Source organism: Nelumbo nucifera, chromosome 2 (genome assembly GCF_055504915.1).
Source record: "Nelumbo nucifera cultivar China Antique chromosome 2, China Antique-T2T, whole genome shotgun sequence".
NCBI lineage: Eukaryota > Viridiplantae > Streptophyta > Magnoliopsida > Proteales > Nelumbonaceae > Nelumbo > Nelumbo nucifera.
This window is the reverse complement of record NC_142650.1, coordinates 97,929,994-98,063,413: the sequence shown is the minus strand read 5'-3', so window position 1 is coordinate 98,063,413 and position 133,420 is coordinate 97,929,994. Positions and strand designations below refer to the sequence as shown.

The 133,420-nt window shown below is 40.5% G+C and overlaps 3 protein-coding genes and 2 pseudogenes across 7 annotated transcripts; 4 read left to right on the top strand and 1 right to left on the bottom strand.

Annotated features, from left to right (window-relative positions):
- The first annotated feature begins 38,351 nt into the window (after window positions 1–38,351).
- On the top strand, window positions 38,352–114,749 carry LOC104606254 (uncharacterized). Of its 5 annotated transcripts, XM_088898144.1 has the most exons (4): window positions 38,436–38,506; window positions 51,160–51,235; window positions 75,429–75,556; window positions 114,161–114,749. In XM_088898144.1, the coding sequence occupies exons 3-4, from the start codon at window positions 75,526–75,528 to the stop codon at window positions 114,553–114,555; spliced, it is 426 nt and encodes a 141-aa protein (XP_088754270.1). In that variant the 5' UTR covers window positions 38,436–38,506; window positions 51,160–51,235; window positions 75,429–75,525; the 3' UTR covers window positions 114,556–114,749. The 5 variants fall into 5 exon arrangements, with proteins under 5 accessions (XP_010269654.1, XP_088754270.1, XP_088754269.1 ...); XM_010271352.3 differs by lacking the exon at window positions 51,160–51,235 and having other exon boundaries at window positions 38,352–38,506; XM_088898143.1 differs by lacking the exons at window positions 38,436–38,506; window positions 75,429–75,556 and adding an exon at window positions 52,410–52,509 and having other exon boundaries at window positions 51,188–51,235.
- LOC148802598 (uncharacterized) lies at window positions 48,023–48,694 on the top strand. The gene is made up of 2 exons (XM_088897939.1): window positions 48,023–48,293; window positions 48,444–48,694. The coding sequence occupies exons 1-2, from the start codon at window positions 48,023–48,025 to the stop codon at window positions 48,692–48,694; spliced, it is 522 nt and encodes a 173-aa protein (XP_088754065.1).
- Window positions 77,297–92,893, top strand: LOC148802597 (THO complex subunit 5B-like; annotated as a pseudogene).
- A 130-nt stretch (window positions 114,750–114,879) lies between the features above and the next one.
- On the bottom strand, window positions 114,880–117,471 carry LOC104606255 (cytokinin dehydrogenase 1-like). The gene is made up of 5 exons (XM_010271356.3): window positions 116,519–117,471; window positions 116,285–116,412; window positions 115,928–116,188; window positions 115,564–115,826; window positions 114,880–115,466 (listed from the first exon to the last, which is right to left on the bottom strand). Exons 1-5 carry the CDS (start codon window positions 117,177–117,179, stop codon window positions 115,145–115,147), a joined length of 1,635 nt encoding a protein of 544 aa, XP_010269658.1. The 5' UTR covers window positions 117,180–117,471; the 3' UTR covers window positions 114,880–115,144.
- Window positions 117,472–120,703: 3,232 nt separating this feature from the next.
- LOC148802596 (U6atac minor spliceosomal RNA) lies at window positions 120,704–120,801 on the top strand (annotated as a pseudogene).
- The last annotated feature ends 12,619 nt before the right edge of the window (window positions 120,802–133,420 follow it).

Below are 133,420 nucleotides of genomic sequence, written 5' to 3'. Positions count from 1 at the left end.
TGTATTACTTGTTTAGATAAATGAATTGCTCGAAAATTTTTCTTTTATACAGATAAAGTTGTGCCAAAGATGGGTAAATCACTTAATCAGCATGACCTAATACCAAAATACGAATGCATGTTTGTTATTTTCTATGGGACTCACTAACTTATTCGCCTCTGCTTCCTAGAAAATGAACGAGATCTAAGAAACACCATCGTCTTATGGGGGGCATTTCGGGTGTCTAGTGGTGCTTATGTATTAAACAATAATAAACAAATATAACATTATACATTATCATTGAACCTGTTTCTTTTTTACATTTGTAATACTTAAATAGAAATGAAACATCAAACATCATAAGTTCATTACATAATGGCAATACCAAACACCCCCTCCTGGTCGTTAAGATTGAAAACCCACCCAATTGGTTAGTTTCCTTGTTATGATCCCGGTTGGTTGGCGGAGTATTTTTGGTCATGTTTTTCTCGCATCATAGTTGAACCCCTAATCAATCAAAACCTAAAAACATTGCAACACCACAATGACCATAACCCAAAGTCCTAAACACCCTCTTGTTGATTACAATGCAAAAGGTCTTTGTTAATCCCTTTAATATTTCTAATTTATGTATCCCTTTTTTTTTGCTGAAATCAAATATTAATTACTAAAGAAGTCGACGAGTTCATTGGGAGGAGTAAGCAAAACTAAATATGGTGAACTCCCCTCCCTTATATTGTAGCCAATGTGTGAGAAAGCACAACCTATGTAAATAATGGAAAGATAAATCATCAAAACTAGCAAAAGCTTTCAAAATCTATTACTATAATACTATATATTAAAATAGGACTGGCCACGTCAAATGGTCTCTATTCTCCATTACCCCAACCTTGCAATTCAAGGGGTGCATTATTCCCTTTCCAAGCTTTTGAAGTTGCCATTCAGCATGACAATCTCCCTTTTTTGGCCCCAAAGAAACAAAAAGAAAATCTGTCACAATTGTGAATTGTGATATAATAGGAAATTAACCATTCACACATCCTTATCGAACTATATTCTAAGTTCCTAACCGTTCACACACCTCTCTCTTTTCATCACATACTCCTTCCCTCTTTTCATGGCATTCTACAAAGAACCAATAGAAGAGGCTGATCCCAATTTTCTCACATTCTATAGAGAAGAGGCAAAATAGGTATAACGTTGTCTCTCTCTACTCCTCTTCCTCATTCTTTTTTTAATTCTCATTCCCATTGTCCCTCACATTTTGGACGAAAAAACAGGGCAGAGCAACTCACCACGAAGCACCTCCCTCTTCCCTGTTTTCATGGCATTCTACAGACAAGGTAGAGCACTGCATTTTTGCACTATCCTAGGTAATTCTTCCTGACCTATGTGGGTTAGTTTTGATGGACATAGTGAGCAATGACATCATTAAATCCCATTGGCATCCAAAACAGTGTCCGCCCCATCGTGAAAACAGGGCTTTACCCCATCGTGCAATTTTGATGCACTACTAATGATTGTTTTTAAGTTTTGTTTTTTTTTTTCATTGCTAGGTATGTTAGATAACTGAAGCTCTCCATGTATGTTCTTAGATTTTTTTTTTCCATTGAACCAAGGCTAAAATGACCCAAAGAAAAATTGAGCCTGATGCATGGATATTCAAGCTCATTTGTAGGAAGACATGTATAGAACATAAAAAAAACCCTGAAATTTTATTTTGGTGAGTTGTAAAGCAAGAAAATTGGGTAATTTCGGAATAAAATTTGAGAGCGGAATAGAGAAATTTATTTCGGATTAAAACATTGTATGGCATTAGAGAAACTCTAGCAGGAAGAAAGGTGAAACAAAAGAATAATTCTTGTTGTGAATTCTGTACAGGAGGGAAAGAAAATAAATACAAGAGCTGTCATACAAGATAGAGAAGAGTAGAAATAGAGATAAGAGATACAGAGAGGGAAAAGGGATAGAGATGCATCAGTTACAACAGAGGGAGAGTCCTACTTGGACTCTAGTTACAATAGTGGGAGAGTCCTATTCAGACTCTAGTTGATGCGTGCATGGCGCATGCATGCTACGTGAATGATAATACTCCCCCCTTGTTGGATTTTAATCTCATAAGAGATTAAATCCAATGGGTTTGATTGGTCAATTACATGAGAAACTGCACCTGCACACTTGAATGAAAAATTAGTTTTTCTCTTACAAAACCCAGTTTTGAACTTGTCCCACATTGGAAAATTATAAGCTTTGTTTTCAGTATTTTAATAGGAGTTGATTTATACTCCTTAGAAATAGTAGAGGAGAGTGGGGGTTTGATACCGCGGAACGCGCGCGCACGTGTGTGTGGCGCAATGAGGTGCTTTAGAGGCGTACTTTGCTCGCACCCGCATGGCTCGCGAAGGGCGGCTTTGGTTTTTGGTGCAATGCTGACCACGGTCACGATTCGATCGGGTGTGATCAAGAGGCACAATTCAAAGTTAACAGTCATTAACTGTTAACTATTTTTTAAACAGTCACAATGTTTGAAATTGTGACTGTTCAAGGTGTCTTCTCTAAATCAGCACCTGCCTTTTCTTCATACCTCTTCATAAACTATTTAAGGAGCATGAATCAGACTTCAAAAACACACATTTTCAAAATCCACTTTCTCTTTTTCTTTCTCTCTCTCTCAGTCCGGTCTGCTACAGTCTCACAGAAGGTTTCTTCGGAGATTCTTCAACTTTGCTGGTTGCAGATTCTCGCCCAAGGCTCTGTTGTATCATGGGAACGGATTTGCCTGTAACCCAACAACAAACTCAGTGAAACTGAGTGGGGGCAAATAACGTTCTAAAGACAATGTCTTCAGACGCGCCTCAGAGCTTCTCCTCCAAAGTTACAGTGACCCCATTTCCCAACAATTTTAGAACGTTATTTTGCAATGGAGGCGGAAGCAAGCATGACTTCGATCAAGATGATGAACCAAGATCTTGTTCGACTGGACCAGTTTGATGGAGCAAACTTCAGCCGATGGCAAGACAAGATGATCTTCTTTATGACCACACTAAAACTATACTATCTGCTGGACCCAAATCTGCAATCACTTCCTGAATCCACTGACAAAGACTTAGAAAAATTAAAGAATGAAAGAGCAAAATGAGAAGAGAACTCACTTCTGTGCCGATGACACATACTAAATTCCTTATCAGACTGGCTCTACAACTTCTACAAGGAACATACATCTCCAAAAGAAATCTGGAAGGCCCTGGAATTCAAATACAAGGTGCAAGAAGCAGGTATGAATAAAGTATCTTATTGCAGAATACTTTGATTTCACCATGAATGACCATAAACCCATACTGGAGCAAGTTCATGAACTACAGGTGATAGTCAACAAAATTCGATCCCTTGATCATTCCTAAATCTTTCCAAGTGGGAGCAATCATTGCCAAACTTCCACCCTCTTGGAAGAATTACAGGAAGAAGCTTTTGCACAAGGCTGAAGAACTTACCTTGGAGCAAATTTAGCAACACCTTAATATTGAAGAAGAGTATCGAATTAGAGACAGTAAGGATAAGACCCTGACCAGTATGCTGAATTCTAAGGCCAATTTTGTGGAAAACGGATCGAAGAAGACTAACCTTGCATTACAAGTAAAGAAGAAGGATAAGAACTTCAAGAAGAGCAACAATAAGAAATGATCCTGCTATGTTTGTGGAAAGAATGGGCATTATGCCTGAGTCCGCCGACATCGGAAAGGCGGAACCAAGTCTGCAAACATGGTAGAAGACAATCTAGTGGCCATGATTATTGAAGTCAACATGGCAGAATCGTCTTCTGGATGGTGGTTTGATTCAGGTGCCACAATCCATGTTTGCAAGGACAAGTCCTTATTCAAGACATATGAAGAAATGACTGATGGCCAGTTGGTACAGTTGGGAAACCAAACATGTGCCAAAGTTGCTGGAAGAAGCAACGTAGAGTTGAACTTCATCTCCGGAAAGACATTGACTCTCCTGAATGTTCTCCATGTTCCTGGCATTAGAAAGAACTTGATCTCAGTAATTTTTGTCTGTAAGAGGGAATTCAAAGTTGTCTTTGAATCCGACAAATTAATCATATCCAAGAATGGGATGTTTGTTGGAAAGGGATATGGTTGTAATGATATGTTCAAATTAAGTATTAATGAAAGAAAAATTTCTACTTATATTTTTTATTCTTTCTCTTTATGGCATGATAGATTAACACACTTGAATTTTAAATCCATAAAGAACATGAGCAAACTTGGTATAATTTCTTACAGTAATGAATCAACTGAAAAATGTGAGATATGTATAAAATCTAAAATGGCTAAGAAACATTTCCCTAGCGTTGAGAGAAATTCTCAACTTTTAGAACTAATTCATTTTGACATCTGTGAACTCAATGGTGTATTAATTAGAGGAGGTAAGAGATACTTCATAACATTTATAGATGACTTTTCTAGGTACACCTATGTCTACCTTATGAGAACTAAGGATGAAGCCTTTGACATGCTTAAACTGTACAAGACTGAAGTTGAAAATCAACTAGAAAAGAAAATTAAAATCCTTAGAAGTGATAGGGGTGTTGAATACTTTAAAAATGAGTTTAATTGTTTCTATGAAGAATTTGAAATAATAAATCAGTGTTCTGCTCCCTATACCCCTCAACAGAATGGCCTAGCCGAAAGGAAAAATAGAACACTTACAGAAATGATAAACTGCATGTTGTTAAAAGCTAATGCACCCTTAAACCTGTAGGGGAGGCACTCATAACAGCTTGCCATTTACATAACAGAATTGTTTCTAGAGGTAATAACAAATGCCCATATGAATTATGGATAGGAAGAAAGCCTAATTTATCATATCTAAAAATGTGAGGGCGCTTAGCATATTATAGAGTTTTAAATCCTAAAAGAACCAACTTAGGACTCAAAGCTAAGAGAAGCATGTTTGTTGGATATGCAGAACATATCAAGGCCTATAGGCTTCTAGACTTAGAATTCAACATAATAATTGAAACTAGAGATGTTGAATTCTTTGAAAATAATGAAATTAAAAGAAGAAATGACGCAACTGTAACACCTAAAATAGGACCTAGAAGAAGTCAAAGACAAAGAACAGAGAAACACTTATGTTCAGATTTTATCTCTACTCAGTCAATTGTATTTTTTGTTGAGGCTGATAGGGAGAAGATTTTAAATAAGATACCCATTGTCCTGAACATTGAATGATCCAAAAACCTACAGTGAGGCCATGACCTCTAGAGATGATGCCTTTTGGAAGGAAGCTATAAATGATTAAATGAATTCAATAATGTCAAATAACACACGGGTACTAGTAGACCTGCCTCCAAAATCAAACCAATAAAGTGTAAATGTGTGTTTAGAAGAAAATACAACACTGATGGAACTGTACAAACTTTTAAGCCTAGATTGGTAGCTAAAGGATTTAGTCAAAATGAAGGGATTGATAACTTTGACACCTATGCACTAGTGGCTAGAACAATTTCTATTAGAGCACCCATAGCATTAGCATTCATTTATCACTTATCTGTTCATCAAATAGATGTTAAAACTGCATTCTTAAATGGTGATTTAAATGAAGAGGTTTATATGGAACAACCAGAAGGATTTGTTCTTCTTGGAAATGAGAAAAAGTCTGTAAAGTGGTCAAATCACTATATGGATTAAAACAAGCACCTAAACAATGGCATGGGAAATTTGATTCTTGCATTCTAGCTTTTGGTTTTAAACATAATAGTGCTGATAGGTGCATCTACTCAAAATTCACTGAAATTTATGGAGTAATTGTATGTCTTTATGTTGATGATATGCTTATTATGGGTACAAATATGGTTGGCATAAATGAAACTAAATACTACTTATCCTCTGTCTTCAAGATGAAAGATTTATGAGATGTAGATACCATCTTGGAATAAAAGTTAAAAAGCATAGTAGGGGTTATGCATTAAACCAATCACATTATATTGAGAAAGTACTTGAAAAATTTAAGCATTTAGGGTTTAAAGAATATAGTACGCCATATGATTCTAGTATAAAGATGGTAGAAAATACTGGTAGAACAATTGCACAACTTGAGTATGCTAGTGCAGTAGGAAGCTTGATATATGCTATGCTTTGTACTAGACCTGATATTGCATTTGCAGTAAGTAAACTCAGTCGATTTACAGGTAATCTTGGTGCAAAGCACTGGAAGGCAATTGGGAGAGTTCTTGCGTATCTCAAGAGAACCTTGGAACTTGGCTTGTTTTACTGTGATTATCTAGTTGTACTAGAAGGGTACACTGATGCAAGTTGTATTACCGGTAATGGAGATAACAAGTCTACATCTGGATGGATTTTCGTCCTTGGTGAGGGTGCGATCTCTTGGGCATCCAAGAGACAAACTTGTATATCTCACTCGACCATGGAATCCAAATTCATAGTGTTAGCGGCTGCTGGAAAAGAGGCTGAATGGATCAGGAATTTATTATTGGATATAAAACTTTGGACTAGTCCTATGCCTCCAATTTCCATTTACTATGATAGAGAGGCAAATCTGTCAAGAGCCTACAGTGGTACCTACAATGGTAAGTCCAGACATATAAGTCTGAGACATGAATTTGTTAGGCAACTGATTCAAGATGAAGTCATCACTATAACCTATGTGAGGTCAAGTAAAAACTTGGTTGATCCTCTTACCAATGGCTTGGCCAGAGAATTGGTAAGAATGACAAACAAAGAGATGAGATTAAAACCCTTTACTTAGTCACCTGTAATGGTACCCGACCTGAACTGAAAAACCATAAGTATTGGGTTTAATGGGTAACAACAAGTTACAACAATGTGATTGGTAGCACTGACATTGAGAAATTTCCCATCACAACATAAACAATGATGTTCGTTATGATGAGAGGTTGAGTTAAACTCTTAATGAAGTTCTGAAATGTGTCAAATAATGGAACACAAAGTGGAACTTCACCTATGTGAACATAGAAGTGGTGCCGCTTCTCATGAGAGTTTGGGTTTGCTCTCGGAATTGTTCATGAAACCAGGAAAGAAGCACATGGCCATAACAATGCTGAGCAAAACTTGAAACTTTTGCACAAACTGGACATTTTTGTGTGTATAGGTGTCTCCGGTCTGTCTTGAGAGTAATTGGTTTAAGGTCTTACCACCAATAACTTTGACAAGGTTCTGAGATATCTACACTAACAAAAGGTTTAAGTTGATAAACACATTTTGTATGCATAACTGTGTCATAGTTGTTTAGATTGAGAGAGAACTATGTAATGGATCAATCAATGTGGGGGATTGTTGGATTTTAATCTCATAAGAGATTAAATCCAATGGGTTTGATTGGTCAAATACATGAGAAACTACACCTACACTTGATTGAAAAATTAGCTTTTCTCTTACAAAACCCAGTTTTGAACTTGTCCCACATTGGAAAATTATAAGCATTGTTTTTAGTATTTTAATAGGAGTTGATTTACACTCCTTAGAAAAAGTAGAGGAGAGTATGGGGGTTTGACACGGTGCAATGCGCGCGTGTGTGTGCGGTGCAATGAGGCGCTTTAGAGGTGCAATTTTCTCGCACCCGCGTGGCTCGCGAATGGCGGCTTTGGTTTTTGGTGCAATGCTGACCGTTGATCACCATTGATGAGATCAATAGTCATGATTCGATCAAGTGTGATCAAGAGGAACAATTCAATGTTAACAGTCATTAACTGTTAAATATTTTTTAAAGTCACAATGTTTGAAGTTGTGACTGTTCAAGGTGCCTTCTCTGAATCAGCACCTACCTTTTCTTCATACCTCTTCATAAACTATTTAAGGAGCATGAATCAGATTTCAAAAACACACATTTTCAAAATCCACTTTCTCTCTCTCTCTCTCAGACCGGTCTGCTACAATCTCACAGAAGGTTTCTTCGGAGTTTCTTCAACTTTGTTGGTTACAGATTCTCGCCCAAGGCTCTGTTGTATCCTGGGAACAGATTTGCCTATAACTCAACAGCAAACTCAATGAAACTGAGTGGGGGCAAATAACGTTCTAAAGACAATGTCTTCAGACGCGCCTCAGAACTTCTCCTCCAAAGTTACAGTGACCCCATTTCCCAACACCCCTCATGTTGGAGAGTAGATTGTGATGAAGGAGAATTTGGCCCGACCTCGTGATAGGGAGACACGTGGACATGACTCAGCGTAAGCGACAACTCGATGTGATCAGATCGGCACGTGGACATGACTCAACATAAGTGAAAGCTCAGCATGAATCAGCTCGCTACAAAGCGAGCTCGTGTAGGCAGGTACCCCGAACTAAAGTCACTTCGAGCTAAGATTGTCTTGGCACTAGATCGCGACAAAACAAAACCAAGTTTGTTACAAATCGTACTCGGACTGATGGATCACCTCGGTCCAAGGGCGCTTTGGCATACGTGTTGGGGTGGGTCTAAGGAGCATGAGCTTGAGGAGCTCACCATTGAACAACTTGATATCCTACAGGCGACTCGCTTACCGTTCAGACCTCCGAATGGCAACCTCGAGGAGCACACCACAGTACTCTGTATCCTACAGGGTCGTACCTCGTAACGGTCACATTAGTTTACCAACTCCCCGATTATGACAGGAAGGGACAGTATTACCGTTTGACGGCGTGGGACAGTATTACCGTTTGACAGCGTATGACAGTATTACCGTTGGACGACATTTCTCCCACCTAACACGCAAGCAAGTCCCGTCATAGCTGGGATCTAGTAACTGTTCCTCCAACGCGCATGGACCCCAGTATATAAAGACTCCGCCTCGCTAGAGGCGAGGTTCACTTTATGATTATTGTTGTGTGTGTAATCTTCACTCCCTAGCTCTCTCATTGTTATCATCATCAAGCTCTATACTATCATTGTGCTCTAACTTAGTCATCAGAGTATCCTTGCCGGGTGAGCCACCCCGGGATCTCTGACTCATTTCTTTCAGGAAACCCAGTTTTCACCGTTTGTGGAAATTACGCCACATCAATTGGCGTCGTTTGTGGAAATTAGTTACTAAAAGCCTTTTTATCTCCATTTCAAAAAACCCCAAACTCAAAAATCAAACCTATGGCTTCTTCCAGCAACACTGGACAGCACAGAGGGGCGAACATCTCCGGGGGGCAACCTCAGTTCCCAACTGTCTGTGTAGGCCAGTTCACCGTACTGCTCCCCACAGGTGGAAGCCCAACACCTGCTGTACCTCAATCAATTGAGTCTGTGAATGCCCCACTTCCCCCTGTAGTGGGTGCAACCTCCATTGAACCATCCATAGTTCCCCCTGGAGTAGGACAAAACCAACTAAACGACCTGGTATACTGCGTTTGGGCTATCCAAGCCCAAATGCCGTAGGTCCAACAGTTCCAGCAGTACCAACAATAAGTTCTGCACCACATGTACCAGCAACAGTTCCCACCGCTGCAGCAGAACGATCAAATTACCCCACCTTAGTGTCCAATCACCCCGAGCAAGCCTCGCCGCCAAAGCAGCCGTCTTGGTCGGGGAGAGACCTCCCAGGTCTCGTCTCGCGGTAGGAGAGAAAGACAAGTCCCTCCCATTTCTCAACAAGTAAGCAGGTCGAGAGATACTCGGCCCACCAGAATCAGTTCGCCTCGACCTTCGCAACCTGAAGGCACTCTCGTGGGAAACCGATTCGAGGTCTTAGCTGAGGACTCCAGGCGAGTCATCTCAGTCTGTAGTAGCCAGCAGTCTGAATCACTCCCGACCAAAGCACCATCTGACAGTGCGGAGGTCAGCAGCACTGTTGCGGAAACAGTCGGGCAGTGGTAAAAGAGGCATGCCAGAGCACCCCGGGCGGTAAATCCTGGCCAGCTTGCGCATTCTAGCCGACCTGAGCAACCTAAAGGTAAAAAGGAGGTAAGCTCGGGAGTCACAAAAACCGCTCCCCTCCTCTCTGTACCCTCTCCACTATCCCCCGAGCTCCAGGCCTCCCCGATGCCAACGAACTTCAGGGTCCCCCCCCTTGGACAAGTATGACGGGTCTTTCGACCCAAACGACCACGTAGATTCCTTTCAGTCCTAGATGCACCTCGCTGGGGTTGACGAATCCTGCATGCGCGTCACCTTCTCCACAACTTTGAAAGGGGTAGCCCGCACTTGGTATAGAAACATCGCGCCCGGGATAGTTAAAAGTTGGGTGCAGCTCATACAGTTGTTCACCTCGCACTTCATCACTAGTAAGAAGTGCCCGAGGTCACAAGAAAGCCTTCTCAGTATTGTCCAGAGGGAAGGAGAGTTGATCCGAAGCTACATAAAACGCTTCAACGACACTTGCCTACTAATCCCGGACTTAGACCCGACCGTGAGACTCGCGGCAGCAAAAAAGGGGATCATACACCGAGAATTCAAGTGGCATGTGGTGGCGAACAAACCTAAAGACATCACAAAATTCCTGAAGCTCACCGATCAGTTCATTGGGATCGAGGAAGAGATGAACCAACGGACTGAAACCCCAGTAGATAAAAGAAAGAGGGAGGACCACAACTCGAACAATGGTGGCGACAAGAGAAAGAAAAGCAAGTCCCCCACCAGGGGAGGGAATAGGTCGGATTTTCATCCCCGAGCTCCCCCGGTTGAAAGAATGAGCTTCACACCCCTCAACACAAAGTGAGGGGAAATTCTCATGGCAATCAAGGACGCTTCCTTTGTGAAGTGGCCACCCCGTTTGAGAAGCGACCCGGCCCATAGAAATAAAAATGTATATTGCCATTTTCACAGAGACCACGGTCATAGCACCGAAAACTGTAAAAACCTTTGCGACGAGATTGAAGAGCTCATTCGTTGCGGGTACCTGAGAAACTTTGTACAGAAAAATTTTAAAGGCCAGACAGATCAGTGAGGGGAGCAAAAGAAAGACGGTCCCGAGTCCAGCAACAGGCCGAGTGAACAGAGACAACTACCTGAAGAAAGACCAGTTCGCGGGATAATCAATACGATCACCGGCGGGTCGGTTGTCGCGGGTTGTTCCACAGTAGCAGGAAAGACTTCAGTCCGTGAGCTAGAATGCGAAGAGCAGAACCCACCAAAGCGGCTGTGGCCTGAGGACCCTATATTCTTCACTGAGGACGACGTGTGCGGGATTCGGTACCCCCACGACGACGCGTTGGTCGTAAGAATGAAGATCAACGACTTCGTAGTCAGACGCATCCTAGTAGATTCAGGGAGTTCCACCGATATCCTGTTCAAAGGCACCTTCGACAAGCTATAGCTCCGGGAAAGTGACCTCCAGCCCGCAAGTACTCCCTTGGTGGGCTTCAACGGAGAAGAAGTCAGGCTTCTCGGGTGAATCTCTTTACCCAAGGGGGTCGGTACGTGGCCCAACATCGCGAGGTTTGAACATGCCTTCCTAGTAGTCGCAATGCCTTCCCCGTACAATGCCATTGTGGGACGACCCATCACTCACGCGCTTTGCGCAGTGGTATCTACTTATTACCTGACCATGAAGTTCCCCATAGACTTCGGGGTAGGAGTAGCTCAGGGCAACCAGCTCTAATCCTGAAAGTGTTACGTTGCCGCTCTCAAAGGGAAGGCCAAACTGGTAGATGACCTCGAGTTAGAATGACCTGTGGAATACTTCGAGGAGCGAGCTACGCCAACCGAAGGGACGATCCACATCCCGACCTCAGCGGAAGATCCATCTAGAACTCTCCAGATCGGAGCTGCGATCGAAGAGCCTCTCCGCTCTTGGCTAGTAAGTTTTCTACTCAAGAATTTAGATGTGTTTGCCTGGTCCGTGGCAGAAATGCCCGGTATAGATGCTATGGTTATAATTCACAGGTTGAACACTGATTCTTTAGTCAGGGCAGTTGATGAGGAGGTCGGGAAACTCCTCGTAGCCGATTTCATCAGGGAGGTTCACTACCCGAGTTAGGTGGCTAACCCCGTTCTGGTAAAAAAGGCCAATAGTAAATGGCGCATGTGTGTTGATTACACCGACCTGGATCGAGCTTGCCCAAAGGATTGTTTCCCTCTCCCTAAGATCGACCGTCTAGTGGATGCGACCTCAGGGCACGAGTTGCTGAGTTTTTTGGACGCATACTCGGGCTATAACCAGATCAAGATGGACCCCGTCGACGAAGAAAAAAATAGCATTCATAACCGAGCTAGGACTGTACTATTACAAGGTTATGCCCTTCGGATTGAAAAATGCGGGGCAACCTTTCAAAGAGTTGTCAACAAACTTTTTGAGCCGTTGATCGGCAATAAGGTTGAATGCTATGTAGACGACATGGTCGTCAAAACCCAATTTTCAGACTATTTAATAAGTGACTTGCAGTGTGCTTTTGAAATTCTGCGCAAGTATAGTATGAAGTTAAACCCTAGTAAGTGTGTCTTTGGTGTCACCTCGGGAAAATTCCTGGGTTACATAGTTAACTAGCGTGGAATCGAGGCAAACCCCAAAAAAATCAAGGCTATCCTAGAAATGAAGCCACCTCGCAAGTTGAAAGAGGTTCAAAGGCTGAATGGCAGCATGACTTCCTTAAGCCACTTCATATCCAAGTTGGCAGATCGTTGCCTGCCCTTTTTTAAGGCAATCAAGAAAAGCAAAGACTTTGAATGGACTAAAGAGTGTCAGCTCGCCTTCGACGAGCTAAATAAGTACCTAGTTAGTATCCCGATTCTAACCCAACCCGAGGAGGGCGATGTTTTAAAGCCGTACCTCTCTGCGACTGATGAGGTGGTTAGCTCGGTACTGATAAAAGAAGTAGATTGGGTCCAACGATCTATCTACTATGTGAGCAAAGTTTTGTAGGATGCAAAAACCAGGTACCCAGAGATCGAGAAGATGGCGTATGCACTGGTCACGGCGGCCCGGAAGCTTCTCCCGTATTTCCAAGCCCACACTGTCGTAGTCCTCACAAACAAGCCTCTGAGGCAAGTCTTACTCAAGCCCGAGGTATCTGGCAGACTGATGAAGTGGGCCATCGAACTCTGCGAATACGATCTCCAGTACGAGCCTCGGATGGGGATTAAGGCCCAAGCCTTAGCCGACTTTGTAGCGGAATGTACCTTCACCACCGCAGCCCCCGAACTGATGGAGCTCGAGCACAAAGAGGCAGCTTCGACTAGTACGACACCGGTCCCGGTTGAAGCAAGGCCAACTTGGGACAAGGAGCCCTGGATCCTCTATGTAGACGGCTCATCCAATCAACAAGGATGCGGAGCAGGCGCTGTTCTACACGAACCAAGCGGGGTGAAACTGGAGTACGCACTTCGGTTCGAGTTCGCGGCATCCGATAACGAGGCAGAGTATGAAGCACTACTAGCCGGGCTTACATTGGCAAAAGAGGTACAAGCAAAACACATCGTCATCTGCAGTGATTCCCAGCTCGTGGTCAATCAGGTCACTGGAGATTATGATGCCCGCGACCCCACCATGGCCGCTTATTTGGCCAAGGTTAGGGAAGTTTTACAAAGCTTCCAGTCATACTTCATCAGGCAGATTCCAAGGTCCGAGAACGCTGAGGCCGATGCCCTGTCCCGGTTAGCCAGCACAAGCAGCAACACCATGAGGATCGTGCACATAGAGAGCCTGCCTTGGCCCAACATTCTCGGGGGGGGGGGGGGGCAAAAGAAGTCGCTCCCGTTGCACAAACATAGCCGAGCTGGATTGACCCACTCGCGAGCTACCTACTTCATGGAACTCGACCTACAGATCGCAACGCAGCCAGAAGGGTGGAACGACAGACAGCCAAGTACGTCATGATAGACAGATGATTGTACCGAAGATCCTATACGCTCCCCTATTTGCGTTGTTTGCGACCGTCAGAGGCTGAGCTCGTCCTCCACGACACCCATGAAGGCCTATGCGGCAGACACTTGGGGGGTAGGGCTCTCGCCCAGAAAGCACTACGGCAAGGATACTACTGACCCACGATGAAGGCAGACGCACTCGAGCTCGTTAAGAAATGTGACAAATGTTAGAGATACGCCAACATCCATCACCAACCTGTTGCCGATCTGAAGTATCTCACCAGCCCATGACCCTTCACACAGTGGGGATCGACCTCCTTGGACCATTCCCGCCGGTGACAGGATAAAGGAAATTCTTAGTAGTAGCAGTATATTACTTTACAAAGTGGGTAGAAGCAGAACCTAGCAATAATCACAGCTCGAACCGTGTAGAACTTCTTTTGGAAGAATATAGTGTGCCACTCCGGACTGCCTCGAGTGCTCATTTCTGACAATGGTAAGTAGTTCGAAGACATCAAGTTCCAGAACTGGTGTGCTGAGATGGGGATACAGCAGAACTTCACGTCGGTAGAAAACCCCCAGGCGAACGGGTAGACAAAAGTCACGAACAGAGCCATACTCCGTGGACTGAAAGCCCGCTTATCCCAAGCTAAGGGGTTATGGGTAGAAGAGCTACCCAACGTACTTTGGGCTTACCGAACTTCCGTCAAGACCGCCATAGGAGAAACCCCCTTCAACCTCACCTATGGCACGAAAGCGGTAATCCCAGCCGAAATCGAGGTACCGACATTATGCCTGGAGGCCTACGACAATGAAGGAAATGGTGACGAGCTCCGCACCAATCTCGACCTAGTAGAAGAGGTACAAGATCTTGCATACATCCGGACCGCAGCCTACCAGCAAAGAGTAGCCCGGTATTATAACGCCCGAGTTAAGAAGCGACACTTCCGTGTAGGGGACCTGGTCCTCCAGAAAATTATGGTACCTGAGCCCGGTGTAGGTAAGCTCGGACCAAACTGGGAGGGTCCGGAGAGCAAGATATCGGGGAAGGTACGTACGAGCTTGAAACCCTAGAAGGAGAGCAAGTTTCTCGGGTGTGGAACATCAGCAATCTAAGGCGATACTACCTCTGATTACGAACTGGAAAGGCACCAGCCCCAAAAACAACTAAGCAAGCTCTAACTCTCAGATTGTGATTTCTAGCTCGTAGTATACTATGAGAGTACTAACTTAGCCATCAGAGTGACCTCACTGGGTTGGCCACACCGGGTCCTCTGACATTTAGTTCCTTATAGGTCTCTAAGGAGCAACAAAGTTCAGGAGCAGATTACGGGTCCCTCCCAAAGCCTAAGGGCCACAAGAAGACCCAGTCGCCTCTACAACATGGGCAAAAGTTTAGGAGCGGACTACGAGTCCCTCCTGAAGCCTAAGGACCAATACTACTAAAAGACCCAGTTGTCACTTCGATGTGGGTGAACTTCAGGAGCGGACTACGGGTCCCTCCCAAAGCCTAAGGGCCACAAGAAGACCCAGTCACCTCTACGGCATGGGCAAAAGTTCAGGAGCGGACTACGGGTCCCTCCCAAAACCTAAGGGCCACAAGAAGACCTAGTCACCTCTACGGCATGGGCAAAAGTTCAGGAGTGAACTACGGGTCCCTCTCAAAGCCTAAGGGCCAATATTGCTGAAAGACCCAGTTGCCACTTCGGCGTGGGCGAACTTCAGGAGCGGACTGCAGGTGCCTCCCAAAGCCTAAGGGCCACAAGAAGACACAGTCGCCTCTACGACATGGGCAAAAGTTCAGGAGTGGACTACGGGTCCCTCCCAAAGCCCAAGGGCCACAAGAAGACCTAGTTGCCACTTCGACATGGGCAAACTTCAGGAGCGGACTATGGGTCCCTCTCAAAGCCTAAGGGCCACAAGAAGACCCAGTCGCCTCTACGGCATGGGCAAAAGTTCAAGAGCGGACTACGGATCCCTCCCAAAGCCTAAGGGCCACAAGAAGACCCAATTGCCACTTCGGCATGGGTGAAGTTCAAGAGCGGACTACGGGTCCCTCCCGAAGCCTAAACGCCGAAAATGCCGAACTAACAAGGACCTAGGCACTACATAAGACCTGGTTACTTTGCTGGCATAAGCAAGCTACTTCTAACACCTAAGGTAAAGACAGCTTGGGTATAAACCCTACGGTGTTTATTCCACCCCGGTTATCCTTACTAATTGCCCGCTCGGCACCTCGACAAGTCAAGTAACCTACACATAAAAAATGCCCAACTCGAAGCTCACTTACACTTAGAATTATTTTGCACTCAGGATTACTCAGAAAACTATATATTTCATTAGTAAAAAGGTTTAAGTACAAGAATTTTACTAAAACCTGAGCTCAACGGCCCGAGAGAGTACATTCACAGTTCAAAGAAGAAAAAGATGAAGAACAAGAAGTCATCACACAGAAGGGTCCACCACTTCGATATCTTCATCACTCTCCTCCCTTGGAGAGTCGAGCTCCTCCTCCGCCGCCATGGCCACCTCAGGGTCTAAGCCTGTCATCGAAATGCTGCTGAGGTCGAGGTCGGGGAACTGCTGAACCAAGTACCGGCACAGGTTGAATCCGGATCGATAGGAGTCTGAGCCATATTCAACCTGCTGGGCCTCGAACTCCGGGGACACCTTAAAACTCTCGACGGCCTTGTTCCTTTCTTCCACGATGGAGGCCTCAAGGTTCACAATCTCTCGCTCAAGCCGCGCCTCCTCCTCAGTCAGCAAGGAGATCTGCCCTTCCTGGGTCAAGATCAGCTCCTTCCGGGCCTCAGCCCCCTTCTTTGCTCTAAGCACCTCGCCCGGAGTCAGGTCCAGCTCACGGTGGAGTCTCTACACCTCCGCCCTAGCATTGTGAGCTTCCTTTATGCAGATCGACAACTGGCAGGCCAACACGTGGCCAGTAGAGTTTGCCTACCAAATGAAAACCGAGGTCAGTAAAAAGAAAGAGGGAGAGGGGAAGAGAAAAGCAGAACGCTTACCACCATGCTGTGACTGCCGACTAGCCCCAAAAGTCGGCCTGGGACATCTCTGCCCACTTCGTGATTTCGTCTTGAAAGACGGCACCCTGGCTCTTGCGCATGGCCTGCACATGGTCCATGATACTCCCTTTCACGATAGGAAGATAAACCTCCGGAGCAATATCCGCCCCCATGGGCGCGGACGAACTTTCTGGCTCCTGGGGGCGAGCTCCCTCGTGATGAACCTCGTCCATGACCGCCTCGGGGGCAGTAGATCGGGCCTCTTCCTGGGGAGGCACAATGGAGATTGGCTCCACAATTAAAACTTCAGGCGAGAGATTGGCCTCCTGGCGCGATCTCTTCGCAGTCCTCTTCTTTCCTTGGGAGCTTCTCAAAAGACTCTCTGTGTTAACTGGCATGGTAGCTGTAAAAAACAAAAAGTGAGATTAGCCACGAACTAATCAGAATCTTAAAAAGGCAAAAACCAAGGCGACCTACCAGGACTCAAGTTGGCCTGCACGAGATTGTCTTCAGCGAGGTAGTCCGAGCAGAGGAAGCCGAGCTTCGCCCAAGACTTGAGTGTCTCCCTTGTCTTCAGGTCCAGTCTAACACCTGGAACTTGAATTGCCGTTCTCCAATGGGTTGGGAAAGGCCACCCCTCGGAGCTACGGACTACGAAGTAATCCCGTTTCCAGGCCGGGATCCTGTTGGGGAGTTCGTGTAACAACTTATAGCCCAGGCGAGGAGACATGTAATTGGTTTTTCTATGCTCAGGAAGTGCACAGGAAGAGTTTTTCGTTATTGATAAAATGGTAGAAAAGATATCAAGGTCAAGGGGAAGACAATACTCATTAAAAAGCGAAATGGTCCCTACTACATTGCGAATGGAGTTCGAGTGTAGACTATGGTGATATCAAAAGACCTCAAGACCTCTACAATTAAGGGATGCAGTGGAAGACGAAGACCAGCCATGAGCTGCTCTTCAAAAATCACGATCTCGTTATGATCGTGTCCCCAGGGGAAGTTACCCGAAGGAAGACTGTAGGAGAATTCTCTCGAAAGGTTGTACTGGTAAACTAAGGCCTGAAGCCGGTCCAAGGTCATTGTTGAAGGGCCAAATTTGTCCGGTACCCGACTTCGGTGAGAAGTGGATGCCTGACTGCCCAAGGCCTCTCGAGCCTCCTGGGGTGCCTGTACCTCGGAAAGGCCCCGAGCCACCTCTAAACCCAAAACCGCCCCACCTCGACTACCGACCTAGGCCGAGGTACCCGCCTCGGCCTCATCAAAAAGACTTTCAGAACTAGAAGAAGACATGAAGCTTAACAGAATTGAAAAGAAAGGTGAAGGGAGACTCACCAAAGAAAGATGACCGGACTGGAAGAAAGTGGCGAACTAGAAAACCCGAGCTAAAGAAGTTGAGCGCGACCTCGAAATCAAAGACTAGTAAGCTTGTGACGAAGGAAATGAGTCTCGAGCCCCCTATTTATAGCCATTGTACTAGAGAAGCAGCGGTCAAGATCAAAGCGATCCGACGGTTCCTAAGAAAATCGGTTGCACGACCCTCGAGATCGAAATCAGTTTAGCGCGTGTTTTGGCACCCGCAAAGCCTATAGATTGCTTGGGATCCACGCGTAAACCGCACGCGACCCATCTGACAGAGCACCTAGACTTCGAGCCAAATCCACTTGGCGTATCGTGAACTCCCCGAACAAGGTCAAGACCCCTAGCTCGAGGAGTGAGGGGCAATTGATGAAGGAGAATTTGGCCCGACCTCGTGACAGGGAGACACGTGGACATGACTCAGCGTAAGCGATAACTCGACGTGATCAGATTGACACGTGGACATAACTCAACACAAGTGACAGCTCAGCATGAATCAGCTCGCTACAAAGCGAGCTCAGGTAGGCAGGTACCCCAAACTAAAGTCACGTCGAGCTAAGATCGTCTTGGCACCAGATCGCGACAAAACAAAATCAAGTTTGTTACAAATTGTACCCGGACCGATGGATCACCTCGGTCCAAGGGCACTTCGACATACGTGTCGGGGCAGGTCTAAGGAGCACAAGCTCGAGGAGCTCACTACCAGTAAGCTCGAGGAGCTCGCTACCAGTCAGCTCACCATCGAACAACTCGATATCCTACAGGCGACTCGCCTACCGTTCAGTCCTCCGAATGGCAACCTCGAGGAGCACACCACAGTACTCTATATCCTATAGGGCCGTACCTCGTAACGGTCACATTAGTTCACCAACTCCCCGGTTCTGATGGGAAGGGACAACATTACCTTTTGATGGCGTGTGACAGTATTACCATTTGACAACATACGACAGTATTACCGTTGGACGGCGTTTCACCCACCTAACACTCAAGCAAGTCCCATCACAGCTGGGATCCGGTAACTGTTCCCCCAACCCGCGTGGATCCCAGTATATAAAGACTCCCCCCCCAGGGGCGGGGTACGTTCTATGATTATTGTTGTGTGTGTTATCTTCACTCCCTAGCTCTCTCACTGTTATCATCTTCAAGCTCTCTACTATCACTGTGCTCTAACTTAGCCATCGTAGTATCCTCGCCAGGTGAGCCACCCCGGGATCTCTGACTCATTTCTTTCAGGAAACCCAGTTTTCACCGTTGCAGGCAGCCGGATTACGCCACATCAGATTGTATGAACCAACTTGTCGGCATGCAATCAGAATCTTTCACAACCTATGGGTTTGTTGAACACATCTGCGATTTGATGAGTAGAATGAAGTTTGGAGGAGGCTGGACTGAATCTTTTCGCGTACGAGGTGACAATCAATCTTGATGTGTTTCATTCTCTCATGAAACAAGGGATTATTGGCGATGGAGAAAGTTACCTGACTGTCACAGAAGAGGCGAGCAGGAGAGAATGGAACCGAGACCATTGAGAAGGTATGTGAGCCACTGAATTTCGCATGTAGTGGTGCCCAAAGTGTGGTATTCTGCTTCAGCTGATGACTGGGACACAATGGTTTGTTTCTTTGATTTCCAGGAGATGGGGCTACTTCAAAGAAATATACAATAGCCGATGATTGATCATCTGGTAGAGGAACAACCACCCCAATCGCTATCATAGTAGGCATTGAGAGTGAGAGGGCTAGTGGAAGAGAGTAGAATTCCAAATCTGATGGTGCCTTTCACATAGCATAGAACATGAAGTGTGGCACGCCAATGAGCTTCGTGTAGTTGTTAGTGGAACTAGCTAAGGTGATTCACAACAAAGACTAAATCGGGTTTGGTAATAGTGAGGTACTAGAGGCGACCGATCAGACCCCGATATTGGGATGGATCGTCAAGAAGAGGACTGTCATCTCGGTCTAATGTGCTATTATGTTCCATAGGGAAACTAGTAGGACGAGCATCGGAGAGGCCGATGTTAGATAAAATGTTCATGGCGTATTTCCTTCGACATAAGAAAATGCTATCATTATTTCGCACAACTTCGATGCTGAGAAAGTATTTCAATTGGTCGAGGTCTTTCAGGTGAAACTTGGAGTGAAGGAAAGACTTTATCTTGATGAGTGTCGTGTCATTGCCGACAACGAGTATTCCATCTACATAAACAAGAATATAAGTAAAAGAAACACCAACGTGTTGAATAAAAAGTAAATAATCAGCCTTAGATTGAGTAAAACCAGCTTCAAGAAAGGCAGTGGAGAATTTAGAGAACCAATTGTGGGAGGTTTATTTGAGACCATATAATGATTTTTGGAGCCAACAATCTTTGCACTCCCCCTCAGTGGTAAAATTCGGCGGCTGATGCATGTAGGCCTCTTCGTCGAGGTCCCCATGCAAAAAAGGAATTATTGATGTTCAATTGGGAGATGGACCAAACTTTAACCACAACAATAGCCAGTAAACACCTTATAGTACCTATTTTTGCAATAGGGGCAAATGTTTCATGATAGTCTACCCCTTTTGACTGAGTAAAGCCTTTAGCAACTGATTGGGCCTTATAGCGTTTGATGGAACCGTCAGACTTGTACTTGATCTTATAGACCCATTTGCAACCAATGGCATGCTTGCAAGGAGGTAAATGAGTAATGCACCAAGTATGGTTGGTCTCTAGAGCTTGTATTTCCTTGGCCATGGCATCACGCCAATTGGGGTCTTGTACGACCTTAGAAAAGGTTGTACTTTCATGGTGAGAAGAGATGGAAGAAAAGAAAGAAAAATGAGAAGGTTAGAGACGTGAGTTGGAGAGAGAAAGGAGGGAGTACTTGAAGTCGGTGATGGCACTGGTGAGTTGGCATGACAACAATATCACTAAGATAGGTAGGTGGGTGACAATCTCTGGTGGAGCGACGTGGAGTAGTAGCGGGCTGGGTAGGTGATATGGCTGGGTCTGGTGGATATGATGGAAGGGGTGAGATAGATGGGTTGTTGGTGACGGACCTGATGGTAGGAGTAGCAGCGATATCCACCAAGGGTTTGGTTGGATGGTTAGATATGGGGCACTAAAGCATTGGAGGAGGCGATGAAGGGGTAGGAGATGTTGAAGAGAAGAGAAAAATATCATGAAAAACAACAACATTGAGAGCGGGAGATGATTTATCAGGGACCAAACTTGTTCAGTGGCAAATGGTTAGTAGAAGTAAAACAAAGGTAGCCAAAGGCGCGTAGATGATTTATCGGAGGGGGGTTTTCCAAAACATTTTTCATGAGGTGTAAGGCCATGAAGAAGAGACGTAAGGGTGTGATTGATGAGATATGCGACTGTGAGCACACATTCCCCTAGAATTCTATGGGAAGGTGAGGCTGGAAGCGCAGTGCACGAGCCACATTGAGAAGATGGTGGTGCTTGCGATCCACAACTCCATTTTGCTGTGTGGAGATGCAACTATGATGGTGAGAAATACCCTTAGAAGGGAGTAAGCGTTGCATGGGTTGGGAGAAAAATTTGACACCATTGTCAGTTTGGATAAATTGAACATTTGTAGAAAAAATGATTGTGGATGTAATTAAGAAAATAATCAAAACAAGAAATTGTTTCAAACTTGAAATGCTTGAGTATAACTCAAGTAAAACATGTAAAATCATCAACAATAGATGAAAAATAGCAAGTGCCAGAAAAGGAGGGAATAGAGTATGGTCCCCATATGTCGTAGTGTATTAATTCAAATGGACGAGTGGTGGATATCATACGAGAGGGAAAGGGTAATATGGTTTGTTTAGCGAAATGACAAATGTCACAATTATCATGTAAATAATTTTTTGAATTGTGAGAAAGAATATCCGATCTAAATTTTTTAAGGGCTCCAGTAGATGGATGGTCGAGTCGCCAATGGTAGAGATGAAATGAAGGATAAGTGCTGAGGAGAGAGGTGGGTGATCACGAACCAAGTGGTCAGGATAGAAGGTAACAAAACAATTAAAGTGGAAGTTAATTTACTAACAGAAAGAAGATTGAATTTAAAACGAGGTAAATAAAGAACATTGGAGATAGAAAGATTGTTGATGAGGGTTACGATGCCAATTGAGGCAACCGGTGTAGTACTCCCATCATGAAGAGTAATGGGGGTGAGGTTGGTGGGAATAGGTTACGTGGTGGAGAGAAGTGTTGGGTTAGCAGTCTTGTGTTCTGTGGCACCCGTATCAAAGACCAAGAGGCATTATTCCATGACAATGAAGTAATTCAAGAAGATATACCAGCCAGGTTTGTAGATGGAGAAGGAGATTTAACCTTACTGAGTAGCTTAATCAATTGGTTATATTGATCCATAATCAGAGGTGGTGGGTGTTGGAAATTGGGGTCACTCAAACTTGGAGGAGAAGCTTTGTAACGCGTTTGAAGGCACTGTCTTTAGAACGTTATTTGCCCCCACTTAGTTCTACTGAGTTTGCTGTTGGGTTACAGGCAAATCCGTTCTCAGGATACAACAGAGTCTTGGATGAGAATTTTCAACTAGCAAAGTTGAAGAGTCTCCGAAGAAAACTTCTATGAGACTGTAGTAGATCAAACTGAGAGAGACAAATGTGATTTTTGAAACTTGTGTGTGCAATTGCTTGATTCATGCTCCTTAAATAATTTCTGAAGATTCATGGGGCAGAGAAAGGTGTTGGTTTAGAAAAGGCTCATTGAACAGTCACAATTTCAAAAATCGTGTCTGTTAAAAAGGTAGATAGTGCCCCTTGATCACACCTGATCGAATCATGACTATTGAAACATCAACGGTCATCCTCACACCAAAAGTCAAAGCCACACACACGCACGCGCACGCTTGCATGTGCATTGAACGGTAGCAAGCCTCCGTTTTATTTCTAAGTAGTGTAAATGAGCTACTATTTAAAAATTCAAAACAAGTCCTGTAATTTTCAAATGTGGGACAAGTTAAAAACTGGTTTTAGTAAGAGAAAAAACTATTTTTCAAGACATGTGTGCAGGTGTGTTTTTTCATGCAATTGATCAATCAAACCCCATTGGATTTAATCTCTAATGAGATTAAAATTCAACAGTGCCACACTTTGATTGATTGATTACATAGGTCTCTACCGATCCAAACTACTTTGACATAGTTAGGCATACAAAATGTGTTTTATAACTTAAACCTTTTATTAGTATAGATATCTCTGAACCTTGTCAAAATTATTAGTGGCAAGACCTTAAACCAAATACTCTAAACACATACTGTTGATACCCATACAAATAAAAAATGTCTAGTTTCTACAAGAGTTTCAAATTTTGCTTAGCACTATTATGGCCATGTACTTTCCTGGTTTCATGAATAATCCTAAGAGCAAACCCAAGCTCTCATGAGAAGTGACACCACTTTTATGTTCACATAGGTGAAGTTCCACAATGTGTTACGTTATTTGACACATTTTAGAACTTCATTAAAAGTTTAACTCAACCTCTCATCATAATGAACAACACTGTTTATGTTGCGATGGGAAATTTCTCAAAGTCAGTGTTAACAATCACATTGTTGTAACTTGTTGTTACCCATTAAACCCAATACTGATTTTTCAGTTCAGGTCAGGTTGTCATTACAGGTGACTAAGTAAAGAGTTTTAATTCCATCTCTTTATTTGTCGTTTTTACCAATTCTCTGGGCAAACCTTTGGTAAGAGGATCAAACAAGTTTTTACTTGACCTTACTTAAGTTATAGTGATGACTCCATCTTGAATCAGTTGCCTAACAAATTCATGCTTAGACTTATATGTCTACATTTAACATTGTAGGTACCATTATAGGTTCTTGACAGAGTTGTTTCACTATCACAGTAAATAGAAATTGAAAACATAGGACTAGGCCAAAGTTTTATATCCAATAATAAATTCCTAATCCATTCAACCTCTTTTCCAACAGCCGCTAAGGCTATGAATTCAGATTCCATGGTCGAGTGAGATATACAAATTTGTATCTTGGATGCCCAAGAGATCGCACCCCAACCAAGGACAAAAATCCATCCAAAGGTGGACTTGTTATCTCCATTAGCGGTAATCCAACTGCATTAGTGTACCATTCTCTCAATATAATGTGATTGGTTAAATGCATAACCCCTACTATGCTTTTTAACTTTTATTCTGAAAATAGTAGTTAATTCTCCTAAATGTTTAATCTTGAAGACAGGAGATAAGTAATTTTTAGTTTTATTTATGCCAACCATATTAGTACCTACAATAAGCATGTCATCAACATCATACAATTACACAATAATTTTCAGTAAACTTTGAGTAAATGCATCTATCAACACTATTGTGTTTAAAACGAAAAGTTAGAATGCAATAATCAAATTTCTCATGCCATTGTTTGGGTGTTTGTTTTAAATCATATAGTGATTTAATCAATTTACAGACTTTTTTCTCATTTTCAAGAAGAACAAATCCCTCTAGATGTTCCATATAGACTTCATCATTTAGATCACCATTTAAGAAAGTAGTTTTAACATCCATTTGATGAACAAATAAATGTTAAATTGATGCTAGTGCTATAAGTGTTCTAATAGAAATTGTTCTGGCCACTGGCGCATAGGTGTCAAAGTAATCAATCCATTCTTTTTGATTGAATCCTTGGGCTACCAATCTATCCTTAAAAGTTTGTGTAGTTCCATCGGTGTTGTATTTTCTTCTAAACACCCATTTATATGTTGAATGGTTTTGATCCTAGGGAAAAATCTATTATTGCCCATGTGTTATTTGACATTATTGAATCTATTTCATCATTTATAGCTTCCTTCCAAAAGGCTGCATCTCTAGTGCACTAAGTGAAGATGTCGGTAGGAATGTAACATCCTTCATTAAGGGCTGTTGATATCCTTTAGGTTGATGTTGGTAGTAATGTTATCTTTAGAAGCCATGCTCTAAGTGAAGATGCCCTGATACCGTAAAACAAAGAATAATTATTGCTGTGAATTCTGTATAGGAGGGAAAGAAAATTAATACAAGAGCTGTCATACAAGATAGAGAAGAGTAGAAATAGAGATAAGTGAGAGAGAGAGATGCATTGGTTACAACAAAGGGAGAGAGTCCTATTTGGACTTTGGTTACAACAGTGGGAGAGTCCTATTCGGACTCTACTCGATGTGTGCATAGCGCATGCACGCTATGTGAACGATAATAAAAGGGAATTGTGGTTTTGGTATGGTGTGAAAATAATTGAAAATCCGGATTAAATTCTATGGTTGGATGATATTTGATTGAATTGAGTCAGGATCTTCTATAGGAACTATGCTCAGGTCAAGAGTTTGTAACGCTATATAGGGTAGGGGGAGAAGAAAACTCTAGATTTTATAGGAGCTTTGCTTCAGTCGCATGTATGTCTCTATTTTCTTGATTTTCTAATGCAGCGGGTTTGCGAGTTTATTAGTGTTTTTTCTTCTATTTATTTAATCGGAAATTATTAATAATTACAAATGAACTATTGTTTTTTTTCTTTTAATTAATAGTTAAAAGTAAATTATCAATATTTACTGAAAGTTACCAAAAACTAGTAGTAATTTTTTTAAAATACTCAGAAATTATTATATTATTGGGAATTTTCTTCTATTTATTACTTAATGGTAAATTATTTGTAATTACTATAAATTACATTTTTTAAAATTACCAAAAGTTACCTTAAATTGGTTAAGAAAGAAGAATAGAAGATAGCAAAAAATAAATTACTAGAGATTACCAAAAATTTAAGGAAGTTATTTGTAATTACCATAAACTATCTTTCATTATCAGATAATAAATTATTTGTGATTTATTGTAATTACTAAAAATTACCAAAAGTTAGTGGAATTTTTTTGTATTTACTAGAAATTATCTGCCATCTGTACTTTTTTATTCCCCTATCAATAAACAATTTATAGAATATATTTGTCGTTTTCATTTTTAAATATTTTCTTAAATAATCTTTTTTAATCTTAACAAAGCCCGCGTATCGCATAGGTTCCCACTAGTATCAGGTATAATAGAGCAACTTAGGAAGAATGAGGCAAGTCCCTTGTAATGCATGAATCACGTTGGTTTATCATTTACCACACAAATTTCCATATGTTGAAACATAGAATTGCTTTAAAGATGAGAGAATGGCCCATGCTTCCTCACCTTTAACATCACAAAGAGGAGATGGAGAAACACCCGCCAATGCACTCCAGTAATCACCCACCCATGTAGTAGAATTGAGTTCATCTTTCACAGCATCATGGGTGTAAATAATTACATCTGTCTTATAAGGCAATGTTTGGTTGCAATGCAAATAAATTTGCACTGATGCAAAACCATGGCAGTGCAAATGATTTGAATTTAAATTCTGACCAATTTTTGTTTCTAAATTTAGCTTATTTTGTTTGATTCAATATAAATGAAGTAAATTAAGACATAAAGCAGAATAAAATAAAATCTAAAACAAAATTAAACAAGAATTTTCATTTTTTACAATCGCATTCTCAGGCATTTGTACTAGTGCAAATAAATTTGCACTGCAAGCAAACACAGGATAAGGGACACAATTTGCCTCCACACTCCTAGGCTTGTGTTGAACCACCTCTTCCTCATGTGTTGCCATTTGTTGAATATTAAGCGCCGTTATCATACTCTCTCAATCTCTTGCTCCCTAATCCCTAATTCTCAATTTTATTCAAGTTTCAACAAGAAGAAGGTTTGTTTAAATATCTTAAGTTCAAAATTTGGAAGGCTTAGAAGATGTATCATTTAAAATCAAGTGGGGATTTCAGACTAGTGGATAAAGTAAGTTGCTATTAATTTTCATTTTTTAAGGTTTTATTACAAACTTTCAAAAATGTTCGATTCCTCTGAAAATCTATTTAGCTTTCCCAACATGATTGGCTTTGAAGATATAAAGCCACAGTTCGACAACACCAATATAAGTGCTAGTGCTTCTATGGTTGATGGTGCTGTTGAAGCCACCCCTAGTGTTGTTATTAGGGGAAAGAAAAAAATCCAACCTTGTATGGGAAATGTTTACCATAAAAGCTCTGGTGGGGAAAGAAACAAAGTTGTTTGCATGAGATTTAAGAGTGGTTTTAGTTATAGTAGCAAGCATGGTACTAGATTTGGCTAAACATATGGCCACTCATCTAAAAAATTAAAATAATCAAAATAAAACAAAAATTGGGCATGTATTTTTTTGTAATTTTGAATATTCCCAAGGAAAATGAGACAATAATTAGCTAAATATATTGTACATGTTGAATAACCATTTTTATTACTTGAATAACATAGGCTAGAAATATTTTTAGAACAATCAGTAAGTTCTCAATTTAAAACAAGTTGCTTTTAAAAATTTTTTATTCATATAAAAAAATTAATTTCTATTTTATCAACTCTTAATTCTAAAATTTCACTTACATCCAATATTTATTCTTGAAAATATAATATTAGTTATATTTGTGTTACAAATATTTTATTGATGGAAAATTGGTTTTTACAAAAAAGAATTTTAAGTTTTACAAGACTTAAATGGCCACATACTGGCCCTACAATCGCTACTAGTATATTAAACACTTTATATTCTTATGAAGTTGAATATAAAGTTTATTCTATTTGAGATATTTTAAAATCTCAATTAAAACCATTTTAAATGGTAAATTATTTCATATTAGATGTGTTTGTTACATCTTAAATTTTTATGTACAGGATGATTTAAATATTACTTCTACTCACATGTCTAAAATTAAAAATTGTATTATGTATCTTATAATCTCAGCTACAAGAACATAAATATTTATGTAAAAGTATGCTCTAAAATATGTACATTTTGTATTAGATGTTCAATATATAGGTGGAATTCCTCCTAGTTATGTTACAGAGTTGTATATCATACAAATATATTCTTACTACTTTTTATAATGAGAAAATGCCCTAAGTTTTTATAGATGTTGATGATTGAGAAATGACAATTTGTATAAAACACTTTTTACAAATTTTTGTATAATACAACTAAGACATTTTTGGGTGTTTATTGAAGGGATGAGAGATCCATCATATGGATGGCTGAACCCTGCTGGAAGGTTGGGCGAAATTTCAAAAATTTCTCTCTCTCCCATTTGGGAATCACATTCCCTGTTTTAGAAAACTGCATTTTCAAGGATCAATCTTGAACCTAAACCAGACCAGATCTGAAACCAAAAGGGAGTGGAGGGTTATACCTGATATGAAGTAACAATAACCTCCAATGAAGGTGTTCACGCCCAAGGATAGATCCAAAGACTGCTTCCACCGAAGATGACACAGTGCAGGATGAAGCAGAATCAGCTGGGTGGCTCTTCAGCAAGAACTTGATTCTTCAGCAAGATTCTAATGGAGGGCGAGTGAGCACGACTTCAGATCATCTTTTCTGCCAAAAGGTGATATCAAGAACCCTTTCTTAATCACTCCCAGAGTGGAGATCGAACTAGTATGGCAGCAAGAGCAGGAGAGAGAGCAGAAAATAGGAGCAGTCGAATTGCAGGTTCTTTTCTCTTTGTTACCTCTGAACTGAATTGTATGTTGGAGGTTCTCCCTGCTCCTCTATTTATAGCCTTTAAAGAGGGAATCTCCTAATCCCATTGGGAGTTTCCTAATCCAAATCTTGTATTTGGATCATGACTTTCTTTAAAGAGATAAGGATAATCCCTTATCTTATCTATAGATAAAGATCAGCCCTTGTAATCTAATTAGGAGTTTCCTGATCCAAATCTTTATTTGGTTCTGGACTCTCTGAGTGGATAGGGACAATCCCTTATCCTATCTATTGATCTAAATCCCAGAACTGCCCCTCTTTAATTAATCTCATTAAGCCAGTTTGAATTGTGGTTTAGGCCCATTAAGTCTATATGCTCACTTAACCTCTAAATTGCTGCCTGGTTGGATATTCTTGTATTATGTGGGACCCAAATATTGATCTACACATCAGCCACATGGGTTCAGCCCAACCTCTGCTACAAGGCCTGGTTGAATTCTCTGTAGGAGATAGTGAACCCCTGAGTCCATCACCATGGGCTCTTAATGGGCCCAACATTTACACTAAATGGTCTCTGGGTCAAGCCACCTTATAAAAACCCAAGGACTGTGTGCAGATGCAAGATTAGCCCATCAGATATTACTCTCAATGGTCTTACACTTAACCTCTCAGCCTAGAATGATCAAACACTGCCCGACAAGAGATGACCTCTCCTTCGGTTGCAAGGTGCAGTGTTGCACTCTCTACTCACATGTATATCTCTATATAAATATATTTTGCAAAACAAATTTTAACGGTTGAAATCGACTGTCGGCAGTTTTGGTTTCCATCAGAGAAATTGCATCCCCGATCATTCACTTTGTCCGACAACGGGGCTGATCTTGTCACTATGATCACCCACGTAGATGAATTCTCAGACTTTCCCAACATACCCAGGTTTTGACCCCCTCTAAGGATCTCACTGATTGGCACATCAAAGACAGCCCAATCTGACACCTACTGCAGTATCATAATCGAGTCTAGGGGTCAGGTGTAACATTCTAGTTTTGCCCATCTATCTCCAAAGTCTAGGGCAATATTGGAATTCTGGTCTAATTCAGAGTTTGAAGAAAACCCACACTGCATGTACCTCAGGTCTCACCATGGCAGCTGAGACAAGCCACCCCAACAAACTTGGCGGCACATCAATGTTAGCCTTGGTAGGATAAATCTCCCCAGATCTATCCAACGGCTATGAAGATTCTAAACTAACACGAGTCTCATAAGTGTCCAGTTTAAGGGTATTACACAGGAACACACCATAATAATATGAATCAAATATGTACTTTATTCATTTACATTAAATGTCATAATGTACATCATTCTGATTGGAGCTAAGGGTATACACTGTCTAACATTTGTTACCCAATTTTTTATATTTTATTAAATCAATAATTTATAATTAGTGAATGTTTTTTAAGATATAGAAATCATTTATAATTTCAAAAATATTATTAATTTAATGGAAGTTAAATTTAAAAAATATTGACAAAACATTTATCCTCTATATTGCTTAGCTGCAATATTAGATCCTAAGATTAGAGATAACGGCTTAGATGTTTATTTGAATCTTAATATAAAAATATGAAAAGTGAAATTAGAATTTAAAAAGATGAAAATAATATTTCAGTATCTGAAACGTATAGTGTATATGAATCTCAAATATTAGGACATAGGAAAGCTTGTACAACTCCCACTACTAAAACCACTAGTTCTAGTAGTGGAAAGATAGAGTTTGGTGGCTAATAAATAAAAGTCAATAATTTGTTTCCACTTTATCACCAAGTTCTTTTATTGAACTTAATTTTTATTTACAGGCTAGTTTTAATAATTAATAGATCCCGTCAATTTTAATGAATTAAATAATTTTGATATTTTAGCATAGTGCAATGAGTATGAAAAAAATTGTCCAATTATTGCCAACATGGCATATGATCTATTAAGCCCTTTGGTATCCACAATTCAATTGAAGTCTTATTTTAGTGCAAATACTATAGTTTTGGACTATAAGAGAAACTACATGAATGATGAAAGCTTTGAGATATGTTTATATGTTTTAAGGATTGGCTAGATGTTGAATATAGGTTGCAAGACAAGGGACAGTGTAACACTTACTTGATGTTTCATGAGAAGCAGATAATCTAAATCAAGATCAAGGAGGTGGAACTTGAAGAAAATATTGAAGTCAATATTTTCTTGTATACTCAATAATTGTACAACATTTTTAAAACTATTGTAAACTTTGTTTTTCAATTTTATTTAAAAGTTATTTGTGATTTTTTCCATAGTCAATACGACTATGATTTTTTATTTTCAATTTTATATATTACTTTTATATTTTATTCGAATTCCATTATATATTTTTTCAATTTATATTTTTACTTTGTATTCATTAAATTCAAGTGAAATAAAACTTCTAAAATTTTCTTTTCAATTTGTTGCATATTTTGTATTTTGTTAATTATTTTTTATTTTCCTAAGTCTGTTATCATTTTTTTAGCAAAACAATGAAAAAATAACAAAATAAACAAAAAAAGACCTAGCTTAGTCTGACATGGCACGGGCCTGCTTGGGCTCATTCCATGAGCCTTGTTTGGCCTAACCTTTAAGGCGATTTTGGCTAGGTAGGCATGACATGCTAAAGCAAGGGTGGCCCACAAAAGTTGGCCATGTCGGCCCAACCCGACCTACATTACCTCTTTGTTTAAGTAATTTCATTACCCAAAAGTAGTCCACTCGCTAGCTTCAAATGCCAATTCATAGCAAATTAGATTAATATGGTTTGATCAGATTAAGCTGATTATGCAATTTTGAAAGCAAAAAGAGAAAATAAGGCAAATTTTCACTAAAAAATAACTACAAACAATTTTGTAAATAAGGTAAGATAGCATAAATAATTACTAACAATTTTGTTAATAGGCAAAAAATGACAAAGTAAGGAAATGTTTTGTAAAATAAAAATAACAAAAAGTTAGAAACTTAATTTTTGATTAACTAAGAAAATAGTTCAAAATTTCACTAAAAATACAATTTTTTAACACATACATTCAATGTAATATTTATCGAGAAAACATTAAAAATCAAAAAGTAATTGAAAAATAAGAAAATTAAAAATATCAACTTATTTTACACAATTAATTTATTAAGTAGCTTATTTATTAAAATAAATTAAATAATTTAGTTTCATTAACTTGTTCTAAAATTAGTATAATTAATTTTGTAAAATTTATAAAAATTTAAATTTAAATTATTAATAAGAGTTAACATAATAAAACATTAAAAATTATTAATAGACTTGGAAAAAATAATTTTTTAGTTAAAATTGTTTTTTTAATTAACTTGATAAAAATGTAACTCCCATTCCCTAAATTCCTTCTATATTTTTGTTCGTTTTAATTTATTAGACAATATATAAAGCAAGAATAATGTTAAAATAGATAGGTTCAAGTTTGACAATTACAAATGTGTTATATCTCTTGTTTAAATGTCACTCAATAAAGACTATACATCACATTTAAGAAATTAAAACTAATAAAACTAATAAAATATAATAAAAGTTATAAAAATTAAGACAAAATTATCTAATAACAAATAATCCAAAAATAGTTTGTGTTGAAATTGATACTAATGAGGGGTAAATTGGCCCGACCTATTAGCATGCGGACATGTGGAACGACCTGATGATTGGACGACAACTCAACATTTCTAGCCACCTCAGTAAGCCAGGTCAGCTCGGGTACCTTGGGCACCTCGGCCAAAACTGAGGTCCGAGCAGCTTGTGGTGACCCAACCTGCCAAGGTGCCACGTAGCCAGGGGTGGATTCGAGCCAAGCCGAGCCGAATAATACGTGGCTTGATCTCGAGTCACCAAGGTTGTACAAGGCTTGAGCTTGAGCTCGAGCTCGGTTCAAGCTAGAACATTGAGCTCGAGCTCGATTTGAGAAAAAAAAAGTTTTATAAATATATATATATATATCAAATATTTTTTATATGATATTTAAAAGATTAAAATTATAACTCGTGAAGAGCTTGGCACATGGCCACTCCTACACGCAGCCCACTTCTAGAAGCTAGCCAGTTGTCTCCGACCTTTCCGGGGTCACGCCGTACGTCTGCAAGCTTTATCAGTTCACACAAAGTCCATCTTCGGGTGCAAAACGGACTCCATGTAATGTGGGTCGAGGATCTCAGATGTGTTTCGTGAGGCCTACGGCAGCTTGCCAATATAAGGGCTTCACCTCCAACTTTACAAGGTACACGCGATATTAGCTCTCTTGCATACAAATCTCTTCAGCTAGCACTACACTCTTCACTAACTTAAGCATCAAAGTGCCCACATCGGGTAAGCCACCTTGGGCCCTCTGATCATGTTCTCTTGCAGTTTGACCATCCACTTAAGCAGACTGACGTCCGAGCTGCCATCTAGGTACGAGTGACCAGATTGTGCACCATCAATTGGTGACGTCTGTGGGAACCAGCAACAAAAGGCCAAGTTCTCACCTTTCTTCACTCCTACTAAACTCAATGACCTCTTCAAGCAACACTAACGTCAACAACAATGAGGTACCAGTCATGGGGGGCAAGAGCAGCCCCCACTAAACCTAGAGGTCCCCTCTATCACAATAGGGTAGTTCATGGTGCCCCTGACTCTCCCTGGAGTGGCAGCCATGCTGAACCCAACCTTCTCACTGCCCCAAGTAAATGAAACATTGTCGCAGGTGAATGCCCCTCTCCCCACGATAGAGCCATCAGTAGTTCCCGCAGGCATTGATGTGTGGTAGTTCTATGAGCTCATGCAATATATTCATAGCATGAACCTCCAAATGCAGGCATGGGAAGAAAGGTTCGGTGCCTTCATGCAACCGCAGACGTCGTAGCAGCCTCAACAGCTGCAACGTTCATTGCCAACCCTAACCACTTGTGATCCATCAGTAGTAGAATATTCAACAAAATAGCCAGTAGAAACACCACCATCCACAGAATCATCATCAATAGCAGAGCCGTCAGAACAACCAGAACCGCTGTCAGCAAAACGACTAGCCTGGTGACCAGCAGCCCGGTGTGAGAAATCAAGACCCGATTTCGGACCCATCTTACCATCTCAACAATCGGAACCAGGCCCTAGTGGAGGAAAACACCAAGGCCGCGACATTGGCAAATACAGAGGTGAATAGCACAACCGAGGTGTCGAAGAAGAGACGTCGCATACGCACACATCGTGCCACCAGAAAGAGCAGCATCACCCCCACTAACACTGTGGAGATCGAGATTGAAAAGAAAGGTGAGGTCAACTCGGTCGCTGCATAGCCGACCTCACTATCAGTAACTTGGCCCTCCCCATTAGCACTAGAGATCCTCACAGCTCCACAGCCGAAGAATTTCAAGGCACCGAACCTGGAGACATATGATGGGACAATCGGTTCAATCGACCATAGCGACAGTTTTTAGTCCCTGATGCAGCTCCATGGAGTAGATGATGCCTACCTTTGCATGGACTTTTCAACGACTTTCAGAGGTACAACACGATTGTGGTACTAGGGACTACCCCCAGCTCCATAAAAAATTGGAACTAATTTGCAGAGCTATTCCCTACACACTTTGCCACGAGCAAGAGGTGTTCGAAGTCAATGACCAGCCTTTTGAATGTAATCAATGAGTAGATGACCCTCTCAGGGATTACATCAAAAGATTCAACTTGGAGAGGCTCCAAATTCCAAAACTTGACCCGGCTGTGCAACTCACTGTGGCGGTGAAGAGAGTTCGCCACCTTGATCTACGTTGGTAGCTCGAGTTGAACCCTCGAACTTCCATGGAGATGTTCCTCATAGAAGCTGACAAGTTTACCCAGGTAGAGGGGGCTCTCGGATCTTGGATAGAGGTGCGACAGGATTGGATGAGAAAGAGGTCATACGAAGAAGAAAGCAGCAGCGGTGAAGAAGCAAGTCACCAAAAAGAAGTCGATCACCTCGCAACAGGCGAAGCTGATCGCCTAGAAAAAGCAGGTCGCCACATCGGGGTTCTAGGTAAGGCCGGTGATCTAGAACCCCACCAGTCCAAACCCGCAATTACACCGCCCTGAACGCAAAGTATGGTGAGATTTTGATGCAAATCAAGATGGCCGAGTACATCAAATGGCTGCTCAGGATGACAGGAGATCTCGTTAACTGCAACCCAAACCGATTTTGTCACTTCCACTATGACATCAGTCTTGATACTAAAAGCTTTTGGAACCTGAAGGATGAAATTGAGGAGTTGATCCGTCGCAGATACCTCAAACAATTCGTAAAGTGCGACGATTGAGACGCTTGACCTGCTGAACAGAGCAGAGATGCACCAAAGTCAAGCAGGCGGCACGATTGCAACCAGCCACCTTGGGATCCACTAGCACTGGAGAGACCGATCCATGGGATGATCAACATGATCACTGGAGGCTCAATAGTTTCAGGTTGCAATACGTTGGCGGGGAAGAATGTAGTTCGGGAGCTCAAGCATGAATGCAGATTCAGATCTGGAAACCTCCTAATCAGATTAGGAGAGGGCTGATCAAATCTGCAGATAAGATAAGGATCTATCCTTATCTCTTAAAGGGAATTCAGATCCAAATATGATTTGGATCAGCAACTCCTAATGGGATTAGGAGCTGATCCCTTTAAGGTTATAAATAAAGAAGGGGGTGGCAGCTATAGAAGATCAATCGCATTCAAAATTCAGAGAGAGAGCAGAACACCCTGTGAGACTGAGCTGATTTCTCCTTGCTGGATCCTTCCTGCCGCCGCCATTACTGCCAGTTCGATTTTCTGTTTCTATCAGGAGTGATCAAGATTGGATCTTGATATCAGTCTTTGGAGAAAGGCTGATCTGAAGGTGTACTCACTGCCTCCAACGAATTCTTGTGAAGGGTTCGGTTCTTTTGGAAGAACATTGTTGATTCTGCTCCATTCTACACTGCACCATCTTTAGTGGAAGCAGTCTTTGGTTCCTACCTTGGGCGTGAACACCTCCATTGGGAGATATTGCTTCTCTGTATTAGGTATATCCCTCTCCTGCTTCTGGTTTCAGATCTGGTTTGGTTTATGGTTCAAGATTGATCATTGAAAATGCAGATTTTCTAAAACAGGGAATGTGATTCCTAGATGAGGGGAGAGAAAATTTTGGAAATTTTGCCCAACCTAACTGCAGGGTTCGGCCATCCATAAGATGGATCTCTAATCCCTTCATCTCCTCCTTGTCATGTTCCTAGGGGAAGTTGCCCAAAGGAAGACTATAACCATAGTGGTTGGGGAATTTATACCAAGCAGCCAGGGTACTAATCTCCTCCCCGGTCATATGGGAGGGACCAAAGTGGTCTGGTTCTCTACGGCGGGCTGCCTAGAGGGAAGACGAGGCCCTTTTATGAGAACCTCACCGGTCTTGAACTGAGGTACCCTCCTCGGCTTGACTGGACTCCACCCTTTCCTTGCTAAACTCACCACCACCCGACATGATATAAAGAAAAGTAGGAAAATGAACTAGAACAGAGAAGGGTGGCTTACCTAAGGGAAGAAGACCGAAGACCGACCTCGAAGACAGAAGTTGGAAGACCAACCTGGCGACACTGAAGGCAACGTGTGACCTCCAAATGCGAGAGCTCAAACAGGACTAGGGGAAATGGGCCCCTAAGGCCCCTATTTATAACGGGTATAGCCGATCATGGACGCGTGACCGGACTCCACCCTTTCCTCGCTAAACTTACCACCACCCGACATGATATAAAGCAAGGGCAGGAAAATGAACTAGAACAGAGAAGGGCGGCTTACCTAAGGGAAGATGACCGAAGACCGACCTTGAAGACAGAAGATGGAAGACCAACCTGGTGATACTGAAGGCAACGCGTGACCTCCAAATGCGGGAGCTCAAACAGGACTAGGGGAAATGGGCCCCTAAGGCCCCTATTTATAACGGGTATAGCTGATCACGGACGGTTCATATCGATCAGATCCAATGGTTCCCAAAAGGGTGGTTGCTCGATTTTCAAGGTCGAATTTGGTTGAGTGCGTGTTTGACATCCACGGAGTTTATAGCCCGTGTGACGTCCGCACATTCCCGAGACACGATCTAGCCCTAAGGTCAAGCCAGTTGGGTCAGTCAGGTCTGACCCGTAGACTAGACCTCTGCCAAATCAGAGATTGGGCCAAATTCATCTAGACTCGTCGTGAACTCCTGCATTGAGTTGAGCACCTCTAGCACGGGAGTGGGGGCAATTGATGAGGGGTAATTTGGCTTGACTTGTTAGCATGTGGACACATGGAAAAACCTGATGACTTGATGACAACTCAGCATTTCCAGCTACCTCAGCTGGCCAGGTACCTCAGCTTGTGGTGACCCGACCTATTGAGGTGCCACGCAACCCACTTCTAGAAGCTAGCCAGCTGTCTCCGACTTTTCTGGGGTCATGTCGTACATTTGCAAGCCTTATGCTTATCCCACCCGGATTGAACGAACTCGATAAGACTTATTAGTTCATGCAAAGTCCATCTCCGGGTGCGAAACGGACTCTAGCTAACTCGGGGCGAGGATCTCGTATGTGTTTCGTGAGGCCTAAGACAACTCGCCTATATAAGGGCTTCACCTCCAACTTTACAAGGTAAGCGCAATATTAGCTCTCTTGCTTACAAAGGTCTTCAACTCGCACTACACTCTTTGCTAGCTTTAGCATCGGAGTGCCCACACTAGGTAAGCCACCCCAGGTCCTCTAATCGTGTTCTCTTGCAGTTCGACCATTCACTTATGTTCTCTTGCAGTTCGACCATCCATTTAAGTAGACCGACGTTTGAGTTGCCATCGAGCTAGGAGCAACCAGACCGTGCACCATTAGATACCACTTGGCCTAATTGATATTCTCATGGGCTCATTCTCTAATTTCTTTTTCTTTTATTTTTTTCGCTTCAATCATTGATCATTCTCTAATTTCTGATGTCCAACATTTGAGCCTAGACCTGTACACGGGCCGGGCTTTGCCTCTACATTAACAGAATATGTTCAGGCCCGAGCCCGAGCTCGGCCTGACCATCGGGCCTAGGTCTTGAGCCCGAGCCTAGTTAGAAATTTGAAAAAAAAGATTTTTTCCTTTTTAATTCAATTAAAAGCTGTTTTATTTATAATGAAGGACCTCAAAACCTAAAAAGTAATGAAAGTCTCATTATTACTTGGAAAAAGAGAAGAAAAATATATTATATATATGCTTTTTATTATATAAAATATATTTTTATTAATATAATATATTATAAAATCGGGCTTGGGCTTGAGCCGAGCTTTTTTGAGAAAGCCCGAGCCTGGCCCGAAAAAAGTCAGGCCTGAGCCCGAGCCCATGGGCTTAAAATCTTGTCCAAACCCGACTTAGATCGGACCGGGCCGGGCCGACCCATCAAACTACCCGACCCATGAATAGGTCTATCTAGAGATCGGCTTCTATCAGGACAAACCTATGCCCACACCGTTCTAACAGTCTTTTGCAACCTTGTATTGAGAATATCTCACAATAAAATAAAGCACACAACTATGGAGATATTCTCAATGCATGGCAATAAAGGCTGCTCGAATGTTTGCCATGACTGAAGCCGAACTCGTCTATTTGAGCCCTCCTCGTCCGGGCAAGACAAGCCCGCGTTCAACAGACGGCAGACGCGACTAAGATCTTATACACGTGCCAAGACTTGTCTCAAGACACATGTCTTCACCGTCACACAAACAGACCCAAATGTAGAAGCATATTTTAGTTTCTAAGGATGTTGGGAAAGGATTGAAGGAACGAGCGACAGTCACAAGCTTCACTCAGACTGCGCATTCTCTCAGGTAAGAAACTATTTGTTTACCCATTTTATTTTCTAATTAAAAAGTGGAGCATGCCTCTCTTGTGTTGGGGTTTCTCATGTTTTTTCAAGGATTTATTTTCAGAATTTAGTTATATAATTTCTTTTTTCTTCTGTTCTTTAGAAGTACTGAAATATCATTTTGTTAATGCTGGTGGGTTTTCCGTAGAGTCATTTACACTGTTCTTGTATTGCACAACTATCTGAAAGGACTTCAATTGTAGTGCCAGCAATTCTTTTCTTCAATTTGTGGAGATGGGTACTTTGCTCAGGTTGTTTTGGAACCGTTTAAAGTTCAGCACATTGTAGTGCCAGTAATTTCTTTATTCAATTAGAGGAAATGGGTGCTTTGCTCAGGTTGTTGTGGAACAGTTTAACCTTTAGCATGCTAAGATAAAATATTGTTCAGTGCTTTTGAATAAATAGGAGAGGGGGAAGTGAAAGATTAATAAATTGGGTTCAGATTTCCAAGTGAAAGATTAATAGTTCCTCACCTAATGGGCCAATCCTATTATTATTTCATATAGAAGGATGCGCATTTCTTAATTTATTGTTAGAACATTGTTAACATTGGCATATTTAATGTTCTTCAAGGCTTTTGATGTTCTGTGTTTTAGCCTGTTAGTCACGCAGATTTTGCCAGTTTTGGAGAATGAATTGGTAATTTTCTTTTAAATGCATTAGGCCTAATGTTGGCAATAGATAATTTAGGGTTTGCTAGTTTTGAGATGTTTCATATATACATGCTAATATATTTCAAATTAGAACAGCACAATAAATCACTGTTTCTTTTCTCCTTACTTTCAATGGGCAATGGGATGGTCAAGTGTTTATGGAATTGGCATTCTATTTTTTGTTCTTTATACAAATATATCTGCATAGTTCTTTCTTTCTACCTGTTGGAAGCTTATTTTTCATTCCTGGCTTCTATCATCTGCATGGAGGGATATATGTTTCTTTTTTTTGATAAATAGAGGGATATATGTTTTTTGAAAACAGTAGTTATTTTTATGCAGTTCTTGTCTCATTTTCCCCGATTTTGCATGGAAAAGGGTTGTTGTATCTTCTTTGTTTGTGCAGCCAAGTATGAGAACCTTCCTAAATTTTATCTAATGAACTGAGTTATTATTCAATCTATGTGGGAAAGTGAGGTTTTTGCCAATCTCTCTTTTTCTATTTAAATAATACCTCCACATTTGGTAAACCTAACCTGTAGTATTTATCAACCTTGGAACTTATTTTATTTTTCATCATCTCATGTGCCATTACTGAAACTGATTTTTTCTCTTGAAACTTTTGTATGCATCTTTTCTCTGTGCATGAAGTGTTTGACATCATCTGGCTTTCTTCAGGAATATAGGTTCAACATTGTTAATGCGTCTTCTCATTTGTTGCTTCTGATGTTACTTTTAGTTGTCTTACTCATAAGTACACTCAGATCTGTTGGTAGTTGTTGAGAGTTTCATATTCTTGCCAATATTTTAAGACCTAAGTTATGAAGTGAGGCATTGAGATCTCCAGAGGATTAAAGCATAATCCTCAAGGGATGTGGTTTAATTCTTGTAAACCTTTACTTTTCCTTAAAAGAAAAAAAGAAATAATTTGACCAAAGCTATAAAATTCAAAGAAGCAATGGAATATTTAGTAATTTAATAATTGAATGGGGAGGTCAAGTGAGTTTAAACTGGACAGAAATGAAAGACATTGCCACTAACTTCTTTCCGGAACTGTTCAAAGAAAGCTGGGCAAGAAGACCTTTGCCAGAGAATCTCTTTTTTTTTTTTTTTATCAATAACATAAACGTTTATTAGGAATAAGAATAGAAAAGAAAGATACAGCAGGAGGGAGGGGTAAAATTTCTTAACCCTCCCTAAAAGTAGAATTCAGATTACAACATTGCCCAAGAAAGATTAGCTCTTCCCACCCCTTGTTTGGCCAAAGAGTCTTCCAATGAATTGGCATTCCTCTTAGTCCACTGAAACTGAATTTCCATGTTTTGAGCCAACTATTTAATTTTCTTTTTCTCATTTAAAAACTTCCACAAACTGAAATCTTCCTTCTGCAGCCAATTAATAGCCAGCCTAGAGTCACCTTCCACCAACAATTTTCTGTTATATATTTATATATTTGATTTCTTTTGAAGGGCTACACAACAGGGGTAGCCCATTTGCCCATTCCCCAACCCCTAACCCCCCTAACCCAGGTGCAGGCAGGATTCAATCCCAAGTCTCTGCTACGACCAGCAGAAGACCTTACCAACTGGCTGGTTGGCATCTCCCAACAATTTTCTGATACTCAGCTGCTGGGATCTTTTAATCCCTTCCAAAACTGCCAAAATTTCAGCTCCAGAGAATCTCCCCATCCAATAGGACCCGAATACATGGCAATAATTCGACCTTCTTCATCCCTGAACACTCCACTATAGATTTCCTTCACTGCTGCCATCAAAGTTCAATTTGGTGAACCCCGTACTTGGAGGAGCCCAAACTGGAATAGGGGTAATTTTCAAGGGAGCTGACCAAGCCACTTCTTTCTAGTTCCTGATGATATCTCCTGCTGAATAACCTTCAAAAAACTCCATAGTCTTAACCCAATGAACCCCCCTTATAGAGATTGATTCAATGATGGCTTCCTTATTTCTTTCTTTTTCATGGAAGGTTCTTTGATTTCTTTCCTCCCACACTGTCCAACATATAGCTGCTCTTACACATCTCCACAAGATTCTACCTCTCCTTTTTAACCCCCTCATTGAAGTAGAGTTGAACAAGCTCTGCACAGTTGGAGGGGAGGACCACCTGCAACCAAAGAGAGAGAAAAACCAACACCAGATTTCTGATACAAAAGGGCATGATACCAGTAAGTGATAGCAGCTCTCACCATTCTCCTTACATAGGATGCACCAGTGCGGAGATAAACACCAATTGGGCCTTTTCATTTGAAGTAAGTCACAAGTGTTACCCTTAGCTTCCTTCCTTTCACATTGAAGCCCCTTAACTTCCAAGAGTATAAGTGCTCTGTAAAACTTCCAGGAAAGCACCAAGACGGATTTAACAATTGGCAGAAATGAGAGTAGATCAGTCTCACAAACTTACACTTCAGAAACAGGTGATTAGAGGATTCTGTCTAACACAACACACAATTTTTTTTGAATAAGTAAGGTAAAGATTTATTAAATAACAGAGAAGAAAATAGTACAAAGAAAGAGCTCAAGAGGCTGAGCAACCTACTAGGCCAAACTAACAAAGTACCAGACCAACCAAAGATGACCACATAAACCAATGAGCCACCAAACACAGAAACAAATGACCCAAAAAAGCCCAGGTTAGGAAGCAACCACCCACACCCCGGCTATACATAGAACAGCCACAAAAGCCAATAAAAAGCACGGGCTTGGGAACACCAGAGGAACCTGGGCGACACACACACACACACACACTACACTACACCGCAAAATAAATAACCAGCCCTTAGACTGCAGCATTTCTACCTCTGCCACCTCTACCCCTACCTTGGAGGCTTGGATACTTTGAGACTTCACCAACATATCACTGTATAACTTTGACAAAAATTTGGCTTTCCTGCAGCCTGAAAGACAATCCAGGCTATCAAATGACCAATTCGAAATGTCATTGCTCACAGTGGTTTGGTCATGACCATGTTCCACATGGCCTTTCTTTGAATGTGCACGTATTTCTTGATCCCCTAGCTCTTTCGCTTTAAGCCATTCCCACATACTTTCCTCACCCTCTGGACAAGTAATGCCGAGGAACTTCCCACCTGCATCTCTAACTCCACCCTTGTTCAATGGACTTAGGATCCAAACTCCCATCCTTGGTGAAAGAAACAACTCTGTCACTCTCTTACTGAAGCTCTTTTGATCCAGCACCAAAGCAATGGTTCTTGCCTACCGCTAAATCAGACTTCACCGGAAGGGGGCCATTTGCACTAGAAGAAGCCTCTTGAAAGCCTAAACTTTCTGCATCTGCTCTGGTTGCCACACTCCCTGGATCCTCGACAGCATGTTGAGGAGAAAGTGGAGTGGGAGAACCACCACCTAACAATTTCTCAAAAGTGAGGATTGAGTCCCTTGCAGATAACTTCCAACACGTAATCTTAAAACCAACATGCTTAGAAGATCCCCTTGAGAATCCCAAGACCTTTAGGTTTTGAGAAAAATAATTAGAGAACTGGGTTATGGATTCCTTTGGCCCGTTGAGTCTGTTCCATATGGATTTTAATGGGACGACCTGGCTAGTAAGAGGTTTGGACCCAAGAACAGAGTTTGGCCCAAGAGTTTCAACATCCACATTTGCACTGAAACCCAAAACTGGATCCATACCTGTACACGATCCAAACTTTGAATTGTTTTCTCCACTTGAGTAGCTTCTTGGCACTTGTTACTAGCGGAAGCTAGGTTTAAATTTAAAATTGAACTTGAAACTTCGAGTGGTGCCAATTCTTTCGCCATGATATCTGCTGTAGTTGGAACAATGGCGAGTTCCCCAGTCTTTTTGGAAGACAACGTCAAACCATCAACCACAGCAACTCCTGCACTTCCCTCGTTAAACCTCTTTTTGGGTCTCCTTTGATGATGGCAGCGACTATACTGACTGAACCTCACATGCTGAGATTGTGGAGGCTGAGTTCTGGCATCACCAGCCATAGTTTCTAGCCCACCTTGCTCTGAAGGTTGGTTCTGCACAAGAGGTTCAACCATCGGAGACACAACCATCCCCTTGAGAGAGGAAACCACTGGGTTCTGCTTCCTAACACTGACCTCAAAATGTTCAGGCCCTTCAACCACTAACCTTGCCAAAAACGTTTCCCCATCTACCTCTAGTGGGATGGAGCTCCGGAAAACAAAAGGAGACTGGGCCCAAATCAATAGTCTTAATGGTTGTAAAGATTGCCAATCCTCGTTTTCTGGGTTGATGCTGGTGAAACTGCTGAGAGCGTCCCCCAATTCTTTTTTTATTTATTTTTTGATAAGTAAAGAAGAAATTTTATAAATGTATATCAAAAGCAAGTGATGCAATAAGTTTCCCTCATAGAGGCGCAAGGTGCAGCCTCAAAATACCAAACGATTACAATATATCCCAGAAAAGGTTATCGCTGTGCACCCCTTGCTTAGCTAGACAATCAGCTAAACCCATTTACTGATCTCCTTTCCCGTTAATCCTCACTGTTAGAAGTGAGCCATTTAAGTCACTTCACCTCTTCCCTGTAAGCCCAAACAACAGATTCCGGAGACCTTGGCCAACTAATAACCAACTTGGAATCCCCCTCAATAAGTAACTTGTCAACATTCAGATCCTTAGCCAATTGTACCCCTTGCAAAACAGCTTGAAGCTCTGCTTTGGTTGAGTCTCCAACACCTAGCGGATCCAAGAACATAGCAACTATGCCGCCTCTTGCAGCTTGGAATACCCCTCCTACTCCTGAAGGCCCTGGGTTCCCCAAACTTCTGCCATCAAAATTGAGTTTAATGAATCCGCATTCAGGAGGAGCCCATTCTATCAAAGGCTTGATCTTTACCATTGAGCTCCTTTCTATTGCTCCCTAGTTCCTCCATAGATCATCATTGGAAATCAGAGAGAAAATATCTAGTGTTTTGGCTCATAGAATGGCCTTGCTGACTGTTAGCTGATTACAAGTTGTATGTTGGATGATTACAATCAGAGAGAAAATATCTAGTGTATAGGCAATTTACATCAAGTTATATGTTGGATGATTACAAGTTGGTCTTAAGTTAGCTGATGTGTCTCTCACTTAAGTGAGGGCACAAGAGTTATTCTGATTTGTTTTTTAGAAAGGTATAAATAAAACCTAGCTGACTAGAGAGAGTAGTTCTCTAGTTCGGCTAGACCTATTTTCTCTTCTTCTCTTATTTTCCTCTCATCTCTTCTCTTTACTGTTTCTAGAGGTTCCTCTTCTCCTTATTATTTCGAAATATAGGAACACTGTATACCTGAATTCTGTCATGGTATCAGAGTCACGATAACCAGTTCAGATCATTTTTTTTCTTATATTCAGCGCACATCTTCCTAGGGTTTTGCAGATTTCTCATTGGTCGATAGCAGTTTCACAGACTAAAAAGGACTGATCGTTTTTTTGTTCCGGAGGTTTTCATGCCTCCAATGGGTAGAGTTGTTGCTGTTTTGTGTGGTTGGTAGAAAACCCTCTACTCGGCAGTTCGAAAAGGGCTGGTTTCAGGTTTGAAGTTGAGTGACGGTGCAAGTCTGGTTGGTGGGGGTTTAGATAGGTAGACTTCATGGGTGTAGCAGTGAGGAACAAATCGTGATGTGTTGCAGAATCTAATTCCCTATTTGTGAGGTGTATTGTGATGGTTTATGGTGCTGAAAGTGGAAGAAAACAGTGGTGTTGTTGCTGAAAGTGGTGAACAACAGTAAGTGTTGTTGCTGAAACCTATGATAGTAAGTACCCTAATAGTAATCAGTCGTTGGTGTGTAGTGTGGTGACTAATTAGTGAAGTGGAGTGACAGACTAGTGGTAGAATTTCTTTCATTTTCTTTGTGCAGTCATGGGAGACATCCGTGAATGCAAGTCTAGTGTGATTGGTCCTTGTTTCAGCTTGACATCAAGAATGCTTTTTTACATGGTGATCTCCTTGAGGAAGTGTACATGGAGCAACCACTAGGGTTTGTTTCTCAGGGGGAGGGTGGTAAGGTATGTAGACTTAAGAAGGCTATTTATGGGTTTAAACAGTCTCCCCGTGCATGGTTTGGCAGATTCAGTGAAGTGGTGAAGAAATTTGGCATGAAACAGTGTCAAGTTGACCATTCCGTATTTAGCTATGAGTCCAGTGCTGGGAAGATTTTATTGGTGGTATATGTAGATGATATTGTTATCACTGGCAGTGATAGACCAGGGATTGATAGGTTGACGACTTACTTGCATGATCACTTCCAGACAAAGGATTTTAACAAATTAAGATACTTCTTAGGGATAGAAGTAGCGAGCTCCAAGCATGGTATTAATTTGTGCCAAAGGAAATATGTTCTTGATCTATCAGAGGAGATAGGGTTGTTAGGTGCTCGACTAGCTGAAACACCCATGGAATTGAATGTCAAGTTGAGTAGTAATGCAGGTGAGGAGTTTGAAGATCCTGGAAGGTATAGAAGGTTGGTAGGTAAGTTGAATTACCTAACCATCACTCGGCCTGGTATTTCATTTGCAGTTAGTGTAGTGAGCCAATTTATGCAGAATCCTCGAATTCCACATTGGGAGGCAGTTCTAAGAATTGCGTGATACTTAAAGGGAGCTCCAGGTCGTGGTTTGTTATATAAGAGTGGAGGAAATCTTGAGATAGAGGGATACACAGAAGAAAGCAAGTATTGTTTGGAGCTGCATCCCTTTTGCAGTATGTTGGTCTATTTGGAGGGAGAGAAACAAAAAAGTATTCGAGAATAGGGCCAACAATATAGAATACCTGGTAGCATCAGTGTCCAATCTGATATCAGAGTGGGTCCTTGGGCTCCCAGATTTTGATCAAGTCTCCAAAGTTGATTTAATGGAAAATTTCTGGGAGTTGCTTGAGTTATAGCCTTGTAATGTAGTTGAATTCTCAGTTTAATGTTTGGACATGTAATTGAAGTTTGTACTTGAAGTTGTTGGTGTGTCATCTAGGCAACCAATGTGATAGGATGTAACCTTTTCTTTTAATAAATTTTCTTTCTTCTTGATTCTTCAAAAAAAAAAAAAGCAACAGGGCATGAGACAAAAAGATGATAACCACTTTCACTATTGGCTTTGCACAAGATACACCAACTCGGGAAGAGACAGAGGTGCGGTCTTGTTCTCTATAGAGTGTCCATGGTATTTAACTTTCCACTAAAAACTTCCTAGCAAAGAGCACCTTGGGGGGGAGAGGATTAACCCACACTTCCCTAGAGGGAAAGCTGGAGTCGTAGAATCTAAACACAAAGAGGAGAAAAAAGAAGCACAAGTGAAGAGGAGCCTTTGGGGTTTGGGTTCCACACCTGATTATCTGAGGAAGAGAGGTCTAGCAAGGAGTCGAGAACTTTTAGTAGAGAAGCAATCTAATTAAACTTATGGTCCCTCGGGCTTCTTCTAAACCCGAAATCCCAGTTGGTACCAGTTGAGGGTGAAAAGCAAACAAAGTGTTGTATATGTTCAATTCGAAAACAAAGAGGGAGTGCTGTTGGAATGTTTTTCTTTATATTTATGATTGTATTCTGCGTAGTTAGGGTCATAAGGGTCTTTTCCCTTTTATTTATGGTGGCCCTATATATAATAACATAAGCTGGCGTTGCCAGACAGATTAGAACTCTCTAAACCTTTCTCTTCTCTTCTCCTTTCTCTCTCTCTCTCTCTCTTCTTCTTCTTCTTCTTCCTTATTTCTTCTCTTTTCTTCTGCTAATATGGTATCAGAGCAGTTCTGCTGGGTTTGAGAGAAGATCGAACTAGTTATTTCTTCTTTACCTTGCTGTCTTCTTCAACTGAGATCAGAGAAGTTGACCTACGACTGGTACAAGTATGCTTTACCTTTTTTTTCTTTTCTCTTGGTTGTGTACCAAGAAAAACCCTATGAAACAAGACTGCTGAATGCAGTCAGAGGAATTGTGAGGTTCAGACCTCTTTTCTGTGGAACGTGTGATCCTGTACCTGAGAATGGGTTACTTGTAGGTCATGAATGACCTGTTTTACCAAGTTTTTGGTGTGACTTCACTGCTTTGTGATCTCTCCTAGTAGTTGGTGTGTTTAGGTGATTTGGAAAATTGGTGGATTGGGACTGTTATACTTGTGCAGTGCTGAAATCAACCTGACATTTTTTTAAGAGAATTGGAGCTGGTCTGTGTTCAGATTGTATCCAGACCAGAGTGTGTGCATGTGGACTGCATCTCTAGTGTGTTTTTTGGACCTTTTTGGGTATTAGAAGAGATATTAAGGTGTGTGTTGAAACTGAAAAGTGTTCTTGAATCATGTCCTTTGAGAATTCTACAACTTCTGGGATTTCAGGAGGTCAAAACGGAATGAGTGGGGGGATAGATATGAGTTTCCCCATGGCTGTAATTCCCTTTGATGGACTAAACTATTGTTGGAAGATTTCAGTAATTATGTATTATATTATGTGCTATTTTAGGTAGTTGAGAGATTTGTGAGCTGTACAAATATTTTTAGAAATCAGTTTTATTTTTTCCTTTATTTAGGGAGATTTGTTACCTTGTCTGTATCCTAGAGAGAGCTATAAATTTTGATGTACAAAAGCATAAAAAATCATCCCATTCTTATTATGTTTCTGTCTCTTCTTTATGGTATCAGAGAAGAAAAGACCTAGGGTTTGTTTCTGTGTTTCTGTCCCTAAAAAATGTCCGAAGTCACGTCCAGTTCTCAGCCTCCTCAGCCTTCTCAGCCTGAGCCCCAGATTGTCCGGAATCTGCCTGAAAATCACCCTATTCTGATCACTACAATCTGACTAAATGGTGACAACTTTCTCCGGTGGTCACAATCTGTTCGCATGTATCTCAGAGGGAGAGGGAAAATTGGCTATATCACAGGAGACACGAAGAAGCCTGATGTGAAGGATCCAGCCTATGCTGTTTGGGATGCTGAAAATTCCATGGTGATGACGTGGTTGGTTAACTCCATGACTGAAGAGATAGGGGCAAATTATCTCTGCTATTCTACAGCCAAGGAATTATGGGACAATGTCTCACAGATGTACTCTGATTTAGGGAATCAATCCCAAGTGTACGAGCTAACTCTACAACTCGGAGATATTCGCCAAGGTGAGAACTCTGTGACTAAGTATTTTAATTCTTTTAAGAGAATTTGGCAGGACTTGGACTTATTCAACGATTACGAGTGGAAGTCATCCGATGACTGCAATTATTACAAGAAGATGGTGAATGTTGGCTGAGTCTTCAAGTTTCTTGCAGGTTTAAACGTTGAATTCGATGAGGTTCGTGGCCGAATTATTGGAAGAAACCCTCTGCCCCCAATCGGAGAGGTATTTGTAGAAGTACGTAGAGAAGAAAGCCTGAGACAAGTGATGCTTGGAAAGAAGGCTGCAGGTACAACCGGACCTGTGGAAGGGTCAGCCCTGATTATTTCCGAGGCCCAAGTCAGTCGAAGGTCATCCCAAAATCAGCGGGTTGGAGACAAGAATAACCTGCGCTGTGATTACTGATGAGAGTAGAATTTATCATATTTTTATCCCCAATTATTCTGTCTTTTATACTAAATTAACATCTAATTGGACTCATATCTCTTGTATTTTGGTCCAGGGTATGAAAGAAGGCATCAAGAGCAAAGAAAGACAAATCAGATGATTTTTTACAGTTTCGACAACGTTTAGTGATTTGGGTATAACTCGCGTCTCCGAACTCCAAATGGGTTGATACAAGATCCATTGGAAAGATAAGAGAAAAAGCCACAACTTTCATGTTTTGGGCTTTCGCAGATTCGGCCTGCATCGAAGTCAATTCCGGGCCCGAAGTCGGGGAAATTTCGTAGGAAGGCCCAATCCGCAACTGAAGCCCAACTCGCAGAAAAGCCTGGCTGAAGCCCAATTCGCAGAGGAGGTCTATTACGAATCCAAGAACAAGAAACTAAGAAGAATCCTTCTAGATCTAAATTCTTGATGTAATCTTAGAGTGAAAAAGGGATTGAGTTCAAGAGATAAAAAGATAGGATTAGAATTAGGATAGGACTTTCTATTTCTTGTAAAGATCAACTTCAAGAGAAAGTAGGAGACCATCCCCTCCCCTTTAATCTATATAAAGGAGGGGGCGGACCAGCTTTAGGCATCACTTGATCACTGAATCATTCAATCATTCAACTTCTGATTTGAATCAAGGAGCAAGGAGCAATCAAAAAGGGATTGAGTTCAAGAGATAAAAAGATAGGATTAGAATTAGGATAGGACTTTCTATTTCTTGTAAAGATCAACTTCAAGAGAAAGTAGGAGACCACCCCCTCCCCTTTAATCTATATAAAGGAGGGGGCGGACCAGCTTTAGGCATCACTTGATCACTGAATCATTCAATCATTCAACTTCTGATTTGAATCAAGGGAGCAATCAAAAAGGGATTGAGTTCAAGAGATAAAAAGATAGGATTAGAATTAGGATAGGACTTTCTATTTCTTGTAAAGATCAACTTCAAGAGAAAGTAGGAGACCACCCCCTCCCCTTTAATCTATATAAAGGAGGGGGCGGACCAGCTTTAGGCATCACTTGATCACTGAATCATTCAATCATTCAACTTCTGATTTGAATCAAGGAGCAAGGAGCAATCAGTCAAGAAGGGTTCAAGAAGGGTTCAAGAAAGGTTCAAGAATTCAAGAAACTTCAAGAAGAGGAGATCTCAGCACCATGGGCGAATTCAAGAGTTCTTTCTTCCCCTTTCTTTGTTTTAATTATTCCATTATGAACTGATTTGTTTTCTTGCTAGGGCTGTGGAAAGCCTAACCATGTTAATGAATATATTTTTATCTTCTTGATTTATCCAAGATTGTGATTTCCATATAGTCTATGAATTATTGTGCTTAATGCAATTAAGAGCTTGGCCACCTCTTAATTGATTTGGGTTATGTGAATGAATTAAGAGAGGAATTCACATAATTGACAGAATAATTCATAGTGTGAATTGAATGGTATATAGAGATATACATGATTCATCTGAATTTAATGGTTTTCTTGGACTTAATGCACTTCCATCTTGAGAGCTCTACTCGAGAGATCGAAGGGTTACCTGATGGGTGTAGGTTTAGTATATCTTGAGAGAGAATATTAAATAAATTTGTGAAAATCTCAACTTATGGGAATAACAATTAGTCTTGGATAATTGGACCCATCAATATTCATTACATTGGTTAGGTGGACCTAAAGTCCTAGTGATTCCATCATTTGCATATTTGATTAGTGATCACCCTTGTTTTTATTTTCTTTGTTCCAGTCTTTATTTTCAGTAGTTCTTGTTTCCTCAAATCTAAATTTCGACTGTCCAAATAATTAGGGAAGACTGTGATTCTAATACTTGTTTTGTTAAATCCCCGTGGGAACGATATTATTGTACTACTTGATAACTAGTGCACTTGCTAGGGTTATATATTTATAGCTATCAATTACTGTGGGAAACCTCGCCATACCCGAGAGAATTGCTACAAACTGCACAGGAGACCATCCAATGGCAGGGCGAACAAACCTGGTGAACAGAATATACCTACAACAAACGAGGCTGAATCATCTCCATTCAGCAAAGAGCAAATAGATCACCTTCTTAAACTAAAATCCTATTCGTCACCTAATACTCTTGTCGGATCTATGGCACAAACAGGTAGCAATTCTTTGGCACTCTCAATTCTAGGAAAATCCGGTCCTTGGATCATAGATTCAGGGGCCTCCGATCATATGACAAGCTGCTCTAATTTATTTAGTTCCTATTATCCTTGTTTTGGTACTGAAAAAGTGAGAATAGCTGATGGTAGTCTTTCATTTATTGCAGGCAAAGGAAACATTAAAATTTTAGAAAAAATTACTCTGAAATCTGTTTTACATGTTCCAAAACTTGCCTGCAATTTTCTTTCTGTCAACAGATTGTCTAAAGATACTAACTGCTCCATTCTTTTTCTTCCTTCCCTTGTGTTTTTCAGGACCAGAACTCGGGGAAGACGATTGGAACTGCTAGAGAGATAAATGGACTCTACTACTTTGATAAAACCGCTATTGGTAATAAAAAAGTTCATGGTTTAAGTAGTACGAGTTCAATCTCTGTTTGTGATCAAGTTATATTATGGCATAGTAGATTAGGGCATCCAAGTTTTCCATATCTCAAACATTTGTTTCCTAAATTGTTTAAAGGAATTGATTGGTCAAAACTTCATTGTGAGGCTTGTCATTTGGCTAAAGATCATCGTGTTTTATTTCCAATAAAACCTTATTTTGCTTCAAAACCATTTTATTTGTTACATAGTGATGTTTGGGGCCCATCTAAGGTTAACACACTTTCTGGAAAAAAATGGTTTGTGACTTTTATTGATGACCATACAAGGGTATGTTGGGTTTACTTGTTGGAAAGGAAATCAGAGGTTGAACAAAGATTTAAAGAATTTTTCCTAATGATTGAAAATCAATTTCAAACCAAAATTGGTATTCTAAGATCAGATAATGGGACTGAATACTTTAACAAATATTTAGGAGCATTTCTGATCGAAAAAGGTATTATTCATCAATCAACTTGTCGTGACACATCACAACAGAATGGGATTGCTGAAAGAAAAACTAGGCACCTTCTTGAGGTAGCTAGAGCCATCATGTTTTCTATGAATGTACCTAAATATCTTTGGGGAAATGCTCTCCTAACTGCATGTTACCTGATAAATAGAATGCCATCTCGAGTTTTAAAATATGAAACTCCTTTACAGAATCTGAAAAATTGTTTTCCCACATCTCGAATAACCACGGATCTTCCTTTAAAAGTGTTTGGTTGTGTCTGTTATGTAAATATACCAAATGTTTTTTCGATCAAAACTGGATCCAAAAGCTGAAAAATGTGTGTTTCTTGGTTATGCATCTAATAAAAAAGGGTACAAATGCTTTAATCCAGTTACAAAAAAATTTTTTGAGAGTATGGATGTACACTTTGTTGAGGACCAACTTTTCTTTCAAAAAAATTCTCTTCAGGGGAAGAACATAAGTAAGGAAGATAATTTTTGGGAAACTTTACCTATTCTAAAAGAATTTATACCTTTGATTAATTTTGATAAGCAAGTTTCGGAAACAATTGTTGAAAGAATGGAACCTAGTGATAGTACTCTTAAATCTAAATTTGCCAGATACTACGTTATCAGAGACTGGGGGAGAAGTACTTTAAACGGATCACAATTCTCATCCTGAGCTTCAGTTTTATACCAGGAAGAGGTTTCACAAAAGTACTACTGTTCCAGTTGTTCCTACAATAGAAGTCCAATCCAATTTACCGAGTGAAGGTCTTACAACTCAGAGTAATCTTTCTTCTACTCCTATTCCATCTTTACCTCATTTGTCATCTTCAGATCTTGACATTCCAATTGCATTAAAAAAAGGTACCTGAGCTTGCACAAAACTTCCTATTGCAAAATACTTGTCATATGAGAAATTATCACCTATTCATAAAGCATTTGTGTGTAGGATTTCTAATCTATATGTGCCAAGAACTGTTCAGGAAGCATTAGATGATCCGAAGTTGAGGTTAGCTGTGATAGAAGAGATGAATGCTCTTAGGAAAAGTAATACGTGTAGTATTACTGTTCTACCCCATGACAAGAAGACAGCCGGGTGCAAATGGGTGTTTACAATGAAGTGCAAAGCTGACGGAAGTGTGGAGAGATACAAAGCAAGAATCGTAGCAAAAGGATTTACCCAAACTCATGGTATAGACTACCAAGAGACTTTTGCTCCTGTTGCTAAAATTAACTCTATCAGAATATTTCTTTCTCTTGTAGTTAATTTTAACTGGCCACTTTGTCAGTTCAATGTCAAGAATGCCTTCTTGAATGGAGACCTAAAGGAAGAAGTATATATGGACCTACCACCAGGATTTGAAGAAAGTCTTGGAAGAGGCAAAGTTTGCAGGTTAAAAAAATCCCTATATGGGCTAAAGCAATCACCAAGAGCTTGGTTTGAACAATTTGGGGATGTAGTAAGGTGGCACGACTTCTCACAAAGTCAAGCTGATCATACTTTATTTTTCAAACACTCCACCGAAGGTAAAATAGCTATTTTGATAGTGTATGTAGATGATATTATCATGACTGGAGATGATTTATTTGAAATCATCAAGTTGAAGAATAAACTTGAGTTTGAATTTGACATTAAAGACCTGGGAAAACTTAAATATTTTCTCGGAATGGAGTTTGCAAGGTCCAAGGAGGTAATCTTTATCAACCAACGCAAATACATTCTTGATTTGCTCAAGGAGACAGGGATGACAGGTTGTAAAGCCGCAAAAACTCCAATGGACCCAAATATGAAGTTAAAAGCAGCAACAACAAATGAGGTGGTTGATCGAGAACGTTATCAAAAATTAGTTGGAAGACTAATCTATTTGTTGTACACAAGACCTTTCATAGCCTTTGCAGTAAGTGTAGTAAGTCAGTTTATGCATTCACCTGAAAGGAACTCCGGGGAAAGGACCCTCGTTCAAAAATAGGGGTCATCTCCAAGTCGAAGCCTACACAGATGCAGATTGGGCAGGTAATATAAACGATAGAAGATGTACTTCAGGTTATTGCACTTTGGTCACTTGGAGGAGCAAAAAACAGAGTGTCGTAGCAAGGAGTAGTGCAGAGGCAGAATTCCGCTCTGTTGCACATGGCTTTTGTGAAGTGTTATGGATCAAAAGGCTCCTAGAAGAGTTGAAGGTTCTACACCAACACCTATTAAAGTCTATTGTGATAACAAGGCAGCTATTTCCATAGCTCATAATCCAGTTCTACATGACAGAACAAAGCATGTAGAAGTGGATAAACATTTCATCAAGGAGAAGATAGACAGTGGTGTGATATGCCTGTCCTACATACCCACCACGAGCCAAGTAGCAGACATTCTCACCAAAGGGCTTCCTAGGGTGCAATATAAGAACTTAGTTAGCAAGCTTGCCATGAGTGATATATTCATGCCAGCTTGAGGGGGAGTGTTGGAAGATTTCGGTAATTATGTATTATATTATGTGCTATTTTAGGTAGTTGAGAGATTTGTGAGCTGTACAAATATTTTTAGAAATCAATTTTATTTTTTCCTTTATTTAGGGAGATTTGTTACCTAGTTTGTATCCTAGAGAGAGCTAAATTTTGATGTAGCATAAAAAATCATCCCATTCTTATTATCTTTGTCTCTTCTTTAACTACCTTGAATGGTCTCGGGGAATTAAACTTTACATTATTGCTAGGGGGAAAATAGGGTATATCAATGGTAAAGTGAAGGAACCAAAGTTTGAAAGTGCTGAACATGACAGGTGAGACCAAGAAAATAGTATGGTGATGTCATGGCTCTTGGTTTCCATGCTGCCACAAGTAAGAAAGACATTTATGTGGGCTGAAACAACTTGTGAACTATGGGAACAAGTGAAATCTACCTATTCATAGAAGAGGCACTATGCAAAGATATACCAATTACAAGCTGAATCCTCCACCTGCAAGTAGGGGGAGAGGAGTCTCTCGGTGTACTACTCAGATCTGACATCAATCTAGAAGGAACTGGATCATTATCAAAATGTGAATTGGAAGTGTGATGAAGATGCAAAGGCCCACAAGTCACTTGTCTCCCAACAATGAGTATTTGCTTTTCTTTTGGGGCTGAATCCTACATATGAGTCCATGAGGGTACAAATCTTAGGAAGTAAGAACTTATCTTCAGTTTAGGAAGTTTATGCCTTAGTTCAGTTTGAAGAGAGTAGAAGTGTGATGAATTGTATAGAGGGGGAGCCGGTTGCACTAGCAGTTCAAGGAGGTACAAGTTCAAATGTTGGAGGCCCTTTTAAGAAGGGTGATTCATAGAAGAGAGTGGATGATAAAGACAAGTTTTGGTGCACCTATTGTCAGAAGTCCAGGCACACTAGAGACACATGTTGGGAACTCCATGGCAAGCATAAATGGGCTCAGGAATTGAGTAAGAAATCGGTATTTGATCAGAGTAAGAAGCCAACCTAGCAGAGTCAAAATAAATATAATTCAACAAATGTAGCATCTCAAGAGACTAGTCCCATGGTACCCTAGGAGTGACACTCTGGTTTTGACCCCAAGGAAGACTTTTTTTTGTTTGATGAATGATGATAAATTTATTAATTCAGAAGCAAATTTAGAGTGAGTTCATACAACATCCCAAGGAGAGGCGCGAACTGCAGTCCCTCCTTGAATCTTACAAGTAAACTAGGAAAGAAAAGCAAGAATCACAACTGAGCCCAAAACTCCCCCTCAATTGTTAGGTGTTGTACCCCTAGCTGGTTTGCAAATTGCACCCCTTGTACAACAACTAAAAGTTTTGCCCTGATGGAGTCCCCAATTCCCAAGGGACATGAGTAGAGCAACAAAATCTCTCCCTTCTCATTTCTCAAAGCACCCCCGGTTCCTGATAATCTTGGATTACCCATGCTACTTCCATCAAAATTCAACTTCAGTGAGCCTTCGGATGGAGGAGACCAGCTTGTAATTGATTTGTCCTTTAGGGATGAACACCTCACTACTGTTGACCAATTTCTCCAAAGGTCATTTAAAGGAGAATTGATGAAAGATTTCCAAGGTATTGCCCTATTTAACACACAGTCTTTCAATTCCTGACTGCTCCTTTCCTTTTCTTGAAAAATTCTAACATTCCTTTCTTCCCAAAGAGTCCAAATCAAGGCAACACGAGCACATCTCCACATAATTCTCCTTATTTTTGTAGGCCAATAAAAGGTAGAATGGTTGAAGAGCATGTGAACTTCTGTTGGTAGACTCCAACTACTCCCAAACAACGAAAGTAGCCAAGCCCAAAGGTTTGCAGAAAAAGGGACAAGATATTAATAGGTGGTAACAATCCTCACCGTGAGCTGTACAGAAGATACACCAATTAGGAGAAATACAGAGGAAAGGTCTTCTCTTTTGTAGGTTATCTAGATTGTTTACTTTCCCATGGAATACTTCCCAACAAAACGCCATAATTTTTTGGGGAACTGGCCTGCACCAAAATTCTTTTGATGGAAAGGGTTGGTGAGTAGAAAGTTGAGAGATGGACTTGAAGAAAGAAGAGCAAGTGAAGGTTCCATTGGGTCTATGAGTCCATACCCTCTTATCTGGCTTGGAGGGATCCAAACAAACCTGATTAAGACAACCAAGCAAGACAGAAAGAGATTCAATTTCATCATCCCTAAGTCCTCTACGAAACCCAAAATCCCAAGTAGGATCTAAGGGTGTTCCCAAAGGTGAGACAAATTTTGAGACCACCTCTTTTTGTACAAAGAAACAGAAAATAGCGAAGGGAACAGATCCTTTAAAGGTGCGTCTCCTACCTAAATATCCTCCCAAAAATGAACAGTGTTGCCAGAACAAACTTCATACCTGATAAAATTGAGGAATTGAGGAAGGGTGTTGTGAATGGCCTTCCAAGGTGCTGCTAGGTTAGCTTGCCATGATACACCAGCATCCCATCCATTCTCTGACCTCCCATGAATGCTTCCCACCACCTCATGCCACAATCTCTCTCTTTCCAATGGCCATCGCCACAACCATTTCCCTAACAGAGCTTGATTTTTTTCTAGTTACCCTCCCAAGTCCCAAACCCCCCTCTTCTTTACTTCTGCATTCAATTTTCCAATTAACCAAATGATCATTTTTTTCTTGTCCCGGCTCCCATAAGAAATCTCTAATCAACTTCTCTAGTTTCCTAGCTTCCCTAACTGGTATCCTAAAAACAGACAAAAAATATGTAGGTAAGTTAGCCAAGGTAGCTCTCATTAGGGTAATTCTCCCTCCTAAAGAGACATAATTCCTCTTCCATGAGGCTAATCTCTTCTCAAACTTTTCTATCACTGGGGTCCAAAATCTACCCTCCCTAGGATTTGCCCCAAAGGAAGCCCTAAGTATGACCTAGGCCAAGCAGAGGTGGAACACTCAAGACACTCCGCAATAGCCTCGACCTCCCCTACCTCCAAATTTATACCCGCTATGCAGCTCTTTTCCAAGTTTATTCTCAAATTAGAAATACTTTCAATTCCTTTGATTAATTCCTTTAGGTTCGCTAAAACCTCCTTCACAAAAGATCATTAGGTCATCTGCAAACTGAAGGTGGGTGATGGGGACTTGGTGTCTCCCTATTCTCCAACCCCTAATGGCATCTTCACTGGCAACCTTTGTAATGGTCCTACTAATCACATCAGCTACTAAGGTAAAAAGGAAGGGTGAGAGTGGACCCCCTTGCCTGACACCCCTGCAAGTTGGAAAAAAGTCCCTCACCATACCATTTACTAGAATAGAGTAGTAACAAGTACTGATACACCTAAAAATCCAACTACACCACTTGTTCCCAAATCCACAGTTTCGCATAACCTCTAATAGAACTTCCCTGTCCACCAAATCATAGGCCTTTTCAAGATCCAATTTACAAATGAAACCTCTCTTCCTAGACCTTTTCATTTCCTCCACACACTCATTCGCAATTAAGATCTGATATGTTATTTGTCGCCTTTGAATGAAAGCCCCTTGGGTTTCACTAGTGATAGAAGGGAGGACTGTTTTGATCCTCAACGAGAGCACTTTAGCCATAATTTTATAGATGCTTATCACCATACTAATAGGCCTATAATCTTTTGGGTGGTTGGCATCATTCTTCTTAGGTATCAAGGCCAAAAAGGTGGCATTAAATCCAGGGCTTATAATGTGATTGTCTGCAAATTCCTTAAAGACTTCAACTAAATCCTCTTTGAACACCTCCCAACAGTCTTGATAAAAATCCATTGTAAAGCCATCTGGACCTGGAGCCTTGGATCTATCCATTAGAAAGACAACTTTCTTAATCTCTTCTTCCTCGAAATCCCTTTCCAGCCACCTTGCCACTCTATCATCAATTCTTGGCCATTCCACCCCTTCCACGACTGCTCTCTCACTCAAAGGTCTTCTATAAATCGATTTGAAGTGGTCCACAAATTTTCTGGCTATGTCATCCTAGTTGGTAATCACCTCCTCTCCTATCTCTAGCTTGGTCACAAGATTCTTTCTTCGTCTCCCATTTGCCAAATCATGGAAAAATCTAGTGTTCCCATCGCGTTCCTTAATCCACTTGTGTCTAGATTTTTGTCTCCAACTGATTTCTTCCCTCAGTAACACCTCTTCCAAATCTTTTTTCAATTGTCTCCTTAACACTCTGTCCTCCTCGATCAACTTATTTTGAGATTCCTTTACATCCAAGTTTTCTATTCGAGAGATTAGGCACAATTTTTGCTCCTCAATTCTACCAAAATGATCTCTATTCCACTCTTTTATTTTGACTCTCAACCTTTTTAATTTCTTATGAAACTTGATCCCCTTCCATCTTACCCCCCCTTCCATCCCCAAGGAAGACATTATCAACTCCTTTTGTGGTCAATTGGAATTATATGGTAGGAAACTTCACCAAATGTATTCTGGTCCTACTCCTTCTACCTCTTTTGCATCTATATTAGGTAACACTGCCATTGCTATACATGTGTCATCTCATACATCTGATTCCCCTTGGGTAATTGACTCGGGAGCTTCAAACCACATGACTGGTAAGTCAACTTTATTTTAGGCATATAACCTCCTCGTTGGGAGAGGTAAGGTGAGACTAGCTGATGGATTATTCTCCACCATAGCCGTTCAAGGAACCATCTACCTATCAATTTACTTTCCATTAGCAGTATTACTCCTTGAACTGTACAGTGACCTTGTTTCCTTCTTCGTGTGTTTCAGGATTTGGCCTCGGGGAAAACGATTAATAGAGGAAGCATGGTGGATGGACTCTTACATGTTGGAGAATAAAGCTGGTCTTGTGGCTACAGAGTCTTTAAGTTCATCTAGAGTCATGCCTACTTATGGCATAGTTATCTTGGTCATCTTTCGTTTGAGTCTTTCAAACTTATGTTTCCTGAGTTATTTAAGTTTTTGTCAGTTAGTGAGTTATAGTGTTAGACATGGCAATTGAGCAAACATTGTAGAAATTCGTTTCCTTTAAGAACTAAAAGATCTGAATTTCCATTTCATATTGTCTATTATGATGTTTGGGGCCCTGTTACTTTACCTTCTGAGACTAGATACAAGTATTTCATTACTTTGATTGATGATTACTCTAGATATACATGGGTTTATCCTATGCGATCTAGAGATGAAGTGCCAAAAATTTTCAATGCATGATTTTTACTTAATTCCAAATTGAGATTCATATTTTCCAGTCAGACAACACAAAGGAGTACTTCCATAGTGATCTCACGGAGTTCTTTGCTTCGTGTGGATTTCTTCATCCAAGCTCTTGTGCTAGGACACCCCAGCAAAACGGTGTCACTGAAAGGAAAAATCGTCATCTTCTCGAAGTAGCTCGTGGTTTATTACTCCATATGAATGTTCCAAAACGCTTTTTGATGGATGCTTCTATGTGTGTTGCGTATCTCATCAACTGTATGGCATCTCAGTTACTAGAGTATAAGAGCTCGCATCAACTTGTTTCCTACGTCTCCTCTGCCCCCTATTCGAATGCGTGTCTTTGGGTGTTGTTGCTTTGTTCATGACTTGTCCCCTTCTCGCGGTTAGCTTGATCCTCATGCCATTTCTTGTGTTTTTCTTGGTTACCCTTTATCTCAAAAGGGTTACGTTGCTATGACCCTGCCTCACGCAAGTACTATGTCTCCATGGATGTATCATTCTTTGAGAGTCAACCTTTTTTCTTGGTATCTCCATAGGGGGAGAGTAGGGTTGAGGAGGAGAAACACACCCAGACTTAGACTTATACTTCCTCTTTCTGATCCTTCTCCATTTCGTATCTTCCTTCGCTGCCATAAGAGCCAGTAGAGTTCAAGAGCCGTGGAACTTGAAACTATGCAACCAATATCATCGTACTCTCTAGAGGCAGATCCTCCTCATCAGCTAGGTACACTTGTTCCCATTGATTTGCCTGGACCTCTTGATATTGATTCCCCTATTATTAATGATCTTGATGTTCCTATTGCTAAGAGAAAGGGTGCTAGATCTTATACTACTAATCATCCTATATCTTACTTTGTGTCCTATGGTCATATTTCACCTTTATATCGTGTGTTCCTTTCCTTCGTTGACATTGTTTCTATTCCTAAGAATGTGGCAGAAGCTTTATCCAAACCTGAATGGACAATTGCAATGAAGGAAGAAATTAATGCCATACACAAAAATGGCACCTGGGAGTTGGTAGATCTTCTTGAAGGAAAGGAACTAATGGGATACGAATGAGTGTTCATAGTGAAGCATAGGGCTGATGGTACGGTAGAAAGGTACAAAGCCGGATTGGTGGCCAAAGGGTTTACACAAGTATATGGAGTAGATTATGTAGAGACCTTTGTAACAGTAGCCAAGATGACTTCTATTAGAATCCTCATTTCACTAGTAACCAATCTTGATTGGGAACTTCACCAGTTGGATATTAAAAATGCATTCTTGAATGGTGACCTAGAGGAGGAGGTGTACATGACTCAACCTCTAGGTTTTTGTGCCAAAGGTAGTGAGTAGAAGGTGTGCATGTTAAAAAAATCATTATATGGGTTGAAACAATCACCTCGGGCTTGGTTTAGTAAGTTTCACTTAGTTATACACCAAATGGGGTTCAAACAATGCTAGTCAGGTCATACTCTGTTTGTGAAGAAAGGTGAAGGGAAAATTGCAGCTTTAATTGTGTATGTTGATGGCATAGTGGTTTCAGGAGACTGGAAGACTGAAATACAGAAGCCGAAGAAATTCTTAGCCACTCAATTCGAGGTGAAAGATCTAGACCCCTTATGTTATTTCCCTGGGATTGAAGTCGTCTTCTCTCAAAAGGGCATCCTTATTTCCCAAAGGAAATATGTACTAGATCTATTAGAGGATGTAGGCAAGTTGGGGGTGAAGTCAATTGATTCACCCATTGAGCCTAATCATCAGCTGGGAGACAGACAAGGGGGTTTTTGAAAGATGTGAAGAAGTTCTAGAGACTTGTAGGGAGACTCTTATACTTGTCTATGACCAGGCCTGATATTGCCTATGCAGTGGGTGTCCTTAGTCAGTTCATGCATAACCCTAGGACAACTCGCTTTGAAGTTGCAGAAATGATCCTTAGATACCTCAAGAAGTTCCTAGGAGCTGGTTTGCTATTCCAGAAATATGGGCATTTGAAGGTTGAAGTGTATACAGATGCTGATTGACATCTATGTCCCAACTTGAGGGGGAGTGTTGGAATGTTTTTCTTTATATTTATGATTGTATTCTGCTTAGTTAGGGCCTGCTTGGTCTAGTTAAAATAGACTTTTTTCCTTTGTTTATGTACTTTGACTACAGTAGGGGCATAAGGGTCTTTTCCCTTTTATTTATGGTCGCCCTATATATAATAACATAAGCCGGCGCCGCCAGATAGATTAGAACTCTCCAAACCTTTCTCTTCTCTTCTCCTTTCTCTTTTCTCTCTCTCTCTCCTTTTCTTCTTCCTTATTTCTTCCCTTTTCTTCTGCTAATGAGTACAAAGTGGGAAACAGGTCCTTAAGAGTAGAGTTGCCAATCTAGAGATCTTTCTCGAACAAAACCTTGTGACCTATACATGTGTCATACCTCATAAAGCTTAAGAATTGTGGGAGGATACCATATATGACTTTCCAAGGGGAAGCCGAAATTACTTGTTGAGATATACCTACATCCCAACCATTGCCTGTAGTTCCATGAATACTCTTAATCACATCATGCCAGAGTCTCTCCCCCTTCATTGGTTATCTCCACAACCACTTACCTAGGAGAGCTAAATTCTTCGTTCTTAGATTCCTATTCTTAGCCGCCCCCCTTGCTTCTTACTTTTTCACACAACTCCCCATTTAACTAAGTGATCTTTCCTACCTTCCCTAGGTTTCCACAGGAAATGCCTCATGATTTTTTATACCTTTTGTAGAGAACACTGATGTGGGCCCCACAGCAGTGGTCCCCACTGTGTTCGTAGGTTAGCTTGTGTAGTTATTTGTTTCAGTTATAGTAGTGTCAGTTTGGGTCAATTTGTTAATTCAGTTATTTATTTCAGTTTTTATTTACTGTATTTATCATGTAAGTACTAAGGGCAGATCTGTCCTTTCCATGTACTGAACATAACCTATAAATAATAAGAGGGTGGCGGCGGCAGATCAGTTAGAATTTGTCCCTCCTTTCAACCCCTTGTGTTCTCCTGTTTCTCTTCTATTCCTTCTCCTTTCTCTCACTTTTCTTCTATTGTGTAAACCTAAAACCTATTAGGATTCAAGACTGATTACAGTCTTGATCTTCTACTTGGTATCAGAGCCTATCTAGGGCTTCTCATGTGTGTCTAGTCCAGCCGACCACATGAGGACTAGCTAGGGCTGGAAGCTAATGAAGAAGTATTCGGCGGCTGAATCTTGGAGATTACCAGGGAGGTTCGCAGTAGTTGAGGACTTGCCGCGGCTTGTAGAGAGTTGGTAATCAGGAAGAAGCAGCAAAGGTTAGGGTTCGGGTAACCTTGGAAGGCAGTAAACCGAAATCCATAAGGAAGTTTTTTTTTTTTTTTATTTAGTTTCAGCGACTACAATCAGTCGAGATAGGTTGGACCTATCTAGAAGGAGAGGCCGAACTATTTTAAGTTTGCTTCTAGGGTTTGACTGTTGGGCCGAACCCCCCCCCCTCTCTCAGAGGTGATCAGTTTTAGGGTTTCATATTGACCCTATGACAAGTCCCACTTGTGCGGACTGCTTGGAGAGTGCAGCTGAGCATTTATTTCAGACCTACAGTTGAAACCCTAATTCTGCTCTCACAGCAGTGGGCCCCACAGTAGCGATTTCAGAAAATAGCATCTCAGATTGCTCTTCTAGAGGATAAAACCTTGACAGGCTGCTTGGTACTGTGCATGCCGATTGATTTCAGATCAGATTTGAGTTGATTTCTTGCATATACTGTGATAGGCGATTGATTTCAGATCAGATTTGGGTTGGTTTCAGATCAGATCAGATTTCAGATCAGATTTGTGTTGGTTTCAGATCAAATTTCAGACCTGCTTGATTTCACTCTGTTTTCTGGTATAGTGGCTCTAACAGTTTGTAGCCAATGATTCTTGATCAAAGATGGAGTTTAAGGGTCAGGGAGAAAGTAGTTTTGGAAACAACAGTTATGGTAGTGTATCTGAAACCGGGTTTCAGATTACAACTATGAGATTTGATGGGTCAAATTACTTGGAGTGGGCTCAATCAGCCATGATGGCTATTGGAGGAAGGGGAAAACTGGGTTACCTCTTGGGAGATGTGAAAGAACCTTCCAAGGAGGACCCAACATACACCAAGTGGGTTCAAGAGAACTATTTGGTTATGGCATGGTTGTGTAATTCTGTTAGACAGTTTTGTATGCCTTTAGCTTCAATCAAGAATGATGTACTTTATGAATTTATTGTAAATGAATAAAAGTACATATTTGATTCATGTTCCCTTGGTATGTTTCAGTGTAATACCCTTAAACTGGACACTTAATGAGACTCGTGTTAGTTTAGAATGTTCACAGCCAGTGGATCGGTCTGGGGAGACCTATCCTGACAAGGCTGACACTGTAGTGCCACCATGTCGGTTGGGGTGGCTTGTCTCAGCTACCAGGGTGAGACCCTAGGCACATACTGTGTAGGATTAATAGAACCTTTGAACCGGACCAGATTTCCAATATTGCCCTGGACCTTGGAGATAGATGGGCAAAACTGAAAAGTTACACCTAACCCCTAGACTCGATTATGATACTACACTAGATGTCGGATTGGGCTGTTTTTGATGTACCAATTAGTGAGATCCTTAGCAAGGGTCAAAACCTGGGTATGTTGGGACAATCCGAGAATTCATCTGAGTGGGTGATCATAGTGAAAGGATCAGCCCCTTTGTCGGACAAAGGTAATGATCGGGGATGCACTCTCTCTAATGGAAACCAAGACTGTCGGTAGCCGATTTCAACCGTTGAGATTTGTTTTTGCAAAGTATATTTTATATGAGATATAAAAGTATATATTATGGTTTCTAAAATGTTTGCAAAAGGTTTTAATTCCCGGGATCCATATAAGTAGAGAGTGCAACACTGTTCCTTGCAGCCGAGGGAGAGGTCCTCTCTTGTCGGGCAGTGTATGATCATTATGGGCTGAGAGGTTAAGTGTAAGACCATTGAGGATAATACCTGATGGGCTAATCTTGCATCTGCCCACAGTCCCTGGGTGTTACAAGGTGGTTTGGCCCAAGGACCACTTAGGGTAAGTGTTGGGCCCATAGAGCCCATAAGATGGGATTCAGGGGGTGCACTGTCCATAACAGTGTATTCGGCCAGGCCTTGTAACAAAGGCTGGGCTGAACCCATGTGGCTGATGTGTAGATCAATGTTTGGGTCCCACGCCATACAAGGAAGCCCAACTGGGCAACAGTTTGGAAGGCTAATTGAGTACATAACCTTAAATGGGCCCTAAGCCCATTTCGAACTGGGCTGATTTGATTAGTCAATTAAAGGGGGCGAATTCTGAAGTGGATCAGCTGATGGGATTGGGCTTAGACCCTATCCACTTAGAGAGTCGAAGATCTAAATGTGATTTAGATCTGGAAACCTCCTAATTAGATTAGGAGATGGCTGATCTGATCTGCAGATAAGATAATGATTATCCCTTATCACTTAAAGGGACTTCTAACCCAAATATGATTTGGATTAGCAACTCCTAATCTGATTAGGAGCTGATCCCTTCAAGATTATGAAAGAAGAAAGGGGCGAATATAGTTTTTGTGTGATTGAGGTTCAATTCTCTTCAGAGCAAAGAAATCACAGAAAGAGAGATTTCCTGCATACTGCGAATTCTCTCCTACCGCCTCCTTCCTGTCATTTCCATTCCCTTTAGTTCGATCTCTAGTCCTTGGGAGAAATCAAGATTTGATCTTGATTCCAATCTTTTGGAAAAAGATTGGTTGGAGCTGTACCCACAAGCCATCCAGTTGATTCTTGTGAAGGGTCAAGTTCTTTCGGAAGAACGTTGCTGATTCTGCTCCATCCTTCACTGCGCCATCTTCAGTGGGAGCAGATTTTGGATCCTTCCTTGGGCGTGAACACCTCCATTGAGAGATATTGATTCTCTGTATCAGGTATATCCTCCCTCCTACTTTTTTTGTTCAGATTTGATTTGGTTCTTGATTCAAGATTGATCATTGAAAATATGTTTTCTGAAATAGGGAATTCGATTCCCTGCAAAGATGGGAGAAATTTTTGAAATTTGCCCTATCCATTCCGCAAGATTTGGGTGTCCATGAGATGGATATCCCATCCCTTCAACATCAGCATTTGCACATTTAGGTACTCGAGCCTCAGCTTACCATGCTTCAGCTCCAAGTAATACTGACCACTATTGGATAATAGATTCAAGTGCATCCGACCATATGACTAGCTTGCCATCATTGTTCACTTCTTATCACTTGTCCTCTGGCCGAGATAGAGTATCCATTGCTGATGGCTCTCTTGTTCCCATTTCAGGCAAGGGGGACATCAAGCTATCGGATACTATCTCTTTATCTTCTGTCTTGCATGTTCCTAAGCTTGATACTAACCTGCTTTCAGTTAGTAGTATTACCAAACACATGAACTATTTAGTAACCTTTTTCCTTGACCGATGTGTTTTTCAGGACTTGGAGACGAGGAAGGTGATTGGGACTGGCCGTGAGACGAACGGGATCTATCTGCTTGGAGAGAGTTCTCATCGGGAGGAGTCAGTGGATAAGAAGTCTTTGGTTTCCCAATCTGTGAGTCTGGTTATGCTTTGGCATAGTCGATTAGGTCATTTGTCTTTTAAGTCTTTGAAGAGTTTGTTTCCTGCTTTATTTGAGTCTGTTGAGTCATCAAAGTTGAGGTGTGAGAGTTGAGTTTGCCAAACATTGTAGAACCTCTTATTCTTTAAGTAATAAAAGGAGTAATTCCTCTTTTGATATTGTGCATACTGATGTTTGGGGGCCATATCATATTTCTTCTATGGGTGGGTACAGATATTTTCTACTGTTTGTTGATGACCATACCCGCTTTTCTTGGGTCTATCTTATGTGTTCTCGGGATGAGATTCCTGCTCTGACCCAAAACTTCCATCAGATGATTCTCACTTAGTTTGGGGCCAAAATCAAAGTCCTTAGATCTGATCTCAGCCATTGACCTCCTACCTACTTTGCCATGGAGTTATTCACCAGAGCACTTGCCCTTATACACCACAGCAGAACGGCATTGCCGAAAGGAAGAATAGGCATATCTTGGAGGTGGCTAGAAGCATTATGTTTACCTCCAATGTACCTATTCGCTTCTGGGGTGATGCTATTCTCACGACAGTTTATCTCATTAATCAAGTTCCTTCTCGGGTTCTTGATATGAAAACCCCTTTTTCCCTTCTATACCCAGACGAGGAGTTGTTCATTGTTCCCCTTAAAACCTTTGGTTGAACTTGTTTCGTTCAGCTTCTCGGGCCTCATCATTCCAAGTTTGAACCTAAGGCCTCTAAATGCATTTTCCTCGGTTATGCACAAACTCAAAAGGGTAATTGCTGCTTTGATCTGGTTTCAGGGAAAAGATTTGTTTCCATGGATGTCACCTTCTTTGAAGAGACACCCTATTATCCTAGGGTTTCTCCTCAGGGGGAGAGCAGTGAGAGTGGGGCTGTTTTGAGTTTCTTTCCTCAAGGGGAGAGCAGTGAGAGTGGAAGTGGGGCTGTTTTGAGTGGGGCTGTTCCTTTACCTATTCCACTGGGTAATGAAGGCTATAGTGGTGAGGGAGGTCCGAGGGAGCAGGAGTTGATAGTCTATCACAGGCGATGCAGGCAGGTTGATCCTAGTCATCGGCAGTCCCGGCTAGCTTCAGTTCCTTCTACGGCTCCAGATCCAGAGCCTACTGAGACACCTCCCACTGTTGCCATTTCCCCCCTTGTAGATGACCTTGATCTCTCTATTGCCATTCGCAAAGGGAAATGACATTGCACCACTTCTACAGCTCACAGCATCTCACAGCATCTCACAGTTCTTATCCTATGATCATTTATCTCCCTCTTACCGGTCCTATCTCACTTCCATTGCCGATGTCCCTATTCCAAGAACAGTGCAAGAAGCCTTATCAGTTCCAGAATGGAGAGATGCAATGCAAGTCGAAATGGATGCCCTGTTGAAGAATAATACTTGGGCATTGGTTGACCCACCAAAAGGAAAGAAACCAGTGGGATGCAGATGGGTGTTCACTGTGAAGCATAATGCTGATGGCTCTATTGAAAGGTACAAAGCCCGGCTGGTCGCAAAGGGGTTCACTCAGACTTATGGTATAGACTACTTGGAGACCTTTGCCCCAGTAGCCAAGATGACCACCATCCGAGTTCTGTTATCCCTTGCAGCAAATCATTCTTGGCCCTTGTTCCAGATGGATGTCAAAAATGCCTTTCTGAATGGAGACTTACAGGAAGAGGTCTACATGCAATTGCCTCCTGGATTCTATGATACAGAGATAGGTAAGAAGGTTCTCCTTTCTCTCACTTTTCTTTTGCTGTGTAAACCTAAAACCTATTAGGATTCAAGACTGATTATAGTCTTGATCTTCTACTTAACACCTCCCATTGTGGCATCCTAAAGGTGAACATCTAGTAGATTGGTAGGTTGCTAAGGTAGACTTAATTAAAGTAATTCTTCTCCCTAAAGAAATGTAGTTTCTTTTCCAGACTACCAGCCTCTTAGCACAACTCTCTATAATTGGACTCATAACTTGCTTTCCCTTAGGTTGTCACCTAGAGGCAAACCTAAGTACTTCAAAGGCCAATCTAGAATTGGGCACCTTAGAGAATTGACGATTGCCAACAACTCCTTGCTTTAGTTGATTCTAGCTACTCCACTCTTCTCAGAATTGATCTTCAAATTGGAAAGGGATTGAAATACTTCATCACCCACTTCAATTTTCTTGCCATTTGGGGATCCCTACTCTCACAAAAATGATGCTATCATCAACAAACTACAAATGAGTCAATACTATTCCCAATCTTTCTATCCTCCACTACAAAGGTGAGAGTGGATCTCCTTGTCTTAAACCTCTATTAGCTGGGAAAAAGTCCTTGACCACCCCATTAACCACTACCGAATACTGGAAAGTCTTCAAGCACCCTTCAGTCCATCTACACCATCTCTCCCCAAACCCTAACACCTCAAAATCTCAAGAAGGACCAGTCCACCAGGTCATAAGTTTTTTCAAGATCCAACTTGCATACAAAACCTTTCTTCTTTATTCTTTTTAAATCCTCCACACACTCATTGGGTATTAAAATTTGGTTGGTGATCTGTCTGCCTTGAATGAAAGCCCCATGGAATTGGTTGATCAAACTTGGAAGGGCTGACTTCAACCTTAATGAAGCACTTTCGCCAGAATTTTATACATTCTTGTCACCAAGCTAATTGGCCTAAAGTCCTTAGGTTGAACAACATCCCCCTTCTTTGGTATCAAGGCTAAGAAAGTAACATTTATACTCAGGCTGATAAAATGTTCAGAAAACTCCTCAAAAAGAGCCCCGAGATCCCCCTTTGATTATCAATAGTCTTGGTAGAATGCCATTGTTAAGCCATCAAGGCTTGGGGCGTTAGATCTTTCCATCAGAAATACAACCTTCTTTTCCTCCAACTCAAAGTTTCTCGCAAAGCATCCTTACCACTCCCTCATCTAGCCTTGGCCAGTCCAGACCTACAACAAGCGTGCGACCTACCTGCCCTTTGTAGACAGCCATAAAATGATCCATAAAGCACTCAGCTATCTTCTCTTGATTTGTTAGTGTTACTCCATTTACTTCTGTTAGTGTCGATATGTAGGGGTAGTTCTGTCTTTATACTTATGTTTATGTGCTGATGTGTAAGATTATGTTAGATTTAGTGTCCCTTACTTAAGTAGGGGCATGTGTGTCTTTTCCACAATATAAGTAATATAAATCAATTCTGGCCGAATGGGAGAGTGATATTTTTCTCTCATTCGAACCAGCTCTTTCTCTCTCTTTCTTCTCTTCTCTTCTTCTTCTTCTTCTTCTTCTTCTTTTTCTCTCTCTCTCTTTCTCTTCCTTCTTCTTAACTGTTATCAGCTTAATAGGATTCAAGGGCAGGCCGAATCCTAATATGGTATCAGAGCCAAACCGAGCAAATTAGACCTGCCTAGAATTCTGTTCTCTGCGCACCTAGTCTAGGGTTTTCTCTTGGTTTCTTCGCCATCTGTTGGAGATAAGGGAAAGGGCTGAAATGGAGTGGTCGCCCTCTTCCCTTGGAGGTTTCTATGCCTCCAGTTGTGTTGTGTGTGGTTGGTTTCTGTGGTTTCTAAGAAGCCCTCCCCTAATCGATGAAGAGAAGAGGGCTGATTTGTGTGGTGCAGTGGATGTCTCGTGTGGTCTGATTTTCTGGTGATCAGGTAAGAGATTTCTATGCAATTTCGTGCTGTGAATCAAATCATGAGTCTGTTTCAGATTGTATGGTGGGATTTCAGATTGTAGTGTGCTAGGGTTTATGTTTTCTTTTAGTATGATTCGAAAGGGGAGTGGTCCTCAAACAGTGTGGTGAGTGTTCAGGTAGTTGTGGGGTAGGGTTTGTGGTGTAAAGAGTGCAATTTTCAGCAGTACTGAGTGCTGAAACCACTGTGTTCAGTGTGTGGTGTGGTCTAGTGTGCAGTGTGCCAAATTCAGCAATATCAAAAATCAGCTATGGGAGACAGTAGTCATAGCAAGACTAATGTGATGGTCCCTACTGACTACCTGAATGCCCAAATGACCTCCATTAAACTGAATGGAGAAAATTATGTACCCTGGGCTAAATCTGTAGAAGTTTTTCTTAAGGCAAAGAAGAAGGTGAAACACATAAGAAAAACCCTCCACAGATTCTCATGAGTATGATGACTGGGAAGAATAAGATGCACAGATTATCACATGGTTATGGAACAGTATGGAACCCAAGATTAGTGTAAACTTCATGTTTCTTGACACTGCTAAAGAAGTGTGGGATCATGCTAAGAAGTTGTATTCGGGTCAAGACAATACTACCAGAGTATATCAGCTGTATCAGGAATACTTTAATCTACAACAGAGTAATCAGAGTCTTGAGTACTATGCCAGTATGAGAAACATTCGTAGCGAGTTGAATGTTTATCACCCCCTCACTTTTGATGTCAAAATTCAGCAACAGTAGAGAGAACAACTTGATGTAACTCGATTTTTGTTGGGGCTGAAGTCTGACTATGAACTAGTGTGGGCCCAGATACTAGGAGGATCAACTCTCCCTTCCTTAGAAGAAGTGTTTGCTCGACTTAGGATGATTTCCATTGGATCTACCGAGAACACTAGTGTTTCCGATAGATCAACCTTTACAGTTTCGAGGGGCCATGGTGTTAAGAGGTGGAGCTCGGGGAGCTCAGTTTGGCCGTAGTGGTAGCAGTGGACCGGTATATGACCGGAGTGGTGGTGGTGGACCTACCTTTAACCGTGGTGGTGGTCGTATTGGAGGTAGAGATTCAGGGGGAGCCCATGGCTGAGGACGTAGTTCGGGTCTGAGGAGGTGTAACCACTGTGGTATGGATGGACATGCCATTAATTATTGCTATGACTTGCATGGTCCACCTTCAACTTGGACCAATCATGCCATGACTAGTGACAGTAGCTTCAGACAGGAGAGTCGTTTAGCTGATCAGATGCTTCCTACATCCACAGATGTTCTCGGGAAGGACAAGTTAGATGCACGATCCATTCAGTGCATCTTCCTTGGCTATTCCCGGACCCAGAAAGAGTATAAGTGTTACCATCCTAGTTCTCGACGTTCCTTTGTGTGTGTTGATGTTACCTTCTTTGAGTCTACTCCGTTTTTCTTGGGGTTCGGTGATGTTTCTTCATCCTCATCAGTTCCTCCTCTTCCTCTTCCAGTTGCGGATTCTGTTCCTCTTGTTCCAGTTGTGACCAAGTCCTTGCCTTTAGTGCCACCACCTGTTGAATGGCCACCTATCCGTCAAGTGTATACACATCGCCCACATGTACCGGCTGCTCTTCCTCTAGCTCCATCAATGTCGACATATCTGACAATTGTCCCCACACCAGCCCCAAACTCAGTATCTGATCTTGATCTTCCCATTGCCTTGCGGAAAGGTAAACGCACTTGTACCCTTCATCCTATTTCTAATTATGTTTCACTCACTCACCTTTCCGCTTCCCATTGCCAGTTTATCTCTTTGTTATCCTCTATTGTTGTCCCTAAGGATGTCCAGGAAGCCCTTGCCTCTCCAGGATGGCGCCGTGCAATGGAAGAAGAACCCTCAGCTCTAATTCATAATCATACTTGGGACTTCACCACTCTTCCTCCTAGGAAGCAGGCTGTCAGTTGTTAGTGGGTTTATACTGTTAAGTATTTACCTGATGGTAGTGTAGAGCGACTGAAAGCTAGATTGGTTGCAAAAGGGTACTCCCAAACCTATGGTATTGACTACATAGAGACTTTCTCCCCAGATGCTAAGATAGGTTCGGTTCGTGTTGTGATCTCTCTTGCTGATATGTATGACTGGCCCCTCTATCAGCTTGATATCAAGAATGCTTTCGTGCATGATGATTTGCTCGAGGAGGTTTATATGGAGCAACCACCGGGGTTTGTTGCTCAGGGGGAGGATGGTAAGGTATGCAAATTAAAGAAGGCTATTTATGGGCTTAAACAGTCTCCTCGAGCATGGTTTGGTAGGTTCGGTGAGGTGGTAAAGAAGTTTGGCATGAAACAGTGCCATGTTGATCATTCAATCTTCAGTCATGACTCTCAGGCAAGAAAAATCCTATTGGTGGTGTATGTAGATGATATTGTTATTATCGGGGATGATAAAATGGGCATTGATAGGTTGAAGACTTTTCTACAGGAACATTTTCAAGATAGAAGTAGCAAGGTCTAAGCATGGTATTAACGTGTGTCAGAGGAAATATGTCCTTGATTTGTTGGAAGAAACAAGTTTGTTAGGTGCTAAACCAGCTGAAACACCTATGGAAACTAATACTAAGTTGAGCAGCGATATGGGTGAAGTGTTTGAAGATCCTGGCAGATGCCAGCGGCTTGTAGGTAAACTGAACTACCTAACCATTACTCGGCCGGATATTTCATTTGCGGTTAGTGTGGTAAGCCAATTCATGCAGAATCCTCTGGTTCCACATTGGGATGCGGTTCTAAGAATTGTGAGGTATTTAAAGGGGCTCCTGGTCGTGGTTTGATATACAAGAGTGGTGGAAAACTTGAAATAGAAGGATATACTGATGCTGACTGGACCGGTTCTATGTCTGATAGGAGATCTACCACAGGTTATTGCACTTTTCTTGGGGGTAATCTGGTGACATGGAAAAGTAAGAAGCAGACAGTTGTGGCAAGAAGTAGTGCAGAGGCAGAATATAGAGCTATGACACATACTACTTGTGAATTAGTGTGGCTGAAGAACATTCTACAGGAGATGGGATACACTGTTGTTACTCCAATGAAGCTCTACTATGACAATCAGGCTGCAATTCATATTTCTTCTAATCCAGTGTTTCATAAGAGAACCAAGCACATAGAGGTTGATTGTCACTTTGTGAGAGGGAAGGTGCTGAGTGAAGTGATAGATACTGCATATGTTAACACAGGGAACCAGTGGGCAGACTTGTTTACTAAAGGGTTGAGTCGGGGAAGAGTGGACTACATATGTAACAAGCTGGGATTATATGATATTTATTCTCCAGTTCGAGGGGGAGTGTTAGTGTCGAATATGTAGGGGTAGTTCTGTCTTTATACTTGTGTTTTTGTGCTGATGTGTAAGATTATGTTAGGTTTAGTGTCCCTTACTTAAGTAGGGGCACATGTGTCTTTTCCACAATATAAGTAATATAAATCAATTCTGGCCGAATGGGAGAGTGGTCTTTTTCTCTCATTCGAACCAGCTCTTTCTCTCTCTTTCTTCTCTTCTCTTCTTCTTCTTCTTCTTCTTCTTCTTCTTCTTCTTCTTCTTCTTCTCTCTCTCTCTTTCTCTTCCTTCTTCTTGACTGTTATCAGCTTAATAGGATTCAAGGGCAGGCCGAATCCTAATAACTTTCATTTTCCAATGCATGAAAAAATTTAGTATTACTATCCGTTTAATCCATTTATGCCTTGATTTCTGTCTCAACCAGATCTCCTTTCTTAAGATTATCACTTCAAGCTCCTTCCTTAGATTCGATCTCATCCTTCTATCCTCCTTGCGTAAGGAACCTATGCTCTATTTGGCATCCAACAGTTTGAGTTGAGATAATACATTGAGTTTCTTCTCCTTTGACCTACCAAAATGATCTCTGTTCCACTCTTTGATTTTCCTTTTCGGCCTTCGAATTTTCCTATGAAGAAATACTCCCTTCTATTGGATCCCTCACAGTTCTTCTCCCCACCACTCTTCCACCCTTTGGATAAAATCTGGATGGGTGAACCACATATTTTCAAATTTGAAGGGAGAAGGGCCACCCATAAAGACCTCCTTACCAATACTAATCAGGTAATGGCCAGAAATAACCCTCGACAAAGTGCTTACTACCAGTCCCCCCCCAAACATTCTTTAGTACCAAACAGAAACCTATCCAACTGAGCAAATAGGTGTTTGTAAATTGGACTAAGTGAAGACACTTTGCTGAAGAGGGATCTCTTTAAGCTCACAAAAATCCACAAATTCATTAAACTTACTCATACTAGTGGAAATCTATTGGTTAGGGCTATTTGTGTAAATTGCATTGAAATCTCCTCCCAAGCACCAGGGGCCCTCCCAGATTTCTCTAATATTAAACAATTCGTCCCACAACTCTTTTCTTTCCCCATTGCTGTTCAACCCATAGATATTAGTCAACACCCAAGTGAACCCATCCGACACATTCTTAAATTTCACCGAGATAGAAACGGCTGATTAATTCCTCCATGCATTGAATCCACCACCTCATTTCTGTTAACAGTCCCAATTTCACCCCCAGTTGAAGACTTAATGAAACTAAACTTTGATGGGAGTCGTCCAGGCAACTTGGGCCCATTGGGCATGGGGGGAGGTGCTGAGAAATAAGGAAGGGATTATCATTGCACTATTTTCCGGTCTTGTGGGAGTGGGGGATTCCAGCAGGGTGGAATTGCTTATGACTATGAGAGGGGTACAAATTGCAAGTGAGATGGGCCTAATAAATGTGGAGATTGAAGGGGACTCAAAATTGGTGATAGGGTGGCTGAAGGATCCAGAGTCTATAATATGGTGCTTTAGGGATGAGATGAAAATGTTTAAATGGCTTACCAGAAGCATGAAATTGAAATCTCTTGGGTTAGGAGAACAGCTAATGCTATGGCAGATGGGTTACCTAAACAAGGGGTAAATAGGGACAGTTTATATTGGGCTCAGTTGTAATTGATCTTTGATACTATTTTCTTTATTTTGTGTGAGAGGTAACACTTCGTTCCTCTTTGTGGGATGCTTGTATTGACTATTCTCCTTGATATTTAATAAATACTTTGTTTACTTATCAAAAAAAAAAAAAAGAGTAAGGGAAATAATCAGCATAACAAGGGAGATTAAGGTGTGTTTCAAGTGGACAAGAAGGTCTGCTAATGGGTTAGCAGATTAACAAAACAAGGGATTGCTAGGGAGAACATGGTTTAGGCAGTGTTGTGATTAAATTGTAGTTTAGGTCAACACCCTATTCTTGGGGTTGACAGTTGTACTTTGAATTCTCTTTAATGAAATTACCGTTTCCAATAAAAAAGTTAGGAATCATGGTCCAGTTGGGATTGATGGATCTTCCTCAAGGATGATAATGGCATTCTTTGGGTCTTCAGTGCACTTATTGGGGATGCTAATGGCTGTTTGCATAGCCAAACAGTTCCATCCTTCTTCCTTAGCTGTGAAATGAAGCTTTACAAAATGAAATCAGATGGTGTTAGACCAGGGGAGTCAAGACTAGGTGATTGACTTACTATTTCATTGAGATCAGGGAAATTTTGGCTACTGGGAATGTTCAATTAGATGGATTCCAAGAGACTTGAACTCAATTGCATAGTAAGCTATAATTTTAGCCAGTTATCAGTTTGGATGATGTTTTCTGTTCTATAATGTTATTAATTTTGAAGTTTGACTTTGTATGACTGTGGTTCCCCACCATCTGATGCAATAGATTGCTGTTTTAATCATCCTCACAAGTCCTGATGCAGCTATTGTTTTGTTAGGCTCATCTGGAAGGTTTCTTGAGGTGCTTGGCAGAAAGAAAATTGCAGACACAGGAAGGACTATTTTGTGTCATATTGGCTTGTTTTTGTTCTATCCATGGAATACAGTTCAGTGGAAGATGTGCATGGTACTACCTTATATATCATTTACTAAGGAGTTCATTTTAAGCTTTTCACTGACTACCAGTATGCCATTCTGTTTATTAGACCTCAGAATCACATGGAATTGGTCTTGCTATTCTTTATAAGGTCTTCAATCAGTTTTATTTTCATATAAATTAGGAGCAGTACGAGTTGATAATAGAACATATTTGAAGTTTGGATTTTGGCAACATGTATATTAAATCATTTACATTGTATGGAAAATCCAGATTGGTGGAGAATTCAAGATGTTTACTCAACATGGTGTCATTCTTCATTGATTTTGCAATTGTTGTGATTTGTAATGCATGGAGAAATGCCTACTCCTAGACCTTTGTGCTTGAATTTTTGATGGGGCACCTTAAAGATGGGCTTGATTTAGAGTCATGTTGTGAACTTTTTTGTTTATTTCCATCGCTACCGTGCCTTTCAAAGTAACCCCTGACACAAGTGCTTGAAAAAGGTGTTTTGGCACAATCCAGATCTCCAACCCAGAAGAACATCTCCCCATGAATGGTGTTGAGTTTTGGGCTAATATCATTTGTTTTTATTTACATAGCATAGTTAGAGAGTTATTGGGCACAAGGCCCATTAGTTTATGTTCAAGTGTTTTTACTTAGTTTTTACAAGTAGCCAACTTACTAAGGGCATACTTGTCTTTGTATTCAACTTTTATTTGTGAGTATATAAGCTAATGAAAGGGGCGGCTAGACCTAATTTTGGATTCTCCCGTTCTCTTTAATCTCTTCCCTCTTTTCTTCTCTGCACAAACCTTTTCTTCTCTTTCTTTTTCCCTTTTTTACACAAATTTTATATCAAAACATATCATCTGCACTTTTCTACTTGGTATAAGAGCAAGCTTAGAGATTGTTTAAGCTGTTCCATCATGTAGCCCTAGATCAGCCGACTACATGAAGAGGTAAAGTGCTGATCAAGGACTTCGGGTAAGCCTAGTTTTTGGATTTTTTGGTGGATTTGCAATCCCTTGTAGTTGATCTAGGGTTTAGCATTAAAATTAGGAAGAACTAGAGAAAGGGGAAGAGTCATGATTTAGTAGGACTCTTCAATTTTGACCTAAGAAGTGGCACTCTGGTGTTTTAGGGTTTCTTGAGGTTTTCTGAAGAGAGCGGTTCAAGTCCCATCCTTTTTGGAGGCCTTTGGAGGGAGTGGTAGCCTCTTCTCTTTCTTCTCCTACTCTCACGGAGAAGGGAATCTTTGGAGGGAGGAGCTTCTAGGGTACTGGTGAAGAAAAGAAACTTGAGACTAACTACTCCTGGTGGGTACAGGAGAACTACATGGTGATGATTTGGCTGTGCAATTCCATGTTACCCCATATAAGTAAGAACTTCCTATGGGCTAAACACAACTAAAAAGATTTGGGATGGAGTAGGGGAAACTTATTCACAGGATGAGAATGTTGCTAGAGCCTACCAATTGAGAAACCAGGTGATTGCTACTAGGTAGGGAGATAAGTCCATTGCAATTTATTTTTCAGTCCTTAAAACCTTATGGCAGGAGATAGATCATTTGGAGACTGTGATTTGGGAAAATAGCAAAAATGCAACAACTTATTAGAAGCTGGTAGAGAAGAATAGGGTATTTGAGTTTCTAGCAGGACTTAACCCTGAATATGACATAGCACGACAACATATTCTTTCTCGAGACAGTGGAACTCTCTTTTAAGCATATGCCTTTGTGTTTGGAGAAGAGAGTAGAGGAATGTGAAGATGAGGAACCCAAGCCTTGAGCAGTCAGCTATGGGTAGCATAATGAAGCCTAAGATGAGTGGGGATATAGGTGGAAATGAACCAAGGAAGGAGGACAAGAAGGATCTGATTTGTGACTACAGTAAGAAACCTAAACACACTAGAGATACCTGTTGAAAGCTTTACCCACACCTTATACCGAGTCGACTCAGAAACAAGAAGGGAAATGTGAATGTGGTAGTGATTGGTGATTTATCAGGACCACCTACTACAACTTCTCTAGAGTCTGTTGTAGGAGCTTCAGTGAGGGCCAAATTGGAGAGATATGGGCAGTTTCTGAATCAGTACAACCAGTTCCAGCTCATTATCAGGTGAACAACAAGGTGGAGGTGAATCAGGAGGTAGCCATTCTACTTCATTTACACATATAGGTAGTTCACATTTCATTGCAAATTATGCATTCATTACAAGTAAGGGGGGATCTCCTTGTATTATAGACTTGGGAGCTTTAGAACATATGACCAATATTTCCACCATCTTCTCCTCATACCATCTCAGCTTTGGTAGAGATAGAGTTTCCACAGCTAATGGATCACATGTTTCCATTGCTGGGAAAGGGTCTATTAAGATAATCAATACCATTGCCCTACCTTCTGTCCTTCATGTTCCTAGGCTGAGCATTAATCTTTTATCTGTTAGTAGCTTGACAAAGAATTTGAACTGTTTAGTGATTTTTTCTCTTGGTCAATGTGTTTTGTAGGATCTAGAATCAAAGAGGACGATTGGGAGTGGTCGTAAGGTGAATGAAATCTATCTTCTTGATGAGCTTCCCAGTTATCAGAGTCATCATGTCAGTGGGAACAATAAGTCAGAGTTGGTGGGTTAGATTATGATTTGGCATAATCAGTTAGGGCACTTGTCAGAGTTGGTGGTTCGTGACACAACCACCCGTGACTCTAACGATAACCTCTGGTGCACCTATTGCAAGAAGCCCAGACACACAAAAGATCGCTGCTGGAAACTTCATGGGAAACCTCCCACAATCCCGCAGCAAGAACACTCAAGTCAGGGGCCATTTAATGATGAAGAAATTGAAAGGCTAAGGAGTTTCTTGAAATCCTTGAAATCAGAAGTGGTTCTACCTCTCTTCTTCTCTCAGGTGAGTCTTTATCTCTAGGATTACATGTCTCGGCTAGTGTTTTTCCATGGATTCTTGATTCTAAAGCTACTGACCACATGACACCCTCTTCACTACATTTTCTCACCTATACACCCTGTCCTAGTAATAGAAAAATTTCTATTGCTGATGGTTCTTTCACCACAGTGGCAGGGATTGGGAATATTCAAATTACTCCATCCCTATTACTTAAAAATGTGCTTCATGTTCCCAAGTTATCCACTAGCCTTATCTCTATACATAAACTCACCCAGGATGTGAACTGCAATGTTGTGTTCTATCCTTCTTATTGTGTATTTCAGGACCAGGTTTCGGGGAAGAAGATTGGACTTGCTAAGGAAAGGGATGGACTCTACTACCTTGAAGAAACCAACAAACCATCTCACACTGTTTTGCATGTCACACACGAGCCATCCTTATCTACCTCCAATAAAGATTTAATTTGGCGTCAACACTTTCGGTTCGGTCATCCTTCATTTCCTGTTTTAAAAACAATGCTTCCTTCCTTGTTTAAAGGGATTGATGTTGAAACCTTTCATTGTGATGTTTGTGAACTTGCTAAGCACAAAAGGGTTTTTTTCCCAATCAACAATAAAAGATCTTCAACTCTTTTTTATTTGATTCATTCGGATATATGGGGCCCTTCTCAAATTCCCAACATTACTAGTTCTAGATGGATTGTCACCTTTATTGACAATTGCACTAGGGTCACATGGATCTTTCTTCTTAAGTCTAAATCTGATGTGGGTACCATTCTTCCCAACTTTCATAACATGGTCCAAACTCAGTTTGGTGTGAGAATTAAAAGGTTCCGATCTGATAATGCTACAGATTATTTTAATCAGAATTTGTCCCCTTTTTTTCAGAAAGAAGGCATTGTGCATGAATCCTCTTGTGTTAACACTCCCCAACAGAATGGGGTAGCTGAGAGGAAAAATGGCCATCTTTTGCAAACCACCCGAGCCTTCTCTTTCAAAACCGGGTGCCAAAACAATATTGGGGGGAAGCTGTCCTTACTGCTGCATACACCATAAATAGACTACCATCTAAAGTTCTTGACAGCCGAAGCCCAATACAAGTCCTTTCTCATTTCTACCTTGAAATTCGAACCTCAAATAATCTCACACCAAGAATTTTTGGCTGCACTGCCTTTTTTCATGTCCATAATAAGGGAAAATTGGATCCACGAGCAATCAGGTGTGTCTTCTTGGGATATTCCCCAACTCAGAAAGGTTATAAATGTTATCATCTAGCCACCAGAAAATTCTACACCTCCATCGATGTCACATTTGAGGAGGGACAATCCTTTTTCACTCAACCTTATCTTCAGGGGGAGCCCTCATTAATGGAAGATAAGGCCTCGATCTACTCTCCTTAGATGTTTTACCCTCCTCACAGTCATCCAACCGTCAAGAATCACATCCCTCTGAGGCACAATCCTCTGAGCCCCACATTCCCGAGTCTCAACAAGAGTCAAACAACCCGACCATTGAACCAAATTCAGACACTGTTAACCCCACCAATGATGTGCATGATGATGTGAGATATATGCAGGTTTACTCTAGGAGAAGAAATCTAGATCCTCAACTTGTGCAAGTCCAAGATTCAACTCCTAATCCTGGAACCGAGGGATATGCAAAACCTGAACCTACACCTTCACAGTCTGAGTATGACCTACCTATTGCACTGAGAAAAGGAACCAACGAATGTACTAAATGCCCATTGTACCCTTTAGCCAAATCTGTGTCGTTCCAAAGATTCTCTAAATCCCACAAAAGTTTTCTAGCCAGCCTTAACACCATTCCAATTCCTAATACTCTAGTCGAGGCACTTTCTAATAAGGAGTGGAGAAAAGCCATGAGAGTGGAAATGGAGGCACTAGAAAAGAACAACACATGGGAAGTTGTGGATCTACCAAGAAACAAGAAGACTGTAGGTTGTAAGTGGGTGTTCACAATTAAGTACAAATCTGATGGGTCGTTAGAAGGGTACAAAGCACGACTGGTAGCCAAGGGATATACACAAACTTATGGGGTAGATTATCAGGAAACTTTTGCCCCAGTAGCTAAAATGAATACAGTAAGGGTGTTGCTGTCTTTGGCTGCTAACTATAATTGGGATTTGCAACAGTTTGATGTAAAGAATGCATTTCTCCATGGTGATCTAGAAGAGGAGATGTACATGGACATTCCATCGGATTTGGGAGAAGGCGTTAAGGGGAACAAAGTTTGTAGGTTGAAGAAAGCACTATATGGCCTCAAACAATCTCCGAGAGCATGGTTTGGAAGGTTTACAAAGGTGATGCTTAGTACAGGTTACAAGCTAAGTCAAGGTGATCACACATTGTTTATCAAACACACAGCCTCAGGGGGAGTTACTGCACTATTAGTCTATGTGGACGATATAATCGTTATTGGGAATGATAAAAAGGGGAAGGAAGCATTAAAAAACTGCCTTTCCAGAGAATTTGAGATAAAAGACTTGGGGAGATTAAAGTATTTTCTCGGAATTGAAGTTGCACATTCTAAACAAGGCATCTTTATCTCTCAACAAAAATATGTTGTTGATCTTTTGAGAGAAAGAGGAAATATGGCAAGTAAACCAGATTCCACGCCTATAGATCCCAATCATAAACTTGGAGAAGCCTGCGAGAATGCAAGTGTAGACAAGGAGATGTTCCAAAGACTGGTTGGAAAACTCATTTACCTTGCACATACACGGCCAGATATTGCATACGCTGTAAGTGTAATAAGTCAGTTTATGCATAATCCTAAAGAAGTTCATCTGTAGGCTGCTCATCGAATTCTACACTATTTGAAAACCAATCCAGGGAAAGGAATTTTATTTAGAAGAAATGGGGGACTGGCTCTTGAAGCATATACAGATGCCGATTATGCAGGATCTCCAGTAGATAGACGGTCCACTTCTGGTTACTGTACTTTCTTGGGAGGAAACTTAGTAACTTGGAGGAGTAAGAAGCAAAATGTAGTGGCTCGGTCAAGTGTAGAGGCAGAATTCAGGGCTATGGCACAAGGAGTGTGTGAATTACTCTGGTTGAAGATAATTTTAGAAGACCTGAAGATTCCACGAGAAGAGCCTATGAAACTATATTGTGACAACAAGTCAGCCATCAATATTGCTCACAATCCTGTTCAACATGACAGGACGAAGCACATCGAAATTGACCGACACTTTATAAAAGAGAATTTGGACAACAAGTTGATTTGCACTCCCTATGTATCTACAAAAGGATGATGTACTTACTAAAGGGCTCAATAGTACAGACTTTAGAAGAATTATAGCCAAGTTGGGAATGGAGGATCTTTATTCACCAGCTTGAGGGGGAGTGTTGGAAAACGTGGGATTGTGGAAAAATATAATCCCTTAAATATGGGGATTAAAAAAAGGTTAGTCCCTTAATTATAGGGATTGATTAGTCCCTTATATATAGGGATTGATTAGTCCCTTAATTATAGGGATTGATTTAGAAAGTTCTTTTTTCCTATTTATTGCAGCAGCTTACTGTATAAATATGCCGATTGGCAATGGAATGAAGCAGATCAGTTTTCTACCATTTCAAACAGAAAGCATTGTAGACATTCCTTTAAAGCAAGCAATAAACGTTGTTTTTCTGTTTTTTATATTGTTCATACTGATGTGTGGGGTCCATACCATATTTCCTCTATGGGTGGCTATCGGTATTTTTTTTTGTTTGTGGATGATTATTCTTGACACTCTTAGATATATTTGATGAGATCTCATGATGAGGTACCTTCTTTGGTTCAATAGTTCTATCAGATGGTGTTGATGCAGTTTGGGGTACAAGTGGAAGTGTTTAGATTAGATAATGCCAGGGAATACTTTGAAAACAACCTGGCATCATACCTATTGTTGCATGGAGTAATCCACCAGAGCAGTTGTACATACACTCCACAACAAAATGGTGTAGTAGAAAGGAAGAACTGGCATATTGTGGAAGTAGCAAGAAGCATGATGTTGAGCTCTGCAGTTCCAGTTCGTTTTAGGGGTGATGCAGTTATTACAACAGTTTTTTTTTGATTAATCGGGTGCCTTCTTGTGTTCCTGGATATAACACTCTGTTCAGCCTTCTTTCTCATGAAGAGATGTTCCATATTCCTCTAAGGGTTTTTGGATGTGTACGCTTTGTCCATGTTCTTGGTCTTCACTGCTTAAAGCTAGACCCTAAGGCAAAGAAGTGTGTCTTCCTTGGGTATACAGGAAATCAGACGGGGTATTGTTATGGTCCAGTCTCTAGGAGTGGTATGTTACTATGGATGTTACCTTTTTCGAGTCCACACCTTTTTTCTCGAGGGATTCTGTTTAGGGAGAGTGTTTTGGGGAAGGAAGTGAGCAATCTATACCATTTCTTTTTCCAGCTCCTTTGTCCACTCCAGTGGCTAACCCACCTACTCCACCCACTTTGCCACTTCCATTGCGACCTACTTCTCAGTGTTTTACCTAACAACGCCTATGATAGCATAGGGAGGCTGATTCCACAATAGAGGAACCCACGTCACTCCCTATCGGCTCATCGGAGATTCCAGGTTTGACTGACATAGATCCAGGTATGCCCCTTGTTTCTTTTGATGGTTTAGTTCCTATTGATACCACTACCCATGCTCCTAACACCATTGCATTTGACCTAGATCTCCCTATTGCACTCTGAAAAGGGAAGAGGTGTACTTCTCATTACATCTCACACTATCTTTCCTATAGTGGATGATCTCCTTCCTACTGAGCCTTCCTTTCTTCTCTTGACTTTGTGCCTATACCCAGGAGTGTTAGTGAGGCTCTCTCCAAACCTGAGTGGAAGATAGCTATGCAGTTAAAAATTAGACATTGGAGATTGTGGATCTACCTGATGGCAAGGAGACAATTGGATGCAGATGGGTTTATACAATAAAGTACAAGGCTGACGAGAGTATAAAAAGATACAAGGCAAGGCTGGTTGCAAAAGGGTACACTCAAGACTTATGGCATAAGGAGACTTGCACTAGTGGCAAAGATGAGCTCAATCTGGATTCTTCTATCACTAGTAGCTATATACTCTTGGCCCCTCTTCCAACTTGATGTAAAAAAATGCTTTTCTTAATGGGGACCCTCAAGTGGAGGTGTACATGGATCTTTACCTAGTTTTTATAGTGATGTGGCTAAAGGAAAGGTATGTAGATTAAAGAAGTTTCTATATGGTTTGAAGCAATCACCTAAAGCTTGGTTTGACATGTTTAGAAGTGCATTGGTTGTATTTGGCTATACTCAAACTCAATTTGATCATACTCTGTTTGTGAAAAAGAGGGGATCACTGGTGTCAGTTTTGACAGTGTATGTGGAAGACATTGTAGTCATAGGAAATGATCTGAATGAGATTCATACCTTGAGGAAGAACTTGCACAAAGAGTTTGAGATTAAGGATCTTGGGGAGTTGAAATAATTTTTGGGCATTGAGGTGGCAAGGTCCAAGCATGGGATCTTCATCTCACAGGGGAAGTATATTTTGGACTTACTATAGGAGACAAGAAAACTTGGGGCAAGGGTAGCTGGTACACCCATTGATCAGAACCACAAGATAAATGCTTCAGATGGTGAGCTAGTGAAGGATGTTGGAAGGTATTAGAGATTAGTGGGCAAGATGCTATACTTATGTATGACACGACTAGACATCTCTTGTGTAGTGAGTATGGTGTGTCAATACATGCTTGCCCCACGAGTTTAGCATTGAGAGGCCATTGACAGGATACTTTCCTATTTGAAGGGGCACCTAGGTAAAGGCATACTGTTTGCTGACCACAGACATTTGAAGTTAGAGGCTTATACAGATGCTGATTGGGCAGGGTGCCTAGATGATAGGAGATCTACATCAGGAATTTGCACTCTTGTTGGAGGTAATCTAGTTTCATGGAAGAGTAAGAAACAATTAGTTGTAGCAAGGTCGAGTGCAAAAGCTGAATACAGAGCCATGGCACATGGTGTTTCAGAGCTCCTATGGGTCCGATCCTTGTTAGGGAAGACTAGAGTTAAGGTCAGAGAACCTATGATGCTATACTGTGACAATCAAGCAACATTTAACATTGTCCACAACCCAGTTCAAAATGATAGGACAAAGCATATAGAAGTGGATAGACACTTTATAAGGGAAAGGGTGACATCCAAAGAAGTGTGCTTACCATATGTTGCATCTGTTGCAAGAAACAAGTTGGAGCATGATCTACGCAAGTTGGGAATGTGTGACATCTCTTCCCAACTTGAGGGGGAGTGTTGAGTTTTGGGCTGATATCATTTGTTTTTATTTACATAGCATAGTTAGAGAGTTATTGCGCCCAAGGCCCATTAGTTTATGTTCGAGTTAAGTGTATTTACTTAGTTTTTACAAGTAGCCAACTTACTAAGGGCATACTTGTCTTTGTATTCAGCTTTTATTTGTGAGTATATAAGCTAATGAAAGGGGCAGCCAGACCTAATTTCGGCTTCTCCCATTCTTTTCAATCTCTCCCCTCTTTCCTTCTCTGCACAAAATTTAACTTCTCTTTCTTTTTCCCTTTTTTACACAGATTTTATATCAAAACATATCTGCACTTTTCTACTATAGTAACATGCAAATATGTGAGATGTTCTCTATGTACTGCTGTAGTATCCCGTGGGTAGGAGATTTGAATTCATTTTGGTACATGCATTCTTGTTTATGGTTAATTCTCAACCCTAACTATAACCAAACCCAATGTCCAGTGGGCTTAGTTAAGTTATGGTGCTTTAGGTATATTGTACATGTGTTACAGTAAAAAATCTTAGACTTTAAAATTGTTACCACATGCCTACATAAATTCATGCATATTTATATAATATTTATATATGCAAATATGAATAGACATGTTGGGTTTGGGTTTGGTTGCTTGGGGTCTCAACCCTAACCCAACCCAGCCTGAAATTAAGTTGGGTTCATATTTTTCAAACTTAACTGTAGCCTGATCTTCAGTCCAACCCATTTTTTTTGGATTGGGTAATACATAACACATTCTTCATTATGTTTTATTTTCAGCTTCTGCTTCTAGCAGAAGTTATCCCTTGACAGTGTGTTCTTGGATTCCTCCTGTTTGGATACTCATATTTGGACCAGTGTTTTAAAAGCGCAAGGGCCAATTTGTGCCTGAGGCGCAAGGCGAGGCACGCCCCTTTTTAAGAAAGGCGCAAAATTACAAAAAAAAGCTAAAAAATAAAAAAAGTCAGAGAATTCTAAAAAAATGCCAAAAAATTAAAAAAAAATGCAAAAACTTTTAAAAATATTAAACATAATGTTAATAAAAATATAAACTTAAATTTTAAAATAAATGATTTAAAAAACCTATTATCTAAAATTAAAATACATAAACATAACATGTAAAGGATATCCAAATGAAAATTTAAAAATAAAAGCAAACATATAAAGCATTTTCAAGCATGTAAAACCCACAATCTCTTTTTTTCCTTAATTGCATTGCTTCAAGTAGTTAATGTGATGTAAAACATATTGCACTCTTGATTCTATGAGTCGCCTTTGTAGCACGCCCCTCGAGGCAAGCCCGAACAAGTCTATGTTAGGGTCTGAAATTCTTATTTCTCACATAAAAAAATAATGATTTTACAACTTTCATTGCCTTTTAAGAAGATATTTTATTGCAATGAATGAATGAACAAGTCCCAGCCATTAGACTAAAAAAAAACAAAAAGCGCAAAATTTTAAAAAGGCGCATGCCTGGGCTGAGGCGCAAGGCGCATCAGGCGCACCAGGCGTGCGCCTTTTGAAAGAGGTGTGCCTAGGACCTAGGTGAGGCACATACCCCAAAATGCACCTCCCCTGTTGCGCCTAGGCGCGCCGTTTAAATCACTGATTTGGACTGCTTCTCCATCTGGTCAGTTCAGTTGTGCCTCTTTTCTTCCATGTTATTTTTCAGCTTTACAATCATGCCTTGTCTTTCTAGAAAGTTTGGAGTAGACGAGTGCTTCCTAATATTTTAGCATTTTGTTGGGAGGTGACCCTTGAGAGTATTAACACTACTTCTAACAAACTTTAGGAAAAAGACCGAGTTGGTGCTTATCTCCCCATGTTCACCTCCTTTGGAATGCAAGTGGAGATACTTCTTACCAATTTCTAATTTCCTATTCATTTGTGTCTTGCAATTGGTAGTGGTTTTTCTTTTCTCTTTGGTTTCAGTTAAACACATTATTAAGATGTTGCTAGCCTTTTCAACCTGGGCCTCATGATGATGACTAAAAAGAGAGTGAATGTGGAGATGTGCAAGGGTGTGCTGTTAGCCTTTTTCTTAAATTTCTCTCCTTCTAGGCATATTATGTGGAAGGAGCTCCATAATATGCCTAGAAGGAGCTCCATTGCGACTTGGGAGGAGCTCCATTGCGACTTGGGTGACCAGGGTTCAAATCTTGGAAACAGCCTCTCTGTATGTGCAGGGTAAGGTTGCGCACATCTGTCCCTCCCCAGGCCCTGTATTGGTGGGAGCCTTGTGCACTGGGCTGCTCTTTTTTAAAAGTAGCTACAAGAGAGCAATGCAGCCATTTATAGATTTGCAGATACATTATAAGGAAGCCAAGAATAATTTAACACTATTAATCCCCTGTTTGGCAAGGGTATCAGCCAAACAGTTTGCAGATCTTCTAATCCATCTGAAACTAAAACTCAAATCATTTGCTTGGTACCTCACTTCTCTCATAAGTAGTCTGCCACTCCACAGACCCAAACCTTCCATTTGCGTCCAGTTTGCAACTAACAAGCAGTCACCTTCAACCTCAAAATTTCTGAATCCTAGCCATTTGCCTCAATCCTTGCTGAAGAGCTAGTATTTCTGCCCTCAAAGAGTCTACATGGCCAAATGGTCTTGAGTACAAAGCTACCAATCTGCCTTCATGGTTTCTGAGTGCTCCACCTATTCCAGAGGGACCTGGTTTGCCACTCAAATTACCATCAAAATTCAATGTAAGCCTGTTGAACATTGGAGGAGTCCACTCAACACAAAAGTGGGCCTCCAATTAGAAGAGGTTGCCATCACTGACCAACCACTAATAATATCATCCATTATATAATGCTTGTAGAACTCCAAGGTTTTTACCTAATGGAGCTACCTAACCTACCTTCATAATAATATTTTCAATGATGGCTGCTTTAGATTTTTCCTTTTTCTAGAAAGTTCTACTATTCCTATCCTCCCAAACTACCCACAAAATAGCTACTCTAGTAGCTCTCCACATGATTCTTCTCCTTTTCTTTAGCTGCCTCAGGAAGTTTGTATTTTAGCAAGGTTTTGTGGAGGAGTCCAGCTGCAACTAGAGAGAAGAAAACTATTCCCAAATGCAAGATACAAAAGCACAAGAAACCTTACAATGGATGCACATGTGAGGGGAAAGGCACCAAAAAGTCCTTGTGTTTTTGAACTACCTCCTAGCAAAAGCCTCAACTTTAGGGGGCACAGGAATAACACACCAAGCTTCTTTTGCTAGAAAAGACAAACCAAGGGCCACAAGGCTGTATGAACATATTGAAGAATAATGCATAAGAAAACAACCTTGATGAAGAAGGATTGAGCAAGATCCAAAAAAAAAAAAAGATCTATTAAGGAAGGACAAGGTCAGAGATAGAAGAAAACTCTCCTTCTCTAAGGCCTCTCCAAAATCCCAAATCTCAATTTCCCCAATGGAAGAAAACATAGAAATAGGTCTCAACTTTTAGGTAGAATGAGAGTAGGGAAGCGTTCTTCGAGAGGAGAGTCCCTTAGCCAAAGGTCTTCTTAGAACAACACCTTATTGTCATTGCAAACATCATACCTGATACGATTGAGAAAAAGTGGGAGAATCTCGTGAGTTGCTTTTCAAGGTGAAGTAGATGTCAATTGTCACCCTAGGTGCCAAATTAGTATCCAACCATTTGCCTTCAATCCATGAATGCTTATAATAACTTTGTGCTTTAAATCGTCTCTCTCCAACTGTAATCTCCATAACCACTTCCCCAACCAAGCTATATTTCTCTTATCCACTTTCCCTATTCCTAGCCCACCCTTTTCCTTGCTACTATACACCATCTCCCATTTCGCTAAGTGATCCTTCCTAGACTCCCTTGGTACCCATAAGAAATCCCTCATGATTCTCTCTCTTTCTCTCTCTCTCTCTCTCTCTCTCTCTGTTCCACTTTCCTAGGGATACTAAAAGGTAGACAAGAAATACACAGGGAGATTAGCCATAGCAGATTAGATAAGGATTATTCTCATTCCTAGAGAAGTATAGTTCTTTTTCCACATGGCCAATATCTTAGAAAGCCTCTCCATACTTGCTGCCAAAATCTACCTTATCCCGGATTTCGCCCCAGCAGCAGGCAATGCTATCAATGGGTCTTTGACAGGGTGTACCAATGCTTAACTGGTTATTAATCAGTTCCATAAGATAGAACCAGAGCCAGAACCAATTATTTATCAAGATAATCTGATTTGACCTGATTATACTTGACACCTATAATTACTTATGATAATAACAACTTAAAAACTTCATTTTGATAATGTAAAATAAAAATGACGGTAAAATAGAAAACTGTTTATATGTTGACAAAACAAGTGTTTTTAACAGTTTGGAAGGAAAGAAATGAATGAACTTTTCGGAACTAGGCCATGCTGTGACAAAGTGTAAATGATTCTGGTGAAGTGGGATTGTATTAATAGTATTTTTTGGGGTTTCAAGCATAGCCGTTTCTATGGTCATTGGGGCAAGCATTATTTGGGACAAAAACTTTGCTTTCTAATGTTTTTGATGTTATGCTCTATTTTAAGCCCTGGTGCGGTTGTATGAAGGGAATCTCTCCCTTGGCTATCTTTCTTTATTATTGAAATCTTCTTCATCTTTCAAAAAAAAAAAAGATTCAGGTGTTTTAATAGCCCTATGATAGCCCTATGTGGCAGCCCCCAATGGTTCATGGGTTAAGTACCTACCTCACACCCTTGAATACGAGCTTGTCTAGTAATCTCCTCATTTGACATATTCACACCCCTACACAACCCTTACTCCAATTAACCTTCAACATTGAAAACTCTTTTTTTATTATTTCAGTTTCATAAATTCACAAATAGATATAATAGGATGGCTATTAATGTTTAAACCTATTAGAAGGCCCTAACTCTTAGTATGTAGCATTTCATTGACCTTGAAAACTGATACTTATCATATAATATGTGTTAGAGTTGGCTAAGGAGGGGTATTTCAGTCTTTTCTGTTCAAGTAATATGTTAATTACATGTCCCATACATAAGTAGGGGCATATTTGACTTTGTACACTGTTTTGATAAATATAAATATATGGTCGACTGGGAGAGACTCTTTGCTTTCTCAATTCGACACTTCTTTCTCCTCTCTCTTCTTCTTCTTCTCTCCCTTCTTTCTCTCTTCTCTCTTCTCTATCTCTGAGACCAGTTCGACTGGACTAGTTTCACATGGTATTAGAGCACCACTAATAAAGGAGAGAGGAAGACTACAGCTTCAGTTGATCAGCTCTTTTTCCCTCCCTCTTTTTTTTTTTTTTATTTTTTTTCTGGTCTGCGCAATTTGGCGTAAGTGTCAAGAAGGTTGCGGCAACCCCCAGATATCTGTGGCAACCTATTCAGGTGTCCTAGGGTTACGGTGGCTTGATTACAGGTGAAGGGGGAGTGCAACAGCCCTAGTGAAAAATTTCTGGACTGCTGCCACCATGCGTGACAGCCTTGGTGGTCAAGTGGTTGTAGTTGTGGTGGTCTGAACCCTCTAATGAGCAGTTTCAAGAGGGATTATTTTTTGTGGTTATAAAACTGTTTGTTCAAAGAAGTGGCTGAATGTATGCTAGGGAAGGTTCGTGGTGATTATGAGTGTGTTGGTGTAGTATTCAAAGAACAATAGTCGCAGTGTTTGGGACTGAGATGTTTGTTTTTTTTTTTGATGGGCAGAACCAGCTTTGTAGGTTGAAATGGCATTGGTGGGTGATGTTAGTGGTGACTAGAAATCGAGTGTGATGATCTCCTCTGATTTTGTAAGTGTGCAGATGATATCCATCAAACTCAACGGTGAAAACTACATGCCATGGGCTAAGTCGGTGGAAGTATTTCTTAAGGCTAAGAAGAAAGTGAAGCATGTATGAGAGGAGAAACCTACTGCTGAATCTCTGGGTTTCAGTGATTGGGAGTAGGAGGATGTTATGGACGCATTCCTCGGGAAGACGTACCGTCGCCACCGGCAGCAATAGGCACCTGACCCACCGCCAGTAGCAGCAGTGATTCAATGATTCTCATCCTACCTAGATCGGCGACAGCAACCTTATCTAGATTAGATTAGATCATCTTGCTTGTTCTTATCTTATTCTATTGCTCTTATCTTATCTTGTTAGTAGATTATCAGATTAGGATTAGCTTATCTTATCCTTAGCAAGATAGAACTGGAAGTCTCCTATTCAACAAGGAGACTCCCTAAGATTAGGACTCTTGTAATCTCCTATTTAAGGAGGCACCATTATTGAATAAGGATATCGAATATTCAGTCAAGAAGAGAGTAAGGAGAGTTGGTGATCTCTTGGACAAATCACCATTAGGGCGCCAAGATAGGTTCATCAAGAGCAGGAAGGAACAAGGGAAAACAGGAGGTTTTCCCCGTGGACCGACCCGTGACGAGATCCTATTCCCGGGCCCATAGGTATCAGAGCCAACCGTCATGGGAGATCTGGAGCAGCTATCATCCAGGGTCCACGAACTGGAGCATAGGCTCGTGGAAACCAGCGTGGAGGTTCGTGAGGTCAAAGACGATGTCCAGGAGCTGCGACGCTTGTTGGAATCGTATTTCTCTAACAAGGAGAGGAATCCAGAAGGGGCTATAACCACAAACAGCCGCCGACCAGACATGACGGAGTCGTCCGGCGAACAGCAGGTCGTCGCCCCGGTAGCCGCAGTCATCCCCAAGTACAACAAGGCTGGAATTCCTGTCGTACAACGGCAACGGAGACCCCTTAGGCTGGTTGTATCGCTGCGAGCAGTTTTTTTGGACTCAACGGACAGATGACCGGGATAAGGTAAATCGTTCTATATTGCTAGAAGAGGATCGTGTTAAAGCAGAAACAGAACGTGCTAAGGCACCAGTAGATTTCACTACATTGTAGCTTCACAATTTGATGTATGAGAAAATTCATTTTGTGAAAGCCATAAAGGTGTGCAAAGATTTCAAGTCAAAGTATCCGGATATTGAACTTGTGCCTGCGGAAGAGTTTTTCAGTTCAGCCCCTCAAGATATTAAAAGATCTGTACTATCAAAAGACAGTGCACATGACCTGATGCTAAGGCGGCTTAATTTTGAGCTTTCCCGGCGAAAAGAACTTTGCAAACATCATGAGAAACTGGAGCAACACAGGAAAAGCCTTATGGAGACCATTGCAAACCGAAAGAAGTTCCTTTCAAGTTTCCTGAAATCTTTGAAGAAAGCATCCTTGCCTGTCCAACACCAACTGGGGGTTCTGCATACAAAGAAATTGAAGCAGCATAATTTAGCAGAATTACTGCCACCTCCACTCTATGTGATTTACTCACAATTGCTGGCTCAGAAGGAGGCATTTGGGGAGAGTATTGAATTGGAAATTATAGGAAGCATGAAGGATGCTCAAGCCTTTGCCCACCAGCAAGCAATTAAGGACAATGGTGTTTCTACAAATATAGAAATGAATAAGTTGGAGGATGATGCGCCTAATGAGGAAGAGGATGGCCAAAGAAGGAGAAAGCGGCCAAAGAAGGTTACTGGAAAAGAGAACCTTGACCAGTCAGGAATCTATCGATCTCATCCTCTTAAAATCATCCTTCATATACATGATAATGAGGTTTCAAATCCCAAGCCTACAAAACTGGTTACTCTAAGGTTTGAATCCTTATTGAAGTTGAATGTTGTATGTGTTGGAATTGATGGCTCTCAAGAAGGACCTCAGAACAACATCTTATGCAACTTGTTTCCTGATGATATTGGTACTGAGCTTCCCCATCAGTCAGCTAAGCTCTTTGTTGGTGCTGCTGTTGAAGTCTTGGTATAATGGTGTAATTTACCATCGGCCAAAGCCACATGGCTCCCATTGGCAGAGTTCCACGCCACATATCCAGAGTTCGAGCTTGAGGACAAGCTCGTAGTCCAGGAGGGGAGTAATGTTATGGACGCATTCCTTGGGAAGATGTACCGTCGCCACTGGCAGCAACAGGCACCTGACCCACCGCCAGCAGCAGCAGTGATTCAATGATTCTCATCCTTCCCAGTTCGGCAACAACAGGCTTATCTAGATTAGATTAGATCATCTTGCTTGTTCTTATCTTATTGTTCTTATCTTATTCTATTGCTCTTATCTTATCTTGTTAGTAGATTATCAGATTAGGATTAGCTTATCTTATCCTTAGCAAGATAGAACTGGAAGTCTTCTATTCAGTAAGGAGACTCCCTAAGATCAGGACTCTTGTAATCTCCTATTTAAGGAGGCACCATTTTTGAATAAGGATATCGAATATTCAGTCAAGAAGAGAGTAAGGAGAGTTGGTGATCTCTTGGACAAATCACCATTAGGGCGCCAAGATAGGTTCATCAAGAGCAGGAAGGAACAAGGGAAAACAGGAGGTTTTCCCCGTGGACTGACCCGTGACGAGATCCTATTCCCGGACCCATAACAGAGGATGCTCAAATCATGACATGGTTGTGGAACAGTATGGAGCACGCCAAGAAACTCTATTTTGGACAAGACAACACTACAAGAGTTTATCAGCTTTATCACGAGTACTTAGTTTGTAGTAGGGAAATCAGACCCTTGAAAAATATTATGCCAGTATGAAAAATCTTCGGAATGAACTTATGTCTATCATCCTTTAACTCCGGATGTCAAAATTCAGCAACAACAAAGGGAACAACAAGATGCTACCCGGTTCTTGGTGGGGCTGAAAGCAAAGTATGAACCTGTTAGAGCATAGATATTAGGGGGTTTTTCTCTCCCTACTCTAGAAGAAGTGTTTGTCCGTCTCCGTACGATCTCTCTTAGTCCTATAGAGAGTACCATACCTCACGACAGATCAGCACTTGTTGGAACTCGAGGAGGATCTTATGGGCATAGAGGAGGTGGTCATACAGTTAAGGGAGGCCATGGAGTTTGAGAAAATTCCTTGTTGGAACTCGAGGAGGATCTAATGTTGGAAGGCCTAAGATTTTAGTTGAAGTGGAGTTTGAGAAAATTCCTTGAAATAACCTTTAAGTAGGGCTCTAAGATAATGCATCAAAGCAGAAGGCATGTATGAGGTCCCTGCCCCAGTTGCTATGAAGCTTACGTAGTTCTATCACTATAATGTTTGATATATTAGTTTGAGAAATACTTTATCATCACATCAAGCTTAAACAAACTCTTCTTTAATTTTTAATTTAGTTGCAGGAAAAATTTTGGTTACTATCTTTAACATATTGTCATTTTAGAAATCTTTGATGGCTTTGTTTTGCACTATATCAAGGGTTTATCAAGGGTTTTGGTGCTTCTAAGTTCTAACTAGTAAGTTTAACAGTCAAAAGGTGTAATCTCTTTACTATTACTTGTTGAAATTAAAATCCACGATTTTGCTTTGTTTTATAATTTCAGGAAATGCTCTTCAATATATAAAACAGGGGGTTAGTTTTGATTTCCAGTGGTTCCCATTATGCCTGAGTCTCCACCTTCCCCAATGCAGGAGTGTACTAAAGACCACCTTCCCCAATCCCTATCATTGAGTCTCTGCCGGCTGATCCAGCTCCTTCCACACCCAAATTGCCTTTTGATCTTGACCTTCCTATTGCATTGCAGAAAGGTAAACGTAGTTGCACTTTACACCCCATATCCAATTATGTTTCTGTATCTCAGCTTTCTGCTTCCCATCGCGAGTTTATTTCTTTGTTGTCCTCTGTATCCACACCTAAGGATGTATGGGAGGCTCTTACTTCGCTAGGGTGGCAAAAAGCTATGGAAGAGGAACTCTCTGCTTTTCATCAATATCATACGTGGGAACTCACCAATCTTCCCCCAGGTAAGTATGTTGTTGGTTGTGAATGGGTGTATACTGTTAAGTATCTACCAGATGGGAGAGTGGAATGCCTGAAAGCCCGTTTAGTTGCAAAAGGGTACTCTCAACTTTATGGTGTAGATTATGTAGAAACCTTTTCCCCTGTTGTGAAGATTGGCTCAGTACGTGTTTTGATTTCCTTAGCTGTCATGCATGATTGGCCTCTATTTCAGCTTGATATTAAAATGCCTTTCTCCGTGGTGATCTTCTAAAGGAAGTGTACATGGAGCAACCACCAGGATTTGTTACTCAGGGGGAGGATGGTAAGGTGTGTAAGATCAAGAAGGCGATCTATCGGTTCAAACAGTCTCCCCATTCTTGGTTTGGCAAATTTAGTGAAGTGGTGAAGGAGTTTGGAATGAAACAATGTCAAGTTGACCACTCAGTATTTAGCTATGACTTTGAGGCTAGGAAGATCTTGCTAATAGTTTATGTGGACGACATAGTCATAACTGGCAGTGATAGAATTGGGATTGATAGATTGAAGACATTTCTACAAGATCACTTTCAGACAAAAGATCTTTGAAAGTTGAAGTATTTCCTAGGTATAGAAGTTGCTAGATCAAAGCAAGGCATAAAACTTTGTCAGTGGAAATATGTTCTTGACCTATTGGAAGAAACATGACTACTAGGTGTTAAACCAACTGAAACTCCCATGGAACTGAATGTGAAGTTGGGAAGTGATACAAGTGAATTATTTGATAATCCTGGAAGGTATAGAAGGCTAGTGGGAAAACTGAATTATCTAACTATCACTAGGCCTAATATCTCATTTGCTGTCAATATCGTAAGCCAGTTTATGCAGAGTCCTCGAGTGCCTCACTGGGATGTAGTTCTTAGGATTGTGCGGTATTTGAAGGGGGCTCCAGGTCGTGGGTTACTGTACAAGCCAGGAGGTGATCTTGAAATAGTTGGCTACATTGGTGCAGATTGGGCTGGCTCTGTATCGGACAGGAGATCCACTACCAGTTATTGCACCTTTCTTGGAGGAAATCTTGTGACATGGAAGAGCAAGAAGCAGACTGTGGTAGCAAGGAGCAGTGCGGAAGTAGAATACAGGGCCATGGCACACACTACATGTGAACTAGTGTGGTTGAAGAATCTATTGCAGGAAATTGGGTTCTCAATAAGCAAACCCATGAAGCTATACTGTGACAACTACTAGGCTGCAATTCACATCTCATCCAACCCAGTTTTTTATGAGAGAACAAAACACATAGAGGTAGATTGCCATTTTGTAAGGGAAAAAGTCCTCAATGGTGTGATAAGCACAAGAGTTGACTAAAGAGGAGTATTCTAGTCTTTTCCATCTAAGTAATCTGTTAGTTATATGTTTCATACATATGCAGGGGCATTTCTATCTTTGTATACTATTTTGTTAAATTTAAATAGATGGTCGACTGGGTTAGACTCTTTGTCTTCTCAGTTCGACACTTTTCTCTTCTTCTTCTCTCCCTTCTCTCTTTTCTATCTCTGTTCTCAGTTTGACTGGACATCTTTCACAAATATGTATGGACGTTTTACACAAAAAACAATGAAGTATATTGAGTTTTCTTCAGCTTATGCTAGCTATGGTGAGTGATTCCCATGCCCTAGAGTGATTCTAGGCACCAAGTGAGTGATTCCAGGTATTTTCTCTCTTCTTTCTCTCCCTATTTTCTCTCTTATTCCTTTAAGAAGCCATTACAGCCATTGCCAACCATAAATTCTGATCCATGAAGGCCATTCAACATTCTCTGAGGACTAGAACTGAGCTGGTCCTACATCAGGGGGGACTCCAAAAACCCATATCCATTAGTGGCCAAATCTTCTCCTCTGTTACTTGAGACTTCCCATTGGAGTCCAAAGTGAAAGAAACACACTGTTAAGCCATGACTTTCCCAAGTGCAGAGCTCTGACTGCTTAAGTCTTAGACAAGAAAATGAGAGGCATCTTGTTTCCTCCTAAACTTTTTGTTTATCAGTTGGTTTGGACATTTTATCCTTTTCTTATTGGGCCCAAATGGACTTTGCTTTTTAATTATTATTTAGTCTTTTAAGTAGTCACATTAGTGGTCAGGTGACTCTTATAAGTTCTGGCCACCTCACAAGGGCCTTAGGTGTAATTTCTTTCTTCTATTTCAAAACTATAAAAGTTGGGGACTCATTAGACCCCACGATCATTTCCTCTTCTAAACCCTTCTTCCTTCTCTCTTTTTCTCTCTTCTTCTATTACATAACTACTGTGAGCTAACCATAGCACCCTCTTTTACCTTTTTTCTCTTCTTTCTAATCCCATACACACTCGGGTCAACAGTATGTATGGATGAATTATGTGTTGACAATCCCTATCATTGCTGCCCAATTGGTAAAGGTTTTTGGAGACCATTGAATGCTGTTTGGAAACCCAGAATTGATTTTGGAGAGTGCTGCCCAAAAAATAGAACTAATTGGAGACGAGGAGGCTTATCTTGATTCGGAGTAACCAGGGTGTTCCATGTTTGAAGCTGGTGCTTAGGGCTTTTTAGATCCTATTTGCAGCTTTATTAAGACCAATCCACATTGGAGAGGTTTCTGGAATCCCTAGAAGGAGTGGCTGCATTTTTTCCCTTGCTCTCGGGTTACAGGGTTTTTGAAATCCTAGCATCTGTGTGTTGAACCGACTGTAGGCCAGTGGTTTTAGGGCTATTATATCCTTTTCTTGTTTGCAGTGACCTTCGAGTTGAGAATTTAGATCAATGGAGAAATCTGAAGCTGAAGGGAAACAGTACATGGAGTCAGGGATTGGTACAACAGGGTTTGTAGACACTCTTTTGAATGCTGTGACTACAATTAAGCTGGATGGGACTAATTATCCGACTTGATCTCAGTTTATATGCATGCATGTTTGCAGAAGAGGAAAACTGGGATATGTTTTTGCAAGTAAGAACAAGCCAAAGGAGGAAGATCCTACATATGAGAAGTCGATGCAGGAGTGTTACACAGTTATTGGATAGCATGTGAACTCTATGCAACTACATATCAGTCAATGTTATCTATGGATGGGTTCAGCCAAGGAGATATGGGATAGTGTGGCTGGAACTTACTCCTAGAAGATGAATGTTGGTAGGGCATACAAGAAGGTGAAGTTAACAGTCTTAGATAGGGGGAGAAGCCTTTGGCTGTCTATTACTCTATTATGCTAAAATCCTTGTGGTAGGGGATCGATCTATTAGAGATTGTTGTCTGGTAGAGTACTAAAGATGTGGAGAAGGGAACTTGTGTAGAGAAATACGGTTTTCAAGTTCTTGACTTAATCAGGAATATGGTATCATTCGGCAGAACATTCTGGCTAGGGATACTCTATGGTTAGTAGTGAGGAGATTAGGAGACGGGTACAGGTTTAGGGAGCATTTGTAGATATTTATGCACATGCTAGGGTAAAGGCAAATGCAAAAGATGAGAAGAAAGAAGTTGTGTCTGAATTCTGCAAGAAACTGAAGCATACTATAAGGAGACTTGCTAGAAACTACATCCTCAGCTCATGCAAACAAGTTTTAGAAATAACAATAATAAGAAGGTTGGGAATGCTAATGTAGCTACAGTACTAGAGAGTAATGAGGGCTCAGTTGAAGACAAACCTACTATGGAGTAGTTGGTGCCTGTTAGAGCAGAGCTTGAGAAGTATGGTAGAATTCTAAATCATTTGGAGACTACAATGGCATCCAGTTCAGCACCCACACCCATAGGCAACTAAGCATCTATTGGCTTTGCCCACTTAAGTACTTGTGCATATGCTAATCATGCAACCATTTTAGGTAATTGTAGTATTCCTTGGATTATAGATTTTGGTGCTTTTGATCACATGATTAGCATGTCTTACCTTTTTTTACTACCTATCAACTTCTCCTTGGCTGTGATAAAATTTCACTCGCAAATGGATTCATGGATCTCATGCTCCCATTTTTGTAAAGGGAAACATTAGATCCATTGAAACCCTTACCTTGCTGCTTTCTATCCTCCATGTACCTAAGCTAAATACAAACCTTCCTTCGGTTAGTAGCCTAACTAAATCCTTAAACTATCGTGTGACCTTTTTCTTCTTTTTTCTTCTTATAGTCTATTTCAGGACCTAGAGTCTCAGAAGGTGAATGGGAGTGGCCATGAGGAGAATGGGATCTACTTGTTAGATGTGCAAGGCGAATGGGATCCACTATGTCGAGTCTCACAATCATGTTGTCTCTTGTCTTTTTCGGTCGGGTCACTTGTCTTTTGTGTTGTCTTTTACTTAGAAATTTATTTAAGGATGTTAGTTTGTCTACTTTTCATTGTGAGTCATTTCAACTTGCAAAGCATTATAGAAGCACTTATTCTTCAAGAAATTAAACATCCAAATTTCCTTTTGATGTTGTTCACTCTAATGTGTGGAAGCCATCATATTGTTGAGATGGCTAGAAATATGCTATTCTTATTACAACGTACTTGATTAATCACATGCCATCTTTGGGTTTTTGGTTCCAAATCTCCTTTCAATTTTCTTTACCTAGACATAAAATTATTCTCCATTCCTCTGTGTTTTTGGTTGTATGTGTTTTTGTTCATATTCATAGTTCACAACAACATAAATTTGAACTCAAAGCTTGAAAGTGCATTCTTCTTGGTTATGCCTCCACACAAAAGGGTTAATTGTTGCTATGATCTTGGTTGTGACACTTGGTTTGTTTCCATGGATGTTACTTTTGCCGAGTTTATCCCCTATTAATTGGTTTTATCTGGGGGGGATTATGAATTATTTAATACCCCTTTCTTCCCCTAGTTGCCCCCTCTCTTGTGTCACCTTCACCTCTTGTTGAGTCTCCTATTGTCCCTCCTTCACCTTAGCTGAGGTTCCTATTTGCTTCTCCTTCCCCCAATGGAGCCTACTTTAGTTATGGCAATATCTAACATCCAGAGGGTATGGGTCTATTAGTAACTGTTGGAAAGTAGAAGATTGACTCTTTGGTTGATTCTCCATAATTTTAGGTCCATCAGTTTAGGAAACTTAATTTCCTAGAATCATGGGATATCCTAGAATCATGGGATATTAATTGGAGAATCCCACTGATATAGAAATTAGTTTTTTAGGAAAAGTTAGTTTCCTATTTTATCACCCTGTAAATTAGCTCTGTAATTCTATATAAAGTTGTGTATATGCTCCTTCCAAGACAATACAATCAATTCATTTTTTCTCTCAAATTTTCACATGGTATCAGAGCCAGGTTATGACCTAATCCACACATAGCATCTCTTTGGTCATCTCTGCTGCTGGTTCAAGAACTCTCAAACAGTATTTGGGAGGTTCTTGAGTGTCCTTGATTCTTCTTCGAGATCGGCTACAGATCTGAACTCTACATTTTTGCTTCTTCTGGACTGTTGCGCCATCGGATTCATCCTTTTTTCTTGGATCTCTTTGTAGAGACATCAGATCAGTCTGAAATCTTAGATCTGGTGTTGCCCAGAGCAGATTTACTGAATCCCTTTGGTTTCATTTGGATCAGTTTTGATTTTGAGTGGTTTTGATCCACTCTTCAGTTTGGTGGAGCATTACAGTTACTTTTTTTTTTACATTGGCTGAAAGATTCTTTAGGCCTTCATCGCCAACCCTTACTAAGTTTTTCAGACCTTCATTGTCTGTTTTTCTCTCTTTCTTGAAGCCCACCCAATATGTCAAATGCCACTGTATCAAATACCACTGCACAATCGGAAGAAGTTTCCTCACATCAAGCATCTGGCGACCTACAAAACATTCAGGCAGCATATAGGTTGAATGGGAAAAATTATTTGAAGTGGTCTCAGTTTGTTTGAACATATTTAAAGGGAAAAGGAAAGCTTAGCCATCTCTTAGGGACGGGACCGAAGGAAGGAGATCCAAGATTTGATGCATGGGACGAAGCTGACTCCATGATCATGTCATGGTTATGGAATTCAATGAACCTTGAAATCAGCGACACGTGTATGTTTTTATCCATGGCTAAAGAGATCTGGGATGCCGTCCGACAAACATATTCAAAAGCACGTGATGCAGCACAAGTGTACGAAATCAAAGTCAAGATTGGAGCAACTAAACAAGGCAGCAAGATAGTTACCGAGTATGCAAATTTACTGCAGAACCTGTGGCAAGAACTCGATCATTATCGGTGCATTGAGACTAAATGTGCAGCAAATGCAGCAATCCTAAAGAGTTTTATCGAAAAAGATCGCGTTTATGACTTTCTTGCAGGACTCAACGCAGAATTTGATCAAGTTAGGGTCCAGATTCTCGGCAAAGAAGAGGTACCATCTCTAAATGAGACTATTTCTCTGATTCGTGCTGAAGAAAGCCGTAGGGGGGTTATGCTTGAACCCCAAGTACTAGAAGGTTCAGCCATGACTACAAGGATGGAACAACCGAAAATACTGGAAGGAATGAAGACAGATTTGTCCTCTGCACGGGACAACAAGGAGTCTCTTTGGTGTACCTATTGCAAGAAACCAAGGCACACCAAAGAGAAGTGTTGGAAGCTGAATGGTAAACCATCGAATAGGGAATGGGGCTACCGAGGACAACAGAAGAGTTGAAGTCAAGCTAACTTCACCACAAATCAGCCGAGCCAAGAAAAGCTTCTAGACAAGACCGAGTTCAATAAGGAGGAGATCGAAAAGTTAAGGGGGCTTCTGGGATTGTTGGAGAAACCTAGTGGTACAGGCTCTCTTGCAATCTCAGGTAAGTTTTCTATTCCTCACGGGCTAAATGTTTCAGATGAACCTATTAGGGATTTATGGGTTATTGACTCAGGAGCCACAGATCACATGACTCACTCCTCACTACATTTTAGCACTTACACCCCCTGCCCAAGCAATCGAAAAATAGCCATTGCAGACGGTTCCCTTACTACCGTAGCTGGCCTTGGGGATATCCATATTAATCCATCACTTACACTAAAAAGTATCCTTCATGTTCCAAAATTGTCCACTAACCTGATATCCATCCAAAAACTCACCCATGACATGAACTGTAATGTGCTTTTCTATCCTTCTTACTATATATTTCAGGACCAGGATTCGGGGAAGAGGATTGGACTTGCTAAGGAGAAGAATGGACTCTACTATCTTGAAGAATCATGCAAATCAAATATTGTCCAGGATAAGTTATCTCTGTCATTCCTTTCATCATCCAACAAAGACACCATTTGGCTTCATCACTTTAGACTAGGACATCCATCTTTTGGAATTCTGAAAACTATGTTTCCCTCCTTGTTTAAAGGATTGAGTGTTGAATATTTTCATTGTGATGTGTGTGAATTTGCAAAACACAAGCGTGTGCCCTTTCCAATCAGTAACAATAGAAGTTCAGTCCCATTCTTTTGATCCATAGTGATATATGGGGACCCTCCACAGTTCCAAATGTGTCTGGCTCACGATGGTTCGTCTCTTTTATTGATGATTGCACTAGGGTCTCTTGGATCTTTCTTCTTAAATCTAAATCAGATGTAAGTAGTGTACTCCCAAATTTCCATAACATGATCCAAAATCAGTTTGGGGTCAGAATCAAAAGATTTAGATCGGATAATGCACGGGATTATTTCAACCAAACTTTATCCCCATATTTTCAAAAAGAAGGGATTATCCATGAATCCTCCTACATTAATACTCCACAACAAAACGGAGTAGCAGAAAGGAAGAATGGTCATCTACTAGCCATGAATCCTCCTGCATTAATACTCCACAACAAAACGAAGTAGCAGAAAGGAAGAATGGTCATCTACTAGCTGTAACCCGAGCCTTACTTTTCCACCAGCATGTTCCAAAAACCTATTGGGGGGAAGCTGTGCTTACAGCCGCATACATTATAAATCGATTACCTTCGAGGGTGTTGGGATTTAAAACACCAATGGAAACACTTTCTCAATTTTATCTTGATCTACGTACAACAAATAATCTCACCCCAAGAATCTTTGGATGCACTGCTTTTGTCCATGTTCATACCCATAATAGAGGGAAGTTAGATCCAAGAGCCATCAAGTGTATTTTCGTGGGTTATTCGTCCACCCAAAAGGGTTATAAGTGTTACCACCCACCTACTAAAAAATTCTCTGTCTCTATTGATGTCACTTTTGAAGAAAAAACACCATATTTCACTCAACCTTATCTTCAGGGGGAGTCTTTGTCATTCATTGAAGATAAGGACAGAGAATTGTTCCCGCTTGGTCTACCTACAGTTTCTCAACACCCAAACTCAGCATCTATACCAATTCAATCCGTATCTGCACCTATCGAACCACCTCAAACCAAACCAACTTCTTTACCCATTCATACTAGACTCATGACAGAGAATGATGAATTTTGTGACTCTATGAGATTGCAGGTATATTCAAGAAGAAGAAACCAGGATCCTAATCTTGTGCAGGTTCAAGATTCAACTCCTAATCCTGAGAATGAGGTAAATACAATTCCAGAAATTTCTTTTGAATTAGCATCTGACCAAGATCTTCCTATTGCTCTTAGGAAAGGCACAAGAGAATGCACTAAACATCCCTTATATCCCTTAGCAAATTTTGTGTCCTTTAAAAAATTCTCACCATCACATAGGAGTTTCCTAGTTAGTCTAAACACCATTCATATTCCTAATACTTTATCTGAGGCATTATCTGATGAGAAATGGAAAGATGCTATGAGAGAAGAGATGCAGGCTCTAGATAAGAATCAAACATGGGAAATTGTTGACCTACCACCATGAACGAAACCCGTGGGCTGCAAGTGGGTTTTCACAGTAAAGTACAAGTCAGACGGCTCTCTAGAAAGATACAAGGCAAGACTCGTGGCAAAAGGATATACACAAACCTATGATGTTGACTATCAGGAGACATTCGCTCTAGTGGCTAAGATGAATACGGTAAGAATTTTGTTGTCACTAGCAGCTAACTTTGACTGGTACTTGGAGCAATTTGATGTAAAGAATGCTTTTCTTCACGGTAATTTAGAGGAGGAGATATACATGGATATTCCTCCGGGCTTCAAAGGAAATCTAAAAGGAAATAAAGTTTGCAGGTTGAAGAAAGCACTATATGGTCTCAAGCAATCACCTAGGGCGTGGTTTGGAAGATTTACTAAAGTTATGCTTGCCATCGGATACAAACAAAGTCAGGGAGATCATACACTCTTTATAAAGCATTCGGATGCAAGGGGAGTCACGGCTCTTCTGGTATATGTCGATGACATAATTGTGACAGGAAATGATGAAAAGGAGAAGGAAGCCTTGAGAAGATGCCTAGTCAAAGAATTTGAAATAAAAGAACTTGGGAGATTGAAGTATTTTCTAGGGATTGAAGTAGCTCATTCCAGAGAAGGCATCTTTATCTCACAACAGAAATATGTAACAGATCTTTTAAGAGAGACAGGAAAGTTAGCATGCAAACCATTCTCCACACCGATTGAGCCAAATCACAAATTGGGAGAAGCAAATGAAGATCCAGCCGTGAATAGGGAAATGTACAAAAGATTAGTAGGAAAACTTATATATCTTGCCCATACAAGGCCAGACATAGCATATGCCGTGAGTGTGGCTAGCCAGTTTATGCACAACCCGAAAGAGGTTCACCTACAGGCGGTCTATAGGATACTACATTACCTAAAGGCTAATCCTGGCAAAGGAATCTTGTTTAAAAGAAATACTGGATTAACCCTAGAGGCATACACCGATGCAGATTTATGCAGGCTCTCCCATGGATAGGCGGTCCACTACAGGTTACTGTACGTTCCTTGGAGGAAATCTTGTGACATGGAGGACTAAGAAGCAGAATGTGGTAGCTAGATCAAGTGCGGAGGCAGAATTCAGGGCAATGGCTCAGGGAGTATGTGAATTACTATGGCTCAAGATAATTTTGGAAGACCTAAAGATCAGATGGGAAGGTCCAATGAGATTATTCTGTGACAACAAGTCAGCTATTAACATTGCTCACAATCCCGTCCAACATGACAGGACAAAGCACATTGAGATAGATAGGCATTTCATAAAGGAAAAGCTAGATAGCGGATTAATTTGCACTCCATACGTCTCAACGAATGGTCAACTGGCAGATGTGCTGACAAAAGGGCTTTGCAGTGTGGCATTCCAAGGACTTATTTCCAAGCTGGGAATGAAAGATGCATATTCACCAGCTTGAGGGGGAGTGTTGGAAAGTAGAAGATTGACTCTTTGATTGATTCTCCATAATTTTAGGTCCATCAGTTTAGGAAACTTAATTTCCTAGAATCATGGGATATCCTAGAATCATGGGATATTAATTGGAGAATCCCACTGATATAGAAATTAGTTTTTTAGGAAAAGTTAGTTTCCTATTTTATCACCCTGTAAATTAGCTCTGTAATTCTATATAAAGTTGTGTATATGCTCCTTCCAAGACAATACAATCATATCATTTTTTCTCTCAAATTTTCACAGTAACATCACTGGAATAGGCATGAACATGTTGCTCCTTCATCACAACCTCTTCCACAACCTGAATTTCCAGACTTTGACCTCCCCATTGCTGTTTGAAAAGGCAAACATAAGTTTACAAATCATTGCATCTCAAAATACCTTTTTTTATAGCCCTTTGTGCCCTTCATGCTTTTCATTCTTAGTCTCTATCTCTTCTTAGTCTATCTCAAAAACTTTTTCCAAATCAGAATGGAGTGATTCTATGAGGATTGAGATGGATGCATTAGAAAAGAACCATATATGGGACATTGCTGATTTGCTAGAGAGGAAGGAGCCAGATGGTTGTAGGTGAGTGTATACTATCAAGTACAATGCAGATGGGTCCATTGAGAGATGTAAAGCTTGCCTTGTGGTGAAGGGTATACCCAGTTGAAATATTGCTGACTATTTGGAGACTTTTTCTCCTGTGTTGAAGATGAGCTTTGTTTGTGTTCTATTATCCTTCTTGCTTACTTTTATTGGTTGCTATGTCAGTTTGATGTCAAGAGAGCCTTCTTGATTGGGGACCTTCATGAAGAGGTTCATACGTCTCTCCCTCCTGGAATGTGTGGTAAGAATATGGAAGAGAAGATGTGTTAGTTGAGGAAATCTCTCCTTGCTTGGTATTGGTTACCTTCAAACACAAACCACACTATTTGTGAAGCGAAAGGATGTGTAGCAAGGTAGGGTTTGGCACTATAGAAGTCTATTTGAAGAAAAGTAGGATGGCTTTCTAAGTGTAGGGAAGGCTTAAGTGTAGGGTTACTCTTGAGGAATGCTTAGGGTTTTTGAAGAGTGGGTGATGCATGGTCATGCACCCACACATGGAGGTCACTGAGATCTCCTAACCATGGGACTTCGGTACTCGGGTTTTCCCTTTTCTTGACATGTGTCCCTAAGGACATTGGCTATGGTACCCTTTTGGCATTCACATGTTCTAGTGTTTTGCGATGTGGTGCCCAACCCATCGCAGTTCTCATGATCTAGGATTTTTCTTGCAAGATGTTTTGTGGGCTGAATGGATGCGATTTGTGTGATGTCATTGTTATTTTCCCATTGCAAGTTGGGATTTATCGAGCCATCATCTGATGATGGATCTTACTTGACTTGTCGTTCTTATAACCCCATCACATGGGGGGTGATGGGGTCTTTCCAAGGAGAGGTCATAAACTGACGATGGGGTCTTTCCAAGTTTCCTTGTTTCTGTCAACAAGTCAAGGAAACTTGGTGCTAATCCAGCTCTTACTCCAACATCACATTACAGATTTTCTTCTATAGGAGAGCTACTTCCTAATGGGGAGTGTTCTAGAGACTTGTGGGGGAGTTGTTATATTTCTGCATGACTCATCTTGACATTTCTTATGCTGTGAGTGTGATTACTCAGTTCATGCATGCTCCTAGAGATACTTGTTTGGCAGCTATTGAAAGGGGTTTTGTTTTATCTGAAGGGAACTCCAAGAAAGGGAATTCTTTTTGCTAATCATGGGCATAGGAGAATAGAGGCTTCCATAGATGCAGACTGAGCGGGTTGTGTTGATGACAAAGTCTACATCTGGGTATTGTACTCTTGTGGCTAGAAATCTAGTCTCTCGGAGAAGTAAAAAACAATTAGTGGTAGCTAGGTCCTTAGCAGAAGCATAGGGCAATGGCCCATGGAGTGTCAAAACTATTGTGGTTGAGATCACTTCTTTGAGAGTTGGGAATAGTTCATAACAAACCTATGATGCTATATTGTAACAGTTAAATTGCTACCAATATAGCTCATAACCTGGTTCAACATGATAGAATAAAATATATTGAGGTAGTTGGACACTTCACAAGGGAGAGAGTAGCCTCTGGATAAGTGTGTCTTCCTTTTGTGACTTCAGAAGAACTAGCAGATGTGTTTACCAAAGGGGTTCCTAGATATAAGTTGGAGCAATATGTAAGCAAGCTGATCATGATTTATAATTTTGTATCTACACTGAACTTCAAGGGGAGTCTTGATCATTGGGGTTGGGCTTTTTGTTCTTTTCTTATTGGGCCCAAATGGCCTTTGTTTTTTTGACATTGTTCTTTTACTATTCTAAGTAGTCCTCGACTGTACAAGTGGGGGACTCATTAGATCCCACTATTAGAGTTCGGCTTGCCTGTTAGACCGATAGCAGTCAAGGAAAAGAGAGAAGAGAGAAAGAGAGAGAAAGCGAGAAAGGAGAAGAGTAGAAGAGAGGACAAGGAGGAAAAGGAGGAAAAGGTCTGGTTCGAATGAGAGAAAAATCAACCCTCCCATTCGGCCAGATCTGTTTTATATTACTAAAATATTGTGGAAAAGTCACATGTGCCCCTACTTAAGTTAGGGACATTAGATCTAACATAAACTTACACATCAGTGCCTAACCATAAGCACAAAGACAGAAATATCCCTACATACTCGACACTAACACTCCCCATCAAGCTGGAGAGTATATATCATATAATCCTAGCTTATTACATATGTAGTCCACTCTACCCCGACTTAGTCCTTTAGTAAACAAATCTGCCCACTGGTTCCCTGTGTTGACATATGCAGTGTCTATCACTCCACTCAACACCTTTTCTCTAACAAAGTGACAGTCAACCTCTATGTGCTTGGTTTTCCCATGAAACACCGGATTAGAGGAAATATGAACTGCAGCCTAATTGTCATAGTAGAACTTCATTGGAGTATCAACAGTGTATCCCATCTCCTATAAAAAGTTCCTTAGCCACACTAATTCACAAGTAGTATGTGCTATAGCTCTATATTCTGCCTCCGCACTGTTTGTTGCCACAACTGTCTGCTTCTTGCTTTTTCATGTCACCAGATTACCCCCAAGAAAAGTGCAATAGCTTGTGGTAGATCTCCTATCAAATATAAAACCGACTCAATCAGCATAAGTATATCCTTCTATTTCAAGTTTTCCACCACTTTTGTATATCAAACCACGACTAGGAGCCCCTTTAAATGCCTCACAATCCTTAGAACTGCATCCTAATGTGGAACTAGAGGTTTCTGCATGAACTGACTTACCACACTAACTGTGAATGAAATGTTTGATCGAGTGCTGGTTAGGTAGTTCAGTTTACCTACCAGCCGCCGGTATCTACTAGGGTCTTCAAACACTTCACCCATATCACTACTCAGCTTAGTGTTTGTTTCCTTAGGTGTTTCAGCTAGTTTAGCACCTAACAGTCCTGTTTCTTCAAGCAAATCAAGAACATATTTCCTCTGACACAAGTTAATACCATGCTTAGACCTTGCTATTTCTATCCCCAAGAAATACTTCAATTTACCAAGGTCCTTTGTCTGAAAATGTTCCTGCAAAGAAGTCTTCAACCTGTCAATGCCCATTTTATCATTTTTAGTAATGACAATATCATCTACATACACCACCAATAGGATCTTCCCTGCCCGAGAGTCATGACTGAAGACTGAATGGTCCATTTGGCACTATTTCATACCAAACTTATTTACCACCTCACTAAATCTGCCAAACTATGCTCGAGGAGACTATTTAAGCCCATAAATGACCTTTAGTAGCCGGCACACCTTACCATCCTCCCCCTGAGCAACAAACCCCGGTGGTTGCTCCATATAGACCTCCTCGAGCAGATCACCATGCAAGAAGGCATTCTTGATATCAAGTTGATAGAGGGGCCACTCATACATCGCAGCAAGAGAAACCACAACACGGACTGAACCAATCTTAGCAACCGGGGAGAAAGTCTCTATGTAATCAATACCATAGGTTTGGGAATACCCTTTGGCAACCAGCCTAGCTTTCAGCCGCTCTACACTACTATCAGGTAAGTACTTAACCGTATAAACCCATTTACAACCAACAACTTGCTTACTAGGAGGAAGAGTGGTGAGTTCCCATGTATGATTATGGGCCAGAGCTGAGAGTTCTTCCATCGCACGACACCATCCTGGAGAGGCAAGGGCTTCCTGGACATCCTTAGGGATAACAACAGAGGATAACAAAGAGATAAACTGGCGATGGGAAGCGGAAAGGTGAGTCAGTGAAATATAATTAGAAATAGGATGAAGGGTACAACTGCGTTTACCTTTCCACACGGCAATGGGAAGATCAAGATCAGATACTGGGGTTGGTGCTGGTGTGGGAACAACTACCGGATCTGTTGACGATGATGGAGCTGGAGGAGGAGCCGATACATGTGGGCGATGAGTATGTTGGATAGGTGGTCGTTCAACAGGTGGTGGCACTGGAGGCAAGGACTTGGTCACAGCTGGAACAAGAGGAACAAAATCCACAATTGGAAGAGGAAGGGGAGGAGGTGATGAAGAGGAAGAAACATCACCGAACCCCAAGAAAAATGTAGTAGACTCAAAGAAGGTAACATCAGCACACACAAAGGAACGTCGAGCGCTGGGATGATAACACTTATACCCTTTCTGAGTCCGGGAATAGCCAAGGAAGATGCACTTAATAGATCGTGCATCTAACTTGTGCTTTCTTGGCCCCAGATTATGAACGAAGCAAACACACCCAAAAACCCGAGGAGAAAGGGGAAACGCAGAGTAGGAAAGCAATGTGGTGAATGGAGAATGACCATCAAGTATAGACGTGGGCATCTAGTTAATCAAGAAGCAAGAAGTAAGCACTACATCACTCCAAAAAGATTTGGGGACATTCATGTGATGCATGAGGGATCGAGCTGTTTCCAAAAGATGACGGTTCTTTCTCTCAACCAGCCCGTTTTGTTGTGGAGTGTAGGTACACGAAGTCTGATGGATAATGCCATGTTGGTCTAGGTATTCTTGAAATGATGAAGAGAAATATTCACTGTCATTATCGGAACAAAAAATTTTAATGTGAACACCAAATTGGTTGCGAATCTCAGCATAAAATTTTTGGAAAATGGTAGACAATTCACTTCTTTCTTTCATTAAATAGAGCCACGTCATCCTTGAATAATCATCAACAAAAATGATAAAATATTTATATCCATTGTATGACGTTACTTTATAAGGATCTCAAACATCTGAATGAACCAAAGAAAAATGACTCGACAAACGGTTATCAACTCTAGGACTAAAGGGAACACAATGATGTTTCCCCAACTGACACGATCACAATCCAAAACAGACAGATGACTCAATGAAGGAACTAAAGACTTCAAAACTTTCAGTGAAGGATGACCAAATCTATAGTGCCACTGGAGAGGAGAAAGAGACGATTGCAGAGCTGTTGATGTACTTCCACCACCATCAAGATAATACAATCCACCGACTTCATGTCCTCCATCAATCTTCATCCCCGTCTTGAGATCCTGAAAAACACATGAAGAGGGGTAAAAGGTAATGGAGCAATTAAGAGACTTGGGCAACTTACTAACTGACATAAGATTAAAAGGAAATTTAGGGACATACAAAATTAAGGATAAGGATACAGGGTCCGTGTTAACATTTCCAACACTACAAATGGAAGATGTGGAACCATTAGCAAGGGTAACAGATTGTGATGTTGGGCAATGAGAGAGGGAAGATTGGGTAACAGATTGTGATGTTGGGCAATGAGAGATGTGGAACCATTAACACACCTGGAGTTCCATTCATGTGATCGGAGGCTCCATAATCAATAATCCAGGGATTGGGTGTGGATGCCAGACAAGCCATACCCGAGTGTGCGAGAGTGACCGTGTTCTACTGAGATGTGGCCTGAACAAACCTCTCATACTCATCATGGGGAACACTTATCATTTCCTTCCCAGTAACATCTGTGGATGTAGAAGATATCTGATCAGTTGAATGACTATCCTGTCTGAAGCTACTGTCACTAGTCATGGCATGATTGGCCCAAGTTGAGGGTGGACCATACAAGTCATAGCAATAATTAATGGTATGTCCATCCATACCACAATGTCTACACCTCCTTGGACCCGAACTACGTCCTCTGCCACGGGCTCCCCCTGAATCTCGACCTCCAGTACGACCACCACCACAGTTATATGTAGGTCCACTACCACCACTCCGGCCATATGCTGGTCCACTGCTGCCACTACGGCCAGACTGAGCTCCCCGAGCACCACCTCTAACACCACGGCCTCTGGATACTACAAAGGCTGATCTATCGGAAACATTAGGATTCTCGGTAGATCCAATGGAAATCCTCCTAAATCGAGCAAACATCTCTTCTAAGGAAGGGAGAGTTGACCCTCCTAGTATCTGATCCCGCACTGGTTCATACTCAGATTTCAGTCCCACAAAAAATCGAGTCACATCAAGTTGTTCCCTCTGTTGTTGCTGAATTTTGACATCAGAAGTGGGGGGGTGATAAACATTCAATTCATTACGAATGTTTCTCATACTAGCATAGTACTCCTCAAGACTCTGATTACCTTGTTGTAGATTAAAGTATTCCTGATACAACTGATATACTCTGGTTGTATTGTCTTGGCCTGAATATAGTTTCTTAGCATGGTCCTACACTTCTTTGGCAGTATCAAGAAACATGAAATTTACACTAATCTTGGGTTCCATACTATTCCATAACCATGTGATAATCTGTGCATCTGCTTGCTCTCAATCATCATACTCATGAGAATCGGTGGAGGGTTTTTCGTCCCTTATATGTTTCACCTTCTTCTTTGCCTTAAGAAAGACTTCTACAGATTTAGCCCAAAGTACATAATTTTCTCCATTCGGCTTAATGGAGGTCATTTGAACATTCAGGTAGTCAGTAGGAACTATCACACTAGTCTTGCTATCACTACTGTCTCCCATTGCTGAATTCTGGTATGGCTGAATTCGGCACACTAGACCACACTACAAACTGATTTCAGCACTTACTATTGCTGTAAACTGTACTCTTTACAGCACAACCCCTACCTCACGACTACCTAAAACTTTACCACACTGTTTGAGGAACACTTCCCCTTCGAATCACACTGAAAACTGTACAAACCCTAGCACACTAAAATCTGAAATCCCACCATACCACCTGAAACAGACTTATCATTTAATTCACACCAAGAAAATGCATAGAACCTCTTACCTGATCACTCAAAAATCAGACCATACAAAGCACTCACTGCACCACACGAATCAGCCCTCTTCTCTTCATCAATTAGGGGAGGGCTTCTTAGAAACCGCAGCAACCGACCACAAACACCATAACTGGAGGCATAGAAACCTCCAAGGGAAGAGGGCGATCACTCCTTTTCATCCCTTTCCCTCATCTCCAACTGATGGCGAAGAAAGCAAGAGAAAACCCTAGACTGGGTGTGCAGAGAACAGAAGTCTGGGCAGATCCGATTTGCTCAGTTTATCTCTGATACCATATTAGAGTTCGGCCTGCCTGTTAGACTGATAACAGTCAAGGAAAAGAGAGAAGAGAGAAAGGAGAAGAATAGAAGAGAGGACAAGGAGGAAAAGGTCTGGTTCGAATGAGAGAAAAATCAACCCTCCCATTTGGCTAGATCTGTTTTATATTACTAAAATATTGTGGAAAAGTCACATTGCCCGTACTTAAGTTAGGGACATTAGATCTAACATAAACTTACACATCAACACCTAACCATAAGCACAAAGACAGAAATACCCCTACATACTCGACACTAACACCCACGATCAGTTCCTCTTCTAAACCCCTCTTCTTCCTTCTCTCTTCTTCTGTTACATAGCTGTGAGATTACTACAACACCCTTTTTTTACCTTTTTCTTGCTGATTCACTAAATTCTGCAGCTTTATTTCCAACTCTTTTGATCTTTGGCTTCAAACAGTTTTGCCAAGAGTGGGAGGCCCATTTGCAAGAGAAAATCTTTCGCTCTCTTCTCTCTCTCCCTCTCTCTCAAAAAAAAAGTCTTGTTCTCTAATCCCATCCTCCAAAACAAACTTTGTTGTGAGCACCGAAAACTCGAACCCTCGCTCTCTTGTCTCTATCCCTTCTTAAAACAAAGAGCGAGGGGTGGAAATAGAGAAGTCCCTCTCTTATTTAAATAAAAAATTATCTTGCAGGTCAGTGGATGGTATGAAGGGACATACAAAATTTAGGGCCCATTTGGATCGTGGGAATAGGAGTCTGGAATCCGAATCAGAATGGCCCATTCTTGTTCCAACCGTTTGGTTGAGCGGAATAAGAATCCCATTCCTATTCCTGGTGGAATGGCATTCCCCCATTTGAGGGAATGACCATTCCCTCCTCCCTTGGGAATGAGATCCCATTCCAGCTGATTCCAATTCCAATTCTGATTCCCATCTGAACCAAACAGGCTATGGGAATAGACCATTCTGGTTCCGATTCTAAAGGATTTCAATTCTGATTCTGGCTGCGAACCAAACAGACCCTTAGATTATTGATTGTGTATGATCAGTATTTGGGGGGGTGGGGGTGAAGTAAGATATCTCAATGTTTTTAAGAGGATTGATCTCATATACCAATAGTAAGACTGTATGTCTTTTAAAACTTTAGGAAGGGGGCATTGCACACTGGAGGCCTCCTTCCGTGTCAGCGCCTTCATCTCCACCTGAATTTGAGGATGTGTTGGAAATCAAAACAGCCATATTTGTCTTATTGTTAGATCTTTACTTTCTTGTAAAGATGATTTGATCTATGTTGGAAGGCCTGGGATTTTAATTGAAGTGGAGTTTGAGAATATTCCTTGAAATAACCTTTAAGTAGGGCTCTAAGATAATGCATCAAAGCAGGCACGTATGAAGTCCCTGCCCCAATTGCTATGAGGCTTACGTAGTTCTATCACTATAATATTTGATATATTAGTTTGAGAAATACTTTATCATCACATCAAGCTTAAACAAACTCTTTTTTAATTTTTAATTTAGTTGCAGGAAAAATTTTGGTTATTATCTTTAACATATTTGTCATTTTAGAAATCTTTGATGGTTTTGTTTTGCACTATATCAAGGGTTTTGGTGCTTCTAAGTTCTAACTAGTAAGTTTGACAGTCAAAAGGTGTAATCTCTTTATTATTACTTGTTAAAATTAAAATCCACGATTTTGCTTTGTTTTATAATTTCATGAAATGCGCTTCAATATATAAAACAGGGGGTTAGTTTTGATCTAGGCATTTTTTTGTCTCTTGTGGTGAGACCTCGATAAGATTATCATCTTTATCATCTCTCTCTCTCTCTCTCTCTCTCTCTCGACTATTAACTGTTTTATAAGGCTTTTTTTCTACTTCTGCATCAGATAAGAATAAAGACGGCATGCAAAATGAAGTAGTAGAATCTGATGATCAAGAGATGAATGTGGAAGATGCCCCAAGAAACCTATCCGATGTCAAAGATGTTGAAATTAACATGATGGATACCGAAATTGAGGACAGTGTTGCAGGTAATGCTGCATTAGGGGAAGGGGATACTCTAGGGGAAGTAAACATGGAGGCCTCCATAATGCCTGATGATGTTATCCGAGCTGGTGGCTTTGGAGCCCGAGATGACATCAGTAGCTTTCTTCCCGTCGCAATTGATTCAACTGATTTTGAAGCTTCTCTTCGTGATGCCCGAGATTATGAAGAACCACAGGGAGAAATATGCAGGCCAGGTCTAGGGTGGAAAGATGCTTCCGAGACAGAAGAGAGTTGATGCTGTTGTTTATTTAACCAAGGTTCAGTGAGTTCTGGTTTTTGTTGTATATAAAACATGCAAGCAATTGTCAGATTTCAGTCGTCTAATGACTTCTGCTTTTTGTTGCCTTTGTCCTTGGAAGTATACTTATATTACATGATTATATAAATTCGGTTTGCTTAAATCGTCCTACTTAAATTTTTCTGTTACAACTTCTTGGTAAGCTAATGCAACAGATTGTATTACATTTGTTCTCTGGAGACGTTAGGCTGTGTTTGGTTTGGTAAGAGACAGAAAGTTGAGGTCAATAGCCTTAGGAAGCGTCAATTTTAGAGTCCTGTATGCTTTGAAAGGTCAACTTACTCATTTTGTAAGCAACAATTTACAAGTTTGGATGCTTTTTGATCCTGTTGAAGGTCAAATAACTAATTTCATATTTGAAAATTTGGTCCATGCAACTTGTGAACAAAATGGCAAGCAGTAGTCCCACGGTCTCTCCTCTTTGCTTACAAGACTACAATTGTCGTAGGGACCCGGGAAAGAAAGTATGAATTTGATTTATTAAATTTACACTTGGATCTACCTATTCAAGTGTCGTAGGCCTGTGTTACGAGAAGTTGGTAGCCTTTTTGAATATTTTCTGGCCGGGAGCAAGAATTGCTAAAGGGTCGTAAGCAGATTTCCTCTGTGCAAAGACTTCCCAACGAGGGCCAAAGTGGGCTCGCCACTCTTCCTGAATGGTGTAATGGGGCAGATACTGCTTCATCCCATTTTGGGTTGCTTCACAGAAATCTAGAATTCTCTTGTGCTGAAATAAAATGTGCTCTAAGCCCTCCATCCTTGTAGAAGAAGGTGCTGCAGAGGAAAGAAACGCTACTAGGTAGAAAATATCTTCGTTTGGAATGACTGTAGATGTTCTGTTGTTCCACCTGCAAAAAGGGGAGGAAAGAAGTAGCAGCAGCAGGTTAGAAATCTGGAATTTAATTATCGCTTTTCGTGAATTAATGATTCGTGTATAGTTAGTACTTGGATCTGTTGAGCGGATAGACGAGGACGGGACCATTGCTTGTGTCTGTAAGAATGTTGCCAAAGACCTCAGCAGCGAATTCCTGGATTTTGCTTCTGGGGATGAGAAGATTGAGCCATGGGTGTGGAATTTCCCACAGCCCTTTTGATTGCAGTTTTAGCTCTGACACATGCACTCTGTCTAGGAACTCAAGGTATGAGACTTCTGACACGAAAAGTGTTGACGGAATGTAATTCAGCTGAGACAACAGGCTCTCAACTTCCTGCAACCAGAGGGCATGGGGAAGAGATGATGATCAGATGAGATAAGCATTCATTCTGCATGTTTTTTCTGGAGTATATGATGCGGGGTTCCATTTCTTACCTGGTTCATGGCATCAGTCTCATCTGGGTTGAAGTTTTTGGTCATTTCCAGGCAGAACAGAGTTCTCCCATCGGAGTTGAATCGGCTGGCTTGAAGTGGGTCTTGGGGATTAAAGGAGGATCTCCAGTTATTTAGGAGACCCGTTCTGTTTATTATTACGAAACCTTCAATATAGTCGAATGTATTCTCAGCGGAAATTAGATACTCCTGGTCCTTGACAAATATAGAGAAGTCGGAGTAGAGAACTCTAATCCATTTAACCTGTCGAAAGTGATAAACTGTGTTAACAAAAATAGCCATATTCGAATATTCTTTCTGCATGCACACCTTTCAGGAGAAAGGATATTCAGCTGTTACCATTTTAGGTGCAGGTTCAAGGGCAATTGTAGCTCGGGTGATGATCCCGAACTGGCCTAGTCCCCCCAGAACACCGTAAAAGAGGTCTTCATTTTGATTCTCAGAACAGCTTACCACTTCTCCTTTTCCTGCAGGCAGAGTTTGGAGTCAAACATATTGATTCTAAGAACAAGTTACAACTTGCATTTGTCTGCCTTTTCTTTTTTTTTTTTTTTTTTATTTGTTGAGACAAACCTGTAACGACCTCCAGCTGGTAGACATTACTGATCTGGGGCCCATGCCGGAACGCCTGCCCACTTATCCCAGCATTGGACAAGGTGCCGCCGACGGTGAGATGGAGGTAGTCTGTCCAAGATTTCGGTGCAAGCCCATGTCTAAGGGTCTCATGCAGAATATCTATCCACAGTTCTCCGCCAGAAACATCTACAAACGGGAGCTTTCCAGCGTGAACCTTCATTTTTCGTCTCTGAAGCGACTCCATGTTGATGACTATACCTTTGTGGGCTTGAGCCTGGCCTTGGGTTGAATGGCCATGGCCTCTGGCTGCAACTGTAAGCTTTGAGCTGGGACCCAGTTGCAAGACATGCTTTATAGTTGTGGCAATATCTGAAACAGACTTTGGACGTAGAATTGCTGATGGCAGGAAATTGTATTGGTTGCCAAAGTCTCTGGCTGCATGGTGAAGGTCATCAAAGCTGAAATACCCATCAAGAGTCAGTGCTTTGAGTGAGGAAAGGATGTTGGAGGAATCCGAGCCTAAGACAGTTGGAATGGTTGGATGAAGGTTGGAGGAAACGTTGGTTCTGGCAGTGATACAGCTCAACAACAGGACCAGGAGACATCTTAGCAGTATAGTGTTGTTTGATCGAAGGAAACCAAGAGGTGGTGAATTCATATTTTCTTGCAGGAAGATAGTAGGAGAATAGTAGAGGCAGAGCTCTTACTGGGTTGTTTACTAGTGAAGCTAAGAAAGGGAGAGGTATGGAAGGGCCAAGAGATTGAAAGGTTGGGGAGTATTTAAAGGGAAGGTTTGGACGGCTAGTCAATCCCATCTTCAGTAGTGAGACTCCGTAAGAAGACTGTCTACTTGGGTGGAGGGGGGAGTACAGGAATTTTCTTTCAGTTCTCCTTTTTGGGTTCTTTTGTTAATGGAACTATACAAGCCAAACTTGAAGTGACAAAGCCCCAATTGCCAGTTAGTAAGTTAGGCGTATTCCTGTCACTGTGGAAGTGAGTTTGTGTACCAGATACCGAAAGAAACCTGCTGGCCCCTTCAACAAGTAGCCAAAGAAAGCAGAAATAAACTAAAAAAGAGGATGGTAAAAGAAGGTCTAAGAAAGAGAGATTTCACATTTCCCATGCACAACTGTGCAACCACATTCCTTCCTTTTCCATCAAAGACAAACATGTACAAATTTAAGAAATTTACCAGTCGACCTTATGGGGGATAGTTTTGCCATTTTGGAATAAAGATATTTCAAAGGTAGGCATCTATTTTTGGTGGCAAATTTAATTTCCATCTGCAATGACCTTAGACAACCATGAAACTTCCCAACTATTACGGGTATGTCCCTCAATTGCATCCACTGTTGTCAGAAATGGTACATGATGCATCAATTTTCCAATCGGAGAGTGATCGGTGGGTTGGCCCCCTCTCATTTGCATGAGGAAAGAGTTAAGTGTGGGTGGGGAGGAGTCATGGAGGTCAGATCTAGCTCAGTGCACGTGATTTTCACATGGGAGTGTGAATGTAGGTGTGGAAGTGGGTGGGTGGGGGGTGAAGGGAGAGAGAGAGAGAGATTTTTAACTCTACTTGGAGAGAGTGTGTAGGGGCCTGCGTTGGGCCTTTCTGAAGGCCTAACAAAGCAGAGAAGTGGATATGAGAGATGACAGTCGGAATGGAGAAAATACTTAAAGGCTAGCTATTCTAATCTATTTACTTAATGGTCAGTGGAGCTTCAGTTCCCAGCACTGAGACAAGCTAGAATGCACCCTTTCTATGTTGATATATGTCATGCTGAGCGTTTTGTGGAAATTATTACACCATTTTGCTTTGTTTACGAGGTTTAAGTGACCCTTTTGAATTTTGCAGCTCTTGTGAGCTGTAATTTGGCCTAAACCCTCAAATTAGTGAGTAAATCAGATGGTTGTTTGGCAAGTATTTTTTTATAAGATCTTCTGACTGACCTGATAGTCAAAAGACGTTGTGAGCTTTTATATTAAGATCTTAACAGTTTAAAAATTATTTGGTTAAGGTGCACATTTTTGCACGTCTTTTCACGCGAAGACAAGTTCAAAAAAAAGTGAAAACTTTTATTTAGAAGCTTTCCAAAAATAGTCTGAAATGGGCTTTCTGCGTTTTTTCGAGGCTGCAGCTTTTGGCGGCTAAATCTTTTCCTAGCCAAAACGTGAAAAGACGAAAACACGGGCTGCTAGGCTTCTAAAAAGCCAATAGCCTATGCGAAAAGACACACCAAATGGGGCCTAGTGAGCTAGTCACTCATTTGTGCTGAAGAACCAAATCTTGGTTATTATATGTCCTCTAGAAGGAAACTGACCATAAATTAAAAAAAGGGTAAATTACAAAGATCCCCTTGTATTATGGGTCAGTGACAAAGACCCCCCTGTACTTTAATTTGCAACAAAGATGCTCCTAAACTTTAGCCGTTAGACAAAAACCCCTTCCATTAGTATTCTATCAGTTATATAAATTCAAATTAGATTTTCATTTAACTATTCGATGTTTTTTAAATTCCCAAATTACCCTTTTTTTTTCTAAATCACCAAACTAAAAACACTAGAAACCCCATACGAAAGGGAAAGACTCCATGTAAATAGCATCGGAGCAGATGAGGAGGATCTGTAAGCCATTGTCTTCATGTGCTTAGAAGACCTAATTGTAATTTTTAGAAAGAAAGAAACTGAAACCATGAAGGGTTGCAAGGATTTCAACGATTTGGATATATCATTCAAAGGGAAAGAGTGGAGCTTTCCCTACATTTGATCTTAAGCATGACTAGCTATGAGATATTGGAATTATTGGATTGGATTGATAAATTAGGAGAAAAGTTTTTTTTCTAAGGGAAAAAGGCTTTTTTAAGTGAAAAGGGCAATGAAAAGAAAATTCAGAAAGCTTTGATGGGTATTTTGGTAATTTAATACATTCCGTCATCTGACTTAACAGTTAGGGGAGTATTTGTCATATGATTAAAGTTTAGGGGGGTTTTTCTCACTAACACCATAGTACAAGGGGGTCTTTCTAATTTACCCCTAAAAAAATAAGGGTAAAGTGAAGTGAATAAGACAATAACAAATCAATACCATGACCATATCAACAGTCCTGATGGAATTTGATTGGCTAGGGTACATAACAAACACCCAATAAAAATAGGTCAAGTTGGTCTGGTGCCACTTGGTTGCTCATGATCGTCCCAACAGCCAAGTCATGAGCCCATCATCATACCATGGAGACTAAGGGCCTAGATATCGAGGTTGGTAGGACAGAATTGATCTAGAATCCTCAAACCTATAAGATTATAAATAATAACATATTGTTCTTATCATGTTCCCTATCCCACTTACATTCCACTCTAATCTTGTCCTTCTGTCTCTTGCCACCCAAAAACCCACTCTCTTCTTACCCATGTTCTCCCTGCTCTTATCTTCAATGCTTTCATCAAGTTGCTTAAGTTGTTCAAAGACACCATTAAGCAAAATTAATTACTAGAAATCTATTCCTCAAATTATTAGTGTAACTTTTCTAAAGTATATAATTTTCTTAGAATTGGAGACTGGGGGAAATAGTTGGACCAATTGATGGAAGAAGAAAGGCACCACGCAGCATCTTAATAATGAGAATGTTGGAGACAATCACAGTGAAAATTTAAGAAAGAATGGCTATTGGAGACTGAAATTAAGGAAATTGTTTCCAATATTATAGACCATAATTACTATAGACAGCTTTGATCATGGGATCCACTGCTTAATTAAGAAGCCTCGTTTAGATAATTTCCTATATATATATATATGCTATAGAAAATCTCCTAGAGCCTGTCAGATGATAGTGAAGCACCAATTAATTCATATTCTTGTTTTGGATGGTGCAGAGAATTTAAAAATGGTGAAATAATTCTTGTCGGGCATAGGCTGTCTTAATAAGCTAAGCTTTAACTTGCCTGGTTGGGGCCCTCAGCTCAGGTCACCACGAGTCTAACAAGAGCTAAACTGCTTTTTCTGGAATTAAGCTCGTTTAATTTAGACAAATCAGCTGGGTCGACTACAACTGGGGGTCTCGGGCTTTTTCTTTTTTCGGTTGGATTCAGCTGTGAGGAGAGGTAAAGTTGATCTCAGGTTCAGTTACTGATGACCAGCCTTAGTTTTACCGAACTTTCCTATATATGTGTAAGCTTTTTATGGATAGTGTTGGTTGAAAAGTGAGACGGTTGGCATCTCTCCAGACAAGGACGGGAATAAGCTTAAGAGCTAACTGTTTGCAATCTAGCTTTTGTTTTCTTTTTCATTTGTTTATTTTAATGGGTATGAAGCCAGGTAGGGACCCTCATCAAATACGATTCTCAGCCCACCGAAATGTGTTGCTTAAAATACAAAAGAAATCAGATACCATAAACTATTTTTGTGTCTTGGTCCGTGAGTTGGAGGGTAGCTAGTCTCTCTCAGGGAGGCCCGGCCGGCGGCCATTTATTTGGCTGAACTGATCAAGAAACCTTACTTTCAGTCAAGAAGAAAAAGACAACCAATGATTCCTGTGGCTACAAGGAAAGCAAGCAGAAAAGGTTTGTTAGAGAATGGTGTAGTAATCAGATCTACGTCGCTTTTAGTTCTTCTAGTTAATTAGGAGTTTAGTGGATGCACAGAAGAAGGACCACACGTCTCCCATGTCAACCTCTTCTCTGGTGTGGCAGATTTCAGCCCAGAAAAGCCTTGCCGTGTAGGGAAGAAAACTTGGCTCATGATTCTGGATTAGTTAATTAATTGTTCTTGATGACAAACATATATTTAATTATCAATATTAATTGTGGATATATAATGGGTTTTTAAATTTAATATCGTGAGTGTAAGGGCTTGTTCGTTTTGTCTTAACTCTTATCTCTTAAGAAAAATTTTATAATTTTAAGAGGAAAATGGGTGTTGACTTCCTCGTATCTCTATCTCTTAAAGTTGATTCTTACAACTTTTTGTTTTCTAATGATACTCTCAAAACACCAATAAAGATTTTCATATATGTACTTAAAATGAACATTTAACAATTTTCAGAATTCAGAATTAAGAATAAAATTCAGAATTCAGAGGAAAGAAAAATTTGCCAATACTAATATACCTCTTAATATAATTATTACACTTTCAGATGTCAGACATTAGAGCAGACCAACATGCCATATATAAGTCGAATAAATTACCATCACGGATTTGTACTCATGTTGGAGAGTAGCTTTCTGCAGCAAACTAACAATCTCTGAAACGTTCAGTTTTTACCCGTTCTGAAGATTTTTAACAGCAAAAATCAACTGTGTTAGACAATTTCATTAACAAAAAGATTGCATCAACTTTTTGAACGGTTGAAAAACATGGATACCCTCTTTAGAAAATGCTAATGGTTAGAGTTATAGGAGCTAATTAAGCCTTTATTCTGTTCAGTAAATATCATACATGAATTCTACTACTTTGATGTTCATGTTCAAAAAGATTTCCCACTAATTGTCTATACTAGGTACTAGGCTACTGCAATTTTCTCCTTAATGTAGACTAAAAATGAAAAGCTTCGAGGACAGTAGAGTTGAGGCCCCCCTCCCACCGATCAAAAAAGAAAAAAATAAAAGAAAGATGACAGAAAAAAAGGGAGAATATAGATGATATGAATTGACTACAGAACCAGTCCTACTCTAGAGGATCCACTGATGTAGCCAAGTGATTTGAGAGCTGATGTGGAAAACCTTTATGAAAGGAAGTAGAGCATATATATATATATATATGCTTTTAATGATTTCAGATAATAGAATTTAGTGTATAATACACACAATGTAAAGACAAATGCCAAATATTTACAGGTCAGGATCTCAGTGGGCCGGCCTTTGGGGTCAGCAGACTCCTACTATAGCAACAGCTTCTTATAATTAAGCGAAACCACTCATGCAAGGAGGTTTTAGTTTTATGCATGGCTATAAAAGACTAAAGGGGGAGGTGAGGCATAAAATCAGATAAAATGTATTAAATATAATTTTTATATATTCCAGTGCATTAGCTTTTGAAATTTTACTTTTTAGTTTATTTTATGGTTATAACCCTCTTTTAATCACCCATGTAAAATAATATATTTAAATAGTTTGCATATTTCTTAGTTTATTCATATAAATTATATATATAATAAATTTATTTATATAATTTCTTTATATTTTTTGGCCATAATTAATTTTCGTAGTTACTTTATTATATGTAGCTAAATGAAAGAATTAATAGGAGCAAAAGGGGGTTTTGTCAGAAAGGACCCCAAGTCCAAATGGTTTGTGATTTTTATTTTTACATTTTCCATAAAATGCCTATATAGGGGTATTTTGGTTGATTATAATTAGATTAGGGAATTTATAAGAACTAAATAGCTAGTAAGTAATTGGGAGTGGATAAAATTTTTTCGGAAAAGTACGGAAAGACCCAATGTAGATTTCTGATTTTCATTGTAGAACTATAAACATTCAAAATATGAACAACCCACTCTATGTACCAACGCTCGCCCATGAGTTGGCATCAATTCCGAGCTGGCACCTACCCCAATAATACTTTGGGCCTAGAAGTGTAAAGTGAATCGTGTCGGGCCGGCATGGCACAACTTGTGGGCAGCTCGCGGGCTGTCGTGGGCCAGGGCACCCTCCCGATGAAAAAATTTGGGGTCGACCCAGCATAGCCCACGGCCCAAGCCCATGTGGGCCCATTTCGTGCTGTGTCGTGGGCCGAGCTGGCCGGTGGGTCAAGCCTTAGGCCAGGTCAGGCCGTGCATTGGGCCAAAGCTATTTATTTAAAAAAAATTGACAAAAAACTTAAAATTTTATATTTATATGAATTTTGTGTATACAATTGCTTATATATACAATAATTAAATAAATTAGTATAATAAAATTAAAAAAAATTATTTATTTTATTAATATATTATATACTATATATTATTATATAATTATAATTTATATAATGTTATATAAATGTATATAAATATATATAAAATATATATAACTAATATATGGGTCGTGTCAGCCCGTAGGCTGTGGGTGGTACAGCCCACTCGGTTGTGCCATGTCGTGCTGGCCCATGGACCTAAAACCCTAGGCCCAACACATCACGAACCATCGTGCCGGGCCGGGCCAGGCCAATCCAAATTCGTATCGGGCCATGGGTGACACGACCCAATTGGTCTGAACTGTCTTTCTCTCAAAATTATTTGGCAAAATTGTTTTTTTTATATTGATATTTTATTTTTAATTTTTATTAAATAAAATTCATAACTATTATTTTTAGTTTGTAAATTAGTGGGTCCTACCATTTTTTCATGTTGGGCCAGCTTTTGCTTTGTACTTCTTTCTTTTTCTTCTTTAATAAAATTTTCATTTACTATGAAAAAATGGAAGATTTTTTCTGTGTTAGAAAAAATATTTTATGAGAGATTTTTGACTTTAAATTGTTTTGCTTTTTTTAATATTCAACTAAATAATTAAGCTTTCTTGAATTTTAGAGAGCACTGTAAATTTGTGATTAATATATATTATTTTTTTTTCATTTTTTTAATTTTGTAGCCCTTTACATGCGGCATATGCTTCATGAGGAGGATAGGCGTTTTGGCTCCGCCTCATCTCAAGGTGTGTCAGTGCCTCGCCTCAAAGCCTTTTTTAAATTATAGTTTTGTGTAATAAAGTTGGGAGATATGGAAAGACTTTAATATATATGAAGAAGATGATGAGCTATTTGTGTGACACAGCTGGTATACAGAGAAACTCATAATCCATAGTGAGAGGACAAGAGAGAACCACCATAGTCTTAACATCCTCATATCAAGTCAAATTTTCACATTGTTAATTGATCTTCTTTTTGGAACCCATTAAGGTGTGCATCATAACGCACTAAGTGGGGTGAATTCATGACGAAATAAGTGAATTTCTTTAAAAAAAACTACTGACCAATTTCTTTTACATAGAAATGGAGTAAAATGGTGGACCCAAAGGTAAAATTGTACTTGCTACACTGTCTAAAACAGTGTTGAACCAACCAGTGTAAAAGCCAAATCAGAGGTAGTAAAATTTGTACTTCCCTCTTTTCATTACTTGGGAAACAGATGAATCCTTTGTAATAATAATAACTATAGCCTAAATAAATAAAAAAATTAGAGAACAAAAAGAGGTGATGGTTCTTGAATATAGAATATCTCTAGCTTTACCTACCTTATAAAAGTAAAGAAATTCATGTCATCAGTATCATACTATGTTGCCGACCATGCCATGTGCTTGTGACAACATTTTTGTACTTCCAGTCCTACTACCACAAAGCCCAAACACTTTCAAGATTAATATCTTGGGTTTTCTTTCTTCATTGGATATGATCTAGCATTGGGTAATTGAGCTTCATCTATCTAAGTGTTTAGCTGCTCTCATCAATAAGCTGCTTTTGAAGAAAGCTAGGAATGAAGAAATAAATGAATAATAAGCTAGACCTAATTTACACATACAAAAGTGCATGGGAAGAGAAAAGGAATAATAAACTAATAAACATTCTTCCAAGTCTCAAGCTCAAGACTTCCTTTTCATGGGCTTCTGAAATATTGAAGCTTGTGTTGTTAAAGAGTGCACCTTTCCTTTCTATTTGCTTCAAGTGAAAGTCATGACTTGGTATATAGCTTAAGATCATTGTTCAAGGTCTTGCTTTTGAATGTTATTTTCTAAAGATCACAATAAGAATAAAATGGGGAGGTTTCCCACAAGTCTTAAATTGATGGAGACTAAGACTAAAAAACCAAGACTAAGAGCATCTTTATTTCTGTAGAGCATGCTCAATCATAGAATTTCTTTTAAGGCTGCTAGTGACTTGTGGGGATACTCTGCCAATCTAACTTCCTTGACCCACCAATATGGTTTGACTGTTTTGTCATTTTCTTGCCACAATAAACACTTATTTGGGAATCCATGTGCTACTCATAGATTGGTTTGGTCAATACCCAATTACCATAGTTGGAACATTAGGGGGACTTTGAAAGCTACAGGTCTGGTGATGACACTTTATAAATGAAATTCGTCTAGAAGTTTTGAATATGGCCGGTGTCCTTTTGGTCAGAGACTCGGAAGGGCAAATGTGTAACTGCGCTCAGTGTCAACTTTTTGGCTCTAGTTGCTTAATGAGGGTCAAATGACATGAGTTCTAGAATCCGATATATGCCTAACCATATATCTTTCCCAAAAATTTATAGCAGCCTGAATCTCTTTGGCTTTGTGCTTTTTATTATCTTTTCTTTGCTTTTAGGTTTTTTCAAAGATTTTTTTTTGTTGTCTGCACAATACAGGTTTTGTATTCTGCTTGCATCACATTTCTTCTTTTCTGACTTGTAGCAGATATGGTGCAGCCTAGAATTGGTCCATGTTTCTTATGTGAATTCCATATTATTAGGGGTGTCAATTAATGGATTGGTTTTGGATTGGAGGGGACTAACAAGACATATTGAATTCGACCAGTCCCGATTTAATGGTCCAAAGTATTTATTGGAATGGATTGGACCTGGTCCACCTGTAATGAATTTATATTGAATTAGGTTGGATTGAACCAATATCTAGTCCATTGATAGAAGATAAGAAAATAGGTGTTAATGGACCAGTTTGGATTAGAACCAATTTAAATTAAATCAAATTCGAAGATTGGACGGTTCAGACATTGAGTTGGACTGGTCCAAAATATTCATTATTGGATTGGATTAGGCCTGATCCATTTGTAATGGACTCACATTGAACCGGACCAAATCCAGTCCAATTGACACCCCTACATATTATGCATGCAGCCACTTGACATTGAGAATCATTATGCTTTTTGTCTTTAATAGTTAATCTTCAGGATAATAAGAGGACATTACTAGTAGAGGAAATGTGAAACAGAATGTGGGGTATGAGTTGATTTGAAGAAGGAACAAAGGTATTAAGCATATTGTTAATCCAAGTTGACTCTAGAAGATGCAAGGTTTGGATCTCCCATGGTTTCCCACCCTGTGGAAGGAAGGAATGAATTCCTTTCGTCTTAAGAAATCGAAATTACAGAAGGATAAATATCATTCTTATGTTTTGGGCGCGCATGATAGTTGTTTTTGTTGTTGTCGCTGCCATTGTCGTCGTTAGTGACTGTTGTTCTTATGATGATTCTTGCTATCATCATTAAAATTTCATGCATTACAGTGCAATTAAAGAAATTGACAAAAAAATCAAACAGTATGATTCTTGTATGAAATAAAAAAGTGCAGGATACTTGTTACATCGGTATTACTTCTCAGAAGAATGTAAAAAAATGATTATGACATAAAATTGGAGTCATATAAATCTCCAAGAGTACAGTTAATGAGACACAGAATCTCTTATATATATAGTATCAGATGATGGATCTCTCTTTCTTTGAAGATCGAACTCTTCTTAAAAGCTTCATTTCCATTAACGCGATAATGTTAACTAACAAACTTCTTGTAATGGGATTAATCCTATCTTGCTTGGTTGCAATTTCTGAGAGTCATTCCCTTGAGTTCCTCCAAAAGTTTTTTTGCTTTTTGTTTGACAGAAACCTGCAAAACTCATGGAATCAAAATCCTTGAATATTGGCCACAATATCTTTTGACTTGACATGACTCTCCTTTCAAGGGGATAAGAAGGTTCTGATTTGACTCAGAGTGATCTTGTTTAGAATTAAATGAATTCACATTTGCCCTCGAATATATCGGTCTCCCATCTTTAAAATATTTTTGAACTGTGCTTCACATGATGAATCTCTTTAGCGCATGTTTCTGAGCCACCTGTAAGCTTCAGTACAAGGAATCGTTCTTGACAAGGCACCCAAGAATACAAGCTTGTTAAGCATAGACAATACATCTATGTAATCACTGTCATCCACAGTTCTATGGAGAAATGCATCCAGAAGCTTAATAGCGTGGCATGTTTAGCATAGTAACTAAATACTTTACTAGATGACATATTTATGACAATTAGAAAATAAATATATTAAAGTACAACTGATAATGTAATTGAATAACTCTCCTTTATATAATCAACAATATCAACATAAATGATTCCATATTCTCAGTTATCCATTTGATATTTCTCAGTTATTCATCTTTACCATAGTCATTGTCAACAATATGAGGAAGTATCTTAAGACTTCATTTTGAAATTTTACCAAGTTTAATTGGACAAAAAGCCTAAAATGTGATCAATCTCTTTATAATGGAAGAAAGAAATTGTTATTTTCAAACTTGGAAACTATAGCTGCATTAATTAATGATTCAAATGTAGGAACAAGTGTCCTATAGTTATTGAATCCTACCATTTAAGCAATCGATGCTAGTGTTGAATACGACATCATGGGAACATTAATTTCTGATAATTGTTGTGAACAGATACTTTCCAGGCCAGAATTAATGGCTCCAAGCTCATGGACAGTAGTAGTGGTCCTAAAATAATTGCAACTATTTTTTCCCCTCATAATGTTCCTCACATTGAGAATCTCCATAGTTATAATTTTAGTTTTGATCCAGGAAGTGATTACAAACTTATGATCTAGACAATATGTTGCATCAGAGGAAGGACAAAGAATCAATTTGTCCAATTGGTGAAGGACAATTGTGGGGTAGATCAGATAACCCATTGGAGTTCCTCACACAGTTGTAACAAGACTTACTCCTTTATGGACCTCATGTTACTCCATGTTGTGTACAAACTCATAGCAGTACACATCTAATATTGGGCGAAGTACGTATGAATTTATACACTTGTCTATTCCAAAATGAAGGTTATTGGTTGCAGACCTTGTCTATTTTTTAAAATTCGTTGGGCAAGAAATTAAGGCATACATGGAGAGAAATGAACCTGCCAGATGATGTTTTACTTTTCATATCCTCAAGATGTAGAAATTACACTTCCCCCATTTCCCAACCATGCAACTTGTGAATGTAACAGAAGATGTGTAAGTATCAAATGATGTAGATTTACTAAAAAAATTAAAAAATGAGGCTCTGATTAACTACAATTAAGAACAACTAAAAGCATCTGTGAAAGTTACCATGTACACAGTATAACCACTATGTCCAATTTGAGGTACTAGCAGAGCAGAAGGCATGTACAGTGGTACTACAAATGTCACAAAGGCTCAGTTTGGAAGGAGTACAAATACAAATATGTACAAAATAATACGAAATGTAAGGTTTTGCACTCTATATATTTGTATTTGTACTCCTTCTAAACTGAGCCAAAGGAGTTATTTGCCTTTTATTTTAAATTTTCCTATAAATTTTCAATTGAGATGGAAAACAAGAGAGATGCTTGCATGGGATACTTACAATGAATGGTGCTACTTTTGAAACATAAATGCGTGAATGGAGAGAGAGACTTCTGATTAGTACTGTGGCTTGTAAGTTGTTACTGTCTATTAGGCTCTAATGATAATTAAGAACAATTAAAAGCATTTATTTACTAACAGTCTAAAATACTATCTTTGATTTTAATAGAACTATGCACTACATATTAAGTGGAACTAATCAAATAAAACAGTTGAGGACACCCACCCCACTACCTATAGTATTCTTTTGTCCTTATTTTCATTGAAGCTATGCTTTTGGGCTTTGGCACTAATTAATCACACAGTTGATGACAACACTTACACTAAATAATCCTAGAAAATAGAATAGATAGTACATCCATTGACATTGATATGGGAACTAATCACACACTCGAATACTCTCATTATATATATATATATATATATATATAGTGCATTTGTCCTTGCTGATTTCATACATACATACTATATATATAGATGTGTGTGTGTAAGTCCTTGATTTCATTAATTAGCATATTTTGCCCTTGTGTATGGTTATTTATTTATGTTTATATTAAGGAATCTGAAAAATGTGATCAAATTCAAGGATACAAGATAATTTCTTGGGATGTTCTAGTAGATCTGCTGTTCCAGTAGAAAGATTGAAGTAATGGACTAATGGTATACTATACATATTCTTCTATGTAATCAGGCTGTGCAAGTTGTTGAGTTAACTTGATGATGGTAAAGTATAATAATGATGATGTGATTCTGTACACCAAACAGAAAAAAAAAATGATGTTTATGTCGTGGTTCATTTACAGAAAATGGAAAGTTAAATAAAGCAAACCCTGTCAATGAATTAGAATGTCAAATATTCATAAATCACTGTTAGGTAAGAGAACGATAACAATATCAGAGAGGGAGAGAGAGAGAGAGAGATTATTATGATCCAATAGTACACAAAATTTTCTTTGTCGATTGTGGCTAGACCAGAATCCTTTCAAAATGTCTCTTTAGACCTAATCTTAGAAACTTAAATTACCAATTTGATGGCTCTAAAGGTTATCCTAATTATATATCTTGAGTCAGAGACCTCATGCTGCAATGGGGTGCCCCATAATAAATCCTAATTACATTCTCAACTGAGGGTATCAAAACAATGTTTCCTCATTAGTAAGTATTGCATTTTGTCCTTTAGTAGAAGCATATATTGTCTATTTCATACTAATTAGGGTGGCTGGATGTCTTAGGGTGTCCTCCTTGCTATGCACTGAGTTGTTTTGTGCATCCGTTTGAAGCTGATCCTTCTTTAAATGGAGCTTATAAATTGCTTGCTTGTAACCTCAATTACACAATCTCTTTCTACATACATTTATCTATCTATCTGTTTCTGCATACATACATACATCTATCTCTCTATCTATCTAGACTGAGGTAGCACTTGATGGAACCGTATGAAATCTAATGAGAATAATTATTGTCAATATGAAACTGGAAGCTGCTTTTGGAATTTCTCTACTTAAAGAGATAAGAATCAGTTTCACCGAAGCTCTAGGTTTGTACAAAGTTAATTACACATGGCAAGAAAGCAAAAACAACCATTCCTGATGAAGCAGGAATCACACCACAAGAAGGCCGGACTACCCTGAAGGGTAAAAGGACCGAAAAGAGAGTGAAATTAAAGCAAGTTAGTGCCGTTGGCCACCCACGAGCACAACTATAGTGACAAGACATTAGAAGAGGGAGACAAGTGTCTCGGATATATCATTCTGTGGCTGTGTGGATCTTGATCTTGCGACTGACTCTTAAGGATATTGCTTGTCTCTGAATCCATTAAAGTTAGGTAGAAAAGATCTTTCGTTGGTTTCCCCATAGGAATGTGAGTACAAATCCTTACCCTAGTGTCTGGTAGATCCAATACGTGGTCTTCTGGGAGAAGATCCTCTATTCTGTCAAATAATCTGTATACGACACGTGAGCTATCGCATTGGCCTTGCCACTTTGGATTTCTTTGAGTGATCAATTGGGTATGAACCATCAAGTGGTCACCACTTTTCACTTAATTGTACAAGCTTTGGTTCTAGAATTGTGTTTTTCGTCACATGGACATATTCTAGCTTAGTAGTTTTTAGTATCTACATGGAAAACAACTGTCCCTTGCTCGGCACACCCTTCTTTCTCTTGCAAGTCAAGCCTAGACTCCCTCACTAAAACCTCCTCTGCATTAGGTTTGTCACTCTCTAGGGGAGGACTAAACTGCAATTCGCTGCTAACTGGCTTGGATTAAGAGTCTTGGCAAGCAAGAAGACCTCCAATAGTCTTGGCAATTTGCTGCTAACTGACTCCATGTAAATGAGAGTGTACGAGAAGGAAGATGAAGATGAATATGAAATGGGCTTTACCACCGAACAAATACATTACTACTTCGATACTCTTCATAGATTTGCCCTCAGAGTACACAATGCATTTGTACTATTATTTATAATATCTTTCCAGTTTCCACCTCTTTTTATACTTGGATATTCTATCCTATTGTTTCACCTGGTATGAACTGATAATCATAATTTAGAGAATAACTTTCCCATATTAATAGTATAATAAAACAAATATAAAAGTTGAAAACAATAATGTGCAAACAAATAATAATTCAGTTTATAATGTAAGGATATGATCATATCTCCATGCACTATAGTTGTTTTGGCAGGTTGCAGAGTCGTGGTGGTAACTGGTCCTGAAGAAAGGGTATAAGCATTTCCTGCCTGTCAGTTTTTCCCACGTAGATCTTGGTCTAGCAACTCTGTCTTGACAGGTTTAAAGTTGCAGATATAGATATAGCTAATAATTGCTCGACTTTGACTGCCCAGTTGTTGGGCTGAGGATCTGTCTTGTGATTTTGACATTGCATTTTAACCTCTGCTAGAGAAAGTGATCGGAAGGAAGCTCTCACTCACATGGGAATAGCAATGAGAGCCCTAACGTGTCGGTACACGAGAGCATGGAAGAAACAGAAAATATATATAATTCCAACGACAGTATGAGTTGGACAACGTTTTCAATCTTGAGAAAATGGGTGATTGAAACGTGGAGTTCACACGGCTACGCTATACGTGGTCGCTCCTTTCTAATCGTACCGCACTCATTCCCAAAAGAACATATGTCACATGCCAAACCATGACAAACCTGACTGGCAGAGACGCCATATGCTTGAATCCAAAGGAAAAACCACACTAGAATCAGTATAACTATTGCCATATCGACACACAAAAGGACTCATCAAAAGGTGGGAAGTGACTTTAAAGCAGTACATGTTCTACGTACATGTACATTTGTTGTTGCCGATGCAACACTGTTCCAATGCCGACGTGTAGTCAAGTGGTCCGAGGTCCGGAGTGGCCGATAACTGGTAGGCCAGTCCTGCACGGAGTAAAGGAAGGAGAATGTCAGAGGCTCCGGGTTGGTATTCAAGGCGGAGACTCCGATGGTCAATTTAGTATAAGGGGGGTGCAGGGTGGACGAGGCCTGAGGTGTGAACACTCAGATGAGGCCACAAAGGAAGTTAAGAGTTCTCAAGTGCTTGGTCTTGAGCCTATTTTTCTAGTTTTTCCAAATGTTTTGCTCTCTATTTATACTTGAGGTCACTTAGAGGTAGGTGAGCTTGGACGGTGCGGATGCAATCCGTATGTGGGGAGCACGACCATCTAAGGTCGCTAAGTGTGGCCACATTATTGGTTCCAGAAAAAACGCCAAGCGCTATTCCGCCTGCATCCCGATTGGGTCCATTCTAAACGTCGCCGCCTGACACATGCATGCCCGCTATTGGGCAAGGCCATACGTGCCTACGTCATTTGCCCCCCACTCTCAAGGCCGTGGTGGAGGTCTGAGCTGAGGACCTCGGCTTCAGCCGAAGAGAGTGTGTCGGTTGTACTAGGAGGCACTATTGGACCTTTTGGTAAGGGCCTCGGCTTCAACCTTATCAAGGACGAGCATGATGTGGGCTGTGGTGGCGTCGACTTGATCTTCGTTCCCTTCTCTAAGGGATGCCATGGGGGCACCTACCGCTAGGAGGCCTCGGCTTTGGCTTTGGTGTTCGTATTGGAGATGGACGAGAGGGAACCTTGCCCCATGCCTTGTCTTCTTTAGGTAAACACCTCGTCGCCATGTCTTATTCTGACTCTGGCTCAGAATGCTATGAGCTCCCAAACTCCTCGGGGACGAGCTCCTACTGGACTCCATCACTTGCCAGCCCTAGTCGAGGCTCCTTGATGGCCGAGGTCTCAATTTTGAGGCATGAGGTTGAGGTGCTAAGGGAGAGGACTGCCCCATGAGAGTATTGTGTCCGCGATGCCAAGGGAGGTTGAGGGATCTCCCGAAGTGGTACAGGGGGAGGAAGTTCTTGTGCCCAGTTCAAGGACGGTGGCTGAATACACTGCCCGAGGGGTGATGATAGGGCGCCTGTCATGCTTGAAGTATGATAGTGTTCTTGACTTCAAGTCTTCATCTCTTGCCTCGAGGGTTGGTCATTTAGGAAGGGCCAAGGGGAGATGTACCTATCTGCCGAGAAGGCCATGCCCCCTCTTCGAGACG

Bases quoted from the DNA above. Each gene is read 5' to 3' on its own strand.
- LOC104606255 (XM_010271356.3), bottom strand. From the start codon at position 117,179: ATGAATTCACCACCTCTTGGTTTCCTTCGATCAAACAACACTATACTG. The intron at 116,413-116,518 runs GTTTGTCTCAAC...CTCTGCCTGCAG, and splicing joins CCAGCTGGAGGTCGTTACAG to GAAAAGGAGAAGTGGTAAGC. The intron at 116,189-116,284 runs GTAACAGCTGAA...CACTTTCGACAG, and splicing joins TTGAACCTGCACCTAAAATG to GTTAAATGGATTAGAGTTCT.
- LOC148802598 (XM_088897939.1), top strand. From the start codon at position 48,023: ATGTATCTCAGAGGGAGAGGGAAAATTGGCTATATCACAGGAGACACG. The intron at 48,294-48,443 runs GTGAGAACTCTG...AGTTTCTTGCAG, and splicing joins ACTCGGAGATATTCGCCAAG to GTTTAAACGTTGAATTCGAT.
- LOC104606254 (XM_088898143.1), top strand. From the start codon at position 51,203: ATGGACTCTACTACTTTGATAAAACCGCTATTG. The intron at 51,236-52,409 runs GTAATAAAAAAG...CCTGAGCTTCAG, and splicing joins CTTTGATAAAACCGCTATTG to TTTTATACCAGGAAGAGGTT. The intron at 52,510-114,160 runs GTAATCTTTCTT...CTTCTGCATCAG, and splicing joins TGAAGGTCTTACAACTCAGA to ATAAGAATAAAGACGGCATG.